A 144,179-nucleotide genomic window follows, 5' to 3' on the forward strand; every position below is an offset into this window, starting at 1 on the left:
TTGACGAGCTACAGCCAATGAGAGAGCAAGGCATGGGTTTAGGTCACCGGAAGAAAAACAACAGCAGCATTATGGTGGTGAGCAGACTCGTGATCGAGTTGTGTCCGGTGTGGGTTGTTGCTGCTTCTTGTATCGTTAATTTTCATGATGTTAGCATCCCATTGACTCCCATTCATTTTTTGGGTCACTTTGACAGCGAATAACTTTACATCTGAGGCGTTTAAAGACTCCATTTGTCCATTATTTATTTCTAAAGATACACGACAATGTATAAAGGGCTCCATCACGTTCTATGTTACATTATGGCCCCGTAGAAACAGTTTTTGTAAAAATAGGCTAACGATTGCGTCATAACCACTCGACTCTCTGTCGCACAGTAGAGAAATTACCGTACAGACAGGAGGAGAAGCTCGCAGGCAATCGGGGAGACGTCAAGAGATATGGCGTACTGGCGTTACATTTTAAAATACTATACAAAATAATTAATCAGAATACTTACTCCTGCTCACTCACGCCAAAGAACTCCCCGCTCAAACTCGCCGTCTCTGCAAGATTAACGATGGCAGTTTGCACGCACAGCTACTAGAAGATTTACATCTGTCAGACAGGTTGCTGACGTCATCAAGCTTAGTCTGAGTCTGCGCGTCAGAAACGGAAGTTCTAAAAATCGCTAAAAACGGGCTTCACTTGTCTCAATTGAGTTCCAATGGGGTCGCTGTGTCCATTTCTTTTACTGTCTATGATTGGGCTTCAGATATGGGTTTTGTAAAAATAGATGGAGAAGGATTTTTCATTGAGCAAACAGCTTGCATCGCTAATTTCTTCCCGACATCCATTTTTCACATAAACAACTCCTGTTTCAAGTGTTGTTTCAGATAATTCCCATTCCAATTGTCAATTTTTCGTTTCGGTACAGGTCTTTCGGTTCGGTGTGAACTAATACAGTTTTTTTTTTCTCAGGATATTCAAATAATAAATGGCGTTTTGACAGTCTTTGATGTGGACTTGGAGAGCCGCTTCTGGGACAGTTCAGAAATGTGCTGGTATAATTCCAACACAAGCACTGACTAGAGGGGCCGCAATCAGCTCCGGTTCCCGCGTCTGAGCCGTGATGCCCCATTGATTTGTGCAGAGCAGAGCGCGAGTGAACGCGATCATAATGCTGCGTTCACACCAAACGCGAATAGAGTAACTATTTTCCCCCTAATATACAGATACTTTTTCGCTAACAAGATAATGTGTTTATTCAGAGGACGTGTGCAGGAAAAAGTGGAAAAGCCTCGAATGCTCGATCAACATCAGCCATCATGCAAACAGACAAACCGCCTAGCACTTGCCCCTCCCACAAGAAGCGGATGATTTCGCCTCGGACGCGCGTCAATTTCGTTTCAAACTCTTGCTTTCTACGTGCGTATATTTTGCTCTAGACGCGCAAATGCATTCAAAATGTTCAAGTGGCAAACTAGACGCGGTAGACGTGAATTTGACACTCTATTCGTGTTTGGTGTGAACGCAGCATTAAAGGGATACTCCACCCCAAATTTAAAATTTTGTCATTAATCACTTATCCCCATTTCATTCCGTTCATCTTCAGAACACAATTTAAGATATTTTGGATGAAAACCTGGAGGCTTGAGACTGTCCCATAGACTGCCAAATAAATAACAGTGTCAAGGTCCATAAAAGGTATGAAAGTCATTGTCAGAATACTCCATCTGCCATCAGACGTGCAATCTGGATTATATTAAGCAACGGGAACACTTTTTGTAAGCAAAGAAAACAAAAATAACGATGTATTCAATAATTTCTTTGTCAACAGTCTCCTCTGTGTTCCTCCATATCACCGCATGCTGTGTGTGCTCTTCTGTGTCATCCGCGCCACAAGGATGCACTGTTTCTACATGTATTTAGCTTTGATTTGAAATAAAACAGTGCATCCTTGTGGCTTTATGTTTGGGTTAAGTTGTTAGGCCTAATTGTAATCTTATAATGTAAAAGTGCTCCCTATAGTTTTAAGCATAAGCTGAGGTAGATTTGCATCACTAAGAAAATTTAAATTATAACTGAATGTATTTCAAGAAAGAGCAACTTGTTCAGTAAACCTTTAAAAAAAAAAAAATTAGTTTTTCCCTCTGCTGTACCGAAATCATACCGAACCGTGACGTTAAAACCGAGGTACGTACCGAACCGTCATATGTGTGTACCGTTACACCCCTAGTAAACATACTTACAGACTGTGTGTCAGAAGCGCCAGACTGTCCTTGCAAAGTTAGAATTGCCCCACTTTATAGGAACAGACACCGGCATTGTAGGCTACTCTCAGAGGAAACAGTCCTTGTCCTCCGCAAATTGTGCAGCACACATCTGAATATTTGGATTGGACTGTTCTAGAACAGTGTTGTAAATACAACTTAACCACTGATTTCTAGTTGTGTCCTCTTTTAGAAGGCCAAACAAAGTAGTTTCGCTTTCATAACGAAACACAGCGTCTTCACAACACCACGGCGGGTCGGCAACAACGAGAATAAAAGTTACGCCATCTTTCTTTGCGTGAACATTTGGGCGGCGTTATGCAAATATTCCCACATCGTGACGTACACATGTGGGGGCATGTTAGAACGAGCCATTTTAGGTAGGAGTGGTTAACTCTTAACTTTTAAAAATAATATCTCTTTGGATTTGAGACTTTAGTCTTTGCAACTTTACAGATCTTCTTTATGCATGAAGAGCTTGTAACACTCCAAAGAGAAAGGGAAAATTGAAATCGCATCATATGACCCCTTTAAAGCATTCATTTAAAAGGGTAGTTAGTCTAAACGCTAAATGAACATTGAAAAAAAAAGTTATTAAGAGTTTTACATATGAAGGGCCCCTGCCTTGATGGGAACTTGGGTATCAGTAGGCCCATATATCCATTATCATTGGAACATACAGAATATTCAATAGGACAGCCTGCAAAAACAGAAAAAGGTCTGCAAAACAGAAACAAAATTAATCTCAATCTGCCCACAAGGTGCCAACTTTCTGGTTTATATCCCTGTGGAGTTAGCAAATAAAAAATTACATCTAAAGCTAATAAAAATTAAAGTGTATAAATGAGGGACATGCAGTGGTTAGTAACGGAAAACGTGTTTGTTCATGTGTGAAGACATTTTGCTTACAGACGCTGTTGGTGACAAGTGTCAGTGCAAACAAGAGAAAGGATGTAATGAGAAACAGATCACAAAGAGGTTGCATGACTGATAGGTTAAATTCCTTGTCAACTAATACATTAGGCTATCCACAAAAACTGCACAAAAAAGTAACAAACTTTCAGCATTTTATTCTGAAGACAAAAGTTGGTGAAGTTAGAAAAAAAAAAACCTATAGCCATGCTGTGAGAACAAACGTGACTCAAAATTAACGTAGGAACAAATAACGGTTTTTGGTGGATTTAACTTTATTTAACTTTTTTAATTTTATTCAGTTATGGCTTTTAATGGACAAGACTGCCGTTTATGTTTTGAACTACTGCACCCACTGATCACCGCCTTTCACTTTTTCAGCGCGTCTCGTTTTAAATACATGATTCACTGACTGGACTATTCCACTGGAAATGATGCCAACATACTGTAGCACTAGCCCCACCCATTTTCAGCACTCGTTGTCTTTTGTCTTACAGTTTGTAAGGTAAGATTTTACGAATTTATGAATAAACTACTCTTCTGGTCTACTGACATTTGGTATGACATCCACTTCCAACATTACAATGCACATTATAACTATCTTAACTCTACAGTAAGTACATCCACAATACCAGCTAATTACTCTTCAACAGGGACATCCAATTGGATTTCTTTCCTTTTTTTTTTTTTTTTTTTTTCGATATTTTCCACTTGAAAAAATATGTTTTTATTTCACATTTCAGGAATCTAAAACCAATAACCACAAACTCAATATACAGAGTTAAAGATGGTTGCGTCACATGCTCGACACACAAGATCTATATGCCGATGGCTCTACTTCTGCTTCTTTGGCTAAGCACATCAAAATAAAAACACATCATGATAAGGTTGGTAAACGGTTTCTAGTCTTGCCGAATAGGAGGTTGCAGAAAAAAATTAAGATGAACAAACATTAATGAATTAGTATGTCTAGGCGTAATGGAGCTGTCATCTTAAAATTATTTTATGATGTTATAAAAATATCTTTAACCTACCCCAATTTTTTTATTTCCACAACCTGTTTTTTTTTTCCTTAGTCACATATTTTAACTGAAAGTTATGAAAGTGAAATTAACTTAAGTCTGAATTCTGTTGGTACAGTAAGTCAATATAAATGAACAAGAAATGTGCAGAAGTGCAGGGATCATCATAAGAATAGATTATTGAATTGAATTGTTTAATTCACTCCAGTGTTCTTACAAAGCATTTCACAACACAACCACAATATGAACTGAGGCTAGACCCTCCGGAGTGAGAGCTTTGAAGGGTTGAAGGTTGTAGGGCAGTGGTTCCAAATCCTGGTCCTGGAGAACCCCCAACACTGAACGTTTTTGGTGTCTCTCTTATCTGACACACACATTTGAGGTCTTGGAGTCTTCTCTAATGAGCTGATGAGTTGAACAGGTGTGTTTGAATAGGGAGATATCTAAAATTTGCAGTGTTGGGAGTTCTCCAGGACCAGGATTGGGAACCACTGGTGTAGGGGACCAAACAACTGTTTCTTGAAGTGCCCTTCTATGTCATCATCCCATCCCCACACGGAGGCGCCATCATCATGCAAAGAATCTGCGCAAAGGATCATGGGAGCCAGGTGTGTCCATCAGTTGTACCCTTCAAAATCATTCATTCCGAAAGGCCCTTTGAAGTGGCCAGTTTTGAGCACTTCGGTTTGGAACGACCCTTCAATATGGCGGCCATGATTGTTTTCACTCTAAAGTACCATTCGGAGGGCGATATATATCCTGTTTGGAATGCACGGACACTCTCAAACTTTTTCCCTGAAAAACTCCACCCACACACAGGTGCGCAGACTCGTTCTTCAGAAGAACACCCACCCCCTTAAAACTGCAGTCCTTAAGTTTTGCTTCTTTGTCGCCATCTCTGTTTGAAAACCTGAAATTGCAGCTGTGTACGGAATTATCTAGTTTACCTGGATTGTGAGTCAGCACGGCTCCAGCGCGGATGAATCTAATGTTCTGAAGAGTATGTGTAGCAGTCAGTCACCGCACCGGTGTGGATATTTACTGTACTTAGCAATCACAAATTCTAGCTTACATCTTGGAATATGACCCAAATAAGAATTGTCACCGTATATTGCCATCTGAACAAGTAAGTAACAAGTCTGCCACGTTTGTTCTGACAACTGAGGAAAAAAGCATTACCATAAATATCTGAATCACCAGTGGTGAGTCTTAATATCGGTTAGCTCATATAACATCAAACTGTTCAAATTATTATTATAGTTATACTTTATTCTTAAATGATTGATGTTAACAACATCAGCATTGGTGACTATGTGTATAGTGTGTATAAGCGTGTATATTTCAATTTCAGAATAGTCTAATCTCTAACTGTCATACTCTTCAAATTTCATATTAAGAAATTCTTTTAACCCAAAAAGCTAATTATGCTCCCTTCGAAACGGTTTTCTTTAAAATACAAATCTTTGTAACCCCAGGCTATCCTATCTGTAATCAGAAGCACATTTATAACTTGAATATAATTTAATTTCATTCACACGTGTTTCATAAACACATTATCCTTTAACACATAACACATTACAATCCATCAAAATTATACATTTAATTATTCTGGCTGCTGTGAGAAAAGATCCACCATCTGCAGGATCCTCACATCCAATAGCCTACTAGCCGGGACAACTTCTTAATGTTTACAGACGTGATGTAATTTCCCACGAAAACCTACCTATACCACTCAAATTAGAAAACTTTATTATAAGCTAACCTTTGTGATTCGGGCTGAAGTAAGGCGATAGTTTTGTACACTGGCTGGTTATGTACTTGCTCAATTATTGATTTCGGATCATTTTTAACCAAAAAAAAGTTACTTAAAGACCCCATTCAAAAAGAACACAGAAACAGAACATATTAAATCACACCTGACAGAACTTAACACACTTCTCAGACTTGCTACAATATGTTATGTTTATCAGGGCCAAGTTTCACGCTTCTGTGTTCTTCATTGAGCATAAAACACAGCAAAATTCACAATTCAACGCTCTCCATTGACTTTGTATTGCGGGAAGCTGCCTCCTTGTCATTTCTGACTGAACGATGTCTAAAAGCTGCTATGTGACAAGGTGTACAGTAAACAAGCTTTATTTAAAAAAAAAATGGACCTATTTTTTAATAAGCTGTAGACCCAAAAAACAAGTGTTTAAGGACACAAAAGTAGAGCACAATGTGTCATATTACTCTGAGAAATAATGGCCACTGGCGGGAAACGTAATCGGCGACAGAAAACATTCATTATTTTTTAACCATGTCAAAAGGATTATTTTACCACCCTATGTGAACCTGAAAAGGGGAGATATACTGAGAAACTAAATTTTACAAAACTTCCCTTTGTTTGAGAAATGACCCAACGTGAAATACCCTGACATCTACAACTATTTGTGTCCTTAAACGCTCGTTATTTGGGATGGACAGCTTATAAAAACGTAGTTCTGGGTTTTTTAGCTTGCTTACTGTGTCGCACAGCAGCTTTTAGACATTGTTCTGTTTTTATTATTATTATTATTTTTTTTTTTTTTTGTTATAAGTCAGAAGTGACAAAGAAACAGCTTCCCGCAATACAAAGTCAATGGAGAGCGTTGGATTGTCAAAAAAAAAAAAAAACTATTGTGCATTCTATTATTGAAAGGTGGCACATATATGTGATAAACTGTTGTATGAAGACAGGTGTGTTGATTGGACAGGAGGAAAATCAGGTGATAAATATGCAAACAAAAAGCTAATTATATCATAAATAATGAGCAGCTTTGAAATCAAACATGCATACAATAAATTTTTAATTCCTGAGCCTGCAGCTTGTAAATAAAATTAAACAATGAGTTCTTAATAGTTTCACATATAAGCGCCCTTAGCTTCGTGGGAATATGAGCTTTGGAAGGGCAAGATATCCATTATCGTGAAAAATACATGCAGAATATTCAATAGGAGATTCTGCAAAACAGAAACAAAATGAATCTCAATCTGCCCACGAGGGGCCAACTTTCTGGGTTACACTACCACCATGTGGAGGTTGACCAAATAACAAATTAATTTCAAGTGTGTAAATGAAGGACATGTAGTGGTTAGTAACTAAAAACCTGTTTGTTCACAGTTAGAGGACATTTTACAGATGTTGCTGTTGAAAGTGTCAGTGCAAACAATGAGAAGGTAAGATGTAATGAGAAAAAGATTTGAACTGCAGCAAGAGGTTTAGTGTCACAAACCTGAATAAATAATTGTGAACAAAAAGATAGAAATAAAGTTTGTAAGCATGTGATATTAGTTCACATGAAAAGACGATCAGTGAACTGAGTCAGTGAACATGCAGCCTACATAACTTACAAAGTCTTCGGGATTACCAGAAATGTCCAGGTAAGTGTGTTGGAACTAAACTGCAGGACTGGTCACCCCTGATTTACGAAACACATGTTGATGTTAAATCTGTAAATTAATCTGCACAGCTGGGCAAGTAAAAACATCAGCCAGAACACAGAACAGAAATACACAAAATTAAGAGGGAATATTATAACACATCGACAATGCAGAACACTTGTGCTCGCTCTCTCTCTACAATGCAGAACACACAGAAATGAAAGGTGAAACTATAGCACATGCACTATAAAGAACAAATGCAAAAACACACATATAACACATGTTCAGGTTTGACTGTAATAATGTGGCATAACTGCACAAAAGACTAATTGTTTATTGATATAATAATGGTTTTATAATGTATAAATGAAAACGAAAACTGCACCTTTGCCTATGTGGAAATGGCAAATGGGCCATTGAGTGATCCTCTGCAGCCATCTAGTGGCTGTAGTTCAAATTTCATGTTATTTTAAATTTAAAAGGGTTTGTTTTCCAGTAGATGGCAGCCATCTTCCAATAAACCACTAAATTCCTAATCCTGGTCCTGGAGAACCTCCAACACTGCACATTTTAGGTCTCCCCAAATCAAGCACACCTGATTCAGCTCATTAGTTAAGATTAAAGACATGTGTCAGACTCCACTGTCCATGGAGTGAAGCTCCGACTAGGTCCAAAACACCTGCCCGGACGTTTCTAGTGTTCCTGAACATCTTTATTAGCTGGTTCAGGTGTGTTTAATTACAGTTGGAGCTAAACTCTGCAGGAGAATGGTCCTCCAGGAACTGCATTTGACACCCCTGCTCCAAGAGTCAACAAGTCAAATTTGTATGCTAGATAAAAGAGACATAAAAAGCATGTAGTGTTGGGAGTTTTCCAGGACCAGGATTGGGAATCACTGCACTACACCATGGCACATAGTTATCTCCATGAATGAGAAATGAGAAATTTAGATATTCTTTAAAGTCAATTTTATATAAAATGTTGCTTTTTTATATAATTACACATTGAGGCAAATACATTTAAATTTCCATAAATCCCTCAAAACTGTACAACTCTACTGCAACATTAATAAAGAAAGTGATGTTATGTATGAAAAAAAATCTTTATGCATACATTCCCATAATAAATCATCTCAGTTTTCAGAAATAATGTTGGACTTAATTGTAATCAGTTATGGAGAGCACACAGCAGCTTCTTTGTGTGTATAAATTATGTTAGGAAAAGGTCAATTTAACCTACCCAACTATTTTCTTAATTTCTAAAACCTTGTTTTCTGTTTGCCTAGTCACAATATTTTCAATTAATTAATTGAATTTATCTTAATTTTACTTCTACAGCAAGCCAATATAAATGAAGATGTCTGCACAAGTTTGTTGATATGCAGGGATCGTCACAGGAATAGAGTTTTGAATTGAATTGTTCAGTTTTCTCCAATGTTTTTACAAAGCTTTTCACAACACAACCACACCATGAACTAGGAAGGGTAATGCAGCATATGTTTATTTTATTTATTTATTTAATTTTTTTCCATTTAACCTTACAGGGCTCTCTAAACTCAAGTTGAAAGCTTAGTATCACAAAAGCGTAATATTTGTCGTCAGTCATGTTTGCAGTCTCACTTCTGAGGCCCGAGAGAATGTGGCATGTGTAGCAGACCTTTTAGACCTCACAGATCCTTCCACCCTGCTGATCATTCACACATTCAATGTCCTGTAGTGCATCAGATCTGCAGAATGAGAGCAGATGTCTACTGATCATTACAAAATTACATTTAAAAAATATTTTTTTTATATCTGTCTGTCACAATCTCTCTCTCTATATATAATAAATTAATGCATATTGTTAAATTTTACACTTGAAGATTGTTTCCAGTCTGCGGTACAGCGGTCCCACTAATAGTTGCGACCTCAGTGGCGACAAGCTGAGGGCAGATCTGTAGTGGGTATGACAGCGTCTCATTGTCATTCAGTCCACTGGGAATAACCTGGTCAAACCTGGGTGCCCAACAATCTAACAGAGGAAAACTATGTCAAATTCTTCTCATTACAATCTAAATATCAGATCACAGTGTCTATAGTAGAAAACAATCCATTCAATAAAAAGACGCCTCCATCAGGGTTGTCATAATCAAACCACCTGGTACACTCTGATGAAAACAATATAGAAATAACTGATACACCAAATAATGTATACGTATAAATAATATATATAAAGAGGTAGATTGAATGAAGATACATACTTCGACGGCAAAACCTCATTGGACATGTGAAGCGGACCTTGTAGTCCTGACACCTTCTAATCTGTTGTGCATTCACACAAGCAAAGCCCTGTGTTGGATCATACCTGCACAAACATAACACTTGCTAAGATTGTTTACAAAATCTGTTCATAAAGATTTTTAGAGATGTCTGATTGCATAGTGTAAAATGATATAAACAGGAGACTTTATTAGCAGAGAATATGTCACTTTTAGTCGTACACTAGAAAATTGTTTTCAGTCGGCAATACAGTGGTCCCACCAACAGTTGCGACCTCAATGGCGATGGGCTTGGGGCAGATCTGTAGTGGATATCTTATCAGGATTAATGGCAGCATCTCAATGTCTCCAAGTCTACTGGGGTCATCTTGGTCAAACCAGCGTGTCCTACATCCTAACGGAAGATGACCAGCTGAGTAATCATCATAAACTCATACAAGACCAACAAAAGATCACATTGATTTCCATTGTAGAAAAACACTTATTTTTTATATACTTTATATATACGCACCAACAACTTTATTTAATTGAAGGTGAACAAGAAGTTTAGACAATTTAATGATACTGGTCTCTTTAGTAACTCAAGTGAACATATTTCAGTCAGATTTTCATAATCAGCTGCAGTTTCGGATTGTAAGTGTCACTCACTTGAACACCATTCCTCTGGGCAGGTGAAGCGCACCTTATAATCAGCACATTTTCTTCTTACTTGGTTTGCGTTTACACAAGCAAATCCACTTGTCGGATTATATCTTCAGAAAAACAGACAAAATCACCTTTACATAAACTGTAAATCTTTAGGATTCTTTGTTTCTTGGATCAAATTATTAGCAGAAGCACAAGTGGTGTAAAAAAAACTCACACTTGAAAGATGTTTCCTGTTTGAGATGCTGGTTGGCCAGAGGTGGTCTGAGCCTCTATTGCGATTGGATTTGGACATATTTCTCCAGGGTATGTATTGAGAAGGTCAGCCAACAGCTCGTAGTCTCCATTTCCATTTGGGTCATCAAGGTCAAACCACTTAGTTATACATCCTGCTAAATACAAACAGAAGAAATTTATTTTGATTTAAAAAAAATTGTATAAAGAGATACCAGATAGTCTTTCAGGATATCAGTATGCTGATAGGGCAAGACTTAAAGTCATATACACAAGTAATTTGTCAAATTTACCAATTTACCAGTTATGGTATTAGCAAAGACCATAACAACTTGAAGCTTCAAGTTAAAGACTTGTAACTTCTGGAGACTTACCAGTTCCTGGCCGAAAAATGGCTTGGTCCAACGTCTGGCTTGAATTCACAAAAACTGAATCATCAAGTGAAAAGAATTTGCGAGCAAAAGGAGAGAGCATCAGTAACTTACAGCTTATTCTTAAACCACTAGAGTGCCAAAAGTATCATAAAAATCACAACTACTCTGCGTGGAGAGTGAGATGAGTGTACCTGTAAATACATAGAGAGAGATTTTAGATTTTTTTTTCTTTTATACAAATATGAGTTTTAATTGCTTTTACCAACATCATCTTTCATAATTAAACTTACTTGTAGCAAGAACCACCGAGGTTGCAAATACCTTGAAATGAATATAATATAATATAATATAATATAATATAATATATTTTGGTTTAATGTAGTTGCTTTTACCAACATATAATATAATATAATATAGATGGAAAAGATGTGACATACCTTGCTGCTCATTCTTCTGGCTTTTCAATACAGTGTCTAGACAGACAGACAGACAGACAGAAAGACAGATATCATTATAGTGTCTGAAAATGTAAAGATTACGGGGGGGAAAAAAATAAATAATTGAATACAACCCCAAACACCGTTGAAAGCCTAAAGTAATAAATAGAAAGAAAAAAAATCTATAAACTCACTCAATCTTGATGATTGTGCTATTGTGAGAATATCTCTAATACAGTGTAATAAACCGCTATATTTAAACACAGCTAAATACACATCATCATCTGTGTTCTTTTTCTTTTTAAGCAGACGGCTCCTCCTCCTCCCAGACTGTCTGCAGCATCCGTTATCATCTTTGATCTAAGTTCTCTTCTTTCACCTCCATCACTCCACCCATCTTTGCCTCTCACGTCTCACATGGGAAACTGTGGTCCACATAAAAGAACTGTCTAGTAAATAAAGATTTTTTTGTTTGTTGTTGTTGTCTTGTCTTTATAAGTTTTTTTTTTAAAGACTTTATATTTTGCTTCTCAGAGTACTTCCTGATAAAGAAACAGGGAAGGTGAGACCATTAAAGTTGACATTTGATCATGTTACATAAATTAGAGAAAACACTGTGATTGTGATCCTGCAGTCCACTTTATGCAATAAACCAGGTCACAGGAGAAAAAGCATCTTTTCATTTCATACAACCGCCAGGACCCATTTCTCACAGCAGTTAATTTCACATTCATAATGAATTAAAACTATCAAAACACTCCATATATGCTTTAAATAATCACATTCTTCTAAAACACCAGCAAACCAACAAGCACACTTTCTCACTCATAAAACTACCCTTAAAACCCCTACTAACAACAGGTAGCATTACAGTGTTTTCTTTTATATTTCTACAAAACAAGAATGACAGCTCTCTACAGTTTACAATTCATTGCAGTATATGTTACATGGTTAAATTACAGAACAAATTTATTCTTAAATTGTCCCATTTTATATAGATGATAACAGCCAGTGTACTTTCAAATTACATGCCTGTCTTTATTCAATATTTTGTGTATTTCAAAAATCTATTGTCATTTTTAAAATCTCCTCTAGAATTTTAAAAATGAAAAATAGCAGCGTTGATACAGTATGACTTACCTCTTTTGCACTGTATTGGATCTTTACGATTCCTCACGATCGGTTTCTCAAAACAGTACTGAAACAGCACAACATGTAGCTATTTATCAGGTTCAATCAATTAAATAGAGTATGATTTAGCTCTTTTGTGTAAAATGTTTATTATCAATTAATCAATTGATAATTGATTTGTCACTTACCCCACCTCACTTACCCCACCCATGTCGTTCCAAACCTGTATAAGATATTTTGAATGAAAGGTCCATAAAAGGTATGAAAGTCATCATCACTTGACTTGCTTGACTTGAGAATACTCCATCTGCCATCAGACGTGCATTCTGGGTTAATTTTGTAAAAATAACGACTTTATATAATTCATTTGTCAACAGTCTCCTCTGTCTCTCTACATATTACCGTATGCAGTGTATGCTCTTCTGTCTCATCCGTATTATGAATCATTCATGTTTTCTTTCAAATCAAAGCTAAATACACGTAGAAACAGCACATCCTTGTGGCGCGGATGATGCAGAAGAGCATACGCAGCATATGGTGATATGGAGAGACATAGAGGATACTGTTGACAAAGAAAAAGTTGCATAAAAAAAAAAAAAGTTGAGTAAAGTCGTTATTTTTTAGTCGTTTTTTCTTCACTTACAAAAAGTGTTCCTGTCACTTCATATAACCCAGATTGCCCATCTGATGGCACATGGATTTTGATTTTTGATTTTGTTTTACCTTTTATGGAGCTTGACACTTTTATTTACTTGGCAGTCTATGGGACAATCACAGGCCTCCTGGTTTTCATCCAAAATATCTTAAATTGTGTTCCCACGTTCAGGAGGGGGGGGGGGGATCACGGGGGGGGGGGGGGACCCAGACAGACTGAGCAGATATGCTTCACATAAACAGAAGACACAGGTCAGCTGTATCAATGCTCCCGTCTCTGACCTAGTTACCACTGAGAAAGAATCAGTCGAGGATGTGAATGGTTTCATGTATCTTGGTAGCGTCATTGGCACTCATAACAGAGCCAAAGCAAGAGGAGCTTTTAGCATTCTCAGGACCATCTGGAAGTCTAAAGAGCCAAGCCTGATATTTAAAACTGGTAAATAAAACAATGAGTTTGTTTCTTTATCAAAAGAGAATTCAGCATAACACCGGAACCCTAATTTGATGCTTCAACATAATATTTATAGTTTATAGTTGAGTAAGAAGGATTTGTGTGGTGTGAGCATTTCAGTAAATGCATTACAACTAGGGTGGCAAAAAGGAGGAAAGTTTCCAGAAATTTCAGAAACTTTCCAGGATTTCTTGGAATCTTCCAGGAATTTTTGGAAAGTTTCCGGAAATATACCAGAAATTTTCCACCCCTTTGCAACCCTAATTACAACATCAGTTGAGAACAGCAAGAACAATGAACCTCAATAAATAACGTCAGAGAGATGTTTACATAAGAAACTTTTTACTCATCTTTCAAAAAAAAAAAAAGACATGAAAAGCCACTTTTTAAAGGCTTTTGGCTCCATCCCGCCATACTCTGAACTCACATGCCATGTAGCTTGTGGGAAATTATTGTACACTATTGAGACAGAACTGGATTCCTCGGCAATCTTTGATCTCAATATCAAAATTCAAACACAAAATTACAGATCGAGTGATGCAGTAAGTGTATGAAACATTACAAATTAGCAAGAAAACCCACCAGCTTGTGTGATCATGCTTTAAAGCCATTTCAGGCTCGGAAATCAGTGATGACAAAAGACAGAATCAAACAATAATAATAAAAGTAAAGCAACTTTAATTAAGCAGTAATGCTCCTTTTTTAAAAGAAAATTAACAGACAAGCCTCAGTCATATAAAACAGTGAAAAAGACACAAGGGGACCAAAGTGACCTTTGACCCCTGTCTGGCCCATGTGGGCGAGCATGTTCATGAGAGCTCCAAGTCACAGCACTAATAAAAGAGGGCTCTCACTAGGCAGTATTTCCTCTGTAGACCTTCTATTCTGTCTCCTCTGTCTGTTCTCACATTAATTTCTCTATGCAATGAGAACAACCAGAAAAGAATCTCTTCCTGTACATTCTGATTGAGATAATGAACCTGCATGGTTTGCTGTAGATGACTCAGATCTCCATTAACCCTCTGGAGGACCTTGAAGATGACACACATTTCCTCTTTTGTTCAATGTACTCTGTAAGACTCCTAAAGAATATGAATGTAATGGAAAAAGACACCTCAGTAAAAATCAATCATGCAAAATAATATGTTAGCGTGGCTGTTAACAGCAAAACTGTGAGAAATAGATAAGACTGTAAAAATAATGATTTTCAATGATGTGATTTTCTGTAAAATTTGTCATCCACTATGAGAATGTTAATTCTAATTAAGTTATTAAACAAAAACACAATGTCAAAATATTTCACTATTTAGAGATAACACATCCACTTTTAATCTAAAATAAACCTCAGTCTCAATACTTTGGCTTGAGGGATTGTAATCAGTAAACAGTGTTTTATTTTATTGTAAAGCTGTGGCTTTTATATCTTACAACCCATTCAGAGAAGCAAAACTGACAAGAAACTGAAACTATGATTATGTGCTTGTTTTGTTGCCTTTGTTATGTCTGAATTTAGCACCATATGTTTTTTTATATATATTACCAGACACAGCAATGTTTCCAAGCATGGAAGGCATGTCATTCAAATATATGCAGTTGACACCATATATATATATATATATATATATATATATATATATATATATATATATATATATATATATATATATATATATATATATATATATATATATATATATATATATATATATTTATGATCTCCCAATTTGTATTTTTTAGCAACAATCTTCACCTGAGATGCTTCTTGATGTCTTCTGTGCTGTGACCCCACAGAGACCCGTTCCTAATGGTATCTAAGCATGCTCGCCCCCACCGGCCCTCAAACAGAATAAAAGAAGGCAGCAGAGTCTTCAAGTATTAACACAGCTCGGGCACTAAACCTCAGACACGCATTATTAGAGCCTAGAATCACTGCTAGGAAAACAAATGAGCAGGTTATTGTTAGCTTGCGTTCCCCCCACAAATATAATATATATATAGATTAATATGCTTATAAATAAAAATTCAGTGCTGTAAAAACCTCTCCGTTTTCATAGGACCTGACCCACCGTAGAAGGCTCATCACGTTTATTTTTAAACCTTTTTTGTCATCTTTTTCTCATGGCTAAAAAGCTACTGTTCGGAGTATGTAAACTGAGCTTCTGTGTTAATAAGTCCTTCATTGAGCATAAAACACTGAAAAAATGAAGACTTGTTAATATCATAAATTTTTCTTTGTCGTTTTTTTGGTTTAACGCAGCACAGAGCAAAGAATCCTTTCTTGTGTGTTTTTTTTCGGTTGCGGTGAAGCACCAAGAAACACGTATCAGTGTGTGTCTCTTAAAGTGTGACTGTAGTTTGTCCTGTAAGCGTCTCAGTGTGATTGTGGATGAGGGGTCTTTTTCTGTAGTCTCTGCTAGTGTTTTAGTACTGCGTCTATGTTAAGCAGCGCTCCACGTTTTTGCCCTCCTCTGCGTGGACCTGCAGGTCGATAGGTCGCGCTGGCTGTTCTCCCGGTCGAGCGTTCATCAGAGAGAGATTCTTCACGCAGCCTGTGATACCTGATGAGTACTTCCCACCGGTCAATGCTTTCATGTCTGGAGCGCCACCTACAGTCCAAAATACCAACAAACTTATGTCCCAATCAAATGATTATGATTTTCTTTTAAAAAGAAAAAGCCATTTCTATGGTGTCATCTGTAAGGGGGTATCCAAACTTAGGGCATGTTTTTTATGTAGATGATTGTGTGAATAAATCAGGTAAGAGAAACTAAGAGCAAAGTTTGGTTACTCTATGTTTAGCAGAAGTTTTATACATTTAAAAACCTGCCTATTAAATAAAATTTTTGATTTTTTAATGTTAGGATATGTTTAAGAAAAACACGTGAATGAAAATAATTATTTTTGCCTATATTTTAGAGTCTTAAATTCGTTAATGCCCTCTAAAGAGAGAATACTTGCAAATATCATTTTATAATATTTTTTTTATGCACCAAGATGGACAAGAAAAAAATACTGAACTACTGTTTAAAAGTTTGGGGTCGGTAAGATTTTTAAATGTTTTTATGTTCACAGGTCTTCAGTGTCACATGATCCTTCAGCAGTCATTCAAATATTCTGATTTGGTGCTTAACTAACATTTCTTATTGGTATCAATGTTCAAAACAGTCATGCTGCTTAATATGTTCGTGGGAACTAATACATTTTTTTCAGGATACTTTGATAAATAGAAAGGACAAAATATGATCTTAATTGTCTTTCACTTTTGATAAATTGAATGCATTCTTGCTGAATCTCTTTCAAAAATGAAAAATCTTACTGACCCAAACTTTACAAACAGTAGTGTTTTATTTAGAATTATTATTATTTATTTAGATAATTTATTTAAAAACCCTTTTTTTTCAGAACAACATCTACATAGTCTACATAACTTCATCGATGTTATTAATAGTGAAACAACAATCTGATCAATACAAGTAAACAAATACCACTGTAATGTTATACGCACCCAGGTATATGTTGCCCTTGGTGTTCACCATGATGCTTTTGCCTTGCGATTGTCCACTTTGGACAGATCCTCCATCGATCTGGAGGTAGCCCTGCTTACCCGTTCTGTTCAACACACAGAAAGAACTCTCACTATTATCTTTCTGTCATGCTTTCTATAACAGTTTGGAGAGGTAAGGAGCGTTACCGGACTGCAGTGATCATGTGCCACCGTCCATCATTGACAGGCTCTCTGGAGAGAATCTGAGCCTCTCCACTGCCCAGCTGGTAACTATCAGAGGAACAAGAGCACATTATGACCGGCTACAAAGGACTGATCTAGATCGGTAAGAAGATGAAACATACTGGCTGCGGCAAAGAACCATAGTAACAAAAGTCATGAGATCTTGTGTGCATTTCAAACATTAGGTTATTATACTGATTCATCACATTAGACTCTTAAGCCATGAAAATGTGCTCAATTACTCACCTAAACACAAGATGTCCATTTTGTAAACCAATACTTATGAAGTCCTTCCCCTTTCCTTGACCTCCCTGCTCCTGGAAAGCATTTTCAGTGAAATATGAAAGTCAGTCTCTCTGAGTCATCGAGAGGGAATATGGGTGGATGCCAAACATTTAAACACTAGTGTATACTGATGAAGATGTCTCTATGAATAACATTTCTCTTCTGTATAATATTAGTTATTACATGACTAAAAGGCACAGTTTAAACAGTCCTGAAAAAAAAAAAACTGTAAGACAAGTACCCCACTATATATGACAATCTGCTGAATTTCAACCCACTGCAGGAGAAGTTTCTTTATTAACTCACAAAATATGGTTTTGATTAACATATAGCTGTTAACAGTCAACAATTTCGGAAGGTAAAAAAACTTTGCTGTGCTCACCTTCAGAAATTGTTGACTGTACAACAAAACTAAACAAAAAGACACAGGTGTGTTGATTGAACAGGTGTGAAGGCAGGTGATAAATATGCAAATATAAGGCTAATTATTATGTCATAAATCAGTGGTTCCCAAACAATGGTATAGAGTTTTGGTTGGATTTTGATTCAAGATAAGGGTTGCAAACAATAAATGCAGTGAAATTTCATTTATTTACTCGCATTTCATGTATAACTGTGTATAACTCGAGGAACTGTGCCAGCAGTTAGTGTACTGTAAGTGATGTAGAGAAAAAGCATTTGTAAATATACAGTAAGTGCTGTTTTCTGAATGTTTATCTGTGCAAGTGTTGTAAAGTTCCAAGCTCTTTTGTAGTTTTTGAGAAAAAGCATTTGTAAATATACAGTAAGTGCTGTTTTCTGAATGTTTGTAATGATAAAAATTAAACTTTCATATATTTTAGATTCATTGCACACCAACTGAAATATTTCAGGTCTTTTATTGTTTTAATACTGATGATTTTGGCATACAGCTCATGAAAACCCAAAATTCCTATCTCAAAAAATTAGCATATCATGAAAAGGTTCTCTAAACGAGCTATTAACCTAATCATCTGAATCAACTAATTAACTCTAAAACACCTGCAAAAGATTCCTGAGGCTTTTAAAAACTCCCAGCCTGGTTCATTACTCAAAACCGCAATCATGGGTAAGACTGCCGACCTGACTGCTGTCCAGAAGGCCATCATTGACACCCTCAAGCGAGAGGGTAAGACACAGAAAGAAAATTTCTGAACGAATAGGCTGTTCCCAGAGTGCTGTATCAAGGCACCTCAGTGGGAAGTCTGTGGGAAGGAAAAAGTGTGGCAAAAAACGCTACACAACGAGAAGAGGTGACCGGACCCTGAGGAAGATTGTGGAGAAGGACCGATTCCAGACCTTGGGGGACCTGCGGAAGCAGTGGACTGAGTCTGGAGTAGAAACATCCAGAGCCACCGTGCACAGGCGTGTGCTTTTTAACCAGAAACAGCGGCAGAAGCGCCTGACCTGGGCTACAGAGAAGCAGCACTGGACTGTTGCTCAGTGGTCCAAAGTACTTTTTTCGGATGAAAGCAAATTTTGCATGTCATTCGGAAATCAAGGTGCCAGAGTGTGGAGGAAGAATGGGGTGAAGGAAATGCCAAAATGCCTGAAGTCCAGTGTCAAGTACCCACAGTCAGTGATGGTCTGGGGTGCCATGTCAGCTGCTGGTGTTGGTCCACTGTGTTTTTATCAAGGGCAGGGTCAATGCAGCTAGCTATCAGGAGATTTTGGAGCACTTCATGCTTCCATCTGCTGAAAAGCTTTATGGAGATGAAGATTTTGTTTTTTCAGCACGACCTGGCACCTGCTCACAGTGCCAAAACCACTGGTAAATGGTTTACTGACCATGGTATTACTGTGCTCAATTGGCCTGCCAACTCTCCTGACCTGAACCCCATAGAGAATCTGTGGGATATTGTGAAGAGAAAGTTGAGAGACGCAAGACCCAACACTCTGGATGAGCTTAAGGCCGCTATCGAAGCATCCTGGGCCTCCATAACACCTCAGCAGTGCCACAGGCTGATTGCCTCCATGCCACGCCGCATTGAAGCAGTCATTTCTGCAAAAGGATTCCCGACCAAGTATTGAGTGCATAACTGAACATAATTATTTGAAGGTTGACTTTTTTTGTATTTAAAACACTTTTCTTTTATTGGTCGGATGAAATATGCTAATTTTTTGAGATAGGAATTTTGGGTTTTCATGAGCTGTATGCCAAAATCATCAGTATTAAAACAATAAAAGACCTGAAATATTTCAGTTGGTGTGCAATGAATCTAAAATATATGAAAGTTTAATTTTTATCATTACATTATGGAAAAAATATGAACTTTTTCACAATATGCTAATTATTTGAGAAGGACCTGTAAAGTTCCAAGCTCTTTGACAGGTCCATGCTAATACAGACATATTTGTATGCCTGACTGCTTGTGAAGAGGGAGTACCTTTATACTAGCATGCTTCTTACGGAGGCTTAGAGCGCCTGCAGGCTCCTGAGGAGGATGAAGGTGAGTTAGCCAGGCAAACATGCAATGCAGCCATTAAAATGTGCTTTAGAGGTGAGGGACAAAAGCATATTCCAAAACAGCTCCAAGCAAACTCCTTTTACTCAGTTTAGTGAAATGAGGCTGAATAAGAAATGTAAAACACACAGTTTCAGAATGTGAGAATGTGCAGGGTCCAAAATTAACAATGAAGAAATGGTACCTTAAATTGCAACTATTTTAAGGTACACACACACATACATATATCAAATAATTATTTTAGTTAATGAAAACTGATTTATTTTATGTTAACAGTAAATGTTATTAATTTTGGACCCTGAGTGTATGTGTTCTGAGATCCAGTAGGGGGCTCATGTGTGCAAACATACCACTCCCTGCCACAAGATGAGGCCGTCTTCAGAGACAGTGTTGATCTCTAACTCAATGGTTTCTGGAGAGTCAGGAGCACTAAAACAAATCAAACCATCAATGGTCAAAAAAACACTAAAACAAGTTTTTTGTTTGCTTTTACAAGCTGAAAGACAAGCCAAAATGATTTTCTGTGGTAAAAATGGCTGAATTTGTATAATCACGTCAGTTAAACAAACACAGTTCATCAACTGTTTCACATATGAAGGGCCCTCACCTTCGTGGGAACATGGGCTTTGGAAGGGCCAGATATCCATTATCATGGAAATATGCAGAATATTCAACAGGAGAGTCTGGAAAATAGAAACCAAAAAAATAAATCCCAGATGGCAACTCTGTTATACTAGCACCCTGTGGAGCTTCATCAAATAACAGAATGAGCAGTCAATGAACACAACTGACTACATTAAATCACATCTGATCTGTTGAATCACTTTTTGCTTTATAAGTTATAAATACGAGACTCCAAATAGCAGGCTTCATTGTGAAAAACATACAGTACAATCATCAAGGGCAACTCAGAAAAAGTCCAAAATACATTTAAAACAACACTATGTAAATTTTGGCTCTCTAGCGGTTAATAAACAGATTGCATGCATCCCGAGGAAGAACATTCTACCGGAGCTACTTCTCCAAGTTTATGTCTATGGCGATTCACGCAGGTATGTGTTACTCCGCAGCGGTGATGACCCGAACAGGCTACAATAGTCCAAAAATAATCACTTATATAAATGTACCGTAGTGATTTGGGATAAGACAAAAAGGCAGTCTGGTAGATGAATTCATGATGTACTCGCTCATTACATACATTTTGCAAATTTTGAACAAAGAAAAAGTTACATAGTGTTGCTTTAATTTATCTTCATGAGATAAATGAAAATAAATGCAAATACACACTGCTGTCAAGGTAACATTCACAGTTGGGAACAACAATATGCATTCCTCACAAAACATTCTCCTAAACCATGTAATAACCGGAGAACCCTCAGGCAACTGAGTGCTTACCAAGAAGTGCTTCATGCTCAGTGTTTCTGGATGTAAACTCACCTGTCTGGTCGGCCCAAGTGTGTAAATGATGGACATTCGGTGGTTAGTAACTAAAAACGTGTTTGTTCACAGTGTGAGGACATTTTGTTTACAGACGTCGCTGTAGGTGAAAGTGCGGAAAAGATGTTGGTTTCGTTGGTTTAAAGAAAAACAAGGATTTAATGAGAAAGAGATGACAAATTGAAACTCCAGCGAGAGGTTGACTAGACAAGACGCCTCAGGAGATGCTAAAGGGGAATTCTATGTATGTTGGCCTTCAGAAAATGTCACAGCTTTGCAACTGTCATCATTTTATTATTGCCCACAAAAACTACCATAAACTTTAAGCGTGAAGACACAGAATTCCCCCTCAACGTTACATTTAAAACTTCACAGAGGACAAGTAACCAACAGAGTGCAGACTGAGACCATTCATTTTGAAAGCACAATATTTCAGGGATCTATTTACAAGACAACAGTATCAATAAGCTGTTAGACGTTTTTGTTTTGTTTAAGAAAAATTTCAGGGACATCAAGCACTTCTTAGATATTCATTATAGCATTAAATACATTAATATACATACAATACTTTTCAACGGTCTGGGGTCAGTAAGATATTTTGAAGATTTCTTTTTTTAATAAGGCTGCATTTATTTGATCAAAAATACAGTTAAAACAAATATTATGAAATGTTATTACAAGTTACAATAATGTTGTTAATGCATTAAATTAAAAAGCTGAGACTTTTAAGGTAGTTTAAATATACTAGAAAAATAATTGTCTTAATATTTAATATTTTTATTAAAATATCAGAACATCCTTAAAAAAACTAATTTACATAACTGCATAAATAATGTAGATAATAAGCAAATATGTTGTCAAATAATCATTAATCCTACTGACAAATAGTTTAAAGAACAAACCCCACTACATTTAGATATTTATGCTTAAAACATGAAAAACAAATTACCTGAAAATCTTTTTTTTTTTTTTTTTTTTTTTTTTTTTACTTTTTACAAGTTTTTAGTTATTGGAGTTATTTTTATCAGGATAAATTCATTTTGGGGGGAAAATGCATTTCAAAAATAATTTTCTTCATCAGTATTGTTGATCAGATATGTGCTTGATATCGCCTCTGATGTTGGTAATAAGAGCTCTGTAAACAGACCCCTAAAATTATTCACTTTCTGGCTTCCTTTTGTCCCCTCATTGAGGCCGTTTGTTGTGGTTGTTTTATTTGTGCTGTTAGATGGGCTGGTGGGCCCCGAGGAGGACACTCTCCCCTGGTTAGTGACGAGCGTTACAGGCAGACTGTAGTCATACTGTACCATTTTCCCCACTACCCTCCAAATTCCACAGCGCCTCGGTGAAGCTGGACTCCTGCCCTGTGTGTGTGGGATAGCCATGAGATTGCAGGGGTGAGATTCATTCACATGTGGCCTCTTTCATCGGCCAACATGCAACTGCTGGATGACGTTAGGCAGCCTGACTGGTGTCGCCATATGGTGCGTTACGAAGAACCAACAATTATTTCCCTATGGTGCTTTATGATGAATCACTTACAGCTGTGGTTCAGTTTAATGCTATGAAACTACTGAGAAATGCCTTTATTCCTGCAGAGAATGTGAATTCTGTAAAATGACAAACGAGGCAAACTGTGTCTATAGAGACCAATATATTATCAGTATGAATAATAAAGCAATTTAAATCCACATTGCACACATCTTGGCTTTAGTTAGCTGTACAGTATGTTTATCGCCATAGATGTTAAATGACTATTTAAAACGTAATGTGAAATAAATGTATAGGACTATTAAAAACTAATTTTGTTAATTGAAAAAAGCTGAAATAAAATATAAATATTGGATTAAATATATATAAAAAAAATTATACTTAAAAACTTTGCTTGCCATCTAAGTAAAATTAAATAAGTAAAAATAAAAATGACGAAAACGAAATTGGAAATAAAGCTAAATATAAACAAAAAACTAATAAAACGACAAAAGCACATAACATTGCTCAAAAAAACTAAAATTAAAATAAAAACAAAATCAAACTAAATGAAAATATTAATAAATCATATATTAGTATATAAAAATTACAAAAATAACACTAGTACGTGAGACTGGGATATTTTAAAACTTGTGAATTCTCAAAACTAATATTAAATCATATTTATGCTTTATGTATCTGTTTGATTAATGTTTTTTTTTTTTCTTGTCGTGGGCAATAACAGTGAAAATGTACATTAGCTTCTATTCTGCCCAAGACTAAAGCACGTGTCTTTCAAAAATAAACCTACATGGAGAAATATTATAACTAGCACAATTCCCTACTTATAATATGTCCTTTGGGTGGAAAGAGCTGGCAGTAATGTACAATATAGAAACCAAAAACAATAAATGTACAATATATATACGTGCATCAATGCAGTCACTAATCAGAAGGCAAAAATAACATACAAGAAGATTTCTGCAAAACAACGTGTTAAACATCTAGCAGCTGTGAACTAACCTTTCTCACAGTTCCGGCCTGTGTAGCCGGCGGGACACACACAGTGGTTATTCACACAGCTGCCACCGTTCTGACACTGAGAGGAGTCTCGACAGCTCGCCCTCACTATTTCACAACGGTCACCTGAGGAACAACAAGCAAGAAATGGAAAATATGGAATAAATTTGGATTAAACAACAATTATAAGAAATCAAATTTATGGAAGAAGATTTTCAAAGACTTCCCTTTGACCTTAAAAATAGGGATGGATGAACCTATTTCTTTCCAGTATCAAGTACTACCATAGTCAATATCAATACCAACATTAAATACAAACACAAATACAAGCTGGTTACGTGACTTACCCTCGTATCCTTCAGCGCAGAGGCACTGGTACTCGTACTCAACACTGGCCATACAGGTGCCTCCGTGCAGACAAGGCCTGCGGTCACATGGGCTGCCGTCTGTACACTGCCTGATGGCTCTGCTTTCAGTGAAGCTGTATGATATATCCAACTTCTTTCCATTGATGAAGACCTGTAAAAAAAAAAAAAAAAAAAAAAAAAGATAGTATTTAATATTTAATATTGAAAGTTGGCTGTGGTGTGTAATGAACTTTGTGTTTAGTGTGTTGTCAATTCTCATATGTATTATTCATACATCATGCTGACATTGGCAGGTTTGGGCAAGATGTCCATTTTGGGCACCCCTCCCAGATACATGGGTGTGTGGATATTAAGGCCCTGGGCCTTGCCTGGAGATGATCTTGTGATTTCTCGTGCGTGGTCCACCTTCAAGGAGCCGTCTTTATTGAGCCGCTCCGCCACCACGCGATGCCACTGACCCAGAGACACGGGCTCCTGACTGCGCAGAACTGCCTGACCTGAGAACATGGGGAAAAAAAAGCTTATTTAGCTCGGAGAGGATTAGGAACAAGCCACTATATTCAGCTTCTGTAAGGTTACATTGCACTCAGGTGAAGATGTACTTTTCATTTTGGTGTCAAATAACATTTGTTTGAAAGGTCAAGACCTTTTAGGTGGGAAAGGGGGCACAACATTAGAGCCACAAATTTGTTTTTGTTTTAGTTTAGAATTGTACTGTACATCTACATAATTTTTAAAAAAAAATCCATTTAAAAGTTATGATATGAAAAAATTATGATATATATGATATATTTCTATTATGATATATTTATATATCTATATCTATGTGCGCCAAATTATGCAAAATTCTTAAATAATATGTTTCTAAATTTAAACCATTTAATTTATTTTTTTAATGTAAATGTTTAGAGCTATGAAAAAATACAACCACACAACTCAGGGGCTTGGTGTCCAACATCTGGGTAAGAGGGTTGTAAACATTACATCAAATTAATAGAAAATCAACAATTTCATATTAATACAATATTTAGTTTGACCTCTTGAGGGTGATGATCACCATTTTCTGAAGGTTAAGCCCTTCCTTTCTGGGTTATTATTATAAACTAAAATTAGAATAATAAAAAATAAACATTTACATTACTTAAAATCAAATAAAAATCAAGTGAAATAAAATAAAATTGTTAACTAAACCTTGAACATTAAAAAAAACTAAAAACAAAACTAAAAAAAAATAAACCCTGAAAACAAAACTTTTTAGGTGTTTAAAAAATAAATAATAATAATAAACATGACAAAAACACAAAACTTTAACTAAAACTTTAAGTAAACTACTAAAACTTTAACTAAAATTATATATATATATATATAAAACTTTAAGTTTGCTACTAAAATTTTATATATACAGTACAGACCAAAAGTTTGGAAACATTACTATTTTTAATGTTTTTGAAAGAAGTTTCTTCTGCTCATCAAGCCTGCATTTATTTGATCAAAAATACAGAAAAAAATGTAATATTGTGATATATTATTACAATTTAAAATAATTGTTTTTAAATTTATTATACTTTAAATTATCATTTATTTCTGTGATGCAAAGCTGAATTTGGTAGGATCATTATCACATGATCCTTTAGAAATCATTCTAATATGATGATTCATTATCAAAGTTGGAAACTCTGCTGCTTAATATTTTTTCAGAACATGTGATACTTTTTTAGGATACTTTGATGAATAAAAAGTAAAAAAAAAAAAAAAAAAAAGAAGCTATGTTTTTTAAAATATAAATATTTTGTAATAACAATATACACTACTGGTCAGTAATTTGGGGTCAGTAATTTTTTTTCTTTGTTTTTTTTTTAAATAAAATCAATACTTTTATTCAGCAAGGATGTGTTAAATTGATAAAAAGTGATAGTAAAGAAAATATATTATTAGAATATATATTATTAGAATTTTTTTTTTTTTGAATAAATGCAGTTCTTTTTAACATTTTATTCATGGATATATTAGACAGCAGAACTGTTTCCAACACTCATAATAAATCAGAATATTAGAATGATTTCTAAATGATCATGTGATAGACTGGATGTTACATGTGACACTGAAGGCTGGAGTAATGATGCTGAAAATTCAGCTTTGCATCACAGGAATAATTTTTTTTTTTTTTAAAGTATTTTCAAATAGAAAACTATTATTTTAAGTTGTAATAATATTTCACAATATTACTGTTTTTTTCTGTATTTTTGATCAAATAAATGCAGGCTTGATGAGCAGAAGAAACTTCTTTCAAAAACATTAAAAATAGTAATGTTTCCAAACTTTTGGTCTGTACTGTATATATATATATATATATATATATATATATATATATATATATATATATATATATATATATATATAAATAAAACTAATACAAAATAGCAACAAAAACTATAATATTATGCCAACAACACTGAAATAACACTGGTTTCTTCATATGACCATGATGCACATGCACAAAAATTTTTAATAAATAAATACAATTTTTGCAAAGAATACATCATGATTTGATCATCAGATCGCTCACCTGTTCCAAGTTCATATCGGAACTCGACATGTCCGTCCACCATGGATAACGTCACAAAGTCCTCCACTTTCATCTTTTTGCCTCCGCTGAAGAACATCAGCCCATCTGAAAACATGGGCTTGAACTCCATCTCAATCCGGAGGTCGTTATGAATATTAGTAAGAGGAGGATACGCAATATAAGACTCGTCTCCATCAAACAATGGAGTGGTTACCAGAGTACCTGGGATTGTCATGAAGAGAGATAGTGAGAACCACATTTGACCTTAAAGTGGTTAGAACATTTAAAATGTGACTGGATATTGAGCTTTACCATCCATGCACTTGTTTCCAGACTTGCCCAAGTGACAGCGGCAATCGTAGCCCAAACCACTGGGTCGGTTAATACAGGTGGCATCTGGTCCACAGGCCTCTGTTGCAGTCATAGGCAAAAAGAATAATGAACAAAGAAGTCAATCCAGCATGTTGTTTACAAAACCTGATCCTGATTTTATAAATGCTGACCTGTGTGACAGTGCAAGGAAGAGTGATGCTGACAGTTGCTCCCTGTGAATCCTCTTGTGCAACTGCATTTGTAGAGACTGGCGGAAGAGTCCTCACATACGCCACCATTCTGAAACACACACATTGCTTTAGCTTATCAAAGAGGCCAACCACAAAAAAAAAAAATGCATTCACTGATCCCAAAAAGTTAGAGAGACAAAGTATTTGAGGAAAAGAAAAAAAAATCAATTTAAGATCACTGAAGCAATAAAATTCACATATGTGAAAAGTGTTCAAACACTTTTTTGGGTCACTGTACTTTTTAATTCAAAGAACAATTTTGTTTGTAAACGATTACCTGACATGGGCGATCCTTGCAAGTGGGACAATTCGAAACTCCGGTGGAACTTTTATCAACGTCCTTGAAAATGACCTCTTCACCTTGGATAATCAGCTGCTTGATACAGCCTTGAAGAAAGACCAAAACTCAGTGTAGGAATGCAAATGATAATAATGCTACAACTGACACTTTCCAACAAAATTCACATAACATAAGGGTATTCTCACCGACAAACCCTGTCTTGAGGCCTGCAGTTTTAGCAAGCATGCTGTAGTTTGGATAACCGCCCACAAAAAGATCCTCATTCAGATCCAGACCCTTGAATTTTCCCTGCTCGGACACAGAACATGTTATACTACATTTGTTTAATCGCCACTATACTACCATTTAACATGGTTTATTAATAAGAAAGCATAACAAATCAAATTATGGAGAGAGAGATTATGCACCTGTGAGGTTCCATTTATAGGAGCTTCTCCATCCACAACAAGAGAGCCCTGAGTCTCATTCCTATACAGCTTCACTGTGTGAAACTCGCCCAGTTTAATGGGAGTAGGGTAACGAATGGTTGCCATACCAGAGCCTACATCAAACCTGTGGAAGGATAATATGCACATTTGGAACATCACATTAAAAAGTCAAAGTTAAATTTAGCTTCACATATGAAATTTTATATGCTTAAGATTACGTTGATATTGAAGATTAATGTACCTGAATTCAGGACGGCCCCCCACCAATCCAAAAGATAAGAAGTCAGCACCGGTGGTCTTCTTTTGTCCATTATAGAGAATCATACCTGGACATAAAGGGAAAAGTAAGTCCAGTGCCAGCATTCAGCCTAGTTAACCAAAAAGCTCGCCAGTGCACAAAGCCATTTTCCCTCTGTTTTAGCTGAAAGTAAAGCATCATGCTGAGGGAAAAGCTGCTGCCATGTTCAGCATTTCACAATACCAACGCAAGCCACATGCATGGACACATGCCATGAGTCTTCCCGTGCTCATCACATGGGCATAATGACTATCAGATGGGGTAGTACAGACCAGTTGCCCTCAACTGATGGGTTGCGACCCAAAAAATGTGTTGGATTACCACTTCGTCCAATATAAGTTCCTGAAGCAAAACTTTTTGGGAAGCACTGCTACAGAACATGCCCTCTGGGTTATTAGTCATTCTAACCAAGCTTGTCGAAAATTCTCAGTTTTATGTGTAAGAATGCACAATATATTGTAACCAATCAGCAGATATTAGCTATTATAAAGTTATTGGCAGGGCTGCAAGATTTTTTTTTTTTTATGGGGGGGGGGGGGTGAATTGCATTAAGATAGTATTATGTATATATATAATTTTAAATGTGATTGCTATTAAAAAAAAAAAAATTGGTTTGTTATTGCTTGTTTGTACAAATCTGCACAATTTGGCCAAAATGTTGTGATGGCTATAAAAAGACAAAATATTTTTAAAATGTTATTATTTTAATATTAATATTTTAGTTTATTAATATATTTTATTTTGAATTATTTTTATCACTAAATAAAATATTAATACATATACAAATACTACATAAAATAAGAAATATTACTATGGTAATAGTAATAGTAATAGTAATAGTGTGCTCTGTAAAAAAAAAATGTATAAGAAAACAATATAATTGTACTTTACATTAAACTGTAAAATTGCAGAACTAATATAACATTTATGGCTGTAACAAACTCTTAAAGCTTCTCTTTAAAATGACTGATTTTAATTTTAAGGGTTTTTTAATGATTTAGAATTTTTATTTGGAAAGAAACAATCAATTTTGCACACATACTGTATAACTGTCGCTACCAGGTGTAAAAGCTTCAGTCGGTTCATGATAACAATCCTGTATCATGCTGCAACCAACTCAATGTGAAGCAGAAATGCTTTGATGAATAGTATAAACTATATTCATGCCTGCATATGTTCATTAGGACCCTTCTAAGGGGCCAGTGAGAGATGCTAAGCTGCACTGTTGCATGGCATTAAAACATCTTGCAGCATGTGCTCTCTCTGGCACTCTCAGGCAAGCAAGCAGACTCACCGGAATACAAAATGAGCCCTTCATACCAAAGAGATGTGAAAGAGGGCAAAGAACAAAAAGAATAATTGAGTTTGCATACAATAAAGAAACATATAAAAGAAACTGTACAAGGACTGAACTTTTTAGAAACCGTGTGCTCTTTACAAGCAATACTGCAAATGAATTTTTGTAGCTAAAAATAAAAATTCTGTCATCATTAATTCATTTGTGTGGCTTTCTGTCTTATGAGGAACAAACAATTAGACATTTAGAAAAACGTTCAAACAGGTGATTTAATGAGTAACAGTCACTATAGAAAATACCTGTGAGAAGATTCTTTCTCAAAATGATAAACATTTTTTTTTTCTCAGTAATGACAAACTTTTAAATGAAGTCAGAACTGCATATTTAGAACAGATCTGGTGCAGTGAAGTATCTGGAAGATTTGAGGATCCTTACCATCAACATTATCCGGCCTGAAGGTAATTTTGATGCTGAATGCATGGTAGGCGTTTCTGATAGTGTGGAGTGTGAGGTAAGAGAGTGGCTCCTGGGTAAAATAGGGCATCACTCTCTCTGAAAGACCATATGAACATGAATGAATGTTAGAGACACACCATCTCAGAAACTCTTCAGAGTAACAAACAGCTCATAAAAAAATAGCTTGGTGGTGGTAGCATAATAATTAATGTTTCCATATCTCCACACTGTAAGACATCCAAAAAGCAGCATTTCATAAGTCACTTTGGATAAAAATATCTACTTAATGACATTTAACCAGATGCTGTGGAGATGTTTAAGCAGAACCACACTTTGTCTAACCATCCTGATGAAATCAGTGCTCTCATCACAAAGCCACAATTACAGACAAGCAGCATTGTGACTAAAGACTTACTCTGGAAAAAATATGTAACTACAGACAGAAGGGACTCGCATACAGACCATGAACTACGAGTCTGGTGAATGCCTCGACTTTTCCTTGCTTATTAGCAGCCGTACACACATACGTTCCTGCATCTGTGTGTGTGACACCAGGGACTGTCAGGACATGGCCATCCTGTCTGCACTTAGGGGGCAACTCATTCTCCACCTGAAAGAAGAGCACACATGGGCTTAACGATCTCTTTTTAAAGTGAACAGAACCATACTTAGTACTCTAAGTACTTTTGGTGTTTTGAATTAGGGCAAAATTTAGCCAGGAAATGTAAAGGTTACCTTTGACCATGTGATGGTCGGGACTGGGTATCCAGATGCAATGCAAGGCAAGACCGCATCAGAGCCAACAGTTACGTCCTTTGATTCAGGCTGTGCAGAAATCTGAGGCAAGGCTACAAAGTGCATTGGATTTAGGACTCAGCTTGCCATTTTTATGGTGTCACATAATACAAATAAAAACCACTGGCAAAAGAAGCATCATAAACATCCTGGATATAATAATGTACTCACACTGGATATTAAGGACCACCTGGTTATACTCCGAGCCAACATTATTAGTGGCTGTGCAGCGGTACTGTCCTGAATCTGATTCGACCACATGATCAATCCTCAGGATGTTCCCATTTATTTCCACATGAACAGGTAGAGAGCCTCCCACTTTACTCCAGCGCACCGTGGGCTCAGGATCACCGATCGCATGGCACTCAAACTCCACCGAGCTGCCCACCATCACCGTCTGTACTGATGTGCGCACATTGATCATCACTTTGGGTAGAGCTGTGAAGACAAAGAGCACAAAGTCATTGGTTTAGTTTAGTAAACCAAGTTTAGTAAACCAAGTTTTGGAAACATATTGGATATCATAACGGACCTTGAATGGTGAGTTTGCCACTGTCCTGAGCCTGTCCAAACAGACTTGTAGCTCTGCAGGTGTAGATTCCCTCATTGCTTTGCTCAAGGTTCTCAATTCTGCACAAATATTAGAAATAAAGGACACAACATAACTCAAAACATTAGGGTATTTTATTGCAAATAATATTACATATCCCAAAGAAAATATTATTTAACATAAAATTAAAGCAGGGGAAACAGATAAATACATCAAAAACTGCATGCAAAATCACTCAACAATGTCATAATTTTGTCATAATCAGCTAAACTGATCATTTATAAACAATTTTTCTGTAGATTTCTTTTTTACTTATTTTAATGATTAAAAAAGTAATTTTGTGCACTACCCTGTTAAAAAAAAACTGTTATTACAAAAACAATAAATAAAAAAATAATGTTCCTTAAAATTAGCATTATTTTCTCACTTTTAACACAATTTGTAGTGTTAACAGCAATCTTGACCATACTATTAAATTCCATTACTGTAAGTTTGTGGAAGAAAAATGATCAAACATATTTTTCATTCAAGTTATGGGAAGTTTTTTTTAAAATTTAGCAAGGACATATTAATTGATCGAAAGGTAACAGTAAAGAATTGCTACTAACAAAATTCTATTTAGTAATAAATGCTGTTCTTGTGAACTTTGAAATGTATCACAATTTCCGCTAACATATTAAGCATCACAAATGTTTTCAAGATAACAGTAAGGAATATTTATTGAGGATCAAATCAGAGTATTATTATTTCTGAAGGATCATGTGACACTGAAGACTGGAATAATTGGTGTTTTGCCATCACAGGAATAAACCGTATTTTGAAATATGTGAAATAGAGAAATGTTATTTTAAATTGTAATTTTATTTTTGATTAAATAAATGCAGCCTGGGTGAGCATAAGAGACTTCTTTCAAAAACATAAAAAATATTTTGAATAATAGCGCAAGTTTATTAATTCACACAAACCAACATTTGGTGGTGAATTAGTCAACCTCTCCTTAATCATACAGATCTGGAAGTTTGTTACCCACTCTGGTGTTTTTAAATCTGATAAATTTACCTTAATTATGATATTTATTATTTATTTATGCCTTCATGGTTTTTAAGGTGGTTTATAAATAAATGACTGATTGATTGTTTGATAGTCGATGTTGATATTAGACGAGACTCACCTGAGCACTCCGTCTTTAATGTGATGATTTGGTGGAAGAGCTCCCCCCTCCTTCAGCCATTCAATCTCAATGTGAGACCCTCCTTTAGCAGCACAGGTAAACTCCACAGCGCTGCCCAGAGCCTTCACTTCTACCTGTGGGGACACTTTCACTGACAGGGGTGCTGCAGGACACAGAGGTCAGAGGTCAAGCTGAATGCTAGTTAGAATTCATCTGATGATCACTTTGTGAGTTTGAAGGAATGCATGATGCATGCATTAAAGTGAACTGTCAGTACTCACATCGGACAGAGACTCTGGCCAGCGCTTCACTCTTGCCAACCTTGTTGCTGGCCACACACTTGTATGTCCCAGCATCGCTCTCCTTGGCCAGGTTGATCTGGAGGTCTCCTCCTTGCTGCTGACCAGTAGGAGGCAAGCTGCCATTGACCTTAGTCCACTCGAAACGCATGGGCGGGGTGCCATGGGCCAGGCACTGCAGGCGGATTACCTCACCCACTCGCACGGACACGTCATCGGGCAAGGAAGTGGCATAGGGTGGGGCTGCTCCAACCAAAGAAATGTCAGTTAGAGGATGTTGGATAATTACCACGGGCTTATTTTAGAGAGCTTTACAACAACAGGAAAATATGCTTCACACTTCTTGGAGGAATTCAGACAAAAGCTACACTGTTAAAATGTAAAAAATATATTTTCAAAAACATTAAATTCTTTTTGTTGTGTTTTCCACCAAAAAATATTTAGACTTAAACAAAATAAACTACCTCGGAAAAAAAATAAGATTTTTTTTTTTTTCTGAGGAAACCTATTTAGTGTATTTGGTTATACTTTTTATTTTAAGGTGTCCTGCTGATGTGATGTTGATGTGCCCCTGTTGATGATCTTGTTTTAAGCTTAAATTTTCTATAAATTTTGTGAGGTTTATGTTTAAAACAAGAAAAAAGTGTACCAATGGAGTAAGAAAATCAATTATTTTACAAGATAAATTAATTAAATGTATATTATCTAAAATGTATTAATAGTTTATTAAATGTAGAAAATAGGTACAATTATAATATATTCTAGATGTTTTGTTTTGTTTTCTGGCAAAAGACAAAAATACTGAATAAGAAAATAATTTTTGCAATGGACATGAAAATTTGTAATTATAATATATTCTAGATGTTTTGTTTTGTTTTCTGGCAAAAGACAAAAATTATATATATATATATAAGATATATACCTATATATATCTTATAAAAACTGTATGTGGTGTATAATAATTTTGTAATAAATATCTAGATGTCAGACATGATTGTTCAAAAAAGATGTATGATAAATATATTCTCTAAAGTCATAATATTATAAGCAATTTTGCTTCAAGTACATTCATTTGATTTTGGGGAAAATTTTTCTGGAAAACAAAGTAAAATATAATTAAGAATACTAACTCTGAACATGAATCAGAGAGACAAGGAATAAAAACAATCATCTCTAAAAACAAGTTAAGCTCACTGTCTACTTCCAGCATGATGGTAACTTCACTGGTGCCCATGTGGTTGGTGGCATTGCAGACATATTGACCAGAGTCCTGACGGCCCACATTAGGTAACACCAGGCTGTTGTCAACAATCTTGTGTCTCCAAGGCAGAGAAGAGCGTTCTTTAGACCACGTGATGGTGGGCTTTGGGAATCCTTTAGGTAAGATTAAAAAAGCTCTTTAATAGCAGACATTTTGCTTGTTTCATCTTCACCTGTTGTATTTTAAAGGTCATAAGGTTGCTCCTACCATGGGCGTCGCAATGAAGTGTTGCAGTTGATCCCTCTACCAAGACTATCATAGGCTCACGTACGCTGGCACGGGGGACAGTGGGCACCTGAGACCCTCCTTCAACAAACACCTCTACTCGAGTCTCAGTTGTGCCCTGGTTGTTCTGTGCAGTGCACACATACGTGCCACTGTCTTCCGGCCGTGCAACTAAGATCTGAACATAGAATGAAACACACTTTGATTAACATATAGAAGCAAATGATTGTGAAAACAACAACAGCTCGACTTCAGACGGCCCATAACCTGCATGATAGCACTGGAATCGACGGGCACAGGGCTGCTCAGCATCGTTTTGCGGTTGTTGTCTAGTCTGTGCCATCTGACAGAGGGTCTTGGCTCTCCAGCGGCCTGGCATTCGAGATTAATGGGATCACCAACCCTGATTCGCACCGGTCCTGCAGGGGTCACTACAGCCTTAGGAGATTCTAAGAATGAAATCAGACAAAAATATAAGAATAGGCTTATAAGATGGAGCATCAAAAATGTTCAGAAAAACTGATACCAAAAATGGAGTTCACCATCTGGAATATTATTAATGACTGTTTCTGAACTGGTTTACCTCTCACGATGAGTGAAGCTATGCTGTGGGTCATTCCGAACAGGTTGCTGGCCACACAGCGATAGGTGCCCTTGTTTTTGGCTTGGGCATTGGTAATAGTCATGAGTGAATTGTCAGGACCAATCTTCACGTTATCTACAGAACAAATGAAAAGAAGCAAAATCATTTCTATTCAGGCATCATATTAATTGATGACTGACATGAAAAGTGAATTGCAGCAGTGTACCTGGCAGAGGCAGGTTGTTGGTGGGTTTCCACTCTAAGCGCACCGGCTGGGCTCCGCTGTGGACCCTGCACCTGAAGCTCGCTGACTCGCCCTGCTTCACTGCTGCGCTGTGTGGCTCAATGGAGATAATGGGGCTCTGGAGACCTACTCCACAATTAGGCCACAAAATACAGTAGGCACATGTTGAGAAAACACAGTAGGCTAAAAATTAGGCTAAAAGTGCCATTGAAAGTGCTAAAAATATTCCACACATTTAAAATGTGGAGGACAAATCTGCCTACTGTATGTAGTGCAGTCTTCTCATTTTTGATCTAGTTATGGGTTTAGCGCTTCTCAAGATAAAGTAGTGAATTCTTCTTGTCATATTAATTCTGTATTTGCTATTATTTTTCAGCCCTAATTTGTTGCAAATGTAAATGTATGACGTCCCCATGAGAAACAATTACTGTCCTAATAGGGCTTGAGATGAAAGAAAAACTGCCCTAAAAACATAGAATGTGAAAAAAAAATACTCCGAAAAAAAAAAGAAGAGAGCTGTATAATTTAACATTTCAATGATTCAGTTAAAGGGGTCATTGGATGCTGCATGCACTTTTACAAGCTATTTGAACTGAAATGTGTGTTGGCAGTGTGTGTACACAACCACCCTATAATGATAAAGATCCATCCAGTGGCTGGAAGAGAGGGGCGGGGTGAGTCAACTGTTGTCAAGGCAACACTAAAATTGTGTGTTGTATTTTGCTGTAGACGGAGCTGTTTTTGACAGGGTAAAAACAGTGTTGTTTTACACTACCAATGAGAAATTTTAACCAGACTATGTTAAAGACTTTTCATTAAGACCCTAAAGAATCATATCAACTGGAAAATCGGCATTCGATGACCCCTTTAAGTATTTGACATAAAATGGGCACCATTATGGGAAAAAAATATCAAATATGAAATATCATTAAATGAATGCTTGGGACAAAGCAAAAGATGAAGGGCTGAAGTGAAGAAAAACCAAAATATGAAGATAGATGACATTTGGCAACATTATGAAACAGCCTCTGCCTTCATAATAGCATGTTTGTTAATGATCTGCAAGATGAATGTGATGGTCATTGATACTTTCCTGTTTCTCATCAATCTAGGGGACTTACGGGAGGAGCTGGATATCACAGACACAGATACAGAAGCCTGACGGGGGAATGGTCCGTCCTCCACCTGACAGATATATTCTCCAGCGTCATCTGCAGAGGCCAGCAGGATCCGCAGCTGAGTTCCCAAAACCTTGAGTCATATGCACATGAAAGCACACATATGGTTCATATTTAACACTCGGCTCAAAGATCTGTCATACATACTTCACATGAATCAAATATGCCTCATAGTGGGCTGAGATAAAACCTGATGATTGGATGACAGCAGGCCGCTTGCCCTGCTCCATTTGACAGATGCTGGAGAGGTTCCTGGGACGATGCAATTAAGATCTAGAGTCTCTCCCTCCATTACAGAAGCAATAGAAGGCTGGATGGTGACTCCAGAGGGGATGATTTCTCCTGATCACCATGACAGAATAATATTACTATTATATCCTAAAAATACTAGTCTAAAATGAATGGATTTGCCTCACCTCTTTTTACAATGACCTCAATATGAGCTTCTGAGGAACCTACAGTGTTAGTTCCAACACAGAGATAGGTGCCTGCATCAGACGACCTGATATTGGGTACGAGGAGAGTGCCGATGTCAGTGCGCTCCATGCGGGCCTGAGGAAGATATGGATGTATGGATATTTGAGGTACATTTTTAGTTAATTTATATGGAATCTAAACCCTGTTCAGACTACACAATATTTTTTGTCGGTTACGATGGTCAGATTATTCGATTTTGATTCATAAAATCTTGTTGTGTCGTGAACAAGAAACATGTCAGACTATACGATGCTACCCGAACATTCATCGAATGCTGTCATAAACAATGTGCATGCTGTCATCAATAGCGCGAGACAAGAAAGAAGATGCTATGAGCGTAAACAAACAATGGCCAGCAAACAACGTGTTTTGCCCTGTCTTGTCATCAGAAAAAAAACCCGTACCAGATACCATTGTCTCCCTTTCGTTTTGGCATTTTGAAAGCTTGTACAAAGGTGCTTATGCGCTCCTATTGGCCAGGGTCACAGATATTATGGAACTTGTCATGTACAACGAAAAAAAAAATTAAACATGTTAGTCTTTCTGTGTTGATGTCATGCACTATGACACACTACACGAGATGAAACGATTGAATCGTGTGTCCTGACGCCCATTGTGGTAACTTATACGAATTCCCACGACACCCTACATCAAGCAGATTGTGGCAAAATTGGGCTAAAACTGTATAGTCTGAATGGGGCTTACGATATTATTGCTGTGGTAATTTTCTGTAAATCTGCTTTGAAATAATACACATTGTAAAAAGTGCTAAATAAATAAATTGGCTTGACTTTTTTGTGAACATCAAGTAAGTTTGGTCAATAGGAACAGAATAAACATAACAGCATTATTAATAGAAGACAATTTAATACTCAATACTTACCTTGACAAGACTTAGTTTAAATAAAACAGTTTAAATACATTAATATACAGTAATACCTGCAAATAAATTAAGTAAAAAGCATTTTAGTGATTTATGAAGAGATTTTTGTTATGAGGCCATCACCATGTCCTAACCAAGACTAGTGTGATGTGATGCAACGAAATTGTTCGTAAACACAGCCAATCAGAACAATTCTCTCACTTTCTCGCACCTGCAATGCACTGCAGCTTAAGAGTGCAAAACACATACCAATAATTTAGCATATTTGTTATGTTTTTTTTTTTTTACGGAAATTGTTATATCTACTATATACTTGACTTAATTATTATCCTAGTCATTTATCAATAGTGGATAATAAATCAGAGGTCAAACAAATTCACAGAAAATTGCTTTATTACTGCACTTCTGTGTTGCAAAATGGTGGATAGTATTCAATTCTACACTTCCACAATCAGGCTACGTTTCATCCTGCAGTGCTCATACCTATGACCTAATCCCTAGGAAGGGTTTAGCCTCCACTATCAAGTGAAAGCTTTGAAGGGATGAGGGGTTCATTGGAACTCACTTTTGTGTCTATCTTGCCTAATTCAACCTAGACAAAGCATAATGGTAGAGAAGCCTCCATTAGTTGTACCCTTTGAAATTCTTCATTCCGAAGGGCCCTTTGAAGTGACCAGTTTTGAACACTAACATTTGAAAACCCTTCAATATGATTTTCACTCCAAAGTGCCCTCTGGGGGCAGATTTATACCATTTGGAATATCCTCCTCCTTGTTTAATGATTAATATGCATGAGGAGCATTACTTGTATCCAAAAAATATGAGCTCAACATGGCAGACATAATCCAAATGCCTCACAAAATGCAAAGGCAGTGTTTGTGGTGGCTTAAGACATACAGGTACACTTTTAGACTTAAGATTTTTTGTGTTTTATCTGGTTAAGACAGTGTAATTTTTTATGCCTCATAACAGATTGTTATTTGTCATTGGTGTTACATTTATGGTGCTACAGGTCTATATTAGCAGATGATTAACCTGCAATTACCTGTTACTGATTAATGGCAGTGGGGACAGTGATTATTTCACGTGACGAGACATATAGTGACAGTGGACAGTTAAAGCAGCTAGTGGCTATGCTACAAAACATCTAAATCCTACAACTGGAGACATCCAGGCCTGTAAATCAACCTTCAAATGTAAACATATTTATAGTTTCTTCGCTTATTCTGGATTGTAAATCTGGATTCATATAGGCCTGTAAATCAACCTTCAAATGTAAACACATGTATGCAAAGAATCTCTAAAACTGATAGTTACATCTGTAGTGTACTCGCTGCAAAAGAAAACACGACTGTATTCAGTAAGGAGGGGTGATATTTTTTATCCAGGGGTAAAGCTGCTTAACTCTGATCTAGTGAAGCGTGGCGGCAGTAGAGCCGGGATGGGGCAGGCTTGGTTGAATGAGTGTCTGAAACCATTCACAAATTTTCAAAGCGGCCCGTTTGCTAGAGCACACAGAATTTCTGCATGGCCGCACGGCAGACCAGAGCTCACCCTGGGAAAAGCTGACACAATGCAGCAATGCTCTCAGGCAGAACAAACCAGTCCACAAAGACACAAGGTACGCAAGACACCAAAGCCCTCCAGCAGCATGGGACGGGTCGTCCATGTCTCATATCTCGAATAACCCAAATCTAACAGTGCAAAAACCTGTACAGTGGGGTTCAAAAGAAATGGGTCCACTGCTTCTGTTTGGCTTTCTATTTTGCCATTTTTCTAATTTAAAGCATAACAATTTGAGTCCAGAGTTCAATTGTAAAATGCAAATTAATTTCAGTATTTGGTTTGTACAGCCTTTGCTTTAAAGAAATAGTTTACCCAAAAATGAAAATTTGCTGAAAATTTACTCACCTTCAGGCCATCAACAGATTTGTTCAAATTTAGCATTACATCACTTGCTCACAAATGGATTCTCTGCAGTGAATGGGTGTCGACATTAAATCGTTGGTTCTAGCCATAATATGTCTTTAACCCAACATAATGCTTCCTTTAGTTAAAAAGTCCTTCCTCTCCTGTCTCTCTCACATCAAAATATTTTGTCAGAATATTAGAAAATGTATTATTTTTGCTTGTAATAGGTGTTTGATCAGTGCATATTTCACTCCTGATTAAGACAAGACAACTTTTTCACTGGAGAAAGCAATATTATGGGGATACAGATTTCATATTTTATGCGGAAGCAATGGTTTTAAGTCAAAAATGTCTTGATGGATTTATTACAGATGTGCAATTTGTGGATTACTTACATTACTTGTGGATTATTGTGAAGTTTTTATCAACTGTTTGGACTGACGGCATCCATTCACTGCAGAGGATCCATTGGTGAAGAGTTAATGTAATGCTATATTTCTCCAAATCTGTTCCGATAAAGAAACAAACTAATCTACATCTCACAAGTCCTGAGAGTAAGTAAATTCTCAGCAAATTGTACAAATTTTTTTGGGAGAACAATTTAGAATTTTGCACCACACTGTACATACTCTTTGATAAATGAAAGCAGCACATCTGTTTACCGGTGCAAACTTGAAACGAGCAAACTTAATATTGTTTGTACTCACATAAGTAATCTACAATGCTTTATTTGGCTAATAATCTAATGGATGTCACGTGAATGATTAAATGAATCATGCATTTAGTTCACATAGATTTTGGTGAGGGTGAGTGAAGCGAGACAGGTGGGATGGGACGCGTGAGACAGACATCAGACAGATGGACAGACCTGTAGCTCCTCAATACGTCTCTGTAACACATCGAGACTGTTGCTTTTAAACTGATGGAAACCGTGAGAAGGAATTGCCTGAACAAACACCAAGACACGGGATGAAACAGAAAGAAAAACTCAAAGTAGGCAAAAACTAGGAAAAATATTACCAATGGCACAACCCTGATTGAGTAACAGGATGAATGACTAAAGGAGAAACTGGTTTCTCACCTGTGGCGGCAGTGAACCACCTCTCTTCTTCCATGTGAGGCCAGGAGTGGGACTGCCAACGGCCCTACAGTACAACCGCAAAGTCTCACCCTCGTGAATTTCCACCCGCTGAGGGCTCACTTGTACACGAGGTAGACCGTGAGGTTGACTTGTACCTGAAACATCAGTTATAAAGTAAAGGAGAACTCACTTGTCAGCATTATGAGCTTGTTACACTGTAAATCTTGAAGTATTCTGGTGTACTTTGAACATGAAGAACTCCTCGGGCTGTGTGCTCGCCATGTGTGTTCAGAGCCTTGCAGATGTACTCGCCCTCATCTGAGCGATCCACAGATGGGATGGTCAGCAGCCCATTACGAATGACAGCTTTTGAACTGATTCGGTTCCCAGGACCTCTGACAAACCCCATATCATAAGACAGAATTCAGGAGTCAGGAAGGAACAGTTGATGTTATTTTGGGAATACCTAACCACACGACCAGACTGAAAACTCAATATCTTCTTCAACAAACAATGCTTTCCATGATTTCAAGGTAGGACATGTTCTTCAATCCACACCCTTGTTGGTCCAGCAACAACATTCTTATCTACCAGTCAGATTTTGAGGACTGGGCAAAGGAATTGAAAAAGTGCCAGGCTTCATCTCAGTTTTTCTGGCCCCCTTGTGAAAAATTAGTGTGCTTAATTGTATTCAGTGAGCTCTTGTAGTGTACTTTAAATCTTAAAAGTATACTTTAAAAAAACTGAACTAAGTGTCTGAAAACATTGCATTCAATATAATCTTAAGTATATTCTTTTAAAGTATATTATTTCCATAAGTATGCTGAACCCTAGTAAAAAAAAAAAAAAAAAAGTAATACATTTAAAATACGTTTATTTCATACTAAATATAGTTTAAGTCTATTAACATATTAACTGACATATTGCTCGAGATTTACAGAAAAAAAAATTCTAATTAAACTTTATTTGGAGTACTAGTTTGTGCACAATGCACATTTCTTAATTTTAAGCCTAAAATGTGTTTTAATGTCACTATTGATGAGGATTGTATGATCTTTGAATAATGTCACTCTTTAAATGCAAGATATTTAAAGTGTACATAAAGTATACTTGCAATAGTTCCGCTTTAGCAAACTTCAGTATATCTTTAGTTGGACTTCAGCACTACTTCTGCAAAATTAAAGTGCATTAAGTACAAAATTAGATGTTCAAAATTAAGTATACCAGTTTAATATTCCAAAAGTGCAATTTCAGGGTATTTTTATTAAGTACATTAATATGAAAATGTATTTGTATTTTCTTAGCATAAAATAAGTGTATTTCAAATACATTTTAGTAGATTTATTTTTCACTAGGGAATTGTACTTCTTTTTCACAAGGTTCTTCTTTTGCAGGAATTTTGCACTGGGTCAACATAAGATCACATGTCCTATAACCAAGTTCTACTTGGCATAGTAACCACAAATGAATATATGAATTTATATTCTCATACATAGCTTGGCTCACCTATCCATTCCACAGCAGGGGTGGGGTTGCCGGTCACTGTGCAGCGGAACTCTGCCCGCTGGCCCTGTTGGACTGTCAGCACAGGTGGATTTATTGTGGCCACCGGCTGGGCCCCTTCAGTAGCTACAGTGAGGTAGAAACCAGTTAATCACAGACAGGAGTAGAGCACTTCAAACTGAAGTACCAGTCATTACAGATAATGCCTATTCAGAACAGACCTTACCCTCTCTCGATGACAGAAGAGGTCAAGAACATTTTCAGTGAAATGAATTTCTCATTCATGGTGTAAATGTCATGCCGATTAATTGATCATGTTTTTTCACATTTATCTTGCTGTGTGGTCTCTATCATAAGCACTAAAAATACAAAAAGGCGAATGGATGGAAAACTGAAAACAGCTCTACATTTGGGAAAGGTCTGTTTGTGAGAGTGTTTATGAAGTGATAGTGGTGTGACAGCATATGCAGCGTGTGTCTAGCTGCCAGAGATGATGGTCAAATCATGTCTCTTGGCAGCCAGCTTGAGGAGATGAGAAGTGGCAGATGGGGCTTGGCAGGGCGAGGCCCTCACTGCTGTCTGTGCCAACTCGGCTGTACGCCGAGCCCTCGATCTATAGGGATTCCAGGGCAACAGAGCAAAAGAAAGCTTTCTTTCACCAACTGGGGTGGACTACTGGTGTGTGAAAGCTCCGGTCTGCTTCTCAGTGACTGAACAGTGCTCATTTAGCTGCCTTGGCATTTAAGCATTACTTTTTCCATGATGGGCTCAACTCCATGAATATAGTTCTTATTTGGTCCATAAAAGTACTTTTTTGTGCATGAGATCTACCTACCCACCCATCTAACTGTCTACACATTTATCCATCCACCCAACCATCTAGCTGTCTAAACCTGTATCTCTCTGTCTATTCACCCAAACATATAGCTGTTTACCCACCAATTTTTTTCTAACTCATCCGTCTACCTGGACACCTCTATCTATATAACCATCAAATATGTCTACGCATCTATCCATTCACCCAAACATCCAGCTCTCTACACATCTATCAATTTAACTATATGTCTACCCACTCATTTTTCAACTTATCCATCTAACCAATCCTCTGTCTACTCATTTATCTATCCACCAATCTACTCATTTATCCATCTATCTACCCACCCATCACTGTCTACCACACCATATACCTTCTGAACTATTCATTTGTCTATCCACCAATCTATTTTCAACTTTTCAATCCACCCAACCATCGGTTTACCCAATCTTCTATGTTTAACCACACTTTTGTCTATACATCTCAACATCTACCCACTACCATCTACTGTACTCTATATAACCACCCATCTATCATCTACATAGCCATTCATTCACCCAACCATCTAACTGTCTACACATCTTTCAACCCAACCACATAACTGTCTACTCACGCCTTTTTCAAATCATCTAACCAATCCTAGCGGTCTACTCATTTATCATATACCCACCCATCTCTGTATACAGCATCTATCCACCCACTCCACCTTATCCATCTACCCAACCATCTATTTAATTACCCAATCTTATCTGCCTACTCATGTTTATCTACCCTCCCTTTTTATCTATACATCTCCATATCTATCTACCCAACCATCTAGCTGTCTACCCACCAATATTTCACCTCATTCATCCATCTATATAATCACCTACTGTATCTATCGGTCTCCATAAATAAATTCTAAAGTGAAACCATCTTTTAAATAGGGTCTATAAAATTTGAGAGAGCCTAGTTCAGTGCACTGGACATGTACGAATGAGTGATGACCATTATAAATGAGGCACAGTATTTGAAGAATAATGGATGATATTTGATTTCTGATATACCTCAACATAGTCTTGCATATCAAAAGCATGATACTGGGCTGATGAAATGTGTAGGGGACCCCTCTCTGTTAGGTAACAAGTGTGATGTTTGGTGGTTTGGTCACATATAACATCATGCACCTTGAAGAACATCGTAAAAAAAAAAAATTAACCTTATCAATCTGATACAGAACTGGTCTTGAGCACCAAAAATATCTGTTACAGATAAATTACTAATAAAATAAGAATCATACAAGACACTTTAGCAACAGAGAGAAGTCCCCAAATGTGTAAGCATGCAGCTTCACGGTTTCAATGGACCCATACAAGTCTTGAAAGCTTAGACATATCAAGTAATGCTTCTGCGTACAACTCAAAAACACATGTACAGTATCTGACCAAAATGTGGTCATAAACAGGTTTAGCATTACAATAATAAATATGTATAAAACTCTGGTGGTCATTTAGGTATTTTTGTAATATTAGCACCATGCTCGTAGTTTGGTTGTACCTTGGCACTACTTGAGATGGTAAAAGCATGCAGGTGTGAAGGTTGCATGCGTGAAAGGAACAGGTCCTTCCAATCCTGGAGGAAGAGAACCATGTGGACTTACGCTTTCTATGTCCTTCAAACATCTCATAGGCTGTGTAAAACATCTGTGACTGAGAAGCCTCTGTGAATGATGGACAGGCAGATACTGTCAAGTGAGTCTCCAGAAGGTTCTTTGAGAGTGGCGCACTGGTGCCTCCTAGCATTTCAATGTGATTTAAAGCATATGCCACTCAACTTAGAGACTTCATGACTTTTGAGCTCCGGATCGAGTGTGCAACAACTTGCATTTCTTTTGTTGCAATGCTGCTGTGAAAATATACTTTAATAGGTGGGGACTAAATTATCTCTAGATAAGTTTAGGCAAGCTTACATTTTATATTTCCATGAAAGTAAATCATGTTTAAACAGGCAGCTTTACAAATGTCTCAGAATGCCTGAGGTTTATCTCATTCACATACTACTTACATCAGTACATGTCAAATTTTAAATCATGTTTACATCAGTACATGTCAAATTTTATATGATGTTGTTATGTATTTTCTTTTTTACCTTTTATATCTGGATTTTGACTGAGATATACAGCACATAAAGCTTATTTGTACAAGGAAGCTTTTCATTGGCTTTTTAGTAAGGCAAATGAAGTTCTTCCCAATAACACAATTATGCTCCAGTATCATTGATTTACAGCACTTGTCATGTTAGATTGTAGTCAATGGTGGAAAAGATCATGAAGAATAGTTGCTGTAAAATGGCAAGCAATAGTTTGCCCCATTGAGAATCAAAGAGGGCATTGAGTTTACCTACTGAAAACTCAATGAACATTTAGAAGACATTTAAAAATGAGTCTAAGGCAAGCACACTGTCTGTGTAATTAAAAGAGGAGTGGAAGAAACAGCACTCAGATGCAATCAAAGCATGCAGGTTAGTATCAAAACACATGTAAAAGCTTTACCTCAATATAATCATTCATATTGTATTTTCTTTGAATACAGCTTGTGATTGAGAAAATTCTATTTTAGGATTTCAGTTTCATTCCACAGAGTGAAGGTGTTTTACCTGTTATTTTAATATTCACCATTTTAACAATAATTTGTACATACATTTCACAGTTTAGACAAATCAAATACAATGGAATCATAATGTAAAAAAAAAATCATATTTTCTCAAGATACAGCACCATTTCAAAATGTACAAAATTAAATATTGTTTTAATTACTAAAATAACTGAATATACCTAACATGCTTGATTGAAAAGAAAATCAAAAGTTATAAAGCACCGTTCTAGTGTAAAACATACGTACTGAAAAAGAAAATAAACAATGAAAAGACACAAATGTGTGAAAAATGTTTGAAAGCTGTTTTAACATACACATGACACCTTAAGAGTCGACATAAACATCATTTCTGTTATAGAACTAACTGTGTTTGTAAATGTAAACCAAAGTTATTTTTTACAGTAGTTTGTAAAACCAGTCAAAAATAAATATGGAATTAAGTTCTAAGCAATAACTACAGTACACATCTCTGTCGGCAACATTTGAAAGGCATTATCTATGAAATGTCTCTGATTACTGCTAAATATAACTGAGTTTACAAAACCTGTAAAGAAACAGTTACATTTGAAAATCTCACTGCCTAAACCACTGGCAGTTTCAAATCCATTTAGATGACCAAAAAGAGAGAAGAAAAAGAAACAATTTGAAATGGAAAATATGACACTCATGGAAAAAGTCAACATTCAAACTACTGCACTATTAATAGCACCATTTTCAAATACAAAATTTAAGAACATTTCCATGACAAAACAGAGGTGGAATCACATCTGGCTTGTGCCTGTAGTCCTTTTGGCTGATGAGTCCCAGCATTTATGACACCTCCCTACCTTATAAACCACCTATCCCCAAAAGACCACCTCAGGAGGGAAATGACAGTAAACATGCCCGGAAAATAAGACACAAATCCCCCACTAGTAAGAAGACTGACACAGAACCACCACCATGACAACACCCAATTACACCCGCAGCTGATTTCACTGACCGCTACTAAGAACTCTATGCATGAATGTAATGCATATTAGACTGAAGGTTAGTAAAATCACTAGGCCTTATTCATTAAACACAAGCAAAACAAATATTGCTGCAAATTTCACATGAATCCATTTTATGTACATTTCATATATTCAATTTAATGTGCTAATTTGTGTAAAATATTTGACAACATTTTTGCACAGTGTCAGTGTGCAAATTTAAATTTCTGTGTAAATCAAAAATTTATATCTGAATCTAATACAACAATTTACATAAAATGGATCTTATGAACAATTTGCACAAAATTTGTGGAGCTCGTTTCATTGTGCAATTGCATAATATTCTGAACCAAAAACCAACTGCTATTAAGGAAATTATTTTATCAAAGGTTTAATTATGATTAAACTGCCGTCAGTCTTCATGGGAGTCTGTTTTGTACACCTGCATTGATATGTGATTCACATAACAAAATTTATGAGAAGTCCTTAATTAAGAGCATTGAAGAACAAATTCTAAGTTTCTAATATTCTTGACCCCAAATCAGCTTTTGCTTAGGATTTTAGCTTGTAACACCATTTGTGAGCATGAAAAAATTATTTCAGGAACTGGATTAGATTTGATTGAAAAATAATTTTCTGAGATTTAGTTATTGAGTACAAAGTTTTGCTTTTCATTCACAAGCTGTATCAATTTGTCTGGTGTAAAGATTTTACACTGGCAACATGAGAAGCCTTTTAAGTTTGTGTAAGTGGGAAAAAAACCTCAGGAAGCAATCAAAAAGCACTTTTTTTGATTAATGCGATAATTAAAACACAAAATGAAGAGTTAGCCATGCCACTGTCCATAAGACAAAGCAGAATTTTGCACAAACAGCACAAAAAATGGGGCAATGAAGAAAAGCAAAGAGACATGCAACTTGAGAAAGACAGAAAACTAAAAGGCAGGGAGGTTTAAATGATGTGGTGCCAATCACAAACCTGGGACATAGAGTGTGGCTGTGCCCTCATCCATGCCAAGCATATTGGAGCCTGTGCAAACATAGGTGCCTGCGTCCTCAGGCTGCACGTTTTGAATGGTCAGAATTCCATTGAAATCCATGGCCCGGTTAGGCAGCTTGCCGTTCCGTATGCGGGTCCAAACCAGGGTGTACGCTGGCAGCTACGAGAGAAGCACATGTCCTCAAATATTTTCACTTACAGTCACGCATACTCACAGCCAAACCCTGCTCTCTCTCTCTCTGTCCCATCTGTTTGGAAGTCAGGGAGGCTAAGATTATGTCTGTGATGGATGTGTGTGCAGATGACATTCATACCTTGCTTTTGGCTGTGCAGATGAAGCTCACTGTAGATCCCACTGCCACACTCTGTAGTTTGGGCTCCTCAATAAAGACTTCAATAGGTTTGGATGGTAAGGCTGGTGAGGGAAATGCAGTGTGTCAATCGAGAAAGAAAAATGTTTTTGAACCTTGACCAGTGTGTCCCAAAAAAAGGCAAAATTAATTAATATAAATACATTTAAATTACTGTATATATTATTCTAAAATAAAATATAAAGACTAAAGACTTTTATTTGTCACATACATGGTTATATGGAGAGCATATGACCAGCAGTGAAATGTAAGTATTACAAATATAAAAATGTAAAGAATTTAGTTTGAGAACACTAAATGACTCAATATCATCAAATGTATTGAACACCTCACATTATCCAAATTCACAAATAAATTGTTTAAAGTGCCCCTATTATGGATTTTTGAAAATTACCTTTCGTGCAGTATGTAACACAGCTCTAATTGAATGAAAACATCCTGCAAAGTGCACTGTGTATAAAGTTATTGTCTCTCAAAAGAAAGAGTCGACTCTGAATCATTGAAACGAGTCGTTTTTAAAACGAATCCCAAGCTGTTTCATGTTGAGTCAACATGAAACATTAGCATATTGCCCACCCACTTATTGGTCTTTTCGCTTTGGTCTATATGAAAATGCAAATTCATTCTTTGCCACTAGGTGCCGCTTTTGGAGCGGTTAAAAAAGCGGTTTTCCCAGTAACGCCGTACAAAGCAGCACTGTGCTCACAAACGCTGCTTTATCAGGCATGATAAAATGAAAATGAGACCAATCACCACAAATTAGAGTCACGCAAAGGAGGGGTTTGGAAAAATAAATCGTTGAGCAAGTAAGGTAAAAATAAATGCATGTTATAAGACAATGAAAGTGCTTTTTGACCTTGCATGCATGCCAACCTGTTGTTGGGGACTCCCAAAACCAAAATATGAACCTTTCATTACCCATAATAGGGGCACTTTTTGTTCTACAGTAAATGCATCTTGAGGGTAAAACAAAAGCAACCTTTAAAAACTTAATTAATGTCATAAATTTAATCAGTATACAGTGAAAGATTAGAATAATATGCATATTGTGTTTTTATGGTAAAAACAAAACAAAACAAAACAAAAAAAAGAACACCTTACTTGTAACAACAATTTCTGCTTTGCTTCTATTGGAGCTGCGCTGGTCTCGGCAGGTGCAGATGTAGATGCCAGCATCACTGGGCTGCACACTGGGAAAATGCAACTCCTCTCCTGCAATGTGGTATGAAACGATTTCCCATGCTTATGAACTCGCACTATCACTTGTGCTGTTATATATGCTAAAAAAGTTCTGAACTTTATCTTCAAAGTCACCTGCAAAAAGCTATCACAACGTTTCCAGCATTGATAATAAAAGGTATTTATTGATCTCAGAATGATTTCTTAATGATCATGTGACACTGAAGACTGGCTGCTGAAAATTCTAAATTGCCATCACAGAAATAAATTACATTTGAAAACTGATTTAAATAGAGGAAGTTATTTTAAATTGTAAAAATACTTCTGTTTTTATTGTATTTTGGGCTTGGTTGCAATATACTATAATACTTGCTTCCCCACAAAATAGATATGCTATATGAAGCATTTAATTCTATTTTTGGTGCTTGCTTTTTACAGAAGATTCATTTGTGACATCTTGAGAGATCCTGTAGTCATCTGAACATGCTTGTAGGAATGTGGGCAGTACCTTGTCTGCGTCTCTCTGCTGTGCTGGAGATTGGGCGTCCATCCTCACGGGACCAGTGGAAATAGTGCGGTGGATATCCAGACACCTGGCACCTGAGAGTGACTGGAAGCCCCTGCACCACCTGAACCCTTTCTGGATACACCTTCACCACTAGAGACGCAGCAACTGATGACAGACAAACACACTCTACTAGAATCTGTCCAACAGAAATGCTGTTTCACAAAATGCAGGGGGACAAAAATGTGCCTCAACCATTTGTGTAGAGACCCCATTAAAGCAATTGAAGATCTGATACAGGAAAATGGGGGCATCCCTTTTTTTTTTTACTGACAATCATTCATAATTTGCTAATGGTTTCCAAAGTGGTATTGTGGGTATGTGTGTGTTCATATGCATAATTTATTAAACATGCATAGTCAGCTTTTATGAGCTCACTAGCATATAAATGCCATTGACTTCAGCTGAAAATCACAAACCTCCAATTTTGATTTGAGTTATTAAAAGTAATAGTAAATGAACAGATACCACTACGGCAGGGGATTCTCGCTTGTGGATTTCCGACATATCCAGACGCACAGCTATGGAGAAAGAGGAGTATCACATTAAACATTTTAGTGATAATAATTGCATCTAAACACGCCTTACTGAATTCCATCGTAACAGCACAAGAAGCGTGAGCATACCGTTCACAATACTGGCCGGTGTAGCCGGGCTGACAGGCAGTGCACTGGTAGCCTCCGTTACCCAGACTTTCACAGGTACGAGAGAATCTGCAAATAAAATGACTATTAAAAACCTTGCTGCAAGAGAGGCAGATATTGTGAAAGCAGGAGCTGGCAGGGTCAGGTAAGGTTTACAGGGGTAGGTTCAGACTAACTGGTTGTCGGGGTCAGTGCCGGGGCAGGCACACGCTTGGCAGTCCTCAGGGGTTCCAGCAGTTGGATCTCCAAAGAAACCGTCAGCACACTGTTCACACAGCTCACCCTTGGTGTTGTGTTGGCAGTTCTAAGGATCAAAAAGATATCACACGTGGCATGGATTACTTTTAGAAGTGTGAGTAAAGGCAATATATATTTAAATACTGATTTTATTTTTGATTTTCTGATATTTATTCAATTTATAATATAAATTTTTCGATAATTTTGAATGAAATGCAACTATATTATTTTGTTTCTCTCTTCCATCTACCATTGACACTTTAACTCTAGCACTCTGTTCTATTCTTATTTTATCTACTTGCTTTCTTTTTATTATATATATATATATATATACACACACACACACATTTGCATGACATTCAGTTTGTTAAAAATATTGTTTCCATGACTAAATACATGTTAAAAAATCATTATATGTAAGTTTATTTCATTTTTGTGTTTTTTTATTGTATTATATATTATACAGAAATACATCGGTACTTTATACTGTACTGCTTAAGTTGAGTAAAGGATTTATTTCCTTAACATGCAATGCAATAATATTATTTTGTTTACATATTTTTTCAACTTGTGAGTAAAAGCAACAGTGATTTATGTATCTATTTATGATGCAATTAATATTATTTTAAATATTTATAGTATATAACACTTTTTAGATGCAGTGTAACTATTATATTATCGTAATATATTATTATCAGATTAAATAACTATTTCATTTATTTATTTACTTATTTTATAAAATCATTTCCATACATATTGTATTATTTATTATACAGACATATATTTGGTATACTGTACTGTTCATACTGACTAAGAGAGAGCAAAACTCTTATATGAATGGGATTGTGTTACTGCGTTAAAGCATTCTGGAACACACTTCTGTTAAAGAGCTGCTGGTAAAGCTTCATACCGTGCAGATGCCAGTCTCTGGGTGACAGGAGTCCGAGTGGCTGTTACAGTCACATGGCTCACAGTGGCCAAGGTACAAGCCTCCTCCTGTGCGAGTGTATCCAGAAGCGCAGTCCTACAGAACACAGAGACAACGAACACATGTCTGGATTGAGTAATACTGTCATCATCATCACTCTAACATGGAAGCAAGCCATTACTACGATTCATCCAGTTGGTCAGAGAGCAAAGCTGCATTGTTCCTACCTGGCAGGACAGACCACGGTAACCAGGAGGACACTGGCACTGCTCCACCTCCAAAGCCTGTGCCAGGCCAGTGTACTCGGGCACAGCGATATCCATGCGGACCCCTGAAATACTGGATGAGCGCATCTCTGTGTGATACGAGGCACGGATCAAGATGTCATCGAGGTCTGCGAGCACCATCATCAGGTGTTCCCGGGTTGCCGGCATGCCATCGGGACGCTGCCAGTGTTCCTACAAACAAAAAATCATCCATGTCATGCTAAACCGTATGTCTTGCCGTATGAATGAAGTAATGGATGAATGGGTTCTCACCTCTCTGAAAATGATCTCAAAGTCCTGTGACTCTCGGGCTCCATGCCCTCTTCTCCATGGTTGGCGTGCCACCAGCGTGATGTCATTACCCTGTAGAAATAGTGACGAACAATAGTGGTCAAACCTTAAAAGAAAACCATTATATATAACATACACACAACATCTGCTATCAAACTCACAATAATCTGAACATCAGCATCTTCTATTGGAGAACCTCGGGGTCCTGGCACATAGGAGATGGTATATTTCAGCTTTCCACCATATGCGCCAACCTACATAAGGATCAAAAACATTTAATCACAAAAAGCATTGATATAAAATTTAGCATGAGAAAAGTTTGACATTTTTATATGCTACAAACAAAAAAAACTGCTGATAAAATCTGCACAAAACCCAAAATGATAATTAAATAAAGCTACTGCTGCTGTTTATTGTTTTAAAAAGAGGCATAAAATAAAGAAAAGTAATTGCCAGATTGCTTTTCATAGTGGTTTTATTTTTGACTTTTTCGTTTAGGGCTTTTATGTGGTTGAACAAAAATAAAATCAAAATGTATACAAAACAAAACAAACTACAAAAATATGCCCTAACCAGCCACAAATGCAACAAGTGACAGGACAAGTGAAATCGCATTGGTCTAAAATCCTGCTGAACATATATGTGAACATTAAAATTTAAATATATTTTATATATAGCGGTTTCTTGCTGATGTTTTCTTAAACAAAGGCAACATTTACAAAATATATTTACAATATATATAAATATAAGGGCTGTCAAACTATTAATCGCAATTAATCGTATCCAAAATAAAAGTTTTTGTTTACATAATATATGTGTGTACTGTGTGTATTTATTATGTATATATTAAGATACAACAAATACAATATATAATGAAAATATTTACATGCATTTACATGAATATATTTATATATTTTATATTACATATAAACATATTTCATAAACAAACATATTTTTCTGAAATATATACATGCATGCGTGTGTATTTAAATATACACATAATAAATATACACAGTACACACATATTATGTAAACAAAAACTTTTATTTTGTATGTGATTGATCGTTTGACAGCACTAATATATATATATATATATATATATATATATATATATACACACTGTATATATACACACACACTCTACGGTTAGCAAAACATCATTAAACAAATCAACACCTCAGATATGGACCTCTACAGCAGCACTTTGTCCTGTCAGCACCACAGTATTAAGCGCTCTAGACATGACGTGATTACACCAGGTTGATTTGTTTAGATTAATAAGTGATGTTTTGGCTTGCCCATCTATCCCACCCTTGGCTCAGGTAGTGATTCAGTAATGTCTAAGGTGGATCAGACAACCTGGGGGGTGATCAGCAGTGGGCAGGCCTGAACCCATCCATGTGTTTACCTTATCCCCTTTGAACTGCTCCGGGAGCTGCCAGAAGAGCACGTCATCTGGGTGCAAGCTGAAACCATTGTAGACCAAAACATACTGGAGCACAGGCGGAAGGAAACATGTAAAAGTGTGGATGAAGGAGAGACAGAGAAAAGTAGCAGATAAGCAAAGCAGAGAGGAAAGTTTGAGAGAAAAGAAATCTATTCCCGTCAGTCACTGACTAACTGCAACTTCAACAACTTCATAAAAATTCTTACAATAAAATATGGTAGTTAGAAATAAGAAGAGTTGGGAATTGAGAATTTGGTTTACTATTTTTTAAGTCTATTCAAGCTATACCTAAAGGGAAACATTTCTGATTATTTTCAATGTTAAAAACAATTGTGCTGCTTAATATTGTTTTTGGGAACTTAGATTTTTTTTTTAACTTAACTTAGAATGTGACCTCTTTAAGTTTCATTTTTGGTTTTCCTAGTGATTACCAAGTGGATTCACTGGTGACTACCTTGTTAGAAGGGCCAGGCCGTGGACCTCTAGGGAGAGCAACAGTGTTTTTTCCCTGTCGCACCTGCTGATAAGACCAACATCCAAAACAAATCAAACAACATATCTTTGTTATCACAAGAAAATGTTTACTAGTGTAAACTAAGAAAGTGCTAAGCTACTAGCTACTGCATGAATGACAAGTAAAGTAACTTTTTTTTAATGTGTGTTTGTTGCATTTCAAGGTGATAATTCATCCAAAAATTAAAATTGTCACCTTCCTTTCATCCCAAACCTATATGACTTTCATCTTTTGAACACAAAAGAAGATCTGTCGGGGAATTAAAGTTTTTCTTTGTCCTTACTAGGGTTTTGCCAATAGATGATAGTATCGTGTATCGACGATAGTCAGAGATATCGTTTGTGACTGATGCTTTTGACGATAGCATAATGATTGTTACTATTATTATCTGGCTAACATTATTAGGCTTATTTGTTCCGTAATTTCTGCGTTTTACAGTGTCACCAATCACATTTGTTTTCGATGAGTTTATGAATGCACTGGCCAATCAGAGGCGTTCAGATGAGTCATCGCTGAAACACCAGTGTTTTGTTGTTGAGTGCGCACTCACTGACTGAATTCTGCTCGCTCATGAATTCTCTCATCATAAACAACAATGTGCAGATATACGTGCAATGTAAGCATAAGAGATTGTCTTCACTGCTTATAACGAATGTTTTTTAAAGTGCACAAATTTGCGCTAGACTGAAGTCAGTGACGATGTTCTCTGATCATGTAAATGTTCTTTGCTCATTTTCTGTAGCTGCTGTTTGAATAACTGTAACTTACAAAGTTTCTATTCAATCATGTTAAATACAAATTCAGTCATATTAAAAATATTTTATAACATCCATATGCTACTTGACTAAAAATTATATAAAGTGTAGTTAATCGATTACACTAACATTAGGCAGCTTTTAGCCTGGAGTTGGTTCACTCTTCAGCTATGAATCCAAGTAAATAAATTAGCATGATAAAATTATGTATCGGTGATCTCATAGGCTGACGATAGGACATTGAGAATATGGAGCATATCACCCAACACTAGTCCTTACAATAAAGGTCAACGGGATCCAATAACATTTTGAACCCCATTGATTTTCATTACACTTTACAGAAATATCCTCCCAAAATATCTTCTTTGGTGTTCCACAAAATCATACAGGTTTTTAATGCCATGAGGATGAGTAAATTATAACAATTTGGATTTTCAGAGTGAACGACTACTAGTTGATGGTTAGCCCAGGTGTAACCTAACATGAGCCTGCGTGAGAGCCACCAGTGAGAGCACACAGTACCTGAGTTGGGTCAGGGTGAGAGGAATGGCTTGGGTCGTTTGAAAGGGACTCAGAGGCCCTTAAAGAGGAAGTTAAACCAGAATGGAAAGAAGGGGCACGCACACTTGACCGAGACAGAGAACTCTGGGCCTCAAATGAAGAATGGGAAGTTTGAGAGGATGAAGAGAAAGGGAAGGGAGACTGCCCATTGGAGAAATTAGTGATGATTGCCCAGATTTCATCATCAAGTTTGCGTACTTCATCAGCAGGGTGCTAGTGAGAATAAGACAACGGATGGAACAGGAAATATAGTGACTTTGTTCAGATAAGGCAGCAAATATTAGTGTGTTTATAACACAAATCCATTCAGTCTGAAGAGCAAGAAACAAAGAAGCCTAATTTAAAAAGTTGGTCAGATAGAATTTAAATTCTATTTATATTACATTGTGGACACAGTACATACTGTATGTAAAATGCCTCTGGTTTGTTGTTTGAAAAAATCTCTCGGGCTGATGCTATAGTACAGTTATTATTATAGTAATCAATGAACACTGCTGCTCAAAGTTTGAGGTTAGAAAGAGTAAAAAGAAAAAATTTTTTTGAAAGTATGTTTTTTAAGTAATGTTTATGCTCACCATTTGTTTATTTGTTAAAAATACAGTAATGCTGTGAAATATTAATACAGTTTAAAATAACCATTTTCTATTTAAATATATTTCCAAATTTATTTCATTATTGTGATGACTAAGCTGAATTTTACTTCAGTCTTCAGTGTCACATGATCCTTCATCCTTCATAATTTCTTATTATCAATGCTGAAAACGGTTACGCTGCTTCATTGTAGGAAGACATGATACCTATTTTTAAAACAAATATTTTGAAACACTATAAATGGCTGTCACCTGTCACTTACGATGACAGATTTTTGTGCAGTGCAAACAAAGCCAAAGAGAGAGAATGAAGAGACAGAAGTGTCAAAACTGAGTTGAGCGGAAAGAATGGGACATGCAGCCAATCAGATGATTAAATGCATGCAGTCAGTGTAAGAATCAGGATAGCACGTATGCTCTCACCTCAAGTGTGTCACTCACAAACAAATATTATTAAACCTCACTTTGCTTCATGCTGTTCTACTCAAACTATCATATCACTTTCAATTCAAACATCTACAGCTGGAGTTAATGCATGAAGATATAATATAATGTGACCTTCACTGATTCTACTGGAAGTTCACCATATCAGTCAGTTTTCTAGTATTTAATTTTCAGTGCAAACTTTCCAGCAGTTAGTTTATTAAAAACATTAACGGATTAGAGGGAGTTCAAACATTCAGCTTAAATTTAGTACATTCTGTTGCTAAAGAAATATCCATCAGTTATGTCAAACAGAAGGGTGCCACACTGTTAAAGCGCCTATAGGATTCAAGTAATGTCAGTAATAGTGAACTAATACCTCAATGGCTCTTTTGGACCTTAAAAGGTCTTTACCCATATCGTTCATTAGCTGCCATACAGCGACGTCCTTTCTCAGTTGGTCCTTTATCCATGATGAGTCTCTCTAGTTTTGTGAATAAAGCAATTTCTGTAATCTCGATACAAAAGCTAAATTATAAAATAATGAATTATAAACAACTAGTTGAAGTTCCATCTGAAATTTCCTTCTAAAATGAGACTCTCATGTGTAGGTTTAGTAATCTTTTCATATTAATGGCAATGAATAGGTTCTTTTCATTGCCATTAAAGTGAAATAACTGAAAATAAACATTGGAGCCTGAGAAAAATGCTCATTTTAGAAGAAAATTTCAGATGGCACTTTTGCATCTGAACTCTTCAGTTATACTTTTATGTAACATTTCTGTTAGACGTGTATTTCCAAGACAAGCAAAATGCCTCTTTCATCAGAGTCATTTCATTTTTTTTAAGACTTTGATAAAGCCATTTTTTCAGACACCAGAGTGAACAGCGAACCCTCAATTTTTAATAATTCAACGAATTCTAAAATCACAAAAAAGTGACCACATGGTGTTACTAGGTGTCAACAGGGCCTTGAGTGAAGTCAGAATGCATCTACGATGAAATCCCATGCACTTCAAGTCATGACTAAGGCAAAATAAAATCGTAACATGATGCACAGATGATCTATTCATGCATCATTCTAATTTTAGAAATAAAGCAGACCAAATCACAACAGACACACTCAAACATGATCACTTGCTAAACCTGCAAAGATTACCTTGTGTGCTCGTCTAGTCCGAGCAGAGTAAGACTTCTAAAAATGGCAAGTAGATTCAGAAACACTTAAATCAGTGTATCACATTCAAAACAAGGAAAAAAATCTAAATATTAAGATACATCAGTCAAAGTAAGCCTAAGCAAACTAAATTTGTTGATACTAGTACCTACTATAGCCTTTGTGTACAACCACTATGAAAACATTTCTAAGCTGTTAAAAAGCTGTCCTGACTAAGTACATTTCGGAAGAAAAGGTCTTGGCAGCATAGCATGCATTTGCAGAAAGAAATCCATTTGAAGAGAATTCAAAGCGGGAGAAGATACTTCAAGATAGAACATAAGCAAAGGCTTGTAAGAACGATAAAATACATAATGCTGCCAAACTCTACCTTGTCTCCCTGATAGGCGTTGGGTAACTGCCAATAGTGGGGCTCCTGTCCGAGATCGTTAAAGTTAGTGTAGGAGAGTTGTGTTCTATCTGTGGACAGCTCGATGGAGAAGCCACTGTCAATGCGGTTGGTGCGCTGGCGGTTTACAAGAGCAAAACCTTGGTAGTTGCCAGGGGTAAAAACGGTGGAAACCTGGAGAAAAAAGACAGAAAATGAACATATGCCTATACAGACTGATGAAAAGCACTGGTGTAACTCATCAGGCCTTACCACATCTCTATAATGTCTGGAGCTGGAGCACTGCTGGGTGACGCCCATGCAGAAGCAGGACAGACAGCCATCTTTGTTAGCAGGACTGAGGTAGAAGGTCCCTTGCTTGCAAGTGGAACATGTTGACCCCTCAACATTCATCTGAGTACAAACAAGTATGTTTCAAAACTGAGTTTTTAGAATTGTGATGCACATAACACACACAAAAAAAAATTCTTACCTTGCAGCGACAGATTCCATTTGAACTACATCCTTCGCTACCACTTTGGTCACAGCGGTAACAATCTATAAACAGATTTTGTCTTGAAGTCACGTTTAATTTTGTAACAAATTGGTGATGAAATTGTAGAATAATTTTTTTTGATTATAATTTTAAGAATAATTTTTACAGTACATCATCTTTGTCAGTCTTACCACCATTACCGCTGCTTCGAGTGCATCTTTGTCCAAGTTGGGGATTGCCAGTGTATCCTGGGGCACATCTGAGGAAAAATAGACAACACCTTAGAAAAACAGTTTCAGAATGTCATGCAGTAAAAAATAAAACCACATTAGGAATTAACAGAGACATGACAGGACCAGCCATGAACATTAAGAGCGATTTATGACTGCTATGGCTGAGTCACACAGAATATGATTAATGTGTAGAGCTTCTTCAAATACTTCCTGAACGTTCTCAGACAGCCTAATATTGCTAACATAGTCACTTTGATTTAAGTACAGATTATTGGTTCACAAAGGAAGAAAAAATAAGGTTGGGGAAAAGTAATTCGTAACAGGGATATCTTATAAAAAACATATAATGCTCAAGCGTATGATATGAGTTAAAATGAACATTTCATGTTTGGTTAATGAAGCATTACTGGAGCTTGTGGTTGTGGAAGTACATTAGACAAAAAGACATTTCTAAACAATAGCTTACTCTATAATAAAAAATACCCAATATCAAGAAAATACTTTGGAAAACAACCAACATGGATGCTTAACACATGACATGAAATGTTTGTGCATGTACAAGCAGTTATTGATTGTCAGATTCTCATTTGGCATAACACAAGAAAAGCAAAAGAGCAAACCCCACAATGGTCACCACAAGAGAAATATAAGATCACATATAACAGAGGATCCATAGCATAAGGTTCAAAAAATGAATAAATTACAGCCATGAATGCTCTCAACATCCAGCAGATGTTGAGTCTTTCTCTCTTTGAAAAGCCACTTTGCTGAACAGAGACGGACTGAAATAAATAAAGCCAAAGACAACCAGAAAGACCCAATCAAAGTGTCTAGGAGTGTAAAACCACCATATCCCCAAGCTTGTGGAAGCTGAGGAACTTGACAAAGTCTTACCTGGTTAATTGATGTTCCAAGGTAGTCCAGACTAATACATTATACACTAATACAATACAATACAATACACTAATACTTCAACAAACCTTTTAAACGTATACTGCTGAAAATACTTAATTTTTGTCATATTTGGCCAAACTGAGGTTCTATGTTGACTGAGTTCACAAACTTAAGACAATAAGATGAGTAGGCAGTGTGGATAAATAAAGACGAATACAATTGTATATACAGTGCTGCTTTAGAATTGTCAAAGTCCTGAAAGTTGACAAAGAGAACCCAATCAAACAAATGAGACAAAAAATATATATCTGAATTAAACTAATTAGATTAAATGAATTAAACTAATTAGTTACATATCTGTGTGCGGCAAAAGTATGTGAATCTCTAGGATTAGCTGTTAATTTGAAGGTAAAATTAGAGTCCATCTGTTCTGACTCTGAGGTGTTTGATCAGGTGTCATTGCCTGCCCTGTTTTATATAAAGAACAGGGATCTATCAAAGTTTGGTCATGTTTGTGGAAGTTTATCATGGCACAAACAATTGAGATCTCTGAGGACCTCAGAAAAAGAGTTGGTGTTGCTCATCAGGCTAGAAAAGATTTCAAAGCCATCTCTAAAGAGTTTGGACTCCACCAATCCACAGTCAGACAGACTGTTTAAAATTTGTGGACATTAGGCCACAGCTGCCCCTTCCCCAGGAGTGCTCCACCAAGGAAGAACACTCTAAAATCAAGACTTGTAAAAGTCCACTAGGTTTCAAAGGACTGCAGGCTAACTTCTAAGCAACTAAAGGCCTTTCTCCCATTGGCTAATCTTGATGTTTATGAGCCCATCATCAGGAGAACACTGAACAACCATGGTGTCCATGGGAGAGTCGTAAGGAGAAAGCCACTGCTCTCCAAAAAGAACATTGCTGCCCATCTGCAAGCCAGAGGAATCCTGGAGAGATGTTTTGTGGATGGATGAGACCAAAATAGAACTTTTGGTTTAAATGAGCAGTGTTATATTTGGAGAAAGAAAACATTGCATTCCAGCATAAGAACCTTATCCCATCTGTAAAACATGGTGGTGGTAGTATCATGGTTTGGGCCTGTTTTGCAGCATCTGGTCCAGGATGGCTTGTCAAATTCCGGACCTTAATCTAGTTGAAGTTTTGTGGAAGGACCTGAAGCAAGCAGTTCATAGGAGGAAACCCACCAACATCACAGAGTTGAAGTGGTTCTATACTGAGGAATGGGCTAAAGCAGTTAAAAGAAACGTTACTTGCGGTTATTGCTGCAAAAGGGGGTCACACCAGATACTGAAAGCAAAGATTCACATACTTTTGCCACTCACAAATATTCAACACCGGATAATTTTTCTCAGTAAATAAATGACAAAGTATATATTTTTGTCTTCTTTTTTTGATTGGATTCTCTTTGTCTACTTTCAGGATTTGTGTGAAAATCTAATTATGTTTTGGGTCATATTTATGCAAAAATACAGAAAATTCTAAAGGGTTCACAAACTTTCAAGCAGCATTGTAAATGTGCAACACAATGTCTAAATGCAACAAAGACATCACATAATATTATTAAACATTATTTCCACAATTCTGCTGAAAACATCAGGAATGGATCAGATTATTAAATAAAAATGTAAAGTACCACATGCCTAGTTTACAACATGCTTAGTTTTATAAGAATTATGACATGTAATACCACTTCTGCATCATAGTTTGGTCAAACCTCAAGCCTCAACATTCAATACATTTTGAATAGTTCCTATGGGACTTAGAGAGGAAAAAATGGTCCAATGAAAATTTTAAATGATACAGTAATTAACATACGTCTAGTAATCAGGAATAATTTTGATAGGAATTGCCAGCCTTCCAAGAACAATATGAAGGTCCTCGTCTTGTTTTAGCATAGATCTTGTTAATGTTTTTTGGCCCCTGTTGCTCTTCATGAAGATGTCTAAAATATTAATGGTTTTAAATCTGTTGCTCCGAGTTGATTTTCCTGGAGAAGTTATTTTTACTTTTGGTTTAGGGGAGTGTAATCTTTTCTTGTCAGTTGATTTACTAGAAGCAGTTGTGTAGGTAAACTCCTCAGCTTGACTGGACCTCAAGTCTGATGCAACTCTTGCTTCATGAGAAGGAACTAACTGATTTTGCTTAGAGGACTTAGTCTTGGAATGTCTTGTCTTTGTTTGGACATTGTGAGAAGGTTTGCTGATGTTTGTGGCTTTTTTGGATGGTCTTACTTCCAAATCATTTCTTTGTGTTTTCATAGATTTGGATGATTTTTTTGAAGGAATACCTGCCCCTTTTTGTAATTTGCTTGATGACTTGGAAGATTTAGCTGCGATTTTTGTATGCGATGGAGGAGGAATCTGAAATTTAGTTGCAGATTCTTTTGTTACTTGTGGCTTTGTAGGTGAATGGGAAAGTTGGTCATGTTTCCTTGTAGCTTTTTGAGACTTACCATTTATTTTTGGACCACTTTTGTAGTGTTTTTGAGGAGTTAGGGAAACTTCAGTTGGTGCCTTTCTTTTTTGTTGATTCTGTTGCGTTTTATTGGAGGTGACCAAGGCTGAAGTTCTTTCAGAGGATGTAGTAAGGGGACGGCTGACAATACCTTTGGGAACTGTTGATCTCCTAGAAGATTTACTATGATATTTGTTGTCTGCCTTTGATGTGAAATTGGTTTCAGTGTCTCTTCTTGAACTTCCATTTGTCTGGGAACGGCCAGATGCAAAGCTAGTTGTGGAGATAGTATGAGGAGTTGGCAGGGTTTTGGGAATAACAGTTCTTTTCTGAAATCCGCTGGTAGACATGCGAGTAATCCAAGCTGTAGTCAAGGCTGGAATCAGGGTGGTAGCAACCACAGCGGTTTCTCTGTGATCCTGTGGTGGACGTGCCACATGACGCGCATGTTTGACTTTGTCTAACTCTTGCACTAAGGCAGTGAAGCCATCAATTAGTATCTCAAGTTTGTATTCTAGTTTACTTAGTTTTGTTTTAATGTCTGTGTATTTGTTGGCCAACTCATTAATTCTGTCTTTCTGGTCATTTGGAGACAAAACACTGGTTAGTGTCTTCAGTTGAGAGCTGAAGCGACTTTGCTGCTTCCTTATGTTCTCGAGGCTGTCTTTCATGTCCAATGTGTTGCTATCAAGCATACTGAGGCGTTGGTTGAAGCGATTCATGTGCATCCTCAAGAGGAGCTGGAAGCTCAGCTGTTGCCCCTCAGGACTTGCTGTGTAACGCAGGGGGCCACGAGTCCAACAGTGACTTAAACTACGTATAGTTGTTGACAGCAAAGATCTTGTAGTTCTTTCAGGTCCTGAAAAGCTACTACCTTCTCTACTATCAAAATATTCTTCAATGTCATAGTCAGTTGTATCCAGAACTTGCTTCTTCCCAGGGCTGAGGTAGAAAGCATCATCAGATGTAGTGGAGAGGAAACCTTTTGATCCTTCAAGGTAAAAGTCTCCGCAGCTGGAAATGCTGAGAGCCATGATGAGACAGGGCAAGTTGGAACCAAATTTCTTTTTCAAATATAAGCAATTTGTTTTTTTTTAATCCCAGACACCAAAAGCTTTTGCCCTCTGAGCAAGTGACAAGGATCCAAAATCCATATCATCAACTTGTTTATGCTTCAGTATGGGAAGCATAAACAACTCTAAAGACCCACAAATGTCTAGAAGAAGAGTTTGAAATAAGAAAAAGTTGCTCAAAATGCAGCAAAAGCTTTACAAAGATGCACTGAAGCATTAAAATAAGTGACATTATCCAACTAATTACTTCAGCACCTTCAAAAAGACATCTCATCCTTCCTGACAGTAAGAAGGAAACTTTACTCTCTCAGTAGAGAAGTGAAACCTTTATGCTTGATAAAGGTGCCTTTTTTAGATATACAATACATTAATATTTTAATCACCACTGCTTCCACTTATAAACTCCTCCAAAAAAAGCCTTCAGACATTGACACTTGGTATGGGTGGCACTGATTCAAGGCTTGCTTCTCCCATACCACCAGACAAATGCCATTCAATCACAAATGGTTGAAGAGACGCTGGAAAGCACCAGACACATGCTTACTGGCAGTAGAAAAAGAATGCCAATCACCAGTTTGGCCAGCCCAGCTTTACTGAATGTGAGGTTTACCCTCTCATTGGACCATATACACTTACCTTTCACAGCGTCTTCCAGTGTAACCAGCAGGACATTCACAAGTGGGCTGTCCATCTGAGTCCAAGTAACAAGATGAAGGCCTTCGGAAGAAGAAAAGTATTAGATTGGATGAATATAAATTATAGGTTAAGCCTAAAGGATAGCCTCTTTATATGAAAAATGTCTTTGATAAAGTTAATAGATAAAGGCAAACTCACTGGCTACTGGAGTGTCCTAGACAAGGACAGGGTCTACATGCCTGTGGATCACCAGTCTTTGGATTTCCATAGAAACCAGGGAGGCAGTTTTCACAACGGCGCCCAACTGTGTTATGCAGGCAATTCTAAAACAAGGGAAAAGTGTCATAAATCACTCCACAGTGGGAATGGTTCAACTAGTCAGGATAGTGTATTTTTTCTTATATATTTTGGTTATACAGTCTTTCTTGACTAGTGATCCAATAACCGACTAGTTGATTAATAAGGAATTTATGTTTTTTTATTCCTATAAATTTTTTGGTCTTTAATTTTATTCATCTTAGTTAATGTCAAACATGTATCCAATAATTTCATTATTCAGGCTGATCAGTTTGATGAGTTAGATAGCATTGATTTGTTTTGATTTTAGTCATGATAGTCAACTTTTTTTGATAATTGTGATTATGTTTAAAATGTTTTCATTTAACTGACTAATGACAGCTGGGGTCAGATGAACCCAAATCCAGCCTAATTACACAGGGCTTCCAGTTACAACTGATTAGTAAACTAGAAAAGGCAACTGACCAACTATGTGATGTTGAATATGTGTTGTTTTGCACATCCCTACTTCAAACGAACTCCATAAATCATCCAGGAACAGCATAATCACTGCAATGGAAGGGTTAACTCACCAGGCAATCTCCAGTCTCTGACTCACAGCCGCTGGCATGCCCGTGGCAGTCACACTTCTCACAGGTGCCAAGATAAAGTCCAGGTGTACGGGTGTAGCCAACATCACAGTCCTGCAAACAATGGGTGAGTCAGAGGTGGCTGGGTTCACAGGTGTCTATGGATGAAACTCCGCATCCATTCTCTTCATTGGCATAGAGCTTTAGAGCTAAAATGTTCCAGGAGTTGCTAAGAACTTCCATTAAGAGATCAAGAAAATAAATAAAAGGCTGTTATTAACTTGACAGGCAGAACCTCTGCTTTAGGGGAAGGTTTTTGCATCAACTCAGGCTGACACAAGTTCACACAAACAGAGTGTTGCTATTTAAAGTTAAAGCAATATACCTGGCAAGAAGGTCCTGTGTATCCTTGAGGGCAGGCACACTCCTCCACCTCCAGTGCCCTTTCGGTTCCTGTAGGGTGGGGCACTGCAATGTCCATTTGAATATTGGAGATACTGAACAGGAGAGATTGAGATTAAACACTAATATCCTGTTCACAAAATCAGTTAAGCGACAGATAGGAACGAAACAGCACAATGTGACTCCATCTAGAAGATGCATATATAAAGGACATAAAAAGTCAATGTACAATAAATGAGCAAGAGCAAAACTAAAAGTGCAAAGTTACCTGCTCTCAGCCATATTGTATGCATAAGTGGCTCTGATCATAAAGACGCTGATATCGGCCAAAGCCATCAGCAGGTGCTCTCTAGTACACGGCTGTCCATCTGACCGTCTCCATGCAGACTGGGGGATCACAAGCAATGAAAACTCATATAGCAAATCAAGCTAGATCAAGTTTCAACTTACAGCCTTTAAAAATATTATTATTAAAAAACATTATTATTATTATTAAAACAAAATGTAAGATAATATTCTTATTATTATTTGTATAATTATTTATTTAAACTGCAAAATTTATTTGAAATATAAATATATTACGGTTAAGATGTTGACCAATTAATTTATTTAAAATATGAATATAAACAAAGGAATTATTATTAATAATAATTTAAAATATAATGTATACATACAGTACCCAAAAATGTAACTTATATTTAAAATTCAATTCCTTTGGACCACCTAATAAAGAGAAGATAAAAAGATGCATATACATTTAAAAATACATATATTTGCAACACACCTCTCTAAAAGGCACAGTGATGGTGGCTGGTACTCTAGGAAGTGTTTTGGTCTGAGAAAAATGTTCCAGGAAGATGCCGTTGCCTTGAAGAACCACATCTGGTCGTTCATCAATCACTAGTGAATGAGCCTGCGTCTCATAACGAATCCTGTACTGCAGTTCTCCACCATAAGCTGTGACCTTTATGCAGGACAGGAAAACAAGTTTTAAAAAGCAGAACACTGACATGCGCTATATTACAAAGGCCAAATTGTAAATATGGCATTGTACCACACAGGATGTTCTCACCTTGTCTCCTCTAAAATTCTGAGGCAGGACCCAGTAGTAGATGTCATTAGGGATGCTGGTGAAGGATCGGTAGACCACCTCTGCACTGGCTCTCTGAGTGATGCCCTCAGAGATGGTCATAGTATTTGCTGCGTTGGAAAGTGTGAAGAGCTGGCCGTTGACACCACCTCGTACCCAGATTAACCAACAAATATATGTCAAAAACATTGAAACATCGATTTTAAAAGGTAAAACAATGACAAGATTTAAGGATGTGGTTACCTGATCTCTATTCCAGGTTGAACTGGCACACTGTTTAGTCACTCCCATACAGAAACACTGCAAGCAACCTTCAGGATTATCAGCCGCCAAATTAAAAGCGCCATTCTTACACTCATCGCAAAGAGCACCAACCACATTGGCCTGCACAACAGAAGAGCAAACACTGTTCAAAATAATATGCAAATCAGCATATTAGAATGATTTCTGAAGGATCACGTGACACTGAACACTGAAGAAATGGATGTGGAAAAATCAGCTTAGCCATCACAGGAATAAATCACATTTTAAAATAATAATAAAAAACAGATGTTTTAAATTGGACTTATATTTCAAAACATTACAATTTATTTTTGATCAAATAAATGCAGCTTAAGAAATCTTTCCGATCCCAAACTTATTAATGGTGGTGTATTAAAAAAAGAGAGTATCTGTAGTGCAATTTAATACCTTGCAATAGCATGGTTTGCTGATGGGATTGATGGTTCCTCTGTTATCACACTTGGTAATCACTGAACAGGGATAAGAACACCATATGGTTGACAATTACATCTGGAATGCTTTGAACATCCTGGTCACAAACAGCTGGCATTCCAGCATGCAGTGCACTGAGTGTTAATCATTATCTAAAGCTTCACTTGACCTTCAGGGTAAAAGGAGGCAGAAATTCCAAGAAAAGAAAAAGCTTAAGGCAAACAAATAAATCTTGCAGCTAATATTAATCTAATAAATCATTTACTATCACAACTGTAAACAAAAATAAAGGAAAAATGCTCACGGCTAGCAGCAGGGATACATTGGCCGTTGGGCTGAAGAGGGTTGCCAACATATCCTGGAGCACATCTGTGGCAAAAAAGAAGACAGATGATGACATATTTCTTATATACATGCACTCAGCACAACAAAATGTAGTTTTAAAACAACAAGTATATGCAAATGAGCTGCAGCATTACTTCTCACAACGTCGCCCTGTATAACCAGGTCTGCAGGCGTCACATGTTGCCTGGTTGTCATGGTCCAGGAAGCAAGTATCCGAAAACCTTTGAACACATCAACATTTTGTTGTTTTGTCAAAATTCCATTCAAAAAAAAATTGTATTACTATTTACTATTACTAATTTTAATTGTATTATATTATATTATACACAGGTTTTATATCTTTACCGTCGAGATGTCTCTGTGTATGGACAAGGACAGGGTTTGCAGTCATCATATCGTCCTCGACTTGGGTCACCAAAGTAGCCAGGCTTGCATTTGTCACACTGAGGTCCTTCTGTGTTATGCTGACAACTCTGTCACATGACATTTACACCTTAGTGTGTGGCGTTCAGTAAACCACTGATGCAGTGTGTAAGTTATCTACAAATTTATAAAAACACATTCTTACCAGGCAGTGTCCACTAATAGGGTCACAGGCACTGGCATGACCATTGCAGTTGCAGCCAGCACAGGTGCCCAGGTAGGGTCCAGGTACCCGCTCGAAACCAGGGGAGCAGGACTCACAAGACAGGCCTGAATACCCGGCAGGACATCTGTGTGAGATCAACCATTTGCACAGATTAACACTTGCACACAGAATTCTCAAAAAACAACAACAACAACAACAAAGAGGTGATTTGAGAGGAGCTTTATGTTTTTCTGACTGGCCTGTAATCCTATCTGTTGATTTAAAGGCACACTAACCTGCACTGCTCCACGTCTCTCGGGTTCCCCTGCTGGGTGAACTCTTTGGTGGTGGTATCCATGCTGATGTCACTCAGGCCCACACTGGCCATGCGGTTGTCATAAATGGTGCGAATGTGGATGCTCTCCAGATTGGCCAAGGTCATCATGAGGTCATCACGAGTTACGGCTCGTCCTGAGGAGTGCTGCCAGTTTTCCTGAGACACAGAAACTGAGAGGTGAACCACCTCGCATAACACTAACAAGAAGTGCTGCTGCAAAACTACTTTAAACAAAAATAACATTTGAGAATCAACATTTTAAATAAGGATTTTTTTGGTATATGGTCTTAAACCAATGTTTTAGCACTGTAGACATGATAATACTGCAAATTCATTACAATTCTACACAAAACTTTGAGATTTTATTTACTTTATTTTTAGATGAAATTAAATAACACTGTATTCTGTTGACAGTATTTCTTATATGAGCAAGTGTACACCATGGTTATGACAACATTTGTTTATGACAGCAAGTGTTTTTTTTTTTGTTTTTTTTAAATCAACAACACATTTGATGTAATTTGATCAAAAGTGACACTAAAGACATATGATTAACTAAAGACAAAAATATTAAGCTTTTTTCAAATGTAGTATTATTGTTATTATTATTATGATATGATATTTTGGTTGGGAATCAGATTATTATATTGGTTAGATTTCCCATGTGACCCTGAAGACTGGAGTAATGATACTGAAAATTACATTTAAAAATACAACAGTTATTTGAAACTCTTACAATATTTCACAATAATGATGCTTTACTGTTTTAGCCTTGGTGAGCAGATGAGTCTTTTTTTTCAAAGACATAAAAAGACTCCAAACCTTTGAACAGTAGTATGTATATATACAGTATATATAATAAAAATTAATTTCATATATGTGGCTTACCTCTGTAAACCTGATCTGTCTTTTGTTGATTGTGTCAGGTAAAGTGGGGTTGCCTCTACGGTAAATAAATTTCTGCCCGTTGCCGCTCAGCACAACATCAGGTTTCTCCTTTGGTTCCGATCCACCTCGCTGCAGTGAGTAACTCACCTTAAAATTCAGATAACCTCCATACAAGTCAACCTGTACAACACAGACACAGTGTCCAGAATAGCAAGATACTGAAGATATTTCACACATGCTTCCCAAGCCTTCCAAGACAATCAAGCTACCACATTTGAATATTCACAGTGACCGAGAGAGAAAATACAGCTAAGGGAGAAGATGGAAATGGGATTGCACAAAACTCAATGTTTTATTGAGCTCCTATCTATATTTGTTCAGTGGAGTATTATAAAGGGGAGAGAAACCTTGTTGCCCAGGAACTGGCGAGGCAGAGTCCAATAGGAGTCTTGATCGAGGAAACGGCGAGACAGATCCACTAGCTGGAACTCCTCACTCTCTGGATTGATCAACATCTGAGTGGCGGAGAGAGGTTGTTGGGTGCCTGGACGACTAGGAAATGACACATTGACTCCTGTGGATAAAACGATAGACAGAGACAAACAGAAAAAGGTAGTGTATTATATTTTCAATAACAGTGTATTTGTTCCTTTGAAGGGATAGTTCACCCAAAAAAAAAAATTCTGTCATTCCAAACATGTAAGACCTTCGTTCATCTTCAGAACACAAATTAAGATCGTTTTGATGAAATCTGAGAGCTCTCTGACCCTGCATAGACAGCAATGCAACTACCACATTCAAGGCCCACAAAGGTAGTAAGGGCATCATTAAAATAGTCCATGTGACATCAGTGGTTCAACCATAATTTTATGAAGCTACGAGAACACTTTTTGTGTGCAAAGAAAACTAAAATTATTACTTTGTTCAATGATTTCTTCTCTTCCGTGTCAGTCTTTGACACAAGTTCTTACTATGTTTCTGGGCCTTAAATGTGTCAGTATTGTTGCTGTCTATGCACAGTCATACACTCTCGGATTTCATTAAAAAAAAAATCTTATTTTGTGTTCCGAAGATGAATCAAGGTCTTAGGAGTTTGGAATGACATGAGGGTCTCTAAATTATCAACACAATCTAAACGTCACAAAAATTAAATTGTTGTACATAATATACTACATGCCTTTTGCAGTCTGGTAAAAAAATGTTTTAAAAAGTAAATACAAGAATGTCCTTTATATTGTTAGCAATAATTCGAGATGAACACTTGCTGGACTTAAACAACTTTAAAAAATTGTGCTAAATTATAAATATCAAATGTGATGAACTGTATCAGGTTTTTGATAAACATTTGTTTACACATCATCATTGTATTGCATTGCATTATGTTCGTTTTAGATGTTTTGCTCCCAACAATTAAAACCAAAATACAGAGTGGCCATTGATATTCTTAATGCATTTCATATAATCTGTTTGCTTTAGTTCTAAAAGATCTCATTGATATACATTAGAAGTTGACTGAATTTCACCTTATTTGTTGGTGTTTTATTTTTTGGTTTTATAAATTTAGGATTTTGTTTAGGAATGTGTACAAAAATGGCTTTTTTTTTTAGATTGTAGCTAGAGCTAGAATGATGCTCCTATTTTTTATATATTATGTCTGAAGGTATAAACTGACTGATTATATGTCTGGCTTTATAGGGTTAGTGATAATTATCATGAGTTACACATAAGATGACATCAAAAGCTGCCACAACAACTACATTCTCCAACTGTAAATCCATAAACATAAATGCAAAAATCAGAATTTTTAATCATTTGAGTACCTTTGAAGTCCTCTTCCTCTGTGAAGCGCAGTGTGATTTGGCTGCGGTAGCGACTGGTGCTCTTACAATGCTTTGTGATGCCAAAACAGAAGCATGGCATGCAGCGATCGCCCACGCTAAAGTGTCCATCACGGCAGTTACCTGCTAACACGTACAGAGAGGATGACACAACTGGACAAGAACGACATGGAAGACAAGGGATGGTAAGACCACCACCGTCAGGTCTGAACTGCATCACAGTCATGAGACAACCATGTCACAACATGTGGTCAAAGAACAGCAGGATAACCTGTGTCTCGCAAATAAAAGATGACTTCCATAGACTCTTCGGAAAAGAAAGTATCAAGCGAAAACAAACATAATACAGAACACATAGTACTCCAAAGATGTTCGCACCAGATGGAGCTGATGCAGTACCTGGGTTTGGTCTCTGAGACAGGCTGAGGACCCCATCAGGAATGGCAAACACAAGGCCTTTAGCGTTGATGGCCTCGCAGGTGTATGCACCCTGGTCACCTTCCTTCACATCGTGGATGGTGAGCGTTCCTCGCCCATTCTCATTTCTCATTGTGATTCTGTCAATAGAATCATGTTTAAATTAGGGCGGTTTTGAGAGTCAAGCATTCAGTTTTATTCCTTGCACTCTGTCCAGCTGTTTTTTAATAAAAGAATGTCTCCTATGAATATTTAAGGTCAATAATTTGTTTGTTTCATTTGTTAATTTAATTAATAATCGTTTATTGCAATAAAATTCTACTAACAGATGTAGTTCAAAAGAGTCCTAGTTTATTTATTATTTACACATTTGTGTTTTTATGTATTCTGTTTTTATTTGTAATTATTTGGCGTTTTGTTAATTGAATAACCTTGCAGAAATGTAACTTGTGACAAATGGGTCTGCTATCTGTATACTTATTAGTTCATGTAGAAAAAACATGATAAAAAGAAAAGAAAAAAAAAACGTAAAAAAAAAAAAACCTAATTGAATTGGTATTGAAAGACCAAATACAAAAACTCTGCATAAAAATGATTTTAAAAATCACATCTGACAGGAAAAAAAAAATTACAATAACCTAGAAATTATCATAGAGAAGGACAGCACATGCTGAGGAGCAAATTAGATACAGCTCTCTGGTTATATATTAATAATGTCCAATAAGTATTATGACAAATAATAATGGCAAAGAAGCAACTTTAGAAGAACTGCTTTGAGATTCAATGATTGGAAAAGAGATAGTTCCCAACCTTTTTGCCAAAAATGAAAACCTGTTTCTTATTGAATACATGAAGTATTGCCCTCTGTTTTCATTTAGACTAGTGCTAAAGTTATCCATTTAATTATTTATAGAGTTCGGTAAAGAGAGCTCTGGGAATACAATTGGAATGGATGAAACCACAAGTATTCATTACTTTGCATTTATTCAGTCTTTAAGAGAATATGGACTGTATGACTTTAACCCAGATTGTGGACATCTTGATCATTTCAGAGTGTTTAATCCACAATGCTTATTACATCCTAACCTACCTGTTATTGGCTGGTATGTGTCCCCAATTAAGACGCCATGTTATGATGGGAACAGGTACACCAATGGCAGAACAAGTAAAGGTCACAGTGTCGCCCCGCGATGCCGTGATGGACTCTTCTGGCGGGACGGTCACAACGGGAGGTGCTTGGGTACAATAAAAGTAAACATATAGTATAATCATTTTACAGTACAATCAATTACAATCCACAAATATAACTGTATTATATGAATGCAAACAGTAAAAGAGACATGGACACAAGAACCCACATACACGCAGCAAGTCTGTGATTCTAAATTGGCAGTCTGTGATAGCACAAGTTTTATTTGGCAGATTCATTCAGTGAGATTAGCCAACTAGAGCCGGAGGCACTGCTGGCAGAAACAACACCAAAGCCGCCTGTTAAATAAGCTACAAGCACAAGATATATGGGAAACGAGATCTCTGTATGAGTGTGGCAAAACACAGATCTATCTTTGCGGACCATAAATACACAATTTTCAGGTTTTAGAAGAAGCATTACTTGTTAGTAAGTCAAAGTGAGTGTGACAGTGAAAGAAAAGTGGAGACAAAATAGTTACAGTGTTTGGAATGGTATGACAACCAATGTTTACTTGTTAAAGATTAATTGGATTGTAACGCCTTACCACAACCGTATTCATCAGAGCGGTCAGCACAGTCCGGCTCCTCGTCACACTGGTAACTGGCAGGAATGCATGTGCGGTCAGACAAACACACAAACTGCTCCGGGGCACATGTGTCCCCTGGACCTTTAGTGGCTGAAGGAATGAGAAAACACAATCAGTGATTAGCAAAGTGAGCTTTGGAAAAGTGTGTCATTTCTGTGCCTCTAGTGGCAACAAACTGAACTCCAGGTTTCCAAAAAACTTCCCCTTTTCTGTGGATGGAAGCTCAGCTCTGACTTACGGCAGTTCATCTCATCTGAGTTGTCTTGACAGTCATTATCCCCATCACAACGCCACAGTTTCAGGGCACAACGGCCGTTCTGACACTTAAACTCATTGGGTTCACAGGGAGACGGAGTTCCTTTGTAATTACAAATATAGTTGTATAATAAATGCAGAGAACAGACAAATATCGCCAGCATAACGTGCTTGATTACAAAGTGGTTTTAATTCTAGGGTAAATGAAATGGTTACAGTATACTGCTTTTATGTCCTACCACAATTGAACTCATCGCTGCCGTCAGCGCAGTCCGTTTCGCCATCACAAACATAGTCCCGTGAGATACACTGTCCATTCTGACAGGTGGCCTGGTCTGCACGGCAGGGTCCCGGGCCAGGTTGGGGTCTGGTTTTAGGAGGCGTAGGTGGAGTAGGGCTTACAGGAACAACAGCTTTGAAAATAAATGATATAACTAGGACTGTCAATCAATTACAAACACAAATCAAATGAAATATATTATGATAATTTGAAACCATTATGATGTCAAGCATTGTAAAGCATGAATATACACAAACAAGATCCTATGCAATGTATTAAATTAATATGTTTAACTGCCATAAAATAAAAAAATAAAAATGTATATTTTTCTGAAAAACATATATTAAGATTATAAAATAAAAATTGTATACATGTTATTAAAGTGCATTTAGTTGGTGCTAGTCATTTAAAGGAATACTCCACCTCAAAATGAAAATTTTGTCATTAATCACTTACCCCCATTTTGTTCCAAACCCATAAAAGCTCAGTTCAACTTCGGAACACAATTTAATTATTTTTTGGATGAAAACCTGGAGGTCTGTGACTGTCCCATAGACTGTAAGTAAATAACAGTGTCAAGGTCCATAAAAGGTATGAAAGTCGTCGTCAGAATACTCCATCTGCCATCAGACGTGCAATCTGGGTTATATGAAGCGACGGGAACACTTTTTGTAAGCGAAGAAAACAAAAGTATGCTCTTCTGTATCATCCATGCCACAAGGATGTGCTGTTTTCTTTCAAATCAAAGCTAAATACACGTAAAAACAGCGTGTCCTTGTGACACGGATGTTAAAAAGAGCATACGCAGCAAACGATGATATGGAGAGACACAGAGGAGACTGTTTACAAAGGAATTATTGAATAAAGTCATTATTTTTGCTTTCTTCGCTTACAAAAAGTGTTCCTGTCGCTTCATATAACACCAAGATTGCACGTCTCATGGCAGATGGACTATTCTGAAGACGACTTTCATACCTTTTATGGACCTTGACACTGTTATTTACTTGGCAGTCTATGGGACAGTCACAGGCCTCCAGGTTTTCATCCAAAATATCTTAAATTGCGTTCCGAAGACGAACAAAGCTTTTACGGGTTTAGGACGACATGGGGGTAAGTGATTCATGACAAAAAAATTTCATTTTGGGGTGGAGTATCCCTTTAAATTAACAAAGCAATGACACTAATTTCTGAGACAAATGAGAACACAATCTCACTCACCACAGCTAATTTCATCACTGAAGTCATCACAGTCAGGCCGTTGGTCACACACATATTCCTGAGGGATACACGCCAGCCCATCCTGACATCTGAACTCGCCAGACAAGCATTCTCTGGCATCGGGAATCACTGAGGTGGCAGAGAAGCACATATAAAATTCTGTGATGCACTGTACGTAATGCAGTGCAGGAATCCAAGAAAAACTGTACATGATGCTTTGTTGAAAGATGTTTCAGTGATTCAATGCAAGCCTATCATTGCCTTGCCATGCTAGACCTGCCATTTCAAGAGGATAGGATTTGTTCACACGGGCAGCGAAAATCCGCTAGCTTTTACAGTCTGAATAGACAAAAAAAAAAGAGAAAAAATTCAGAAAATAAATTCATATTGATCTTGAATCCAATTAAAGTTGTCGTCTTTTTTTTTTTTTTTTTTTAACTTTTAAAGTTTGCTTTTTATTTTGTATTTGTAATGCAGTCTGAAGGTCAGGTCAAATGTAGACAGTCAGTCCTGAAGATCGGATTTGAAAATCAAATCAGATTTATGTGCAGTGTGAACAAAGCCAAAGTGCAAATCTGTATAATGTTCATCTTTTCTATTCAGTCTTGAATTCTCTTATCCGGTACCTTAATCTGAAAGTAAAAAATATAGAAAGACTGAACAGCAAAAATTCAATTCCAACACACATGAAAAACAAAACTAGAAACTGCAAACACAAACACGTTACATTGTCTGAAAACGATACTTCAAGAGGTGCATTCTTGACATCAGCTTCACTTCAAATCAATGACAAGCCATGCAAAGCCCTTTGTTCTTCTCATCATACTCAGGTCTTCATCAGAGTGCACACATGCATAAAGGTTCATTCATTCTTTATCCAGCCACTACATATGCTGAGAATTCCTTCAGTTCTCATAAGCGAACAAGACTGGACTGTGTTATAATGCACTATTGTCTCCATGCAGCAGACCTGTTTGAAGACAAACCTGGCACAACGATGGGCTCCACAGGAGGAGGAGTATCAGCTATGAACCAGACCATAACCAGACAACATTACCTATATTACATTTTTGAATGATGAGTAATTCCACACAGAACTACCACAATCAATCGTTAAATAAACCATAAAGTGCAAAACACAAGAGTATAAAAATGCAAGTTTGGATTTGACAATAATTTGAATTGACACCTGAACATTTAACACATTATCTGAATTATTATTTTTGTATAACAGACAATATAATCATAATATACAATAATATTATTATTAATAATTTTTAATGCCAATGCCATCTTCATGGCGAGAACAAAGTGAATAACAGAAGTCACACAATTAACAAAAAGCTATACAAGACATTTAAGATAAATACAAGACAGAAGTTCTAAAATGCCTTTCAGTCATACTTCTTTTAGAAATATATAAGTTAAATACATATCTCTCAATGAAATTGTTGTGTATAAACATTTAAAACAGTGCAGTAAAATATGTTCAACAGTCATGTTATGAAGGCATGATGATGTTATTGCTGGTCTAAGGTCATTTTTGTTGTTTTGTTGGAAACTCAATCACCCTAATTATTATTAATACAATTATTGTTATAAATTCTTAATTTCATAAAATATTCAGCAATTTATAAGACTTCAAATATAGTGTCTGTTATATTATGATTCTGATATCACAATATAACAATGATATGATATTCTCATAAAATGACACTGCATAATTTAGCAAGGAATCATTGTTTACGTAAGGGATAATGTACTTCCGCTTCGCATCGGTGTCCTGATCACCCTGTTTCACGGGGTTTATTCTGAGATAACAACCGGCTGGATGTACATTATCCCAATTATTATATGGCTACTTTCCACATAAGTAAATAATTAGACACGAAATATTGATTTGAGTTGAAATATTTGAACGCAAAGCTTCCGTGAAGACAGCAGTTGCGCGAGCGGCAAATTCAAACTAGATGGACATTTAAGGGAAGCGGTGCAGTCAAACCACTTATAACACAACATTTCACCACAAAATTAATGAAAAGCAATAAAAGAATTAAGACGAAAATGTTTTAAAACCATAACAGTTTGTTAGTTCTCCTATAATCCATTACAGCATATAAAACAATCATAGCACTGCTGTTACCCGGATGTTACCAAGCAAGAGTACAGCGCCGCCTGTGTTATTAGCTTTTAACATTCCTCGGAATGTCCAATCAGAATCAAGTATTCCACAGAGCCGTGTAATAATCACTATTAACACTTTAACTACATAAAGAAAAAACTGAACATACCTTCTCCAAGCCGTCTGAATTGGAAACCTATTACTGAGGTATCATACGAGGCAATGGTGCCCTCTTTAACCACTGAGAACAGGACATCACTGATCTGTGTTTCATTAGAGTTATTATCTGAGCCGACATCCAGCTCCACAAACACGTCTTTGCCAATTTTCCTGCAAATGTACACAGAGTACAGTTAATCAAAACAAGTCCAAACAAACAAACCACATAAACCAACTTAGTATGGTTTGTTGGAATCCTAGGCTGGTCTGTTTGCAGTTTTACAGAAGGTTTTGACACCAGCTTGGTCAGGCTTAAAGATCAGCCAGTTTAAGATGTTTTTAAGCAGAGTGATCATAATAAGTCTCATAATACAAAAAAGAACTTGAGTATTTGACTATTTGCAATGAATTCCCTAATGATCGTAAAGTAAACTGACTTTCTAATCTTTATACACTAGAAGATGCACTATTACATTAGTGTTTGAAACTGAAAATGGTGTTTACTTAATAAGAACCACATTGACGGTCTGCTGTCCTGGTATCCTGTTGTAGTCAGACTCAAGCTGTGGAGAAAATAAACACCATTAATCACCACATACTCGCCTTGCCTTACAAAGTACTTTCTGTGTACTACATTCTAGTTTTACAGCTAAATACGGGTTAAGCCTAAACATTAACACAGTACAGACAAAATTCAGAGGAATGGTATGTGATCAATAATATGACCCAATACGCAGGTGGAGCACACCCTTAATTATTACTGTGAAAACTCGGGTATTTCTTAAGCTCACAGTCCTTGAGTAAATGCACACACCGTATCGACGACAGCAGATGATATCTCTAAAAAAGCAGGAGAGTAGATGTCATCAAGTTCCGGCCCATACTGGAAGGAGTTTGTGAAGTTCACCAGTGCCCGATAGTAAACTAGAAACAAGAAGAAGACAGTCAGACTCAATAACAGCACCAGAGGATAATCATCATAGTCATTTACATCAATTAGCACTATTAAGCAAGACATTTGTTACAATGAAATATAGTTACAATGTTAATTGTTACATTAAACAGTGTTCAACGTATATATTTGATATATCCAAAACTGATCAATTAAAAAAAAAAATAATAGACTATCACCAATATATAGTACTGGTATATTGTTGGGTGGAGGCACATGTACAGTAAAGATGAATTGGGTCATAAAAAGGTCAATAATCACTGAAAAAGTACAGCACTACAGAAAAGGTTCCAGCATCGACAGCACCAATTCTTCTGCAAAAGCAACCGTTCAATAACAAAAACAAATACATGCTATTAGCTTATGCCCACAGCCTCACAGTACGTCAACCTTTAAAAGCTCCAGCCCTTTTACTGCCCTCCCGGCGGCTCGCCTGGGTGGGTTTACCCCATTTCAGTTTTTCAAACTGAACTGAGAAAGGAAGTCAATATTTGTGCTCTTTCTTGCAGTTAGCTGCCACTCGCCACAGTTCTCCAGCAGAGTCGTGTTTAATGTGACGCAGCTTATATACGCAGTCACATACATCCCGATCAGACTCTTCTGACCTTTTACTGCTCTTAATGCCTTTATAGATTTATTCCAATTGATAAAATATCACTGAGATTAATTAACTTGCTTTTCCCACCATCTGGACACCTACTGTCACCCTCCGGTCAAATGTATTTGTCGTGCACACATGGTTTATTGGAAATTATCACTTACTGCTGACAGAATTTGGGAAAGAAAGCAGCCCAGAACTCAATCTTTTCTAATTGCGCAATACATTGATACACGGCCGCCTGCTTCCTTAACGGCAACCTACACTCCTGCTCTCATTACCGCGAAAAAAGTTAACTTTGGTCATTAAGGGACAGAGAGGGATGAAAAAAAAAAAGAGAGTCAGAAGGTCTTGACTGACTGCCTTTGTCCAGGCTGTAATAGTCTGGCCATGGTGACGTAAAAGAGGAAACGGAACATCAAAAAGTCCCGTCAAAGTGTTGGCATTGACCCGTGATTAATCAAATCGCTTGTGTGGGGCACACTGAAAAAGCATCAGCCTCTCTTTTTCGACGGCTCAGCCTGCCCAGCGCCCGTAATCTCATCACGGTAGTTCTCACTAATAAGGCTGCAACTCAGTAAACCACATTCTCGCTCTAAAATGGGGCAAAGCCCCATTCAGTCTTTCCATTTAGGAAATCCCCAGTTGAATGCTAGCGAGGGCATTGAAACCGCATTCGGACAAGGGAAAAGACAGCAGTGAAACAGAAGCATTCCAAATGCTTAATTCATAACCTCTTCTTGCTATACAACAGCATAACTTTGGCAGCTTTGTGGGCCGAGCCCTCGATGGGATACATGGAGGCCTGTGCGGAAGACAAAGAGCTGATTGAGCCAATGCGGCCTGTCCGGCCTTTAAAGCATGAGTCTTTCAACTCGACCTTCATTCTCTTCTCTCCTCCTCCTCCCTCCAAGAAGCCTTCACACTGAATCAAAGACTCAAAGTAGTCTTCTTGTCTTATTTTGCAGCTCTGTGGAATGCACTTGGATGGGGATTCGCTGATTTTTCACCAGGCTATTCTCAGGCGCAGACCGTCCAAATGTCAAATGTGCATTTGCGAGAGGAAAACCTTCATCCATCATAATGCCACAAAGCCAGCTGGCAGGGAATCTTGTTGTCGTTCTGGTACTAAACATAATTTCACACTCCAAGCATGGCAATGCATAACTGGTTTAGCTTGTGTTTACTGCTCTGAGATCGTACAAGCAAATGTGTGAATGCATAAATTAGAGTGTAGAAGTGAAAATTAAAATGGAGCAGCCAACAAAAAAGACAGGAATAGACAGCAAATTATGTAGGTAGTGTTTTTCAACCTTTGTGACAAAAGTATAAGTTTTCAGGTATTCCTGCTGTAATAATGAAAAACAAAAAAAAATGCTGATTCTTATCAGAATTTAGATGTACAGGTATTGACATGCCAAATTAAATGAGTTTCAAAAATGCTATGTTCTTGAATTAAAATCAAGAGTTATTGATTGTAGAGATGAAATATAATTTAGGTTTACATCTTGATTTTAGATTATTTTAATATATTAATATTGTTTTTTGTAATTAATATATTTATTAATATTGTTAAATATTATTATTAAAATATGTCACTGACATAACTCTAAGTACTTGGAAATAGAGCAAAACAGGGTGTTACAAGCGTATTTAAATATGCAGTTAGGATTCAATGGTTCCATTGTTTGGAAGCAACCATATCGAAGATAAAGCAACAGAACTGAAGAGTTCAGCTGAGAACATGACCTACTGTACTCGTGCTGCCAGGGCTCAAGATGTCCCGAGAGGACTGAGACACATCAGGAATTGGAGTCAAGGGTGAAAGGAAAATCACTGAGCAATGAGATATGAGATTCAGTAAAAATACTCAAGCTGGAGAAGTCACTGTTTAATTGACGCATGTTTTCTATTTTAAATGGCAGATTTTGATTTGTGCGTGTTTAAGAGTTGCATTCCTCTGGCACAGAAGAACACTGACAGTGAATCACTGAGCCAGAGGCGACGCAGCATATGATCAACATCTGTCTATGAAGACACGGATCGCTGCGAGAACTCTCTCAGCCCGTTTTAGCTACAGTTATCTCATTAAGTCATTGTAGTTTGCAGGATATCCACTCTAGCCATACTTCAAATATCTGCTTTTAACTCTTCACCGGGTGTACCTGTGAGAGAGAAGAGGTATATTCTGGGCAACCAGTGGGAGGGCCACATCCTGTTTGTTACAGCATATTGAAGCCACGGCAAAGATAATTGGTCTTGACGTCAGAATATTCTGATTAGCCATTTCTGGTTCACAGCGGAGAATATTTTGTCATTATTTACTCATCTCCATGGTGTTTTAAACCTGTATGACATTGTCTTCTGTAAATCATAAAAGATGATATTTTGAAGAATGTTTTGTCCATGATGATAATCAATAGGGTCCAAAAAAACACTGGAGTCCCACTGTATTATTCATTTTAGTATTATTTCTTTACAACTATAGAAACTATATTTATACATGTTTGTCATTTTTATTAGTTAGCAACTAACAGAATTAAAATAAGTAAGTTTTCATCTATAATTTATATTTTATTTCAGCCTTATTTCAATTAATGAAAATTATTTTAATAGTTTTAAAAACCCCACCACACTGGACCCCACTGACTTTAATTTTACGGCAAAAAAAAAAAAAAAAAAAAACGTCTTACTTTTTTTTTTTTTTATTTTTATTTTTAATTATTGTTAGTTATATTTATTTTTCATTTAATATATTTTGATACATTTTATAATTTTTGTATGTTTTAGCAATTTTGTTATGTACGTTTGCCATTTTTTGTTTTTTTTTAGTTTTTATTATATTACTAATACTTAATTTTTTTTAAATAAAAACAAATTAGAAATATTGCCTTGGCAACTTATTTTCATCTATAATTTATATTTTATTTTGGCTTTATTTTTTAAATAATGAAAATGATTTTTAATAGCTTTAGTTAAAAAAAAAAAAACACCACACTGGACTTCACTGACTTTCATTTTATGGCAAAAAAAAAAAAGTAAAAAATAAAAAAAATCTTACAACTTTGAAATGAAAACAGAGTAAGCAAATTATAACAAAAAGTGTTTATTTTTGGTGAACTGTCCCTTTAAATCCACAACAGGAATCAGATGCCGTTAACCAAAATATTCTCGTGTCAAGATCTATTCTCTTTCATCTTCATTCATTTGAATTACATTTTGCTGCAATATAAATCTTCTGCTGTGATTAGAAAACATTCAAAGAAACCATGCAATCAATAATTAAAAAAGTATTTTGAAACAAGCCGGAACTCTTATTGATCTCTAAAGAGGCGCATGAGTGAATATCGGCAAATTTGCACAAACTTTCTATAAAAGATAACATAAAAGAACATCCATCTGAGTAATCGCATTCGCATAGTCGGTACAGAGCGGTAACATGGTTGAGAGATAGTTTTTGTAATTGCTATGATTATGTATGGCTGTTCATTCCATCCCACGCTAAGTGGTGTTAATGAGGTATCCACAAATTCAAAGCCGTCCTGCATCAAAATCAAAGTGGCGAGTTGAAAGAAGCGACACTATTAGAACTGTCCTTTTATGTACTGAACTGCTACTGAAAGCCCTCAGTGTGCCGTCACAGAGAGACAAAGCAAGCACTCTTTATTCCTTTAAAGATAAAACAAGCATAAACACACTTCATTCTTTCTCTCTCCCTCGCTACTGTATCTTCCACTGAGTTATTTTGATCACTTGAACAATGAATATTATGTGTTTAGTTTGGCCACTGGGACCAAAGCTGGGAATTGTTTTATAAATCCCATAAGATGGATTATTACTTTCTTTATGTCCACTCCCAGGCCTTCTGCAGGAAACCCCTGAAGCACAATAAAAACTCTCGACTGGGGTGAAATGCAAGGATGTTTCCATTAGCAGTAAAATGAGCTCATTCACTGCAGGTCAACTAATGCAATCATCATAACTTCTGAACTGAAACTATCTGCATGTATTACAGATGTGGCGGATTATTATCCAGCAATGGGTTAGAACCTCAATGATTTTCAAATTCTGTCTGTATATTTGCAAGTCTCATATTGTAAGGACATTTGTGATTGCAAATGTGTCCAGTGAGAGAAATGAAACAAATGTTTCCTATGGAGGAGGACAAGATTTTCCAAGGCAACGCATATGTTGCTGCCATAACAATGAGTGGCAGTGTCTAAGCATGAAAGCTGAAGTCCATGAGGAAAGATTTTTAGGAAGTTCTTTTCAGTAAACTAGCGGTTCTCAGCTGGTTTTGCTTCAGGACGCAGATTTTGCATTAAAAATAAGTGGTAGTCTAATAAAACCAATGTTAAAATAATAATTATTCATATTATATTAAGAGAGAGAGAGAGAGAGAGAGAGAGAGAGAGAGAGAGAGAGAGAGAGAGAGAGAGAGAGAGAGAGAGAGAGAATTGGGGTACCTTTTACAAGAAAATATTATTTCAATTTTTTCAAGTCAAAATTTTGTTTAATCAAATGTGTTACTTAGTATTTCTGTGTAACTGTTTGTAAAATTACTAGCAACTTGTTTGTTGTGCGGGCACAACAAGTTTTAAAGGTGAAAATAAGGTGAAATTTCTTGTGAACTGGCATTTTGCTCAGTAAATACTAAATATAAAGATATTAAAAATAAATGAAAAAGAAAAATTGAATTAAATACTATAAAAGCAGCAGTAAACAACATTTTAAAAGCATAAAACAGCACAAATTATATATAATATAATTAAATATAATTTTACTGTATGTAACTACATACACACACATATATAATCTTGCATATTTTTCTTTCTTGTAATAGTTATTAATCTATAGAAATGTATGTAAACAAAAAATAAAAAATAAAATCTTGTTTATTGCTGTTCATGACCCAATCAGACTGTTTCTAGGTCTTGCCCAACCAAGTCAAGAAATACTGCTCTTCACATTCTCTTCATTTCTCTTCACATTCTCTTTCTGACAGAATGTATATGGCCTCCACTGAGAAGGCTGGACCACAACAACATGGAAACCAAAATAACCGCAGCTGCCCCTCCACGTCTCCCAATCCTGCTGTATAACTATCATCTTTGCAGCCCTGACACACAACATTACATCAACTGCACCACCAGGACAGCCAGAAATGGAAAGCTGGGTGGCCTTTTTACTGGAAGGTTTTAGGACTATGCATCTTTCATCAGATGTTCTGACATCTGTTCACTTTTGCACAGCTCCAGTCATGCACAAGTGACACTCAATCTTTGTGTGCAAGGAACCGTTTTACCTCAGTAATAGGATTGAGATAAATGATACAAAAGCAGAATCTGTTCAAAAGATAAAATAAACCAAAATTATATTTATATATAGTATTAAAATAATTTTTAAGGTTAATATATTATATATATTATTATATTGTCACCACAGCAGAGTAAGCCAGAGCTTTCAAAGAAAAAATTTGCATGGATCCAAAAACAGAGATGAATAAGATTATATTACAACTATGATTTCATTTAGGCTGAACACCTCGGATTATGCTTATGACTTCACAAATGAACAAGTCAGTCCTTTGAGCTTCTTGCCTAGTCAGCACCATAATCAAACACAAAAAATTCTGTGGAAGTGTTGAGATAAGCATTCTCATGGCCTCACTTCCAAATGATCTCCCAGCCATTCTCTCTAACTGAAAGCCCGTCTGTATGCTATGCTAACCTTTGTCTCCTCAGCTTGAAGTGGCTGTATGACCCAGCGTTCAGGGTCTGTACAAGGGCCTGTGAAACTCCTGAAGTTCTGTTCAGCTAAAAGAGGGTGAGGAGATCTCCCACGTCTTTATCAGGCTTTATCAAGCAAAAAACAAACAAACAGGCCAGGAATATGCAGCGGCTTAGATAAAAGAGTCTTCTTGTATGCCAAAGGGGATTTGTGACTGATAAAGAAAAGAAGCTGGATATCACATCCTTATCCGGTGCCTGACGTAATCACGTGTTCTGAAATAATCACATTTTTGTCATTGAGCAAATGCCTTTCTACAGGACAGTTCTTCGGGAGTAACCTGGGGTTAAGTGTCTTGCTCACGGTAGATTGTTGACAGACCCCAATGTTCTACAGTTCATAAATCATCCCTTCTGTGGTTTAAACTAATAACCTTTGGGTTACCAGAACAGATGTTGGACCACTAAGCTAAAGTACCACCACTCCAATTTACCACATCAAAAAGCCCAGAGCTAGCCTTAGGAAAGGAAAACCAAAATGAAAATCTCTATTGTAAATCTCATAGAGTACAATTAGATTAAAATGAGATGTTTCTCATAAAGATAAAGCCCCAAGTAATCTCATGTCCCAGAGTTTCAAAAAAAGATCTAAACAAAGTCAAAAATGGTAATTTGGCCATGTAAAGTCAGAGATTTCAAATATAACCAAATCATTATAAATCGTTAATAATAATAATAATAATAATAATAATAATAAAAATACTAAAAACTGAAGTAGTTTTTGAAACCATTGTTTTCAAGGTGGACTTTTAAACCCTACTGTATATGAAATAATTACATAAATCTGAGTCACAACAACTAACAAATTATGTTTCTGTTTTCAATATTTCTTAGAAACATCTTTCAGACTGAGACGATACTTTAAATGAAAGGTAACCATTTCAAGGTCTATTCGGGGCCTAGCACAATTACATTTTAACTTTAGTAACCATCATCATAATATCCTCGCTCATGCCCCTACATTCTCTCAATCTCATAACAATAAAGACCACTTTAGGCTAACATATCTAGCCATTTCAATTACAGATGTAAAAATATGGTTTTGGAAAATGCATCAGAAAAACAGGATGCTGTGCAATATGTGCTACAGTAGCAGGATATGAACTCTCATCAGTGACAGGGGAGGAAAGGTGGTCACACAGACCTCTGGAAAAAGAGTGCACAGGTTAGACATCCACAAACACTCCACTCCAGGAAGCCAAATGTTCTTTCCCAAGTGCTGTCAGGCACGGCTCTATAAATGGCTTTAGAGAATAAACTTCCCCCTTTAGAAGGGGGATTACCACTGGCTGACTCATAGTCTCAACCTATCCAGACTTAAAGGTGTCATATGATGTTGCTAAAAAGAACATTATTTTGTGTATTTGGTGCAATGAAATGTGTTTATGCTGTTTAAGATAAAAAAACACTATTTTCCACATACTGTACATTAGTGTTTCTCCTCTATGCCCCTCCTTCTGAAACGCGTCGTTTTTTTACAAGGCTTATCGGTCTGAAAAGCAAGGTATGCTCTGATTGGCCAGCTATCCAGTGCGTTGTGATTGGCCGAATGCCTCAAGTGTGTGACAGAAATGTTATGCCCCTTAACATACTGTGATGCGTGTCCCGGTCAATACACTGGCGTGACAAGACAATAACCATAAAACCCATTACAAATGAGGCATTTGTTGCATCCAGTGGTGACATAATTACGGAATATAATGACTTATACTGTCTTTTTATGTGTTGCATCATGCCACGTAAACATAAAACCATGTCTACATTTTTGATCGGAGAAACGACAAACAACAAGCACTACTCTCAAAACTCGCATTTGAATCATCAGTGGCAAATCCTTTACACATGTGAATGTATTTACAGACTGTGAGTCAGAAGGCATTTTAGGGGGGTGTGGTTGACTCTTAACTTTTATAAAGATTATCTCTTTGGGTTTGAGACTTTAGTCTTTGCAACTTTACAGATCTTCTTTATGCACCAAGAGCTTGTAACACTCCAAAGAGAAAGGAAAACTTGAAATTGCATCATATGACCCCTTTAAAACGTTATGTTTTCAGATATTTTTGTTAAAAGATTTTGATTTGTTATTCATGATTCTACCAAATCCACTGAGATCAGAAATATGCTTGGATAAATGAAGACATCCTGACTTCAAACCAACCTCATGTGGTGTCTTGAACCTCAAAGATCATCAATGGGTCATCAGATCAGTTTTATGCTCCAGTTCAAACTTAGAGGAACGATTCAAGTTTCATCTGCTGAATTTAGGTCTACATTTAGCGAACTATGTGTTTGCGTTGAGAATTTAGAATCTGTAGGTGGTCTGAGTCTCACAGAGGTGATGTTTAAGAGTTGACCCAATCAATCTGGCACCTCTTAGTTGACACTGTCAACCTCTGGTACTTTATCTTCTGAATACACTAAAGCTACAGCTGAAATATCCCTTTCTAATTTAAGAGCCAGCATATTTATGTGGAGGTGTCCATGCGGTGCTATTCTGGGAGTAAAGCTCAGGTGTCGGGCTGCAGAGCTCTTACCAAAACAATCATTCCACCATGATGTCATGCAATACAATGGCCCAGACTGACTCCAAAAGGACAGACTGGGAAGCAAAAGTCATTCCAAAGAAGAGGTCCAAAGATAGAAAAGATAGAAGGGAAATGCAGGAGTCTGACACGGCAGCTGAGACACTTTTGGTATTTGTTATCTAAATAACGCAAGGTCTGTTTCCAAAAAGAGGCTGGGTGCCACACAACACAAAGAATGAGATATAAAAATAATTTTTATGTAACTATATTGTTTCATTTTATAATAATAAATAACAGATTTTTTTCCCATTACAGATGATTTCATTAGCATAACAATTTGAGTTGAAAGTCATAATTTCTTTGTATTAGTCCAACTATTTTGGCTTTAAAAATTTCATACAACATATGCAATGTTTAGGTTGGGTAAGATTTTCATGTTTTTGAACAAAAGTCTCATATTCACTAAGGCTGAATTATTTGATCAAAAACACAGCAATGCAGTAATATTGTGAAATATTATTACAATATTTTGTATTATTATTGTATTATTATTTTTTTTTTTTTAATTTTTTTTTATTTTTTTTTTTTTTATTTTAACATTTTTTTTATTAGTGCTGAAAACAGTTGTTTTTAATATTTTTGTTTATTATTAGTGTTGATAAAAGTTGTTTTTTATGTTTTTGTGTGGATTTTTTTTGTTAGTTTTTTGCATGAAAGGCGAGTTTTTTAACATGGACCGTAAGGAAAACAATACATGACAGTGTTTGTATCGTCTGTTCTGGCTGCTGTTTCTTACACTGACTTTCATGTTTGCTGCAATCTTTACACTTCTGCATCTCAGCTGATGAAAGGAGAAATGAGTATTGTTTGGACCTCTGGCACAAATCTGAGGCCCTTGTTATGATGAATCTGCTGTCTCATTACTGTGAGTAAAGGCACAGACACAAATTCTGCAGACGCAACAACTCTATATAACGCAGTATAACAGTTTCATGATTTAAAGCAAGATTTTGTAGAATCTGTTGATGACTCTCTTTTATCACACTGATATCAGATTATACCGCCTCTTCATAAAAAAAAACAAAACAAAAGGATTCTCACTTGTTATAGGCATGCCTGGTTCAACTGTGCTTGGCTCGGGGGTGCTTCCATCCTCTTCTCCACTGATATCTGAAGGGAAAAATAGATTATATTAGCTTTATCAAAAAAAAAAAAAAGTTTGATGATGCTAACATTAGAAAATGAGTCTCCTGTGCTCACCAAGGTTGCATTTATTTGATCAAAATCAATAAACAGTGTGAAACAATACAATTTAAAAAGAATTGTTTGATATATTATATATTTGAAAATGTTATTTTATTCCTGCGATGACAAAGCTGAATTTTTAGCAGCCATTAGTCTAGTGTTTAGTGTCACATGCTGGTTCAGAAATCCTTCTAATATGCTGATTTGCTGTTCAAGAAACATTTCATATTATTATAAATGTTGAAAACATTTGTGTTGCTTAATATTTTTGTAGAAATTTATTCAGCATTTTTTCACAATGGAAATTTTTTTGCACAATTGTAAAGGTCCTTACTGTCACTTTCCATTAGGCGTAATGAATACAAAAGTGTTGAACATTACAATTTAAAAAGAATTGTTTGAATTGTTTGCAGTATTCAGTTAGTCCCACCTCCTGAAGGATCATAGTACTCTTCATCATCCACATAACCTCCCGGCCGCTTGTTTTCCTCTTCTAAGTCCTCTGGAAAGGGCACCTCATCCCACACTTTAGAGCTCTGAACTACCTGTAGTCAAAACAAATGAAACCACAATTTATGAGATTGAAATCAGCATCTCCAAACACATCTTGAGTTATGAGAGACCTACAGAAGAGAGATGCAAAAACAACAGTCAATGCCTTCTGGCTCCACTGAAGGTAGAAGAGATAAATATCATGACTTTGTTCTGTGCATGCACAAAAATGCATATCTCACACATCATAGAGACATGAAATGCTGTCCTTAAAAAGTATTTCAAAATACAAGCACTTCAAAATGTCTGAATGTCACAGCATTAAAGTATCAAATCAAGTGGTATCTGTATATATATTACAATATACACTACCGTTCAAAAGATTGTAAATTTTTCTTTCTTTTTTTGAAAGTAATGAATACTTTTATTCACCAAGGATGTGTTAAATTAAAAAAAAAATGATAGTAAAGACTCTTTGTTAGAAAAGATTTTAATTTGGTTTATTTGTTTTTTTTTTTTTATTTTTATTCATAAAAGAATCCAGAAAAAAAGTATGTCAAAAAAAAAACATGAATCAGCACTGATAATGAATCATTAATAAATCATAAATATAATGATTTCTGAAGGATCATGTGACAATGAAGACTGGAGTAATGATGCTGAAAATTCAGCTTTGATCACAGAAATAAATTAGATTTTAAAGTGTATTAAAACAGAAAACCAATATTAGAAATCAAAATAATATCTCACAATATTACAGTTTTTTTACTGTATTTTTAATCAAATAAATACAGCCTTGATTAGCACAAGAGACTCTATTACATACATGCATACATATACTGTAATTGGTGAACAAAGATCTAGGTGAACACCTTTTACCTCCATACCTCTGCTACTGTAACACCCTAACCAAACAGCACAGGGCTGGTACTAGTGAGGAAGTACTTTTTCATGCAGAGATTAATGTCACACCCATGAGAGGTCATAAAAATAGATATAACAGCAAATATAAAACCTCTGAAATATTATGAACTACAGCATGATATCCAAGGAACATGTTTAAAGGTGCAATAGATGATTGTCTTCAGAAACATTTGTTATGCTGGTTGAAAGTCTCTACACATCACGATAGCAATCATTAAGTTAAGTGGTCTAAATGTATTTATCGGTATTTATATATTCTGTTGAAGGCGTAGGACAAAGAAATGTTCATCCAATCAAAACACCCATTCCGAACGTTTTGATTTGCTTTCTTATCTGCTTATCAACATATGTATTTGCCTACCTCTGCGCACCCGGTTCGTGCAGATCAAAATAAACTGTTTGCGATTGTTTTTTTTGGGTTTGTTGCTTTTTTATGGAAGTGTAGGACCTTTGCTTTCAGTGCTATCAGGCTAAAGTTGGCATTTTCCAAGATCTCCTACTACACCTTTAATATTGCTTAGCATTTCATAACACTAAAAATATTTTTACTCCACTAGTCAAAGTAAAATTTACCCAAACAATTTGTCAAATAGACACTGATAACTTGTACTCAAACATCAAATGTTTGGGGTGAGTAAGATTTTTTTTTTTTAAAGAAATTAATATTGCTATTCAGCATGGAAACATTTATATATATAGAAAATGACACTAATTACTTCTATAATGCAACAAAGATTTCCATTTCATATAAATACAGTTCTTTTGAACTTCCTATTCATCAGAGAGTTCTGCTAAAAATATATCGCAGTTTCTACAAAAATATTAAGCAGAACACCTGTTTTAACCTGTTTAACAACAGATAATAATAAATGTTTGTTGAGCAGCAAATCAGCATATTAGAATGACTTCTGAATGATCATGTGACACTGAAGACTGGAGTAATGGCTGCTGAAAATTCAGCTTTGCCAACAAAATTAATAAATTACATGTATTCAAACAGAAATCAGTTATTTTAAATTGTTTTACTGTATATTTGATCAAATAAAGCTTAGGTAAGCATAAGAGATAAAAGAGAAAAATCTTGCCAACCCCAAACATTTGAATGGAAGTGTAAATTTACATTTAAAATCAAAAATTAATTATGAATAAATGAACATATTAACTTGGATTCTCTGGAAGCATTTTGCATAGTTAGCGAAAAAAATTGAACTCAACCAGCAGTGCCTTTTGCTTATTCACTTCTTCTTTGGTCAGCAACAAAAGCTTTGATGATTTTATAAAATCATGTCTCTTCTGCACCCTGGTTCTCATCTTCACATTTGTATACGTGTTTGGCAAGATGCCACGTTTGGCATTTTCGGTCTTCATAGCCCGCCAGTTCCCATTTCCCTGCATCTCCATCATGGCCGCAGCTCCCATTTAAATGGCTCCCGCAAATAAATAACTTGATCTCCCCTCCAAATCCTTTCTCCCCTGACTGAACACTCTAAAACAACAATCCTGGAACTTTTTCAAAGGGAAAACGCTGACTGGCAAAATTCTTTCAATTGGATCTGCTCAGCGAACCTTTGGTGTGATCATCGCCTGCTTCCCTGTCCCTTGGGATGGAGTCCTCCCGAAACTAGACACTCTGTCATTATTGTCATCCATAATTGTAATGCAGCATATTTTTGGTGAGAAGACTTAGAAAAAGTATGTGCGTCAATTTCGTTGTCACCAGATAAGACACACAACTTAGCACAACTTAAGGAAACAAATCACTTAAGGAAAAAATCCCTACAGTATGAAAGAATTTACAGTTGAAATTGACTATTCTTAACTATTGACTATTATTACAGGGTATAAATGACAAAAGTATAGCTCACCCAAAAATTTAAGTTTATTTATATATTTCAGTCTTCTGAAGCCATATGATAGCTTTATGTGACAAATAGAATGAAATGCAAGTCATTGTTCATGCAAATATTACTGGACAGTCATCATGGTCACCATTCACTTTCATTGTATGGAAAAACAATCAGGTTTCAAATTAAGGTGAGTAAAGGATGACAGACTTTTCACTTTTGGGTTGGCTCATATAAAACCAAGAAAACATCTAAACTTTCTTAAACTCTCAGGTCATTCTCCAGCCATAAAAACAGCTTGAGTTCACCTAGCCAAGCAAATGATAGCCCAGTCAAACACACACATACTGCATTCCACTGTCAAAGGAATCCCACTGTTTACTTTCCAATTATGCCATTCACAATGCCAATAGTTTATTCTGCAAGAATGGCAAAGAAACAGACAAAGCACAACATTAGAGTCTATCGCTCTGCAAAAGATGTTTGAACCTGGTGGAAAGCTTCAAGATTACTCTAGAGTTTACTCAGCTGGTGTTTACAAGGCAAGAAACCAAATTTGCCATATCTATGCCCATGGACAATTAATAAGCTGAGAGAACAGGGCGACACAAATGGAACACAAAGGGAATGAGTTGGCCTTGGCCAGTTTACTTGGACTTCCACACTTCTAATGAGTGACTCACACTCAGCCTCCAAAGAGCAATAATGATGGCTAGAAAGGACAGATGTGCACTGCTGAAGAGTATGGTAGGCTTATCCGCTCCCACACACACCCCTCTCTGGCATTTCTAACCCCCAATCAGACCCACTTCCAATTTCCAAAGCCTTACTAAAAGGGTTTTAGTATTTTGGTTTTCTTTGCATTGGAATGCAGCTGTAGCAGCAATGACTCAAAACTCTGCCATAAATAAATAAATATTACTGCCATACCACACTGATTGTTAATTAAACAATTAATACTGACGACAATACAAACTCTTGACTATTGAATTTACCAGTTATTATCTAAAAGGCAATGGAAAAATGGACCAAATTGCTTCTGAGTGGAAACAAATTCCAGTACATGAAACCTGGACTTGCCACACTGCATTACGTAAGGATTTCATAGACGTGAAGGGGATGTCGGTTCTTGTAAACACACAAATGGAATGTAAACTGTAGAGTGGTAAGTAGGTGAAAGCTTGAGATATGCACTTTATACCCTCATCTGAGCCAGAACACCAAAGCACAGCCTGATACAGGCAGACCGGAGGGCAAACTTCCTGACCTCCATAAAACAACTCACTGTATACTGCAGGGCCAGAAGTGCTAGCAAATTTCCATTAGCCTTTGCCTTTCATAAAATGTACTTCCTCTCTTGATATAGCACTACTTTTAGCAATGTTCATGTGAGAAGAACTGAAAGGTAGAAGTAAATAGCTGACTGGTGCACTGTTTCAAAACCTAGTCAAAACCTAAAAGATATCTTGTTTTTGGCAATTATAAGGAAACACTGGACATCTCCTTCACGCAATCACTGGGAGGAGCTCAGTTTGGAGGACTTTTACATAAATAGGTGTGCTATGAATTACTTCAGAGTATCATGCTTATTAGCTTAGCAAAATGCTAACATCAAGCCCTTCATGCTGGTTATGTAGAAATGGAGATGGAGCTTCTGCCTATGTAGAATGTTCCAAATCAGTCACTTATGAGTTTCCATGATGGTTGGCAATAGTTACCCAAGCAGGCAGCTCACTATGTTTCAGAACAGTGCTAGGGTGAATGATGCGGGAGTTGCATTGAAATTGACTTTTTCCACACCTATTATCTACAGGGGCTATAGAAAAACATCCATCTGACAGACAGGGGATGACTACAGAGATAAGACACCAAGAAAAATGTATGAATGCACAAGGGAAAAAAATATCAAAAGGCATACAGGTAAGAACAGAAATTCCTCTGCAAGTTAACCTCTCAGAGCAGGAGAATGCAAGACAATGATAAGCTGCCAATTTTGACACTACACCTCAGCTTGAGCCCCTTTAGGATAAAGACCATGATGTGGGGGGGACCCTTCATATACAAAGAGCTCTGTGGAGGGTTTTTGACAAAAAATTTTCTGAGAAAACATGTGTCTTTTTCTTTTTAAATATAGTATTCTGTGTGTGTGGGACATTCTTAAACAAGTTGTTACGGTCTTCCATATGGGCTTGGGGGAAGAAAAGAATGGACAAAGGCTAACAGCATACTTCTGGCAACAAGAACTCTTCCCTCAGGTCATGCATGCGTTCCCACGTAGACCCAAAGCATGCATTTGGGATTGAACGAGGACTCCCACAGGCATTCCAATGAGCACTGGGCTAGATTTGACATACATGCTTCCTAATGTGCCCAGCGCAGCTGTTTCCCATGCTGAAATCGAAGCTGTGAGCTTCGCTCTGCCACTGTTTAAACAATCAGGTTTCCTTGCTATTCGTCTTTTCCACTCTCTCAACATCCCTTCCCAGTGAGACTCTTTCTCTTTCTGTGGCTCCATCACAATGAGCACATCTGAGCAGTCATCCAGCTCAGCGTCAAACCGATCTCCAGGCTTGTTACTCAGGACCAGGCTTTGTGAATAAGCAGCTGATCTGTGCAGGCTTGCATGGGAGAATCGGCATTGTGAAAAAAGGAAAGGTCAAGACACAATTAGGCACTGTTTGCACCTGATATTAAAGTCTCAGGTGACCTAGTCACTACACCTGGTAGTAAAGCTCTTGTTTAAGTGAAATGGATGATTGATAGGTAGGTAAGCAGTCCTGTCCAGGATTTATTAGGGCTGATTAGCACTTACACTACGAATACTATGGGGTCACATGGGTACCACCATGTATGGCTTGAGTGATCCCATCGCAAAATGCTTGAGACAATTTACTACATCTATATTTAGCACTGTCCGCTTAGAATCAGATTAAGTGAAATGGACATTAGTACTGGCTGTAAAACGAGGTCTTGGAGATTATGATTTGAGGAAGTTGCAATGTTCACTTTTTCGAGAAGCTTTCCTTGACACCACCTCCCCAACATTTTCATGATTCGAAAAGTTCACTAAGGCAATGTAAAAGAAATCCATTTTAATTAAGTGTTTTAATCCAAGCTTTCTGAAGGAACAATCACGCTAAATAGTGAACACATTTAATTTAGGCTTTTAAGTACAAGACATTTGAGCTACTTTTTAAGCTAACTTTTACAATCTCTTTTTGTATTTTTTGATTCTTGAATCATTTTGGTTGCACTGATTCAATAAAGGAACAGAAATTTGTCAGGCTTCATTAAAAATATCTTGACCAAACCAAACACTGGCATGAATAAACCACTCAATACTGTCCAAGCTTAAGTGGTCTGCTATTTTCTAGGTGTGTACTTTGACTTTTCGCCATGCAAAACTCTGAATTTGACAGATTTCACAGTCTCAACTTGCCCGAACTTCCTGCAACTGCCTGGCACCGGCTTTGATTTCACCTAATTTGGATAAAATTCAGCATTTCCTAACTTTTTCTGAAACTATCATAGAGAATGGTTTGGAAATATGTGCTCTTGCTTCAGTGGTTATGTATGGCAACGCCTACCTACTTGTGCACACTCGCAACATACAAGAGGGTGCTAAGGCAGCTTCATCTGACTGTATACAGTAGGGAAGTAGTGCGGTATTGAAGAGTACACACTGAGGTAACTTCAGTCACCATCTGGAAGTCTTACTCACACTGCTGGAATCCCGGGATTGAAGGATCAGGGGCTTGTGGTCAAGGATTAGAGTTGCGTTTATTCATCACTTCCGTTAACAATAACTGTCTGACTCACCATGTTACTGATACTAATCTTAAAGGTCAATACACAACATTTGGAAAAGTCATTCCAAAGGAGTGTTTGTGTGCACATTGTCAAGTTACACATACCTCATTTCTTAAGCAAACCTCACTGGAAAGTGCCATGCAAGATGAGTTTGGTTAAACAGCATTTGATTCACTGTTATGGAAAGTATGATTCTACACAATGAAGGAAAACCTTCTAGTCCAAAGAGACCATGTTCTTTTTCTACATATAATTCTGCCCATTTCTTGACATCATCTGTAATGTATTTTAAGTGCAGAAATGGTGCATTTCAGACAGGTGACGCTCAGGCCAGACAGAGCCAGTTGCTCGTATGACACAGTCATGAAATAAGAGCCTACATGTCTCTTCAAACTACGTCTGAAGCCAGAAGGCAGACCTTATCCAACACTAATAATGGCAACATCATAGGAGGTGCCTGGGCTTGACAGCATGACTCAGTTTGTGAATCAGACCTGTTGACAACTTGATGCCATATGACCGAAAATTAAGGGAGTGGGCGCAGTCAATTAAATATTAACTATCTGCCTTGACATCATGCTCAAGTCAGTCTGATTGCATCTACTAACTCAGTTTTAATCAAGTCGACTGATACAGTCTTAATTGTCCTAATGATGTGTGTGGGTGGGCCGAATGTGTGAGCGCATTCCAGAGGAAGCAGCTTTCCCTACTTGTGGGGGCCCAGATGGCACCTATAGGAGAACTCTCCCCTCAATTATCACCCCAGCAGGGGAACCAATAGAGCTCCTGCACTTGCAGACCACCTATGTACGAAACCCCAAGGTTTCAATATTGCCTCAGACCACACTGTCACCACACTCCAATTTACACTATCAAAACAGCCAAGAGGAGCTACAGTCCGTCCACTGTTTCAGCCTGGAATGTTCTGTTCTGACAGCACCCCGTGTTTATGGACCTTCACACAATTATGTCACAGAGAATAAAACATAGGTCGTAAAATATGGGTCAGAAAGTTCTTACAAAAGCTTGTGTTTTAAAATGTTTCATTAAAAGATTTCAGCTGGTAAACAATTCTATTATCATTACATCAGTTTCACTCAACATATTTCGCTCCATTTAACTGGAAACTGGTAATTGGAATGGGGTGGTCCGTAAGATTTTATTCAACAAGGACATATTAAATTGGTCAAAAGTGACAGTGAAGACATTTATAATGGGGCAAAAGATATCAAATAAGTGCCGTTCTGTTTTTTCTGTTCATCCAACAATCCTGGAAAAAGTATCACAATTTTCCACTAAAATATTAAGCAGCACAACGGTTTTCAACATTGATAATGGTACCAGTCGGTACTGAAATTATCCCGCTAACATCTGAGCACTGTTGAGCAGATTCTCACACTGCTGATTGGCCATTGTGTTCACGCTCTCAACAGATATGACTGTGATTGACTATAATGATTATCGCTTAAGCACACAGGCCATCGCCTATCAGTGGATCCCTAATACAGTATATCTGCACATAGACGAATCCGCTGATAGACATGGCTTTCTAACGCTCCCATGTGATTCTGTGTGAGCGCTCGGTGAATAGCTTGAATTGATGATGATTTTAGCCAATCACAGTCATATCTGTTGAGAGTGCAAACACTATGGCCAATCAGCAATGTTTAAAAATCCGCTCAACAGCACTCAAATGCTAGGGGGAAATAGACATTTTTTAAATTTCACTTAAAATACTTTTGACTACACTACTTTGCAGCCATAAAAATAAATTGTAATTTAAAATAGAAATGTGTAATTCACATTATTACCGTTTCAACTGTATTTTTGATTTTATAAATATGCAGTATTCAAGAAGTTAAGAATACCCAGATGACCTACTCCATCTGAAATTTTCAAGGGTCCAGCCTGTGGACACTTTGCTAACCCATAAAGCCACGGGACCGGAGAAGCCATCCGATTGTAAAAATTAATACAAGTCAAAGTAAATTCTGTCTTTGTTCTTTATCTGAAAGATAATGCATCCGTTAATTCTTACACTTTTTTTAGGTAACTGACAAACGCAACTGAAATGAACTACTGAAGACTATAGACGTCAATATACATCATGTGACACCACTTTTATATATATCTACAAAATAAAGGAAAACACAGTCGACCCAATACCTTAAAACTGTTCTGCACAAGCCTGTGGTACAAGTCTAATCTTCATGGCCTCTTTTTTGTTGACAACAAATAAACATAAACATAGCAGAGCAATTTAAGTGTCTAAAAATACAGCAGTGTTTCCGGTAATAAGAGCTTTATGGCGACCTGCACTTTAGAGACCAAGAGCAGCTCTAGTTCCCCCAGACGACAGCTGAGCGTGGAGGTGCTGAGGCCAGTGGCAGCGTGAAGGGGAAAAGCTGTTTATTTATAACAGGAAGGGCCTCTGTATTGCAGCTAGCTGTCATTTAAGAAGAACTTCCTTTCTTGTCTTGGTGACGCTGTCCTCTTTCCAAAGGAACCTTGGCAAAGTGACTGAACATACTTTGAAGAGTGATGCCACAAGGCTCCAGAGAACTGAGAGAGAGGATAGACACAATCAAACAGAATAATGTTTATCATAGCAGTGGACGTGTCAAGGATGTGTCAAGATGAGAGCGCAAAGGTTTATGAACGTTTGACAGCAAGACAATGACAGTAAGCCAGTTCTGGAGAACGTTACAGAGCGCTTTGGACAAATAAAGTTTAAAGTGCTAGAGTGCAGGACAAGTCGCACTATTTTCAAAGAGATTTTCTCGAAAACTCTCCCTGTCAGCTATTGTTTGGACAAACAGAAATATCCGCCCCAACTTTCGCTATTGACTGAGCCAATAATCTTTGCAGAAGATTCAAAGTTGCTCAAAGTTCAAAACAACATGAGGACATGATGAAAGCATTTTCATTTTTAGGTGAAGTTTATTATACAAGGATAGAAGAGAGTAACTTAAAGGAAAATTGAGCTTCACCTTATAGTAAACAACATAGCCTAGGTTCCAGTTGTAAATGAGTGGTCTCAAATTGAATGTGTTTAAGAAACAGTGAAACAAATGAATTCATATGTAGAGTATGACCATCCAAGCCTTGCTCATAGCATGCTGGGCAAATGATCTGAAGTAAGTTGTGGCAGATTATTGACAATTCTCATGGACCTCTGGTTTCTCACAAAACCAGTGGTGGTTTCAAACTTCCAATCCTTATTCTCATGGCTGTCGGAGCTAATCTGGCACCACCGGTTGTCTTGGCTTTAGACCCCACTGTGCTGTGTTGTGCGAGGTCAAAAACAATTAAATAAGAGCTGCATTATTAAATGCCACATGCTGACATTCATCACAAAATGTATTAGTGTAGTCATTTGGTGTGGTTTTTAAAGGGAAACTTAACCCAAAAATGAACATTCTGTCACCATTTACTCACTCTCATGTCATTCCAAACTTGTTTGCCTGACTTTCTTCTGTGGAACAATGAAAGAAGATATTCTGAAGAATGTTTCAGCTGTTTTTGTCCAAACAGTGAAAGTCAATGGAGTTCAGAGCAACGCTGGCAGTTTCAAAATATCTTCTTTTGTATATTTGGAAGACAATAATGAAAAAAAAAATCTGACAGAAACAAAACAACATTCTTCTGTGATTACTTAGTATATCATGCCAGCCTGCCAAGAGAGGTTTAAAGTTGGATAACCACTTGCAGTCTGTTCTCAAGGTCATAAGTCCCAGTTCTATTCAAGACAGCTATGTCATAATTAACTCGGATTTGGCCGCGTGGCTTTGTGAGGGCTTTGGAATTGTCAGCAATGACAACAGTTCAGGCATTTGATCACTTGGACTATTGACAATCTCGTTTAGTTCTTAAGCTAGTCATTACCAGAAGGCCTTTTTGGGGGAATTAATAAAAAGTGGCTTGATCTGACAAGTTTCTGACTCTGTAAAAGTAGCTGTTTCAACCAGTAGCAGTTTTAACCTGTCTTTGTTTTGAGAGGATATTTGTTAATGAAATCTAGACGATCCTCAACACACATTGAGGGGTCACTGAACATTTGTTTGTGCCAGATCAGCCTGGCTACTGAAAAATATGAACCAGCTGTTTTCTTTCACTCATAATTACATGAGTATGACAAATAAAGTGGCAGCAGAAATCTGGTGCTCCTCAAAACAAACAACAGATGCTGTCTTAAATAATGAACACACTCGAAGCCTCTCAGTTATTAAATGAATAATTCATCACAAAATAAAATTTCATTATTTACCACATTTGTTTGATTATTTAAAATTTTTTGAAATAATAAAAATGATTTTTCAAAATAATTTTAATGTAAATTAGAAGAATTTTAATATTAAATAGAAGAATATACAAAAAAATTATACATTAAAAACATTGATAGTTCATAGCTTGACAGAAAGTCAAGCTCCCCAAATAGATAAATACTATTTAGTGCTGTCAAATTTTGTCAAATAATTGCATCCAAAGTAAAAGTTTGTTAACCATATATATTTAATATATACTGTGTATATTTATTATCTATATATAGGGCAGTCGTGGCCTAATGGTTAGGAAGTCATAATTGTAACCCAAAGGTCGCGGGATTCGAGTCTCAGGTCCGGCAGGGATTGTAAATGGGGGGGAGTGAATGTACAGCGCTCTCTTCCACCCACAATACCACGACTGAGGTGGGACCTTTGAGCAAGGCACCGAACCCCCAACTGCTCCCCGGGCACCGCAGCAATATGGCTGCCCACTGCTCCGGGAGTGTGTTCATGGTGTGTGTGTGTTCACTGCTGTGTGTGTGCACTTGGATGGGTTAAATGGAGAGCACAAATTCCGAGTATGGGTCACCATACTTGGCCACACGTCACTTTACTCACTCACTCACTCAATAGTGATAACGTGTGACGTCCCATACTCGGAATTTGTGCTCTCCATTTAACCCATCCAAGTGCACACACACATACATGTGTATATGCACATATACATATATTATATATATATATATATATATATATATATATACATATACATATACATACATTTTAAAATAGAAAATGATTACATTTAAATTATTTTATACATTAAATATTTTATATAGAAATGAAATTTTTCTTAAATATATACATATACCATATACATAATAAATATACACAGTACACATATTATGTAACAAAATCACGATTAATCATTTGACAGCACTAATAATATTATAACAATCAATATTAATATTAACGATCAAATTAATATTATTCACGTTTAAATTTATAATAATATAAATAGCATTGTGGTGATTCAAATTTTTAAACCAGATTAATTCTATAATCAGTTTTGGGTGACTTATCCCTCTGAGAATCACAAAAACTGACTGTGATCAGCAGCCTTGAAAGAGTGTGGCAAGCTGATATCTCTTATAAATCAGAGGGTGTGTGCTTTGAAATGTGCAATTTTGAGATACAGAAATGAGCTGTAATTACAACAAGCTTGATCAAAAGTTGCCCAAATGCAGTTTGCGCATGATTTGCATTGTCTTAAAAGCACATTCAAGAGAATCAAAGTGGAAGTTCATCTGATCAAAGGGGACTCTTAGTGGTCTCACAGCAAGCTGCTGCAGGCTTCAAAGACCTGATTTGGCCCACACTTGGAATATAAAGCCCCAGTGAGGTAGCCTGATTAAGTATGAATGAAATTTGCTCTGGCAGGTAACACACAGGGACCAGAAGATGCTACAGATCCACTGACCCCTTTCGCACCCTGACTGAAGGGTTTGTGTGGGCGGACAGAGGTGACATTCCTCTGGGAGGTAAAAATACCACTCAAGCCAAGTAGCTGCAGGTGAAATTTCATCCAACTTTCAAACCTCTTGTCAAAATGGCTGTGAGCAAGATTAAGGAGTACTGGGACAGAAAACAAGCCAACTAGGAAGCTAAAGTGCTTGCATTTGATGCATAACACCTATGGTTTTAAACAACAAGTCATTTATTATCAGTTAAACTGTGATTAGGGTCACCAGTCAGTATAGAAATGACTACTGATCCTTAACTTTCTCGCGGATTTGAAGAAAATGCATGTGTGTAGATACCAAATAATACCAAAGGAAATTATTTACAATTTTATAAATTTGTTTATTGAATCTTATGCAAATAAATGCAGTGAATTAAATCAACCATAAAAGGCTCCATTAAGGTCTCATAGTCAGTTCAATACACTGTGGCCACATTTGATTCATTAATTCATATTGTGCATCTTCAGCTACATGTTTTCATATGAACAACCAGTAAATAACTACAATGATTCATTCTCACAGTTCGCGTTTGATTTACCAAAAATAACGACTCATTGTTTTGTTTGATTTAATGTATAAAGTATTTTGGTCATGATTGAAGGTTCCTGACATCTCAGCTCAATACTGTACATTTACCTCGCAGCACTGTGCTGCAGTTGGGATTATTTCTGGCCACACATCAGTAAACAAGTTAGAAAAGAGTGGCTTTACTAACATTTCTGTGGTGAAGGTGTTCTGGGAACAGCCGTCATTGCTCAGCAGTTCAGACCACTGCATCAACATAAACTCTGAGAGTGAGAGATTATTTGGGGGGGGAAACCTTACTGACCCCAAACTTTTGAAGGGTACTGTATATGAACATTCCTGCAGCCAATTATTTCACTTGTGCATGTGAGAGGGGATCAGGTGCCCACTTTGTCTGCTTGAAATGCTTGGCCTCTGATTGGCTCATCCTAGCTCCATTCTCTGTTTTAAATCCTTGGGTTTAACCTCCCCTTGTCACCCACTGACAAAGGATCAAGGAGTTGGCTGGTCAGAATCTGCAGGATTATCTCTACACTGGCTGGGTTAGAACTCTGGAGAATCTTGAAGCCCTAGAAACACTTCCAACAAATGTGAGAAGAAACACTTACATTGAATCTACTGACTGCTTCCAAAGGGGTCTGAGATGATGACAATGAGAATGCAACTCGAAGCTGTCTGAACTTTTATTATTTGCGAAACATGCAACTTAGACACCAGAAGAATCAACAACAACAACAACAACAACAGTAAGAGAAGGATTCCATTGGGCCAAAAAGACAGATTGTTTCAAGGAGCTTTAACAGCTGTCCGCTTTAATAGCTTTAAAGTCTGATTTATTGTAAAAGAGTGGAGAATATTAAGGAATATTAGGGGAAAACAGCATTTGAATGAGTCTGCTAATTAATACACAAACAGAGTTTTTGATAAAACACTAACCTTTTGTAACAAATCAACGTCTACGTAAATATTTAAAACTTAATTGGGACAAACCAATACTATAACAAAATTCCCAGCTAGTTGAAACATGGCAGCCATGCCTCTGATGAACCTTTGACACCCTAAAAACTATAAACTTCAAAAAAGCTTTGGAGAATTTACAAGGCAAAACCTACCTATTTACCTTTTTGTGTCCTTCAGGGAGTCATTTATTGTTCCAGGTTGAGTAAAGACCCGCTTTACCACAAAAGTGTCCAAACGATTGTCTCTTTAAAACCCACTAGACTGCGTAACACCATATGTTTCCCATTTAATAGCAGCTGTTACGCATGTACTTCAAATTCAAATTATGACTGACAAAATAAACATACTTTAAGGCAGTTTACTCCTCCTTGTATGGACCCTGGACACATAAAAAAGCATGTCACATCAACAAATACATCCATTCTCTCAGTAAGACAACGCAGCCAGATCCCAAGCAGTACAAAGTGAAGACAGTGGATGTGTGTTGTAAAGGGTTTTGATTATAAATGAAAATGAAAAAAAGCTAGAAGGATGAAGATAAATCCAGTTTTACAATTTGTCCAAACTAAGCTAGCTTAGGTTTTTTTGTGCTGTTGTTTATACATTGCTTTTGAATGGCCAGAGCCTGATTTAAGTGATTTACTTCAATGGTAGGCAATGTTTACAATTTGTTAAAACAATCAAACAAAAGTTGCAAAGTACTGTATGTCTAAATTCATTCCATTTCTTCAGCTACTTTTGGCCTTAAAAGACAGATGCATCAGCTCTGATTTTACACGGGCAAACTTAGTACAGCATATCCAATGTTTTCCCAGAGGATACAAAGCCATTTAAAAGTATCATGCATGCTAATCTGAAGTGTGTCTACATTAGCTAGTCCCAAAATACTGTGTAATGCAACCGTCTGTTCTTAACACTCATATGAGACTGTGACAATGATAAATATATCGTATATACACAGCCTGCAGATAGAAGGTAAAACACTGTCTGTTCTGCTAAATTCACTCTGAATTCAAACCAAGTTAAACTAACTGAAGTTTATGCCAAAGTTGTGTAAATTTCCCATGTTTTTATCTAACAGACGTCTGACCAGCCTCTAAAGAAAATATTAGCTAAGCATGCAATTATTGAATTATTTCCTGACAAGGTCTACAGGAGTAACACCCAGATGGTAACTCTCATGCTTTGTAAACTCTCGCTGCTATCAGGAATAAAGGTGAGCAGGATAAAGGGAATACTTCTAGACAAAGATTTTGAAAAAATATATTACAAAACACTGGCTAATGGAAATCGCTACATTTACTTGGCCTGTCCCATTCCTCTAAACATACTACCAAAAATTGGCAGTAATAGATGGCTGGATGTTTGGCTCACTGGGAGATTTCAAAAAGTCACTGGAGAGCAAATTTGTTCACAGAGACTCTTAATGAATAGAGGCTTTTGCATTCCCCGTACTGAGTTACATTAAATGCCTTTAGCAACTGAAGGCGCTATCAATGATGTTTAGGTGGTAGATATACCGACACCATTGAGTATTCAGTGGGTAACAGCTCTATTGTCCAGGATGGCTGCTCGAGGAAGGAATTCCCCCAGACTGCACCACGCCTGTTTGAGCTTATGAAAAGAAAAAGCCTGATAAAGCTCCCAGACTAAAAATAAACATAACTCCTTCAACCTTCCTTCCTACATCGTCCAATAAACATTCACTTAATAATTAAGCTAGAAACAATAACAGAGCACAAAACCATTTGTCATTTGTGTTAAATAAACAGACAGCTAGAAGGAGACTTACAAGGATATTAGCAACGTATTTATTGTACATTGAGCCAGGAATCTCTAGGTAACAGGAAAAAGGTCAAACATACAAACCAGAAGCTACTGAAAGATTTCTGACCTTCCATTTAAGGAATATGCCAGACTTTTAACTTCTCACAGTAACAGCCAAACCTCCAGCTCAACATCTGTGTGCCAGGGGAGTTATCTCACTTTAAAGGAAAGTGAGGGGCCTTACCTGCCCATTCACTGGAAACAGATGTGAAGCATTTCATTTCCTTCTGGCTAATTACAGGCACACACACAAAAAAAAAAAAAAAAAAAAAAAAAAAAAAATCAAGATGTCCATGAGAAAAGGTTCCCAACAGATTGCACAGGAACTCTCATAGAGGCCCGGTTACAAATAATTTAGCCCCAAGTGCTGTCCCACAGAGTTTTTACATTCAGAGACATAAAAATGCCATAGAACAGTTAATAGTGGCATGATCAATCAGTATCAAGAAGATTCATAATTTGACCACAAAACACTACAAATCTGCACGTTTTCTAGTCACAAAGATTATAAATGCTTATTTGGAATAATATGCACCAATAAATCATACACAGTAAGACCAGGAACATTCATGTAAATTTGGATTTTATATTGACTAAAGTCACCCTTCTGGGCACTTTCTGTTCTTTTCCTCGCCAAATAAAATAATTAGCAATTATGGCATACCTCATTCTGTAGTGTCATGTTAAAAAACATAACAAAGACTGTACCCATTCTTCTGTTTCTATAGTCTCAACACAGCAGGTTTTCTCCACAAAAGAAGAAAGTGCATTAAACTTGTGCCTACAGGCAGGAATTTGACTCCACAAGTCTTTTCTCCATGCCAGATCTCAAAAATAGTGTGCCCCTGACACCACCCTTTGTGCCCATGTCAAGACCACAACAGAAGCCTAGAGGTAGCGCCAAGACTTCGAGTTTCCAGTGGCTAGAAACCTACTCTACAGCAGCAGGACTTCTGGTTATTCATCAATCACCACTGGAAGGGCTGTTTAATTATCTGGTTTAAAGGATAATTGCTTTTGCTGGCTCTAAGTTGTATGTCATTATAAAGTCCAGGGTAATTAAGAACCTCTGGTTTGAAATGTTGCTCCCTGTTGCCGCTCGCCAACTGCGGCTAGTTGCCATGGGAATGCAATGTTTAGCCTATTGTTTGGACATCTATATTTTCATGTTCCATATTATTCTGGTACACATTTACATTTGATCATTTCTTGCTTTCCCTGGGAATCAAACACATGACCTTGGCATTGTTAGAACTATGGTCTACACTTTAAGATATGATTCACATTTAAATTTAGTAACTGTAAGTGGAATTATCTTCATTTCTTAAAATATTCAAATATTATCAAGATAAATTCAAAGAGGATAAAAATTACTGGCTAGTTAAAATCATAAGATGGGTAAGCTTGTTCTACTTCAAAGATCATTTACCATCTGTTAATGTATTTTTGTGGGCAAAATTTACATTGGTCACAACATTTCGCATAAATTTCACTAATGGGACGGCACCTTAAGGATACATTTTTTACCCTGATCAAATTTACAGCTTCCAGGTTTCTAGTGACCATCAAAAACAAAAGAGTAGTTAATGTTTTAAACAAAAAGTAGATATAACAAAAATGATAAACTTTTACATTAAAATTCCTCCTTTTGAAATATACTTAGCCTTCATGGCAAGGAGATGACTCTAAAGACAATCAGGATGAAATTGCAGTTTCTGTGTTTTTGTGTGGGTGGAGGCAAAATTGCACTAGGCCAGTTTAGTCTGAAAACCACAAAAATTTGTTTAAACCAAGAACAGTTTAGTATGAGCATGATACTGTTACTGTTTTTCAAGTCGTCTATGCTCACAAGACATGGGTCATCGGTCTACTGTTAGCGATGAGTCAGATGTTGCATGAATCAATTTTTCTACATTTTGTTTTTCATCTGGTTTCTAACACTATAACAATGATCAATTCATGCAAGAGTAATAAACTTGCATGAGCTATGATTCTACTAAAACGACAGTATAACACTATGATGCAGAAAATATTGGAATAGGATTAAGTACACTTTTAAAATAGGGTCTAGTATGCTTTTAATGGTAACAACAGAGGCCACACTGATGCGCTGTGGTGATTTAAATCTGGCAAAGCACTTAAAGACACAGGATTCACATTCCTCCTTTATCAGACAATAGCTTAGGTTTCTTTCCCACTGTTCATGCCAGCATTCATCACACTTGCGAGTAGGTCAAAAACACTGTGAACTTTGATCATACAGCAGCCCAAAGTGGTTGTAATGGATATAGGATGGGATAGATATATCAGAACAGGTTTAAATAAAGTGCACAAAAGGCACATCATCAACTACTCCCTTGCCGTTGGATAAGAGCACATAGTTGAAGGCCTGTGGTATCTGCATCAATCATAACTCGCCCTAACACAAACATAGTGGTCTGCAAAAACAGGTTTCAGAGTGGGATTGCACTTTTTCCATTAGAGGACTTTGGCATGAAATGCAAATGCAGCCTGAAACCATCAGTGGCAATGTTCCTACATGGAAAACATTGCAGCAAAGCACTGAAACTTCTGCTCATGGAAATATAAATGTGAGATGAGAAGTTTGCAGTGTTTGATGTTGTTTTTGGCACCATCAAGAGCAGGTGGCTCCCTAGTAATCTCATCATTTCCAGTTTGAACATGTTTGCTCTTACAGTTTGGTACCAGGTATGCCTGACAGTGATCTGAGCATGTGGCTGAAAATTGCAAGGATCACTTGAACCAACTGCCTGACACTTGCATTTGCACCTGACACTATATGGATACATCATTATCACTATCAGGGGTTATATGCCTTAATGCATTGTTTTTCCTTCTGGTGCATTAGTGAGTGTTTGAACCTTCTGTAATAGTTGCATATGAGTCACTCAGTTGTCCTCAATGTGAAAAGATGGATCTCAAAATCATACAGTCATTGTTGGAAAGGGTTCAAGTACACAAAAATACTGGAAAACCAAAGAATTTGTGGGACCTGAAGGATTTTTCTGAAGAATAGCAGGCAGTTTAACCATTCAGGACAAACAAGGGACTCATGAATAACTATCACTAAACAAAAAAAAAACACAGCTGTGGATAATTCAGGTAAGAATACAGCATTAAGAATCAAGGGTATGTAAACTTCTGAATGGGGTCATTTTTCTATTATAATTCTCTTGTGGACTTCTTGTAAACATCTTTTATGTGAAATATCGTATTCAGGTCAGCAAATAAACAATAACATGCACTTTGTATGATCTCTCTTATTTGGTAAAATAATTAACATTTTGCAGATTCTAAAAGGGGGATGTAAACTTTTGACCTTAAATAAATATATATATATATATATATATATATATATATATATATATATATATATATATATATATATATATATATATATATATATATATATATTCATTACTTCAGACTTATGTGCCCTCTAAAAGCTTGCGTTCTGCAAGTGAACATCCCTTTATTGTGCCATCCCAAAGAGCCACAAAATCACTTTCACAGACTTTTAAATTAAATGTTCCCTCCTGGTGGAATGACCTGCCTAACTCAGTCCGAGCAGCTGAGTCCTTAGCCATCTTCAAGAATTGCCTAAAAACACATCTCTTCCTTCTTTATCTAACACTAGCACTATCTATTTGAATTCTATTCTTTAAAAAAAAAATAACTAACACTAGCTTCTCTAATCTTTTTGTATACGTATTAAGCCCTCCATAAGTATTGGAACAGTAAATACAAAATTGCTCTGTTTGCTGTGGAGTCAAGAAATCTGTAAATATGATTAAAAGATTAATATGAGACAAAACTAGAAATTGTGACATTTCATTATTGGGTGTTTCAACATGTTTTACCAATAAAGATGAAAACAATGGAGCTGACTTTGAGAGAAAAGCAAGCAATTTGGATGCTAAAAAAAGAGGAAGTCAACTAAAAACAAAGGGCATGGAGAAATCAAGAGTTTGGAAACCACCTGTGACATCAGCAACCAACAACGATCTGGTAGGCTGAGAAAAACAGCAGTAGTTGATGACAGACAAAAGAACCCTAAAATACGTGTCTGTAAAATCACCAACAACCTCCAGAAAGCTGGGGTGATGTTCTGACAATCTACTGTCTGCAGGAGACTTTGACACAGAATTACAGAGGCTACACAGCAAGATGCAAACATCTAACAAGCACCAAAACTAGAAAGGCAAGATTAGAGTTGGCAAAAGCCAGTAGTTTTGGAACAGAGTTTTATGGACAGATGAGACAAAGATTAACCTTTACCTAAGTGATGGGAAAGCAAAAGTGTGGAGAAAAAAGGGAACTGCAAATGGTCCTAAGCATACAGCCTCATCTGTAAAGCATGGTGGAGGTGGTGTCTCTAGAACACGTAAACTGTAAAGCATGGAGACATGCATGGCTGTCTCTAGAACAGGCCCTCTCAATTCTAATGATGACTTAATGTATGATGACAGTAGCAGAATGAATTTGGAAGGCTACAAAACCCATCTTGGCTACCAATATTCAAGAAAATTCCATCAGACTCATAAGAAAGTACTTCATTTTCCATCAGGTCAATGACCCAAAACACCCTGCCAGTTCAGTCAATGAGTTTATCAGGGTAAAGATATTGTAAAGTCTTAGACTGCCCAAATCAATCTCCAGATTTAAATCCAACTGAACATGAATTTCACCAGCTGAAGAGGAGACTAAAGGCAGAAACTCCCCAAAAAGCAAGCAACAAGCAACAGTTGGAACTGGCTGCATTAAAGGCTGGGAAAAAGCATTTCAAAGGATGAGACCAAGACTCTGGTGATGTCTATGGTTTGCAGGCTCACTGCTATGATTGCACGCAAGGGATCTGCAAGATGATTTTATTTTGTTGTTTATGGTTTGCAGGCTTAATGGTGCTGTCCTTTTTATTTTCTAAAACATGTATGTGTTGAAACAGCTAATAATAAAATGTGACAATCTGTAGTTTTGTCTCATATTCATCTTTAAACATATTTGCAAATGTCTTGACTCCACAGCAAAAGATCAATATTGTGTTTACTATTTCAAAACTTGTATTTTTTATTTATTTTTTATTATACAATTAACAAAACCGAAAAAAAGCCTCTAACACTAGTTTGCTTTATTCTTTTTCTATCTGTTTTCTTTTTATTTACTATATAATAATAAAAACCTTGCTAAGTATACTACGTTAAGATAGCTGAGGCTTGTTATAGCACTTGCATATCATTGCCCTTTTTGATTTTGATTGCTTCCATTGTCCTCATTTGTAAGTCGCTTTGGATAAAATTTGGACATAATTTTAAGCAGTGTTCATTTGCACAATATAAATTGAAACAGATAAATAACTGAATGTGAATTGGAACCCACTGTATAATATAGAACAGAATTTGAGGGAGGGAAATCTTACATTGCCTCTGTGTGAATCTATGGTACAGGAAAGCCTGAGTAAACTTTGTTATTGGGAAGGGGATTTTGCCTCTCATAGATAATTCTGAATTTAATTTCCCTGGAAGGATGATGAATCAGCAACTTGGCAATAGAGATTCACTGTTGACCCTAAAGTCAATGCACTGCCACTTTTGGCCATGCAGATATCCTTTACTGGAAGAGAGCTGCAGATTTCCTCTCTTATCATTCAGCACACATTGAAAGGAACCAGGGACTGTAAAGTCCTTCACAGAGGCCTTAGGTTAAATGTCAATCTGCAAACAAACACAAATGTCATATTACCAGCAAGAATTTGGTCAGGTAATATATAATCGTTCTTTAGCCACATCCTCACCCATAAGCCAGCACAAGAATTACCTCACATCTCGACTCTCTCATCTGAATGACAAAGAGAAGCTCTGCTTGCCAACAGCCAAGGGCCAGAAGTGCCCGGCTCCTGTAGAGGAGCTGTTGACATGCTAATGTACATCAGCCTCCTGGGTGGCTCGACTAGTCGGTTGAACCCAGCAGGCAGAGTGGTGTAGCGAAGGAGGCAGATACGCTGAATAGTGGCCCGAATGCTCAAAGGGGCCAATCACAGCACAGCAAACTGTGACAGACCCTGGCAACCACTTCAAAAGAAAGTATATTACCAACAGTGCACTCAATCACCATATCCAGGGGACACTAGGTCAATGGCTCTTGTTAAAATGTCACTTAGATGCACCTTTACACTTTTGTTTTGGTTAAACACTGCAAAGCATGTCTTTGTGGCTTTTTATGTTCACCAAACACCAGACATAACAAAGATGGGATTTACCTTTTTTGTCCTTTTTTTGAAAATTGATAAAAGGAGCGTTTACAAAATCATATGCACCATCGTCTAACTTTTTGTTTTTATTTTCCTTTTGCTGTGACATATACTGTGACCTGAGGGCACTGAAATTCTTTTTTCTTTCTCGGCATGATCTTAGTAGTGTAATAACAGCCTGGGAGAACTCACATCCTATGGGGGTTTGCAGGAGGCTTGGAAAAAGTAGCGCCTTTCTTTCTGGGGCAAGCCGAGGCTTGTCGTAGATTAATGGAAAAAGAGGTCTCTGCTGAGAACTCCATTCACACGATGTTTTCACAAGATCGAGCGAGACACTCTTTACAACCTCATCTTACCATAAATATCCAGCAAGCACTGACAAAAGTCACCTATGTTGACATGTATTGAGTGATATGGAAACACTGACATTATGCATGTAGATGGCAGTACTTAATGCATGTATAAGGTAGACATACTGTAGACTTTTAACTCCAAAAAAAAATAAAATAATTGAGGATAGACCAATATTAGAATTCTAGATGCAGTAAATTGATAATTATTTTAATGTTATGAATGAAACCTTATAAATGTAGCATTTAAAATAATTAACTGTAGTTGTTTTTTTTTTCTACTAGTGAATTTAGGCATCAAAACTTTATAATGTCCTGAATGGATATTCATTTTGAGATCTGCTAAAGATTACATGCAACACTGTTATTAAAAATTTGCTTAGTGAGTGACTGTTAGATGTTGGCAATGGTTCATTTAAAAAAAAAAAAAAATAGTAAAAAAAAAAAAAAAAAAAAAAAATAGTGTAAATGAGCACAAACAATTAATTTAAAATAAAATAACAAAAAAATTATAATTTTGAAAATCAAATCAAATTTATAATTTTATAGAGATAATTAGCAGTAGAACAATATTAGAATTTAGAATGCAATAAATGAAAATATGATTTTCATTGTATGGCTGATAACAGAGTAATGGCTGATTTTAAAATGAACTAAAACCAAGTGTTTAAAATGATAAGTAAATATAGACATTGCAATATTATAATGTATCATGTGAAAAAAGGATAGAGATCTGTCAAAGATCAAACACTGTTATGGATGGATGGATGGATGGATGGATGGATGGATGGATGGATGGATGGATGGATGGATGGATGGATGGATGGATGGATGGATGGATGGATGGATGGATGGATGGATGGATGGATGGATGGATGGATAGATTGCTATGGATGGATGGGTGGGTGGATGGATGGATGGATGGGTGGATGGGTGGATGGATGGATGGGTGGGTGGATGGATGGATGGATGGATGGATGGATGGATGGATGGATGGAAGATCAAACACTGTTATGGATGTATGGATGGATGGATGGATGGATGGATGGTCAGGCCCCTCTGGACTGTTCTCCAAAAGCAGCATGGTAAAATGCGACAAAACGAATCAAGAAAAAAGCTTAAATTTGTATTTATGTGTCTGGGTGCTCAGATTAAGGGCACATCTTATGAAGCATCAAGCTGCACAATGAGTACGAACACTCATGTCTGCACTTGCAAGGGTTACAATACCAGCTGAGCTGCAGCTGTGTTTGAGTCTGACTACTGCTCTATCACAGACAGCTGGCAAATAAAAGATGAAGATTCTCACAGTGATTTACCACAGGTTACCTGCAGATGAAGCATAACAGAGGGACGAATTGATGTGTGTACGATCACAAATACGGGTGGGAACAATCCTCTGCAAATTGCATTCAAAAGACCAACATTTTGTCTGTACATTTAAAATGAAGCATGTACTGTATTATAAAATACAAAACAATACTATAAGGAGGTATTTCCAAAATTCAAGTCAATATATCAGCACTTAAATATGCAGTTCTAACCACTTTGACCTCAATCCAAACCACAGTCACACTTCACAACAGAACAAATAACAGCAGCAGGCTGTTTTCCATATGTGCCAATACGTTTACATTCAGCCACATCAATAAAAAAGCCACAGCATTTACAACAAGAGCCAAAAGATGATCTAAACCAAACTAAAACACTGAAAATTCACTTTTTTTCCATAATGTGAAATACGATACATCCAAGTGTAACGGATCACTGAAAAAGAAAAGACAAATAAGCGCAGACTTCATTCTATCCATCTTTTGTTGACTGAATTTGTTTGTTGTTAAAGATTTTCCTTTCATGCTTACCTTAAACTTAAAAAGTAAAGAATTGGAACTAGAAACCACAAGGTTATGGGATCGATTCCCAAAGAGTGCATGAACTGATAAACTGGATCAATTAAATGCTACATTAATAACTTTGGATAAAAGGTTCTGCCAAATGCAAAGAAATTTAATCCAAGAGTCCTAAAATGTCCTAGATTAAACTACACTCCTAAAAATAAAGGTTCTTTATTGGCACCCATAGTTCCATGACGAATCTTTAATATCCACATAACTTAACATTGCGCAAAAGGCTCTTTATAGTAGAAAAAAGGTTCTTCTGATTATTAAAATGTTCTTCACAATAAGGAGTAAAATGGTTCTTTTAAGAAGTCTTCACGTTTGGGGAATCCAGAATAGTTCTTCTATGGCATTGTTGCACAAACCCCACTTTAGAACATTTATTTTTAATAGCGTAGCATACATTTTTTCTGCAATAAATTCAAGTACCTAGCATTTGTTGAATGTAACCATATGTGACCATATTAGGTTGCCACACAGCTCACAAACAAGATATATAAAAGAGCACACTGAACCCATTAATAATCTCCTGTCCTCAAAATCTCATTGAACATGGGCCCAGTTATCCCAGCGTTGTGTACTAGATTCTTTTGCGCTTACTTGGAAGACCACGTGGGTGTTAAAATTGACCAGGATGACTGGACTATATCTAGATATTGCATGAGAAACAGTAAATGTGGGCATATCAGGGAGGCCAAGACGGTGAAAGACACAACAGAAATGTGCTTGTAACTACGGTCTGGAGCAGGAAACCCAATATATCCACAGGAATCCAGACCTACCTTAAAATCCACCCCAGATGAAGTCAGGGTATACTTGTGACTCTCTAATCAGAGAGACATCTCAAAATAAAATAGCATGTCGTAACGCTAGATATCATGGGACAAAGCTCCAACACTTAAAAGGCTTTGTAGAGTCAAAAACAGAGCTAATAATAACAAACTACCTACTTTTAAAGGGATTCTGCAGAGAAAAACGAAATTTCTGTCATCATGTATTCACCCTCATGTGATTTTAAAAACAAAAAGATATTAACAAGAACAGTTTTTGCCCATTTAATCAAAGTCAGTAAGGTCCAGAATGACACTAGACCCCATTGACTTTCATTGTATAGACAAAAAAACAAGGAAACATTTTTCAAAATATATTATTTTGTGTTCCTAATCGATAACTGCAGGTCTACAGCTCTCAAAGGAGTTTCCTACTTTTTATTCATCTCAAATAAAGGTCAAACAAGCTAAAAGCAAAAGGACAGTGGGCGTAAACCCACTTGCAACCCTTCTTTATCATCACACAAAACTTCAATGACCTCACAAATAGCCAGTTTAACCCAAAAATGACATGCGTCAATAAATAGCAAAGAACTGTCTCTCAATTACCAAGTCATTGACAGTTAACAGCAGGGAGGGAGCACTTGATTGCGTCAGTAAACTAAAAGGTAATAAAGTGCTTTTATTGGGGTTTTGTCAATGCTGATTGATACTTATGACCCTGAAATTCCAGTAGGACACCAGGGATGCCAGCGGCAACTGAAGCCCTAAGTGTTCAACTGAATGAAATGAACTCTTTGTCAAATCTTAGGCAGGCTTGTAATGGAAAAAACACATGGCACTGCTTCCATTTAATTCAATTATATTGCAGTTGACTCAGTGGTCCCTGGGACAAAGCAGCGAAGATCTCAAATTACCAAAGGCGACTGCGCCCCTGCCACACATCAGTAAACTAAGAGAGGCTCATGTTCACTAGTGTCTGAATGATAAGAGAGGGATTATACATGATATGCAGGATGAACACAAGCCGATTTAAAGAATCTCGAGTTATACATGACAGGACTTTCCGTTAGCATGTGATGCAGAGGATTTTTGAAGGATTCAACATCAAAGGCTTTCCAAGGCATTACTAATTTGAGCTAACTAGTTAAACTAACTCCAAAAGGTACAGGAGGGGGTAAATGACTGTACAGCCTACTAAGAATCTCTCCCCTAAAAAAAAAGGTGGTTTATGGAAGTTTACGATCAGTGAAAGTAAATTTTATATGCTTTACAAGGAACAGATCAACAATAGCTTACTGTACAGTTCAATTTTAAGCAAAACAGTACAGTATTACAAAAGCTGATTTACTTTCCACTTTGTGGTGTTAAAGTAATTTCACATGCTATTCCAGCGGATCAATTCCAGTCAGTAACTCTCCACCTACATGCCATAAAGTTCAAATGAATCCACCAGCAAGCTGGAAATAGTACAGTATTACAGGTACCAAGAAAGATGAGATGTAGGTATTTGTTTTTCACATTAACTTTCATACCTACTCATTAGATTGGCGGCTTTGTCTCATTGAGACACTGTTTATTTTAATCACAATAGGCTATACTTTATCAAACTGTTGCTGTATAAACCTCTCAAGTTAACACAGAATGTCATAATAAAAGCAAGAATTCAAAGACAGTTTTCACAAGGTTGTCAATTTCTTTGCAAGTGCGTTACACAAACATTGAGAGTCAATAACCAAGTCTTGCCAGAAGTTGTGCATTTATGTGATCTATGAAAAACATAGGAGAAAAATGCAGTTTACATGCATTGCTTTAGTCCTGATAACATGAAAAAGGAAGCAATCACAGAATAGTTAGATTATGCCACCCATAATCAAGATAATCTGCTTCCTTTTTCACTTGCAACTATAATAAACAATAAAAATATAGACTATGCAACTATTACATAACACATATATCAGTTAATTAGGGTGAAATAAATTAATGAGCATGACTGGATATGCAATATGACATTACAGAATTAACAGTATCTTACAGGATTTATACAATGTATATAACATAAATAATAGGGGTTTAAATTCAGAAGCCATGCTTTTTTATAAGTAGGTGTGGAGTGAACGTGCTCTAAATCAACGAGTGTCAAAGAAAGAAAGTTAATAAAGTATACAGACATGCAAGACGCCAGTGAGACCAACTATGAATAGCTCGTTTCTACGGATAAAATTAGACCAGGACTAGAACACACATGCAACACTTGAGTCGAGCTTTAGATATGCGTGTGAGATCAATGCAACGTAACGTAACGTTCACATGATACAATTCGCGATTTACTAAATGCTACAAAAAGTGAAAATGAGTGAAAATGGATTATATAACGATGCAAAGTTTTGCAAAGTAACTTTGTGCGTGCATTTCCATTGAAACAGTTACCTGTTACAAAATGGCAAGGCAGTGAAATATTAAAAGTGTATAAAAAATACAGATGAATCACTTACATTAAACAGATGCGAAGTAAACATCAAAGGGATGATAAAAAGAGTGAGTTTATGGGCACGTATCCTCGTTCCCATTTCTGCCAACCCAGCACGACTCCAAACACGCCGCTGGGAAAATCAATGTCCGTCTCTTGAAGCCACTGAGAATTATCTTCGCAAAAGTTTGAAGTGTTTCTTCTACAGCAAGGCCGCCGTCGCTTCTCCGTCCCACACTTGGTGGGACTTCATTTACCGAGAAAAAGAAAGAAATCCGTCTGCTGTTGCGTCCTTGTGAGATAACACGAAGAGAAACTGATGGTTGACTTGTGAATATCCGTTTTGTTCTCTTGGTCCCACTTTCCTATGGGCAGCAGAAAGTTCAGTATGCACTGCCTTAGCGGATCACTTCAGTGCGATGATGTTGAACTGTTGACGATGGCTGTGTCTCAAATCATAGTGAGTTGCCTAGGTGGACAGCATATTTAAGGTCTGCTCAGCAGACGCGAAAAGCCACTCGAAACGTATACGATGCCCAGAAGTATGTCGCCCAAATATGTTGTCTAGATAGGAAGCTCACTAGGATTTGAGACGCAGCCTACCAGCGAATGGGGTAAAAAGGCGGAATGGAATTCCGGGAGCGGGATCTTACAGCTGGACTATACGCCTCTTCTAAGGGGAAACAGGCTGCTACATGAATGTTTTTAATAAAATGAAAGTTTACCTGAAAATACACTACATATGTTTTGTACTGTGACTTTACAAGATGTCTAAAAAATGCAAATAAGCTAATTAATTAAATGTAATGTATTAAATATACCAAATCCATATTACACTATAACCAAATTAATCTGCGATGCCTGTTGTGTAATTTTTTTTATTATAAAAAATAAGATAAATATTAATAAAACACTTCACCTTTGCCTATGCTTGTAACACCAAGGGTGCATACAGGTAATGCTGGACACTTACATTTATCATAGTAATAATATTAAATAATAATTAGGCCTATTTAATAATTTTACCTGTGTAGTATTGAGTTTAGAGTTTGTTTGTTTGTTTTTTGTTTTAGTTTTGTTTTTTGCTATTTAAAATGGTATGGTGTGAGGGGCTAAGTTATTTGACATCATATTTAAAAACAACACCAATGACAACTAATCAGAAAGCATCTCACTTTGAATTATTTTAAAAAGCAAACCTGAATTTACAGCTCTACATCTATGAATCATATTTGCAAATTGTCACTTCAGTTGGATTTTGAAAGATGCAGAAAGAAACATTAGTAAAGGTGATTATTATAATTAAATGTTTACAACCCACATGGAAAGAACCTATATGAGGATATATGTGCATATATGAAACCTATATGCAGTTTATATGCAGATATATGCTGTATATATACAGCATATATGCACATATATGATAATACATATATAATACATATGCCACATATAGGCAAAATTGAGGTGCATATATGTGCATATACAGGCCATATAGGTCTCCTGTATTGCTTCTTTATATCCACATATAAGCCCTATACATACTAGATGTCTCCTATATAGCTCATGGCAGGATCTGGTCATTTTGGCAACTGTCATACATGATGCCTAGCTCATATTTTCTATTATACGTGCATATATGTACCTATAGGTATATGTATGCACGTATATATGTACACATATATGTACGTATATATGTAAACATATATGTGCATATATATACATATAATATAGGAAAACGGCCAATTTTATATATGTCACATATATATAAAAAACCTATATCAAAACCTATATTAAAACATATATGTTTATATAGGTTATTTCCATGTGGGAAATTCTAATGACTATAACAGTACTTTGGTAATTAGATTTTTGCATTATTTGTTTTCTGAAAGTAGGGTAGTTTTGTAAAGTCAAACTTATTCCAAAGTTAAAAGTTATCACATTTGATTATGTTGCCTGTTCATGAGCTTAACGTTTCTATTGTTTGCTATTTAAATAAACGTGCTCTGGGTTCGATCACTTTGTGGCAGTAGCACCACCTAATGACGCAAAACTTACATACTTTTAAAACTCTCTGCTGAAGATGTCAATGTTGATTATTTACAGCTAGATATTTTTTTATATAGTTTGGCCCAAAAATACCTCTCTCTGTCAAAAATGTAAACTTGAGTTACATCATATTTGTTCAGTTTACATATTTTCACATTCCTCATGGCAGACTCTTCAGCACAGTCTCTAAGATCTATATCACCCTGGCACAGCTAGCATAAAATAATACTGACTTCCTTTTCCTGAAAGAAAGAGCAAATTATACATCTATAAAACTGTGAAACCACCAGCAATGGTAACTGCCTATCTTTGGCTATATTAGAAACTTACTCAAACCAGTGGATCAAGAAGCATTTGGACATCATATGTTGCTTTATGGCCACATATATAGGCTAAGTCTATAAAACGTATGTCATTAGATCCAGTTAGTGCACTAACCTAATCTCAAAAGAAGTTTACCACAGAAAAACAACACTCCTCTGATCACTTTTTTCATCTCTTTCTGTTCAGCCATTCAGAATTTTCTCCAAAAAATATCACAAGGACATCTGCACATGATCTGTTTACATGCCCAGTCACATCCATAACAGGGACAAAGTATGCCTCTGTCTTGTGGTGAGTTTTTAGAGCAGCTGTTTTTAATTTAGACTTCATCTGCCCAGCTGGATTTCCTCTAGCAACTCCAAAACAAGACTGTAGAGAATGATTATTGAGAAAGCAGCCAAGACGCATCACTGTATCTGTGAAAATACAGATGCACGTTGCTTGCGACACTAAATGGATGCCAGATTGTAACATCTGACGATGAAGCTGATTGTAATTAAATAATTCAAGCTACATTCCTTTTGGATGAACTTTGTTTGAGCCCTTACACCTAAATTGCCAAAATGAGAGCTTGGGAGGGAAAATTATGCCTGGAAGGAACATGTGAATATCGGAAAATAATCTGAGAAAACATAAAAGTAAAACATTGAATAATCTTATTTATTAAAACGAGTATCCTATTAAATTTACAAAACCAAAAAGGTGTATTTGTTTACGAGCAGTGCATATGCATATCTAAACAGTTGTCTCCACCTGCTGGAAGTTATTAGTAACTGTTCTGAAATGCAGGGTACAGGCTTGTCACCAGTACATTACAAAACAGACTGGGAAATACTAAAAAGTGGTTTCTTTTGGAAGGGTATATGTCTTATTGTGTCATTCCCATTGATGACTGTTTAATTTCTGTTTGAAGACACAGTCTTTAGGGAAGTTTTGCAGGCAGGCGAGTTAAGCAGCCTTTCAGGAAAGTCAACTTTCCTGGTTCATATAAAGGAAGAAAAGAAACTCAAAAATAGAGCAAAGATGAGTAAGGTGTGCTTAATGCAGTCAAGCAAGCCTGACACTTGTGTTTTGACATCTGATGTTCTTATTATATGTGTCCAGACTATTGTATCCTGCAAAAAAAAAAAAAAAAAAAAAAAAAACAAGACACTTCATAGCACATTTCAACCGTCATGTCATCTAGTCATACCAGATAGTGTCAAACTGCATGTTGACAGTAAACAGTAAAAGCAAGGTTGCAGAAGGACAAACTTACATAAATATCCTTTTTGTCATAGCTATACAGCAGGATATACAGTGATTTTTTTAAATCTATCCACACATCATATATATTTCTAAAGAATCTATTTAGTGTTTGTGTAGTATATTTCACTATCTCCGCCCACTATTGCACAAATAGCACTATTTAGCTATTTAGCTATTAAAACGTTCAAATTCATAAAACATATTTGATTAATAACACTAGACAGCGTAAATTAAATGTTCTATTTAATAAAGTTTAAATTAACATCTGAATGAGTGAACGAATTACGGTTACCCACTGCATAGACATGTATCCAATCAGAGTTGCGTATGTAAATTTACAGGACAGGTGCGCAGTGAAGTGAACCTGTTTAATACAAAACTTGTAACGAACAGTCAAATAGGTAAAGCACATGATAGCAAAGAAGACGGAGCCGGGTTAATGTATCGGAACTTACTTTACCTAAACTTATATATTACCCTCGGACACGGAGACTATTTTTAAGCAGCGTCTAAACATTATGCTTCTATTTGTTCGCTTCAAATGTTAGACGTCTTCAAACTCCGAAATTCTCGCATGGATAAAAATACCGCTGAATGCTTGTGGGACCATGAAGTTTAATAGATAAATGAAAGTAAAAGATAGACGATGATGGAGATAGATTCGGTGAGAGTCGAGTCGAGTCTGTGGATCGGTAATAAGCGGTACAGGGCTTTCCTAAGCGGATGGTACTTCAGCTGGACTGAGATCGACAAGAGGAACCGGGAGAAGAAAACAAGTACGACATTCATTATCTTTCTAAACACACCTGAGGCCCTAGGTGCTGATGCGATCTAAATGCTGTAGGCTGCTCACTAAATTTAACAGTTGTTTGTTATTTAAATCAGATAGCTTGGTAGAAATGTTTGGTTTATATCTTGTTTCTACATTTCGTAATCGGTTAAAAAGCTAATACGTGTACTAAATATCATATTGTGGGTGTGCTTAGGGTGTAAGACAAAATTACATGGTAAAGAAAGATCCTGTAGGGACAGGTAGTAATTGTTGTTATTTAAATGTTATTTGTTTTAAGTCACTATTATATGTAGAGGAGTAACGCAAAATCATTTAAATGCATTAAATTAATATTCGATTAAAGGCGCACTCGGTCATTTTTGATAATTATAAACGTAATGAATAGCACTTTTGAGAAATATAAAAATTATGTTTACTTACATGAGATAAAAACTCAGTCTTTAAAAAAAAAGCTATCTATAAGCAGGTCGCCCCCTCTTGGGTGCTGCCATGTTGACATCACATGACCAGCTGTGCTTAATGGACTGTGTTACTAATATTATTAACAGTATTCTTTAATATTATAAGACAAGTCAAAAGCTTTTATTTTTAATAAGTAACAAAAAAAATTAATAAATAATAATTTGCTAATAATTACTGGTATTGGGATGAAGAAGAGCCATTGAAACACAAGTGTGCCATTAACATCAGTCATCAGACGTCAGTTGTTTAAAGTCACTCTTATTTTAGTAGATAATTAATTGCAATGTAATAATTAAAATGCATAATGTAATTTTCCATTATTTTTGATTAATGGCACATCCAGTAATTTTCTGCTCATTATAAACACTTTGCACATAGAAATAAATAGCACTTTTGAGAAATATAAAAATTATTTACTCACAAGATGAAGCTGTCTTCTAAAGAAAAAGATGACTTTTGTACGTAATGGACTAAGGTACTGATATTAATAACAAAAATATGTTTAATAATTTAAGAGCCCAAGTCAACAGCATTTACTGTTAATAAGTAACAAGAAAAAAAAATATTAGAATCATTTGCTGTTAGTATTTGGATGAAGAAGAGACTTTAAATATAAACAAAAACTTATGATCAAAAACATACCGACTGTACCTTTGACACATCAGTTGCTTATATGTAGATGATTAACCACCATATAATGATTTGATGCTGAGTTTATCATTATTATTAGTTTAATTATTGACAAGAAATAGCCTATAGAAAAATAGTCATACTGTGTGCGCCATATATACATAGTTCTATTTGAACTTAATTTATTTGCATTACAATATAGATGTGGCAACATAATCCAGAGACAGAGTTGGATTGGATTTAATAGAATAATCCAAAAACATATAAGTGTATTGCTCAACGCTCAGCTGATGAATGAAAATAATGATTAAAAGTTACTTCCTTACTGGCAATTTGTCTTTGTCTGCATTCTAATGACCTCAAAACGAATTGAACAGCACCAGCCAGGCTTGACAATACCTTGAACATAATAGACTTCTGCATAAAAAAGGCCTGAATGGTGGAATGTTTCTTGAGAATATGAGAAACGGGTATTTCACTTATGCAAGAGTGTAAAGTGTCTGTCCATTGTTCTTAGTTTCAGTGCCAGTGTCAGAGGTGATTGGGGTGAAGGAAGGTCGAGTCGAGATCCAACCACAGAAGAAAGTAGAAGACACTGACCTTGATTTTACATGTAAGTTTCTGAAAGGGAATTTTTTTTTTGCATAGGGATCAAATACAGTGATGTTAGACTAAACATGTTTTCATCTTTTTCTTATCACAAAAGTATTCTATGTAAAGCGCAGCAGCAAAGGAAACGGTATTGGAGCACCGAGGAGTCTGGGCAGGACCCAGTTCTGCTGTCCAAGCCGGGATGTCCGGGATAAATGGATCACTCAACTCCGAATCGCACTCAAAACCCACAGTACGTAAAGCGGAAAATAACATCCAGACTCATATTCTCTAATGACTCATTAACGTCTCTCCCTTCATCTGCTTCTCCATTATCAGGCCCCTCGCGTCCTCACAGGTTGTTGGTGTTCATTAATCCTTTCGGAGGAAAGAAGAGGGGGAAACAGATCTTTCACTCTCTAGTGGCCCCTCTGTTTGAGCTGGCTGGCATCAGCTCTCATGTTGTGGGTAAGATACTGAGACTCTATCTGTGCCGTTCAATAACTGAGCAGTTATCAAGTGTCCCCCCGCTTGGTCTCTGATATGCGGCGCACGTCAGGTAGTAAGGTTCTCAAGTAACATCCGTAGATCTTTATCAAGACTTTGGAAGAGGGCTCAATTAAGTAGCAAATTTATATAACCGAATGAAATTGTCACAAAATAGCATGTCCCTTTACATTATTTATTTATTTTCGATACTGTTTTTACTTTTTTTTTTAGATATTGTTTTTATTTTTTTGTGGTTATTTCATTGTTATATATTTTAAAGGGGTTATTTCATCATTCTATAAAAAATTGTTTTCTTTATATAAAATTGAGGTCAATAAGATTGTTTTTTAAATCTTTAATCAAGGACTCATTAAATTGGTTAAAAAAGTGACAGTAAATACTTTCGTAATGTTACAAAAGATTTCTACTTCATTTTAAAAAGAAATGAAGATTTCATATGAAAAATTCTATTTCATATACAGTTTTTACTGTATTTTTGATCAAATGAATGCAGCCTTGGTGAACATAAATTATAATTAATTTATTTAATAAATAATAAATACATTTAAAAATCTTAAAAAATGATGGGTCAAAATGATAGATTTTTCTTTTATGCCAAAAATCATTAGGTTATTATGTATAGATCATGTTCCATGAAGATATTTTGTAAATTTCTTACCGTAAATATATCAAAGTGTAATTTTTGATTAGTAATATGCATTGCTAAGGACTTAATTTGGAGAACTTTAAAAGTGATTTTCTCAATATTTAGATTTTTTTAGCACCCTCAGAATATATATATATATATATATATATATATATATATATATATATATATATATATATATATATATATATATATATATATCTGTGGTGTGTGTGTGTGTGTGTGTTAAACATGTTAAACATGCAAGGGAAAAGTATTATTTATATCCCTAGCATGTTTAAATTATATTAATTGCATGTTTATTTATTATTAATAAAAAATATTTATGATTATTATTTTATTATAACAATGTTTTTATAAAAAGTATGAAAAAAGTAATGTTCATTTGTCAATAATTGTTGGGGTCATTTAATGTAATTTAATAAATTATATTTCTGGACTGGTTTTGTGTACTAAAAATTCATGCAAAGAATAACTCTCTTATTTCAAAAGATCAAGCAAAACTAGGTTTCACATTATATAACCTCATTAAAAACAGATACAGAGCAATTTGAAATAAAACTGAGGGATGTTTCTTGTTTTTAGTGACTGAACGAGCAAATCAGGCCAGAGACTATATCCTGAAGAAAGACTTAACAGGGTTTGATGGGTAAGAGATTTTTCAGTGGTCATTCCTTATGAATAAAGATTCAAGAATTTATGGTAACAATGGTGTCTTTGTAATAATTCTTGTCACATGTGCCCTGTCCTCCTTATTTTGTTGTTAAAGCAGAAGTGTTGCCTAAATACCTGTAAGGCTATCATAAAATATGCATCACTATATTTCGATCAAGTCTGCTCATAATACTCCATATTTAGGTTTTAGGAAGGTTATTAAAAGATCTTGTGTATTTTCAGTCAAATCTTTTTCCCTGTTCAGAGTCATATGCGTGGGTGGAGACGGCATGTTCAGTGAGCTGCTGCACGGTGTGATTGGACGAACCCAGCAGGAGGCGGGAATTTCAGAACACGACCTGACTGTGATGCTGCAGCCATGTGACCTCCACATTGGCATTATTCCAGCAGGTGAACGTTTGCATAGCTCCGTGACTGACATGTGTGCAGAAGAGGGTGGCGATTGTGGTCTGTTTATAGCACAGATGCATGGTTTAGATAGAGAGAGGAGCGTTAGTTTACCTCCCTGTGTTTACTCTTCTCCACAGGCTCTACAGATTGTGTGTGTTTCACTACCGTAGGCATAAATGACCCTGTGACATCAACGCTGCACATCATCATTGGTAATCTGCACATCATCTTTAACAGAAGTCAAATATTTCCGTTTTTTAAGAGATATAAACAATAAAATGTCAGTCAGGACTAGACTAAATAACTCAGTCTTTTTCCTTTTTAACTCACCAGGAGACTCTCAGCCTCTGGATGTGTGTTCTGTCCATTATCAGTCAACACTGGTGCGTTATTCAGTCTCTATGGTGGGCTATGGTTTTTATGGAGATGTTTTGGCAGAGAGCGAGAGGCACCGCTGGATGGGCCCTCTCAGATATGATTATTCAGGTATATATGATGTAGTATATTACTATATGCAAATATAGTTTAGACTAAATACTGATATGTAGGTCAACGCTTATTACTTACCTTAATACATATAATCATATTTGTGAGAGGAGAGAGAGACCTCAGTCCCATCTCTGCTCATATTGCCATGTCTGTTTGCTCTGCTCGTAGGTTGTATGGTGTATTTGTGTAACAGGAGCTATCCGGGACTAGTGCAGTATCTCCCTGCTGATTCCCATATCTCCAGCCCAAGGGACAACACTCGCTGCCTCTCAGGGTAAAGATTTGCATTCGTCTTTTTACCTGGAAATCATATTAGAAACATTTTATTTGCATATATAACAGTGAAATGATATTTTTGCATATATAACAGAAATACAGTGAAATATTTTTCACGCAGAAATTGCTAGTAAATTTTAAAAGAAACAGCAAGTAATACATTGAGGTAAACTTGAAATTTTGAATATATGTTTAATATATAAATACATTTTTATTTATAATTGTTTTTAATGTATTGAATACTATGTTATACAATTTTTATTCATACTTTCTTAACACTCACAAGTGCCTAATGTCTGTAAAATTGCCTATATTTAATTATGTTTTTATTTTATTTAATTTTTACTCAAATTTTTTTTATTTTTACAAATTTTTAATAACTTTAATAATTATTAATATTAGTATTAAATTTATGTTATTGTTTAAATTATGAAAAATGTTATGTTTGTTTGTTTATTTATATTTTTAATGTATTCATGTTTCATACTAATTTGTTTATCTTTTATTTGTTTTTATTTTTTTAACCTGTATGTGGAATTACATGCCCATGAGCAAAGATAGCAGGATTTAAATTGCATACTTTGTGGGGTCTTGCATCAGCCAGATAACCGCTATTGAGAATGGCAGTCTTCATGGATAACGCTGACCAGCTTTTACACAACAGCTCCAACAAATGTTTAAAAGCATGTTTGCCTGTGTAACTGCAGGTGCCGAGTATGTTCAGAGAGCAAAGAGAGGCTGTTCCCCCACTTTGAAAGCTCCAGTTCCCTCTACAGCACTAATGTGAGCCAGTACAGCAGAGAGTTAGAGGGTAAGACCATCTGCTGCCTGTTTGTATAATGACTGTCTGTGTCATCTCATTAGAAACCTATTACTGGGATCACACTGTGCTGTGTGTCTCTGTGGGGTTCATATGTTGTACGTCTGTATTTGACCGTTGTCATGTAAGTACCTGTGCTTGGGTAGACCTACAGTACAAAGACATTATGCAGTTATGATGTAGACTATGATTGTAGGATCTTGAACCTTTTATTGTTTTAATCTCAGGTGAGTGGGTGACTGTTGAAGGCAGGTTCAAGTGTATCTCCCTCACCTGTATTTCAAGCTCATGTCCACGGAGCCCAAAGGGTCTTTCGCCGTCTGCTCACTTGGCCGACGGGACAGCAGACCTCATCCTGGTGCGAGAAACGAACCCTCTGGGCTTTCTCACGTATCTTCACAGACACACAAACACAAAGGATCAGGTAAAACCAAATGACATTCAAGAACACAAACTCTCAGCTAAAAGTTAAATCAGTCAGAAAAACAAAACTTCTATACTTTCAGTTTGACCTGCCCTTTGTTGAAGTTCATCGTGTCAAGGCTGTCCGGTTTTCTCTACCCCCTGGAGAAGAAGAAGAAGACGAGGAGGAGTATGAGGAGGGTGATCGAGAAATTCAGGCCTCTGCTGAAAGAGTGCTGGAGGATCCTGAGAAACTGAGCAGTAGTAGCACTGCAGGTCGCTCACAGCAGCATCTTGCAGGGAGGAAGGAGAAAGGAAATGTGACAATGAGTAGAGTAAAGAGACGAGGCTTCGTGTGTGGGCCTTGCTGCACTAAACCTCGCTCGATATCAGTCTGGAACTGCGATGGAGAAATTCTACCTCACACCGAGATCTCATGCAGGTATCAATTTAATCCAGTTACTCAGTAGCAATTTACATGAAAAAAAAAAACTCAATCCTGCTATTAATATATAGTAATCACATATTACCATTCAAAATTTTTATGTTTTTTGTTTTTTAAGAAATTAATTTTTTCAGCAAGGATGAATTAAATTGATTAGACTTTTGTAATGTTGCAAAAGATTTATATTTAAAAACATTTTAAAATGCTGTTCTTTTGAAGCATCAATAATAATTGAACATGAAATTAAAGATCGTGTGACACTGAAGACTGGAGTAATGGCTGCTGAAAATTCTGTATTGCATCATTTTGTCAACCGGTAGAGATTTTTGACTATCGTCTCTATCATGGTTACATGCTCATGTGATGCTGCTGTGCTATGTGGTCATGAAAACTTACAGTTTGCACACATTTTAAGCATTGTAGTTAAAAACAAGTTATTTTAAGCCGCTGAAATGCAATCAGCAATGAAATGAAACTCATTTTGCTATATGCACGTGCTGTCAGAGAGACTGTTTATGAGATGCACGCACACATGAAGACGGTGCTCATAGAGCGCAGGAGTTTAACAGAAGTATGAGTTCTTTTTGCCACTGAAATTTCTATGGTATCAAAAATTTTGCAAAAATAACTACATTGTGATATATATTGTTACAATGAAATAAAATTACTCATATTGTGATAAGATTTTGTTCATTTTAGTAAACCTAATCATTTTGTTATAAGATTTTGGTTATAAATTAATAAATAAATTTTTTATAAATTTTTGTATTTTACTGTATTTTCTATCAAATAAATGCAGCCTTGGCTTGCTGAGCAAGGGAGATTTATTTTAAAAACAATAAAACACATTTTTCCGACCCTAGTCATTTGAACAGCACTTTACCTGTTTATTATCTGGCTCCAATGAAATAAGCATATTATATGAAATTTGATTTATGACATCAAGTAGAAGTTTAGCAGTATGAAACCAAAAATTTTGCATCTTCTCAGTTGAATGTTTCCTGATATGACTCTCTCTGTACAGAGTTCATGGCCAGCTGGTGCGTCTCTTTGCCAGGGGCATCGAGGATTCTACAACGCCATGAAACCAATCTAACAAAAGAGATGTGATCAGCCTAACAGATAACATCTTTATTGCACTCTTCTTGAGGACTTCATTGGAAGGGAGATCAAATATTATGTAAATAATATGTATGATGGGTGAAAGTCTTAAAAGGTGAATGTATAAGACATACAGTGAAGCAGAGATGTCATTAAAAGCTTATTTCACATTTATTAATGTGATATTTCAGCCGTTGCTATATTTTCGTGGAAATATCGAGAATAGTGATACCATTAACATATTTGGGTGATGGATCAGTTTTAGATCTGTCTTAATGTTGTTCATTTCACTGATTTTATAGCTTTTTTGCAGAGCAAAAAAGTATTTATGCAATTTTTTACTGCAGTCTGACAGGTAATGTTAATTGTTGTGTCACGTTTATTTAATAGAGGTTTTGCACATGTTGTCTGTCTAGGGGTGGTACATGGGAGTGACATGGGAGTCACAAACAGAGTGAATAACATGTTTTAAGGGAGTGGACTCATTTCAGTCAGCATTCTAACAGCTCAGCTGGAATGTGCATGTACAGGATGTCAATGGGTTTAATGTTCAAAATCATGAATTAATATATATGTGTTTGTCCAAATAAAGTGTCATGAATGTCTACAGAACCTTGATATGCTTAAAAAGTTGTTTTCACTTATCAGATACACCACACACACTACATAAAAACAAACAACAAAAAAGAAAATAATTATTTAATAATATTTTTCTTTTAGAAAAGGGCAGTTATCAATTTGTGATTTAATTAAAAATATTACATTTATAATTAATAAGAAATAATGCCTTTTTATAAACTAAATTATTCCTGATATATTTAATTAAAAATATTACATTTATAATTAATAAGATAACCAGAACAATCCAGGTTTTTAGTATATTTTTTATTGCTACGTGGCAAACAAGTTACCAGTAGGTGCAGAAGATTCTCAGAAAACAAACAAGACTCAGCATTCATGATGTGCAAGCTCTTAAGGCTGTGCAGTTGTGCAATTAGTGGAAAGGGGTGTGTTCAAAAAAAATAGCAGTGTCTGCGGTTGACTGTACAAACTCAAAACTATTTTGTACAAACATTTTTGTTTCTAGGATTTAGCAATCCCGTGAATGACTAAACTAATATTTAGTTGTATGACCACAGTTTTTTTTTAAAACTGCTTCACATCTGTGTGGCATGGAGTCAAACCAACTTGTGGCACCTCTTAGCTGTTATTCCACTCCATGATTCTTTAACAACATTCCACAATTCATTTACATTTCTTGGTTTTGCTTCAGAAACAGCATTTTTGACATCACCCCACAAGTTCTCGATTGGATTAAGGTCTGGGGATTGGGCTGGCCACTCCATAACATTAATTTTGTTGGTTTGGAACCACGAGTTTTACTAGTGTGTTTGGGGTCATTGTCTTGTTGAAACAACCATTTCAAGGGCATGTCCTCTTCAGCATAAGGCAACATGACCTCTTCAAGTATTTTGACATATGCAAACTGATCCATGATCCCTGGTATGCGATAAATAGGCCCAACTCCATAGTAGGAGAAACATGCCCATATCATGATGCTTGCACCACCATGCTTCACTGTCTTCACTGTGTACTGTGGCTTGAATTCAGAGTTTGGGGGTCGTCTCACAAATTGTCTGTGGCCCTTGGACCCAAAAAGAACAATTTTACTCTTATCAGTCCACAAAATGTTCCTCCATTTCTCTTTATAGGCCAGTTGATGTGTTCTTTGGCAAATTGTAACCTCTTCTGCACATGCCTTTTTTTTAACAGAGGGACTTTGCGGGGGATTCTTGAAAATAGATTAGCTTCACACAGACGTCTTCTAACTGTTACAGTACTTACAGGTAACTCCAGACTGTCTTTGATCATCCTGGAGCTGATCATTGGCTGAGCCTTTGCCATTCTGGTTTATTCTTCGATCCATTTTGATGGTTGTCTTCCGTTTTCTTCCACGTCTCTCTGGTTTTGCTCTCCATTTTAAGGCATTGGAGATCATTTTAGCTGAACAGCCTATACATTTTTGCACCTCTTTATAGGTTTTCCCCTCTCCAATCAACTTTTTAATCAAAGTATGCTGTTCTTTTGAACAATGTCTTGAACAACCCATTTTCCTCCAGGCTTTCAAATGCATGTTCAACAAGTGCTGGCTTCATCCTTAAATAGGGGCCACCTGATTCACACCTGTTTTTTTCACAAAATTGATGACCTCAGTGATTGAATGCCACACTGCTATTTTTTTGAACACACCCCTTTCCACTAATTGCCCAATTGCACAGCCTTAAGAGCGTGCATATCATGAATGCTGGGTCTTGTTTGTTTTCTGAGAATCTACTGCACCTACTGGTAACTTGTTTACCATGTAGCAATAAAAAAAAATACTAAAAACCTGGATTATTCTGGTTAGTCACATTGTACTGCTATTATTTTGAACAATACTGTTATTTGGTTATTTACAACACACACATATATATATATATATATAAACAGTAATATTATTAAGTACTTTAAAATAACTGATTTCTATTTTAAACATATTTTAAAATTTGGGCTGGATATACAGAATCATGCCAATCTTAAGTGTCACATGATCCTTCTGAAATCATTCTAATAAGCTGAATTGGTGCTCAGGAAACACTAACATTGTCAATAAATGTATTATTATCACTGCTGAAAACAGGTGTGCTGCTTAATATATTTGTGGAAACTAAGTTACTTTTTTCAGGATTCTTTGGTATTATTTGATTAAATGATTTTTGTTGTTTTTGTGTCTTTAATGTCTTTTTTGTTTATTTTGATTAATTTGAGTAAGATTATTAATTTTTTTAATTAAAGAAAAAGAACTGTAGTGCATATTGTGAATTAGAAGATCCTTTGTACTGTAGTTCCTTATAAATGAGGTGTTTTCGTGAATGAGTTACATTTCATCTTATCTGGGGTTCGATTTTAACAATCTTATAGATAACTAAAGGTTTATGGGGAAAGATGATAAACTGTAACATCACTGTCTGTCGACAGCTGATTAAACATTGATCAACTGCAGGTTATTCATAATAACCTTGTGATGAGATTTAAACCCTGTAATCCTGGTTAATTAATAATAACCCATCTTAATTGTAAGTGACAGAGGGTGTCTTCTCTCCCTCAACCTGGAGGAGGAGGAGGATGAAAATCTAGCACTGTAGGATCTATGACAAAACTGTATCTGTGCTTCATAATTACTGGTTACATCTTCAGCAGTAGATCCTCAGGACTGAAGTACATTCCACACATCTTGGTCATCTTTTTGGCATTCATGGCCTTTCCTGGCAGCACCGGTACAACCAGATCTATAAGAGTTAAATATATCCACAGAAACATCAGCTTCACATGCATTCACAATTGTGCCACATTTCAGAATGTGAAGAAAAAAAAGAAAAAGAGTTAGAGGATCATTTCTGTGAAATGACATAAAAAAATGCAGAAAAGCATCACCCTCCTCTCTTTCCAAATCTACAAAAAGACTGCTCTCGCATAACAACAGAGCCAGGGGACCAAAACATCTGCACAAACTGGATCCTTTTTTTTCTCTCTACAAATGATCCCTGCAGCAAAACTATAGCTTGCATTTCTCATCATATTATCTTTTACCTTCAAGCAGGGATTCCAAAAACCTACTTATGTAAGAGCCTCTGTTAAAGACAATATTGATCTTTCATCTGGATACACACATAAATAATATGTACCACAATCATGACATCACTTTACTCAAAATACAAAACAGCACATGTATGCAAATATTTTAATATTTTTAATGTTATATATTTTATTTTATATTTTAATTGTCCAGTTGGAACTACTTTTTTTTTTTTTTTTTTTTGCTAAACATTTTAAACTTCAGCAAGTTCAACTGAAGCATGTTCAACGTTATCACATTATGGACAATTTTGTAAATTACAAAAGAATCACTCATGCAATGATAATTCAGGATATGTCATGAACCAGCAAACAGATTTTCTCGCACTACACCAAAAAGAGGAAGTTAAAGTCGTTGCACAATTACAGCAAGACAAAAAAGCACTTCCTCTTGGATCACAGCATTTAGTACCGTGTATGCACCTGGTTTTGATGTCAAAACATAACCAAACACTTGTTTCCTGAAGTATGCATGGAAACACAATGTATTGTACAGTAAATAGGCAGCTGCCATAAAATACCTTTGTGAAATTGATATAGATAACTGACTGGCCATTTACCATTAACTACATTTTACAACAGTAATCACTCAGTTGGTGTTTTGGTTTCAACAATAGTAACCATGGTAAACATATACAAGAGATAAAGACTGAAAAGCATTTATACATTACAAACACAGCACTGTAGTTTGAAAGACTTCCAGCACAAATGATCGTATTAAACATGCTGGCTAAACAGCACTAACTCTCACGCCACGTTTTAGGATTAGGTTATCAGTGAAACCATGTTACCTGGATTTACAGCACTTCCAGGAACAACCTTCAGTTTCTCAGAGCTTATTTTTACAACCTGTTTTACACAATCCCCTAAAACAGAAATATGACGCCAACTGCCACCTATCGGTGAACGAGAGAAATGACAGGTTTGCTCTCACAACCGTTGGCCACAAAGCTACAAGACCACCTAATAAATAATTGCATAAAAAAAAACTGTAAATCTCTATAACATTCATTAAAATGCCATAACTAGAAATACTACTATTGTAAAATCATGAAAAAAAAAAAAAAAAAAAAAAAAGAATAAAGGACCTCCATAAGACAACGTAAGAAGGTTTCGGAAGCCTTTTGTTGCTTTATTTCTTTTGCGGATCACAATGGCGGTCAATATCAAGTATTCACAATAATTGTGATCATAACAGCAGTAACTAGCTCTTCAATTCTGCTCCTGTAGGAGTTTAGCTCCAAACAGAGTAAAACACACCTGAACAAGAAAATCAGGTCTTCAGGATTACCTGAAGATTATAAGCAGGTGTGCCTGGTCAGTGTTGGCGATAAATACTGCAGGACAGTGGACCTTAAGGATCATAAACTGGTGAACATAGTTTTTAAACATTTTTAAACAGTTAGCAACCAGAACATAATATGTTTTGAAAAACAACACAAGCAAATGATCTGGGAGTGTGTATTTTTTCATACATCAAATAATCAAATATTTGAAATTTCCAATTATTGAAGAATAAATCTGTGTAGTCAAAATTCATAAAGAATAATAATGTAAAGGTGAAGAGGACGAAACGTTTGATTACATGTATACATTATTAGAGCATGATTTCCCCCAAAAGACCTCAGCACACTGAAACAATCAAGCAATGCAAGTCACATGCTGCTTTATACATACTGACGGCTTCAAAAACACAAGAGAAGGATCTGAAACTACTGCTGTCTTGTGACAGTTCACTAGAGCTGAAGAAAACCCTCATCCCCTGCAGCATGTGCAAATGATTGGGATCATACAAACATGGCCAAGCCGGCCATTCATTTGCCTTAACACTAACATTGTTCCAAAAATATTTAATTTTCAATTTCTTTAAAAATAAATAAAACCTACACCATTTAAAAGCAGCAGTAAACATCATCAATAAGGCAATAAATTGCATCAAGTAAACAATCTTGCTGCCAGATTGTTCACTCTGTGATGCTCCAGTGGGTTGATGTGCATGATCTCCACTCCGTCTTCCCTGAGCATCCTGACCCCAGTCTGATCATAATGTCTTCAGGAGCTTATGGATATGAACTATCCAATACACTCCCAGTCCATCCGCTCAGGCCTACAGAAAGTTTGTCAGCCTGAGCTGTGGCTGCTGGCCCTCCCTCGTGGGTCTTATGGGAGTGAACGTCTTTGCTCCTTGATTGGAGTGTGGGGTCAACTGAAAGCCCACTGCTGGTGATGGTCTGCTGGATTGCAGGGGCTCATTAATATCTTGTCTCCTTTCTTATGGAGGCAGTTTCCAGAGGACGGATTCTTCAGCAGTTCATCCTAAAATAAACATAACATGAAGAAAATATTAAATAAGACAAGTTACTCATCTGGATGGGGTAAAACTATCAGATCACTGGAATTTAAACTTGCAGATTTAGGTTAAAATAAATGACCTGAAAATTTACCATGAATATCAGCATATTGAATGCTGTATTTTGGTATGCTCACCCTTTGCTTAGTGACAGGATTATTTAATTATTTATTCTAATATTATAATATAAACACATACAGCACTCTACCGTTTAAAAATGTGGGGTCAGTAAGATTCCTAACAATGTTTGAAAGAAGTCTCTTATTCTCACCAAGGCTGTATGCATTGATCCCAAAATATAATAAAAAATGTTATACTGTGAAATATTCAAATGATCCTTCAGAAATCATTCTAATATACGGATTTGGTGCTCAAGAAACATTTCTAAAATTCTGAAAACAGCTTAAATTTATTAAATTTATTTATTTAAGTTCTATATTTTTCATGATTCTCTGATGAACAGAAAAGTTCCAAAGAACAGCATTTATTTGAAACAGAAATATTTGGCTACATTATAAATGTCTTTACGGTCACTTGATTAATTTAATGCATCCTTACTGAATAAAACAATTCATTTAAATACATAAAATCTAAATAAAAAAGCTAATTAAATTGATGAACTGAAAAAAAAAAAAAAACCTGACCATTCACTTTTGAACGGTTTCTTACATTAATATACAACATTTAAAATTTTTTTAAACAACATATTTTTGGCGACATGACATCATTACTGTTTGATCAAGTTCACCTGCTAAAAAGGATTGCAACAAGACAGTAAGTTAAAGGGGACAGATGTAAAATCTGATAACAAATGGAGACAGCAAAAATGAATGGGGATGTAATGATTAACCGCGAGCCGGTTGAAAATCGATTCAAATGTGTGACGATTCAAATCAGTTGAGATGCTAAACAATCGAGATTCATTTAGGGGTAGGAGTTTATATGAATGCATGTCTGAGGGGAGCTTACTGTCTTTATAAAAAGTTTAAATGGTATTTTCTCTTTTTATCTTGCCTCTGTATAATGCATATTAAAGTTCATAAGTGCAGCGCTGCTTTGTTTACAGCGGAAACCAAGGAAACGCTTTAAGCGCCACCTGCTGGCAGAGAGTGAATCTGCGTCTTGTTCAGATTGTCCTCTGCTCAAAACATTGTTTTTGCTTCAAATTTCGAAATTATACAAATCTAATTTAGATTAAAAACTGCTCATGTTGCATGTATGCAGCATCTTTGTTTGGATCATGATTAAAATGCAGTGGTTGCCTCTAATTTTAAATGGAAAGAGCACAGACAAAGCCTTATTTTGTTTATATGAAGAGATTTATATTATTTGTGTTACTCCTTTATTTGATTTGGGGCTTGTTTTAAAATTTCAATTTAGTTTTGTTATTTACATTTACATTATATTTAAATTTTGTTATCTAGCAGATGTTTTTATCCAATGCGACTTACAAATGACGACAATAGAAGCAATCAAAACCAACAAAAAAGCAATAATATGCAAGTGCTATATTAGTATATTATTACAGTGTTATATTTTAATTTCTCAAAGAAATGTGCAGCATTTTGTCCAAGCAATAATAAAAGGACACATTTAATTTATAATTTGTCAAATCAATAAATCAAATCAAATCGTGAGTTGAGTGAACCGTTACATCCCTAAAAACGAAGAAAGGCCAGTTGATTAATTCCTTTCTGTTCTGAGAGGACACTTACTTCTGTGAACACCCATTCTTGTTCCGGAGTCAAACTGCTGCCTTTGCCCTTCAGCGTACAAAGCTCAATCTTCACTGGCTGTGGATAAGGGGACGCATGCAGGCAGAGCTGTTTTCCTATATTATGCCTCAGCTCATTATGTGATGTATATTCAAAGTACTGAAAACAAACACATCATGATAAACCTCCATTCTCTTTGGATCAAGAAGAAAACCACAATCAAGAGCACCTCTACTCTTAATCTCAATGTGAATGAAAGTGATGGTACTATACCTGATTGCCGCCCATGTTGTGACATACATACATAATCACAGGCTTTCCCCCATTGTTACTTTCTCCAACATCCAGACATTGCTGTGCTCCCCTGTTCTTGAGCTACACAAAAATGAAAAAAAATGAAAATAAGCGGTTAGTCCCAGACTGCATTAAAAATGGCTCATCGTCATAAATGTTGCACTTACAGCTCCAAACTTGACAGGGTTAAGATCAGGGACAAAGGCTTCTGGGTAGACATTGGTTAGGTACCAAGAAAAGTTCTTGCACTGTAGGGTTTCTCTGAGTTTCAAACGGTCAGATATATCACCGTAGTTTTTCTACACAACCATACAGGAAACAAAGTCATGCAGTTAATCATATGCTCTTTGCTTACACATATAGTAGATATACTGTAGAACCACAAACACAAGGTTAATATTTTAATCCTCTGAAAGCGAAAGCAATTCTTACATCTTTGGCCATTTTAGCTGCACTTTGGCTGCGTCGATAGTAAATCAGCTTGTAGTCATCCATCCACACCTCAGCCAAGCGCACCTGGTTTCGTGTAATGACCTCTGTACCTTTGGGAAAGGTGTGAGGACTCTTGGTGCGGAACACATGACCCACGACAGAGCAGGGGATTATCTCCAACTGTCCGCCACACTGCCACACCTGACAGCACAAAACACACCTACGTTTGAACAGATCTCATTGTTATGGCTGCAGGTGAATTCTGAAGAGCTGGAACTGACCCTGAAAGACATCTCGACATTTTCTCCACCCCATATCTCCATTTTGTCATCGTAGGTCCCAATTTTCTCAAAATAGGCCTTAGATATAGAAAACAAACCACCAGCAAATGTTGGAGTTCTGAAAGAAAGAACATTTCACATTACATTTCAACAGAAAAATCACTAGTATGCAAAAAAAGATATGAAATGCATTAGTTTTATAGTATTTAATTGTTCATTTTAAAAAAGTTAGTTATTTTCATTTGCATGACAATCTACTTTGTTTTATTGACTAGTATGCAAAAAAAGATATGAAATGCAGCAGTTTGCTCTGTTTATCTTAATGTATTTTTCTACATAAAACTAAGAGGGAAATAGTTTTTTTTTTTAAACAGAGGCTTTGCAAAAAGTTAATATGTATGATGTAGAAAGATATTGTGCAGATTGTAAGGTCAAGATAGGAGACTTACAACACTTTACTATTAGAACTATAATCTATTATAACCTAAGAGGATATAACACGGTGTTCATAATGTCACAAATCATCAAACATGAAAAGTTATAATCACAAAGCAGCAAGCATAATTGTTCTTATGATTATTATTAAAAAGAAGTATTTAATTGTTCATTTTAAAAAAGTTAGTTATTTTCATTTGATTGATTCATAACTTTATCGATACTGTAAAATAAATGCATGTAATATTCATTTCTCCCTTATTTGCTCACACAAATGGTTATTCTGAATTATCCAGATATCATTTCACCAGCTTGTTGCTAAAGGGAAAATGCTGTATATACAAACAATGTAGTGACATAAGATGCGCATGTGACATCATGCATCTTAAATGTGCAATTCAGCTGCACTTGTTCAAGATGGCCGTATAGAGTATACAAAAAGAGGTTATGAATGATGTACTTTATGATGGTATAGGCTGTTTAATTAGCTGAGGACACATGTAGCCTAATCTTAGTAATCTCTTCTAAGACATGGCCATAGTAAACTCAGAGCAAGTGGTTCATTTGATACTCAGTGAAACTTGATACGACTAGCCAAGTCATTTCATTCATGAAAATCGGATTGACAGGAAGAACCTGGTAAAAAAAATTCCAAGTATTTCATTAACACACCACAGTGTGTAAAGGCAAAGTAACAAATCACAGTGAATGTCCAGCAGTGTGACATCATGTTTAGATGCAGCAGAATAACTTCTATCAGACAGAACAAATATAAATCTCATAACTTTCCATTACATGGTTCTCTGGAATTGCGATTGATCAATATTTCCATTTATTAAGTTTTTAGCAAGTAACAAGTAAACAAACAGGATAATGCCCAGGTTATAATCACACAAAAATAAAAAAACCGTCAGAGTAATACAAGACCCCATCTGATCACCCTGTCAGGATTTTTATTTGGGGGGGGAGTAAATGACAATTTTCATTTTTGGGGAACAATCCCTCTAAATGATGAAAAAACAAATACACCTGACTTGGGAAAGGTGATTATTGATGTGTCAATCAGAACAACATGAACACATAAAACTGTATTCGAGCAAGGTTAAATCTGTAAATAAAACATGCGTGACTTACTTTACTGGGTACGTCTCATCTTTGCGTTTAGCGTTCTCGTAATCTGGAATACCCTCCCAGCCGAATGTGAGACTCCAGTCAAAGTTGCCTCTGTTATGGGCACGGGCAGACGACACAGGCTTGTGGAACTGGAAAGAGTTTAAATCAATGGTTGTGATCTCAGGGCTCACCACGGCAGTGGGCTCCTCAACAATGCGAGCAAGGAGAGGCTCGAGCCAGCCATGGAAACACTCACCTATAACAACAAAAACATGACAAAAGAGAAAAGAGGGTTCATAAATATGCTACTCAAGCACATATGCTAAGATGACGTCACATATTTCAACCCTTTCATCATATACAAGGTATCAGAAAACACTACGCAGGTGTAACATGAGTTGCTAGGCTTCAAAAGTGGCTCAACGCGAACAAGATAAGCATCACATACTAGCCCTTTGTCACAAAGCATAACTTTGCAAATGATATGAGTGCCAAAAGAAAGAAAAAAAAAAATACATGGGAGGAACCGCTTTAAGCTCATGCCTGTGCACCTGAAGAGCAGGTTCCTGAAAAACTACTTTCCATCCAGTTGCAAAAAATAACAAGGCTGATGAATGTTAATGACGTGTTAACAGAAACTGGTCTGCTGTGTGAGACAATGAAATTGGGCTGGGCAAGCCATGAAGGATGATGACATATTACGTACAGTGAGCGTCTAGGAAGGTGAGGATTTCTCCCTGAGCTTTGCTGGCTCCGAGAAGCCTCGCGGTGATGAGGCCCTTCCTCTCCAGCTGACGCACTACCTTCACGATCTTCAGTGACTTCACATACTCATCCAGCTTCTCATGGAGGTGTTCTGTAAGAACATACAGTGGGGAAAATATTTATTTCATCTCCTGATAATGTGTTTTTTCTGGATTTTTTGGTTGATAATCTGTCTCTATCCGTTAAAATCTTAAATAAAGATTACATTAATGTAATCTGTTCTTTTTATTTTGTTTAATGTGTATTGTATTGTTGTGATATTGTCTGTATAAGAGTTTTTTATTTTGTTTCCTCTGTATTGTAAAGTACCAATAATATCAATATAACAATATAAAAAAAAAAAATCTCAAACCAGGTATTAATAATCCAGCTTGTTGAGCACCAAATCAGCATAACTGAATGATTTCTGAAGGCTGAAGTAATGGCTGCTGAACATTCAGCTTTGCCATCACAGAAATTATTTGATTTAAAAATATTTTAAATACTCAAAAACGTTTGTTTTTTTAATATAAATATAATTTATTTAATATAATTTGGTTATTTAATATAATAGTATTTCACTATATTACTGATTTACTGTATTTTTGATGAATACTTCATAAGGATAAATGACTTACAACCCCACATTTTTCAGCTGTAGAGCATAACATTAAGTGTCAACTGTCAAGTGTTTTCAATGTGGGATTTTTCAATGTCTAAAAATAGATTGAGCATGTTGCTTCCTGTGGTGAGACTTCAAACAAACTGTCACACTTCCTTTGTCTTATCACTTACAGCACTAACAAAGTACCTAAAACCAATGAGAATGAATCTAATGAGGAGAAAAATTTTAAGTTCTTACTTTAAGTTTAACATTTCATTGCCAGTAAGTTTGTATTATTTTCTCTACAATGCAATTTGATTTCCTTTGTTTCCTCAGACAGTTTTTTTTTTTGGCATCCTTAACTGGTTCTTTGATCTTTTACTGTATGTCTGTGACATTTTTCATCCATCTTAAGATGCACTCATACAAGTGACATTCCACTTAATAAAACTGTTTGCCACTGAGCCAAGAATATAGATTAACACTATTTCTACAGGTAGTTAATTTTTACAGCATAAACTGATAAGGCCGGGCCCACCTGCTGTGCTGGCGTCATCCACCAGTATGATTTCTTTGAGGAAGGCCGCCGGGGAGGTGTGCAGAACACTGTACACGGTGCGCAGAAGTGTTGACCATGCCTCGTTATGAAACACAATGATCACACTCGTGGTGGGGAGTAGAGGACAGCGGCGAAACTTTCGCTCAACACACCTATAATAGATGCATGAAAAAAAATTATATATGTGTGTACTATATATGCACATGTAAACTCAAATTACACGCACACATTTTTTTTTATGTGTATTTTTATAGTTTACGTGTGTTTTTTGGTGTTTTTTGTTTTTTTTGTTATATTATGTTTAAATAAGAATGTCAACAAATGTCATCTTGCCTTCTAGCATAAATAAAATAAGTTTCATTGTTTTATATTTCACTTCAGTTTTGTTTCCCCAAATAATGAAAGCATTTTTATGGTTTAGTTTGTTAACTACAAAATCCCTGACAAACATACGCACCTCAAAAAGTTGAAGGTAATATTCTAAGACATAATTCTCAAAATACACGTTTAAACACGGTAGTTATCAGTATTATAAATATGAGGACGTATGCAAATTGCTCAAGGCCTGTTACTTAACACAGTGTTTAACTATAATAAGATTTAAAGGGAAACATAACACATCAACCTATTGTTCAGTGATGCAACAGGTGAAGGTGTGATTAGAAACTGCCAAAGCAGCAAAACAGTAAAGACTCTAATCTACAATGAGTGTTTGGGCAGCATTTATATGGTGTTAGCCCCAGTCCTTAAATCAACAGATAAATCTGCACCCTTATGTTTCTGTGTAAACAGATCAAATGAGTGAACGTAAATTTAAAGGCATCTGAAATGCCAGCAAACATTAGAACACGTCATGAGTGCTGCCTTACTTCAACCTATGAAGGGAATCATTATTATGGCGGATTGGTTGCTGAATTGAATGAATTGTTTGTATTCCACATTTTCTCATGGTGCCAAACAATGTGCCCATTCTTACTCGGGTGGACGGGTGTCATCTCCAAGACTGCGGTGCAAGGAGATTCGGTCACTGGCAAACTGGTTAAAGCAGTGCCTGGTCATGCCCTCCTGCTTCTCCTTCTCCTCCTCCGCAGTCATGCTGGCTTTCTGGAAGGCTGCGCCATTGGCTCCTGGTGCTTCAGGGTCCTGAGGAGGTCTCTCAATCCATGGTTTGAGATCGGCCTGAGTGTAGAAACCCGGGGGGCAGTTTCGATCTGGGGTGGGCAGCACTCCCACCGACGGGGGTTGCGGGGCTCCGATCTGGAAGGCAAAGTTATTAACCGCCCCACGGACCATCTCCAATACCCTCTCCTTTTTGTTAGAGAGATCTTGTAGCCAGGGGTCCTGAAGCGAACCGCTGCCAACGTCCCTCTGGAGCACCACCAGAATGACCATAAAAAGTGTGCCACCCAGAATAGTAAGCTTCAGGGGGGAGAGACGACGTCTCAGACGCATTCTGTTGGCCAATCTAGATCACCAAACTGTGAAAACAGACAACAATGATCACTTACGAAAGAAAATTATTGTTTATTTACACAAACTCCACAACAAAGCAAGCCATGCCCCACTCTTAATTAGCAAAGAAAGCCTGCACTGTGGACTCTCAAACGGATCACAGCAACAGAGCAAACAAACCTCACCTGACAACAAACACCCTCTGCACCTGATCCTTCCTTCGCCCTGTTGGATCCACGTGGCACACTCCCACTACACTTACTGGGCGGCGTTGGAAGCTTTGCATAAATACACTTCAAAACTGTGACACGTCGCCTGTGATCTGACTAACTATACAGGGGAAAAAAATGGATCTCACCAGCTGCTTGGTAGGAGTTTAATGGTCAGGACTGGCACATTTAAAGCACTATTATTCCTGCATTTCAACCTCAAGTAATTACTTTCAAATTAGGAAATGTCAGGACAATGGAACTTATGGTGTGAAATGAATCAGTAACCTCGGTGCCCATGGAACCAGTCTATTTTAAAACATCTACATCACAAATCCCAAGACGGGTAATGGCCAACAGAGACAGACAGGCCGACTTCTGCAATTTTTCTGCGTAGGTGTTCAGACTTACCCAATCATTCAAACTAAAACTGGTTTTCCTGCATTGATACTGAGTCATATGTTGAATGTTTATGAGCTCAAATGGCCATTATCATTAACCGCAAGTTATGAAGTAACATATTGGTTAAACTACATTTTCCCTTAATGAATAATGTGTGTTTCTAAAATTTCGCAAACCCCAAGCACTTCCTTAAAGTTTAAACATGAAAAATAATGCCACGCAACATGACAACTAAGCGAAACTTATCTGAATAGATAAGGAAGTGAGTGAAGAATATATGATGGTTACATTTTTTACAGTATGAAACAAATTTTAACCTTTCACAGCCTTCTATGGGCCTTATTTTCGAATACATGATAAAAAATGAACGACGAACGAGCTTTTGTGTTATAGAAAAGGGTAGCCCATACTATTAAAAAATAAAGATGAAACCCGCTCATATCAAGGAGGAAAGGAAGATACGCCGATGTTAGCCTATACTTTTTGTTGACAAAAGCCATGACGCGAAACACGTTGAAACAAATAAAGAACTTGTTTAATTAAACCTTCAAAACTTACCTGTAATAATTCAGTCAATTATGTGCTTCGCCCTGAGGCAGATAGATACGCGGTTCCTCGTCTAACGAGACACCGTTTGTTTGAGCTGCGAGTCGATGGACGGATGTTGTTACTCTGTAACTCCGCGTTTTAGAGATATTTGGTTCACTAAGCGCGCGACGGTTTCACGCGATCAGCAGCACTGGCCTCCCGGCTTCCCTTTGAACGCAACAGGTGCCATTCGTTCAAATGATTGAAAGTCGTCTGGGTCCTAAAGCCGGAGCTTCCTTCAAGTGATGATGGGGATTTTGATTCATCTCAGTGATTCGAATCTGTTGAGAGTGTGTTCGTGTTCAACAAAAAGATTCATTCACGGATACTTTCTGAGGTTTGCTGTAGCTACATCAGCAGGTAGCGAGTCACTGAAGGATTCATCAACCGATTCATTCAAAACAAACAGTCGTTTGCGTGTCCAAATCTGCTTAAATAGTTTCATCCCAAGCATCTCCTCACAGGTAAAAAGCAAACACGCTTCAAAAGGGAGATTCAGTGAACCACAGTCCATGGAAGTGAACGAGAATGATTCACTTTAAAGATTCATTCAAAAACATCAATTCGCTCAACAAATGCCTTAAATCTGGGATGACAGATTTTTTTTCAGCCAAGTGAAAATTCTGCTAAACATTTAGGATGATTTCAGTGTTGCTTTGCACTTGTCTAAAATTGGATGGCGTTAATTAAGTGAATATTCTTCTAAATATTTGGGTTGTTAACTGGGATGCAATTAAATTCAATGCCTCTTGTGTCGCGTACGTGTAACCGAATACAGATTTATTCAGACATTTGAGAAAGGCAGGCCAAGAGGAAATGGGGTCGGTACTTCTGTAGGAGAGAATCGTGATTACAAACTATCGACTGACACTGCCGCTACTTGAAGAAAAGACACCAAGCTGAGCACGAACAAAGAGAAGAGTCCATTAACACAACAATCACTAGAGCCACTCACACCCAACAATGGCCTGTCTGTCTACATGATAGCTTCGTTTT

General features: G+C 36.5%; 5 protein-coding genes across 24 annotated transcripts; 1 reads left to right on the forward strand and 4 right to left on the reverse strand.

The window, feature by feature from the left end:
* Positions 1-8,748: 8,748 nt before the first annotated feature.
* Positions 8,749-12,781, reverse strand: LOC109055246. Of its 3 annotated transcripts, none has more exons than XM_042751471.1 (11): positions 11,730-12,773; positions 11,536-11,571; positions 11,389-11,419; positions 11,263-11,289; positions 11,099-11,152; positions 10,708-10,879; positions 10,494-10,597; positions 10,068-10,239; positions 9,828-9,931; positions 9,442-9,598; positions 8,749-9,314 (listed from the first exon to the last, which is right to left on the reverse strand). In XM_042751471.1, exons 2-11 carry the CDS (start codon positions 11,545-11,547, stop codon positions 9,248-9,250), a joined length of 900 nt encoding a protein of 299 aa, XP_042607405.1. In that variant the 5' UTR covers positions 11,548-11,571; positions 11,730-12,773; the 3' UTR covers positions 8,749-9,247. The 3 variants fall into 3 exon arrangements, with proteins under 3 accessions (XP_042607405.1, XP_042607404.1, XP_042607403.1); XM_042751470.1 differs by having other exon boundaries at positions 8,750-9,314; positions 10,708-10,882; positions 12,676-12,781; XM_042751469.1 differs by having other exon boundaries at positions 8,750-9,314; positions 10,708-10,882.
* A 1,654-nt stretch (positions 12,782-14,435) lies between these two features.
* On the reverse strand, positions 14,436-24,733 carry LOC122141885 (basement membrane-specific heparan sulfate proteoglycan core protein-like; the record flags this gene model as incomplete). Its single annotated transcript, XM_042750522.1, has 10 exons — positions 14,436-16,380; positions 17,280-17,383; positions 17,466-17,549; positions 17,748-17,818; positions 20,192-20,239; positions 20,620-20,698; positions 20,877-20,952; positions 23,014-23,070; positions 24,200-24,322; positions 24,544-24,733. Coding segments are annotated over 10 exons (1,005 nt in total), but the record flags the coding sequence as incomplete, so codon positions are not given.
* A 90-nt stretch (positions 24,734-24,823) lies between these two features.
* Positions 24,824-117,012, reverse strand: LOC109056836 (basement membrane-specific heparan sulfate proteoglycan core protein-like). Of its 18 annotated transcripts, none has more exons than XM_042751417.1 (79): positions 116,502-117,012; positions 88,981-89,095; positions 88,407-88,475; positions 78,256-78,365; positions 77,946-78,004; positions 77,452-77,612; positions 76,147-76,185; positions 75,161-75,289; positions 73,902-74,075; positions 73,646-73,765; positions 73,366-73,497; positions 72,720-72,864; positions 71,612-71,769; positions 71,195-71,335; positions 69,782-69,948; positions 69,375-69,554; positions 68,446-68,642; positions 68,150-68,294; positions 67,927-68,054; positions 67,716-67,802; positions 67,541-67,605; positions 67,213-67,274; positions 66,766-66,906; positions 66,505-66,678; positions 66,217-66,396; positions 65,701-65,819; positions 65,416-65,527; positions 65,034-65,144; positions 64,363-64,487; positions 64,165-64,245; positions 59,054-59,121; positions 58,860-58,924; positions 58,640-58,780; positions 58,370-58,561; positions 57,982-58,017; positions 57,202-57,306; positions 55,771-56,022; positions 54,434-54,499; positions 53,941-54,024; positions 52,694-52,786; positions 52,515-52,604; positions 52,203-52,433; positions 51,958-52,071; positions 50,987-51,114; positions 50,793-50,879; positions 50,635-50,687; positions 50,110-50,274; positions 49,524-49,634; positions 48,366-48,466; positions 48,031-48,211; positions 45,088-45,147; positions 42,638-42,760; positions 41,375-41,524; positions 41,132-41,286; positions 40,919-40,996; positions 37,196-37,331; positions 36,970-37,121; positions 36,723-36,852; positions 35,584-35,727; positions 35,358-35,492; positions 35,042-35,223; positions 34,757-34,952; positions 34,483-34,662; positions 33,271-33,531; positions 32,990-33,152; positions 31,801-31,898; positions 31,440-31,706; positions 31,209-31,321; positions 30,936-31,083; positions 30,453-30,569; positions 30,015-30,032; positions 28,664-28,748; positions 28,402-28,546; positions 28,180-28,282; positions 27,971-28,080; positions 27,634-27,742; positions 27,443-27,541; positions 27,131-27,352; positions 24,824-25,061 (listed from the first exon to the last, which is right to left on the reverse strand). In XM_042751417.1, exons 1-79 carry the CDS (start codon positions 116,574-116,576, stop codon positions 24,829-24,831), a joined length of 10,176 nt encoding a protein of 3,391 aa, XP_042607351.1. In that variant the 5' UTR covers positions 116,577-117,012; the 3' UTR covers positions 24,824-24,828. The 18 variants fall into 18 exon arrangements, with proteins under 18 accessions (XP_042607351.1, XP_042607350.1, XP_042607348.1 ...); XM_042751416.1 differs by having other exon boundaries at positions 71,195-71,338; XM_042751414.1 differs by having other exon boundaries at positions 54,434-54,496; positions 71,195-71,365.
* Positions 117,013-120,469: 3,457 nt separating this feature from the next.
* On the forward strand, positions 120,470-128,946 carry LOC109056848 (ceramide kinase-like). The gene is made up of 13 exons (XM_042750022.1): positions 120,470-120,876; positions 122,503-122,598; positions 122,692-122,829; positions 122,916-123,044; positions 124,318-124,381; positions 124,652-124,797; positions 124,935-125,009; positions 125,131-125,283; positions 125,455-125,560; positions 126,270-126,373; positions 126,610-126,806; positions 126,889-127,226; positions 128,254-128,946. The coding sequence occupies exons 1-13, from the start codon at positions 120,747-120,749 to the stop codon at positions 128,312-128,314; spliced, it is 1,737 nt and encodes a 578-aa protein (XP_042605956.1). The 5' UTR covers positions 120,470-120,746; the 3' UTR covers positions 128,315-128,946.
* A 4,165-nt stretch (positions 128,947-133,111) lies between these two features.
* Positions 133,112-143,408, reverse strand: LOC109056839 (polypeptide N-acetylgalactosaminyltransferase 6-like). Its single transcript, XM_019074028.2, has 11 exons — positions 143,154-143,408; positions 141,509-142,010; positions 140,512-140,684; positions 139,332-139,481; positions 138,647-138,881; positions 137,078-137,195; positions 136,797-136,997; positions 136,532-136,663; positions 136,344-136,445; positions 136,071-136,229; positions 133,112-134,321 (listed from the first exon to the last, which is right to left on the reverse strand). Exons 2-11 carry the CDS (start codon positions 141,982-141,984, stop codon positions 134,208-134,210), a joined length of 1,860 nt encoding a protein of 619 aa, XP_018929573.1. The 5' UTR covers positions 141,985-142,010; positions 143,154-143,408; the 3' UTR covers positions 133,112-134,207.
* Positions 143,409-144,179: the final 771 nt, after the last annotated feature.

The sequence above is a fragment of the Cyprinus carpio genome, chromosome B23, assembly GCF_018340385.1.
Source record: "Cyprinus carpio isolate SPL01 chromosome B23, ASM1834038v1, whole genome shotgun sequence".
NCBI classification, from domain to species: Eukaryota; Metazoa; Chordata; class Actinopteri; order Cypriniformes; family Cyprinidae; genus Cyprinus; species Cyprinus carpio.

Coding starts and splice junctions, on each gene's coding strand:
- LOC109056848 (XM_042750022.1), top strand. CDS start 120,747: ATGATGGAGATAGATTCGGTGAGAGTCGAGTCGAGTCTGTGGATCGGT. Junction 120,877..122,502: donor GAACCGGGAGAAGAAAACAA/GTACGACATTCA, acceptor CATTGTTCTTAG/TTTCAGTGCCAGTGTCAGAG. Junction 124,382..124,651: donor GACTTAACAGGGTTTGATGG/GTAAGAGATTTT, acceptor TTCCCTGTTCAG/AGTCATATGCGTGGGTGGAG.
- LOC109055246 (XM_042751470.1), bottom strand. Junction 11,153..11,262: donor CATCTCACTCTCCACGCAGA/GTAGTTGTGATT, acceptor TTGATGATTCAG/TTTTTGTGAATTCAAGCCAG. Junction 10,598..10,707: donor ACAGGAAACATCTTTCAAGT/GTGAGTTTTTTT, acceptor GTTTTTCTGAAG/ATATAATCCGACAAGTGGAT.
- LOC109056839 (XM_019074028.2), bottom strand. CDS start 141,984: ATGCGTCTGAGACGTCGTCTCTCCCCCCTGAAGCTTACTATTCTGGGT. Junction 137,196..138,646: donor GATGAGACGTACCCAGTAAA/GTAAGTCACGCA, acceptor TCTTTCTTTCAG/AACTCCAACATTTGCTGGTG. Junction 136,230..136,343: donor ACAACATGGGCGGCAATCAG/GTATAGTACCAT, acceptor GTTTGTTTTCAG/TACTTTGAATATACATCACA.
- LOC109056836 (XM_042751413.1), bottom strand. CDS start 116,576: ATGGGAACGAGGATACGTGCCCATAAACTCACTCTTTTTATCATCCCT. Junction 73,498..73,645: donor CTCAGATGAGATGAACTGCC/GTAAGTCAGAGC, acceptor TCATTCCTTCAG/CCACTAAAGGTCCAGGGGAC. Junction 45,148..48,030: donor AGCCACACTCTATGTCCCAG/GTTTGTGATTGG, acceptor CATCATTCACAG/AGGCTTCTCAGTCACAGATG.